Here is a 144,179-nt window from a genome sequence, read left to right as displayed (position 1 = left end):
GTAATGCCTCAACTTCCCTTTTAACGCATTCATTAAATTTTCTCTGATTTTCAACATGCTTATTTATGCTCTGGTACTCTTCGGTTTCTGCAAATGGTAATGGAGCTGTATCATCCGAATCTCTGTCCCCATTTAAACTAAGATTTGTCAATTTGTCTGAAATCTCCTCAACTCTTTCCGATAAATCACCTATTTGTTCTTTCTGTTTATTTACGTCTTCCGTAAGTGTCACGACTCGGGTTTCAGTATTAACACATTTAGTAATTAACTGTTCATACTGTTGTGTTAGGTTATTTAATCTGTCATTTGGTACGGATTCCTCGATTCTCTCAAGCATTTCTTCCTTATCTTTTGCATGTTGTAAATTTAATTCTGAAAATTTTTGTACTGTCACGTGATCTCTTTCTTCCTCTTCTCTGTCCTGTTCCTCTTGTCTACTTTCTATTGAAATTAAACTATTATTGTGAGCATTCAAAATCGGTTGTACTTCTTCTCTACTTTCATTCTTTGATTCATCTTTCATGTTTTTGAAACACGTCCCTATTCGTGAGTCTAACCGTGTTGTCATTGTTTCCATCTCTGTTTTAATTGATCCTATTTGTGAGCATAACCGTGTTGTCATTGCTTTCATTTCTGTTTTAATTTCAGATCTCAAAGTTCCCATCTCTGTTTTAAATTCTGATCGAAACTGCTCCATTGTTCCCCTATCTGTTTTTAATTCAGATCGTAACTGTGATCCCAAATTTAATATTGCACTCATCAGCTGCTCCATATTAACTGGTTCAAAATTCTTTTCGCTTCTAACATTTCCCGTAAAACCAACTTCTTTCGTCATAGCTGTAAAGCTATCTGTGTTCGATACTATTTCAGAATCTTCTATCGTTAATCTCGTATTCTGTGAATTTTCTGATTGAGAAAAATTTTGAAATGGTTCCGGACTATTTTCCCGACTTATTACATTGTTTTTCACTTCATTATTCATAACACTGTTCTTCTGTGTTGGCGAGTTCGCCATGTTAACAATTTCGTTATTCTCACTGTTCATAATTTTTGCCTTTTTCATTGATCAAGTAATCATTTACAAAATATACAAAACTCGTCACTGTATGAAAATTACACACAATGACACTTTATCATCAACAATGTCATTCACATGAAATGTTTCCCTCAAACACGATTAATCGAACAATTGAAATAATTACCCTAAATTGTCAAACCCATAGACAAGACAATAAAATTTACATTTTGAAAAATACCATTAGAAGAATGCCAATTACCAAATCTACAAATGCAAAATAGACTACAATTACTAAACTAGAAATTACTACAACAATACTACTGTCTACTATTTTTACAATCAGAAGAATTCCAAGGGACGATCCGAAGCAGCGGTCGCCACGTGCATGGGGGCTTAATTAAATACAATGCAAATATTTTTGGTAGCTGTATGTCCGATTACGCTGTGTCTCGTAAACGGTTGGCCCTGACTAGTATTATTATGCAATCTGACTGCATAGACAACAACAAAGAATGAAATTGAAAATTTTTGTTAACACAATTAATTAATTAAGTCCCCAGCAACTATAAAACCTACGAAACCAAAGCACAAGTGTAATTGTTCTGTGTGTGGGAGTGTGACTCAATGTACACATCTGGCACAGTTCTTCTTCAACAAGACAAGAAATTTTAAATACCATTTATACTGAAGTAACTAAAAAATAGAAATACTATAATTGCGTAAGGAAAGCAGAATTACACTCTAATACAAGAACACAAGCCAGATGCTTTGTTGACTGAACCTGTAATGATGCATTATTTAAGACATTAAGATAATAAAAGGAAAAGGAAATTTTTTTTTTCTTTTACCTTCTTATATTGACGAAAAGCACTCTAATCATTACAAAATTTCCACACTGACTCGTTACTATCACATCTCAACAAGAACTTTTCAGTATCACATCTCAGCAAGCACTTTTCACTAGTACATCTCAACAAGCACTGACTACCACGAGTTCTCCCCAAGCACTGCCAGTGGAGGCGGCTGAATAATACTCTTTGGCGCAGTCTCTGGCGCTGTGGCTCAGTGTAGCCACCTTTCAGTATCAAGATACAAACTGCAAGAACTGGTCGTGAGTCTTACCGAGGTAGCTCAGCCGGGTTAAAGCATTTCCCACAAATAGGCTAAGTTCCGGGTTCGAGTCTTGGTCTTGTACACAGCTATAACAGGCTAGGCTGTTTCAAAGCAGCGTCAACAACGATACAGAGTGATAAATTCGTTCTGGAAGTTATATCCAAGCACGTCTGTCAAAATGTTCACTTCTGCAGCCTTTGACGTTTCTCCTGTCGGGAAGTGTATCGTGAACAGTGTAGCGTTCTACCTATAGTGCGGTGATTTAAGATTGCAACCGTCTATTTGCCCACACATTCCCCATTCCGGCCGCTCAAAAAATATTAAATTTCGGTATGAGTGAGAGCACCAGCAATAGGGGCTTGATTTTAAGTCCACAAAGTCACACGCAACAGTTTATTGGATTGGTGGCCCTAAATAAAATGATCTGATTGCGTTGTAGTTAAAGTTCTTCCTTGCACATAAAATCTAAAAGGTTCAAATCTCTCAGGATATTTATAACTTCCAAAGAATTAATAGGTTTGTAGGCAAAAAATTAGACCCACATATAAAGTTACGTAGGATATTTTATTTTTCTAACTCAGAACAGAATACTCAATGGAATGTGGTCAGAGAATGAAAACTTAACGTTTTAACGTCCGCGGCACCTGCACTGAGTAAACATAGCACACGTGACTATGAAACGTCCCCTTTGAAGAATTATACACGACTGTAGTTAACCTGACTCACAATATTTTTAGCGCAACGCAATCTGACTTTCAAAATCCCTACAAAAGAATGGCCCTGACTAACATTAAACTATACCTTTCAGAAATCACTTACCTCACAAAAATCTTCATTACTCGAACTACTGCAATACAGCGAGCGCCACTACTGCCAGCTAAATAAAAGATTCAAACTACGGAAGCACTAACTACTGATAGGGATAGTTAGCAAATGAAAGATATTAATAGAGAACAAATAATGTATTTACCTTAATAGTCATAATATATGTAGCAGTTCATGACAAATTACAAAACTCCGCCATCTCTCTCCCCACATCCACCACCGCTGGCGGCTCACCTCCAACTGCGCAACGCTACGCGCTGTTAACATCTAGCTGCCGCTGCCCAACACTACAATGGCAGACAACAATGCAAACTAGCCACAGACTGCACACAGCACAGCCAGTGATTTTCATACAGAGAGCGCTATGTGGCGGCGGCGTTACCAATGTAAGAACCTAAACAGCCTACTTACATAGCCCCCATGCTCCCCACAAAAACATTTTACAAATTGTTTTGGGCACTGGGCAATACATATTTGTTAAAATTTTTCATAATCTTCTTTAAAGTGCGGAGCATCCGGGATGAACGGTAGTTAAATCTGACTAGTCTTTCTGCTCTCGTACGGACGACTTGTTGCTGCTAAGATGTGGGAACGGATGTGGACTGCTGCGCTGTGGTTCCATGCCAACTCGACATGGATTTTTCTGCTATGTTATGGGTACTGCGCTCCAAGCTTTGGTCCTTTTCCGGTTGAGTGTCGTTGTACTCGGGTTCCGGTAAGACCCATGCTGGCTTTGTCCTCTCTAATGCTTTTGTTGTTCTGCAAGAAATCCGTAGTATGGGTGTTGCGTCGTACTGCTCAAAAAGGTCCAGTGTACGGAGGTTGTAGTGGTGCTCTGCATCTGACGAAGCATGACATGTGTACAGTCGACCAACGCCTTATAAACGAAAATTAGGCGTTCGCCGTACCTAGAAACAGTTTATCTTCTCATTGTTTCCACTTGATCATAGATTTCATGTGCCAACGACGAGAGGTTTGTTGACATTTGTGGTGAGGCAGCCGTTACATAATCACCCTGGATGCTCAATGGTTCCCCACAAACCAATTCCGTCACCGAAGCACAGATGTCCCCGTTGTACGCGGTTCGTAATCAAAGCAGAACTAGTGGTAATACTTCTGTCTAGCTTCTTTGATGATACATGAGAGCTGCCTTAAACGTCCCGTGCCATTTCTCCTCCTTACAATTGTACGCCTGTTGGTAGGTGGCTGTATGGTGGTGCTGGAATCCGCATATGTTAGCTAACTCGTTGAAAAGGCTAGAATCGATTTGGCGGCCTTGATCTGTTGTCATATGAAGGGGGCACTCAAAGTGAGCCAACCCCTGAAAGACAAAGGCCTTCGTACAGTTGCCGCTACGATAGTGATCGGAAAGGCCTCCGTCCATCTCGTGAATCTGTCCAACGCAGTTAACAAGTATTTATAGCAGTCAGGAACTGGAGGTATACCCACTAAGTCCAGGTACACATGGGCAAATCTTGCTGGTGAGCCTGCGAAATCCCGTTTCCGCGGGGACGTGTCGTCCTACCTTGCAGCGCTGACAGTGGAGGCATACGCGAGTCCATTCCCTGGCGTCCTTTCTAATTAATGGCTACACAGAACTTGCTGTCAGTAACATGATGATGGCATCTGCTCCAGCTGACGTGGCAAAGACGACGGTGATCACACCATCTGGGCTATTCCAATTTCTGTGTATGCTATTGGGATTCAAAAATGCGGCCCAATCCTGGCAAAGATTTATTGATGAGGTGCTCCAGGATCTATCTTTTCTGTTAATTATACCTGGATGCTATTTTGATAGTCTCAGAGGATGCGCAGTTACATGATAAATATAGTCAGGAAGTGCGACAGAGGCTGGATACATACGGGATAGTTTTAAATGAACACGAGTGCGCCTCGCGCAAAATTCAACTAAGATTGTTGGCTATATAGTCTCAGCCGACGGTACGCATCCATTTCCGGAGAAGACTGATATGGTGCGAAAAATCCAAAAACATACAAACTACAAATAACGTAGGTGTTTCCTGTATATGTTAAACTTTTGCCGTCGTCATTTGCTAATAACTGCCGCAACACAGGCACCGCTTACGAACCCCCCGGCTGGCAAGAATGTCAAAGGAAAGCGAAGGCCGCAATGGACACGAGAAATGAATTAAAAGATAATTAAATCAAGACCCTAAGCTGTCGACAGGCGTTGTTATACAGCAACGGGGACAGTTGAAAATGTGTGCCCCGACAGGGACTCGAACCCGGAACTCCTGCTTACATGACAGACGCTCTACCATCTGAGCCACCGAGGGCACAGAGTATAGTGCGATTGCAGGGATTTATAAAATCCGGGTTCGAGTCCCGGTCGGCTACACACATTTTCAACTATCTTCGTTGATGTATATCAACGCCCGTCGACAGCTTTTCTTGATTTAATTATCATTTCATTCTAGAGAGCTGCATGGTCACCTATGGTATCTGTTCTTTCGGACATGTCCGAAGGAATAGATACCCTCTTCATATAGATAAGGCAACCCGGCCATTGACCTTCTTCTTTTGTGCGGATGCACACACATTGCCCGAACTCTTACGGGACTCCGTAAGATTGTTTGCCGCGAGTAATGAGTATAGTGGGCAGGGGGATTACGAATGTGTGGGTCTCACGGGGAGCGTGAAATGAATAAATCCCTGCAGTCGCGCTATCCTCTGTGCCCTCGGTGGCTCAAATGGAAGCTGGCACGGTGGCTCAACGTGTTCGCTCAGAGGTTCAAAAATGGCTCTGAGCACTATGGGACTTAACTGCTGAGGTCATCAGTCCCCTATAACTTAGAACTACTTAAACCTAACTAACCTAAGGACATCACACACATCCATGCCCGAGGCAGGATTCGAACACGCGACCGTAGCGGTCGCGCGGTTCCAGATTGTAACGCCTAGAACCGCTTGGCCACTCCGGCCGGCGTTCGCTCAGAGGGCTGCTCGCCCTCTGCAATAAAAAAAAACTGAAGGAATCAACGATCAACTTGAACGGATGTCTTGTGATGTCCGTCTAGACCAAACGCGACGATCAATACCGAACAAAATATAAAAGAAAAAGGAAAAAAAAGAAGATGGATAGAGCGTCTGGCATGTAAGAAGGAGATCCCGGGTTCGAGTCCCGGTTGGGGCACATATTTTCAACTGTCCCCGTTGATATATATCAATGCCTGTCGACAGCTTAGGGTCTTGATTTATTTACTATTTCATTTTAGAGAACTGCATGGTCACCGATGGTATCTGTGCTTTTGGACATGTCCGAAGGAACAGATACCATCTTCATATAGAAATCAATAAAGCTTTTAGCGACTCACAAAGAAGCTTAGTGTAGACTGTGTCACCTGGACATCCCATATATGCAGCACAGAGGAGTATTGTAGTAGACGCCAGCCAGATTGCAAGTGGAGCAGCCTTGAAACAACAGGTAGATGAACACTGCCAGCCTGTTAGTTTCTTCTCAAAGAAGCTGCAATTCCGACAGACAAAATGGAGTTTTTGGCGGCCTATGAAAGTGTTAGACATTTCCGAATGTATACTGAAGCCAAGCGAGTAACAATTTCCACCGATCATAAATCTGTAGTATCAGATTTGGGCGATAAGTGCTCGCCAAGGCAGTTTCGCCACATACTTTGCAAGTCAATTCACCGCACTTCAGAGGTACGGAGAATCTGGTTGCAGATTTTTTTCTCGTGTTTCCGACTCTGAACCATGAAGAACTTGTTGGCATCACAGGAAGCTCATCTGGAGCTACAGAGATTATAGACAGAGCACACAACAGGGTTACAGTTACAGCCCATACGAATGCCAGGAAGAAGAGTTAACTTATGGTGCGATTGTCACTGTAGAATCCGCGCCCGTACGTTACAGAAGAATTTCACAAGACGGCATTTGACAGTGTTCATGACTTGGAATGGGTGGAAGTTCACCGCTCCAAGATATGTAGCGGAGTAGCCATTTGCAGCTATCTGATCCCCTCAGCGATTCCTGGTTTTTGTCTGCAACTTGTGGCTGCACAGCTTCACTTCGATTCTTCTAATTTCTCCGATGAGTCTCCTTCTGCTTTCAATGCAGAGGTAACCGATGGTGTTGCTACGGACGCTACGACCGTCGACTGCAGAATAGCAAAACCTCTGTCAGGTATTTTTGTAGCTTATGAAAAGGCTGTTGTTCGTACGCGATTAATGTTAGCTGAACTTGATGAGAAAGAGAGACGAGTATTAATAATTCATCGGAAATTAGGCTTGCTTCTACTATAGCGCATAAGTAGCTCCAAAATTGGGATGGACCTCTGTTCCCACATTTCTCCTGTTACGTCATGTGGGAAAGTCGCTGCTCAGGTAATTCCACACAGCGAGCGATCAACAAGGCTTTAAGTGTGTTGTATGCTTGTCGGAAAGGCGGATGTAGCATAACGTCGGAGACTACCGCTGTTGCCTTTTGATTCAGGTTGCTAATTGCGAGAGTCACTTTTTCACGGTCTTTGGTTGTCCATTGTTGCTCGAACATATTCTCTAATATCGCCAACCATATGTGTGGTTGCATAAGTGTGAACGGAAGCACTCTTAACTGCAACCGTGGCGTAGTGGATAATGACGTGTCTGTACACGAAAAATCTTCGGCATATATGTACGCTCGTGGCTGATAGTCACTGAATTTGTAAATTCATGGAATCCGTTCTGCTCTCATCCTTCGGCGTGGCAAGTACCAATACCTCAATCTCTTGCATTAACCGTCGTATCTCTTCGTTTGTGGCTTGTAGAAGTTTGTTAGCTTGTTTTATATTTAGCGTGTCTGCAGCACATTATTATCGTTGCGAGGGCTCATCTTCTATTTCCGAGGTCACCACTTATGTAGGCAACAAATTATATCCACATATAGTTACGTAGGATACTCTGCTTTCCAGCTCAGAACAAAATACTCAATAGAAAAAATAGAGTAAACACCGTGCAAATCTCTAGTTACTTTTGCGTCCCCACAGCTTTCTCTTCTCGTATTATTTTTGACATAAAATAAAAATCTTGCACTGCATATCAAACTTTATTCAATAATCATAGCTTCCTTCTGTCTCACAACTACACTATTGGCCATTAAAATTGCTACACCAAGAAGAAATGCAGATGATAAACGGGTATTCTTTGCACAAATATATTTTACTAGAACTGACATTTTCACACAATTTGGGTGGATAGAACCTGAGAAATCTGTACCCAGAACAACCACCTCTGACCGTAATAACGGCCTTGATACGCCTGGGCATTGAGTCAAACAGAACTCGGACAGCGTTTACAGGTACAGCTGCCAATGTAGTTGCAACACGATACCACAGTTCATCAAGAGTAGTGACTGGCGTATTGTGACGAGCCAGTTGCTCGGCCACCATTGACCAGACGTTTTCAGTTGGTGAGAGATCTGGAGAATGTGCTGGCCAGGGCAGCAGTCGAACATTTTTTGTATCCAGAAACGCCCGTACAGGACCTGCAACATGTGGTCGTGCATTATCCTGCTGAAATGCTTGGTTTCGCAAGGATCGAATGAAGGGTAGAGCCACAGATCATAACGCATCTGAAATGTAACGTCCACTGTTCAAAGTGCCGTCAATGCGAACAAGAGGTGATCGAGATGTGTAACCAATGGCACCCCATACCATCACGCCGGGTGATACGCCAGTATGGCGGTGACGAATACACGCTTCCAATGTGCGTTCACCATGATGTTGATAAACACGGATGAGACCATCGTGATGCTGTAAACAGAACCTGGATTCATCCCAAAAAATGACGTTTTGCCACTAGTGCTCCCAGTTCGTCGTTGAGTACACCATCGCAGGCGCTCCTGTCTGTGATGCAGCGTCAAGCATAACCGCAGCCTTGGTCCCCGAGCTGATAGTCCATGCTGCTGCAAACGTCGTCGAACTGTTCGTGCAGATGGTTGTTGTCTTGCAAAAGTTCCCATCTGTTGATTCAGGGATCGAAACGTGGCTGCACGATCAGTTACAGCCATGCGGATAAGATGCCTGTCATCTCGACTGCTAGTGATACGAGGCCGTTGGGATCCAGCACGGCGTTCCGTATTACCCTTCTGCACCCACTGATTCCATATTCTGCTAACAGTAATTGGATCTCGACCAACGCGACAAACTGCAATGGCGATAGTCTACAATCCGACCTTTATCAAAGTCGGAAACGCGATAGTACGCATTTCTCCTCCTTACACGAGGCATCACAACAACGTTTCACCAGGCAACGACGGTCAACTGCTGTTTGTGTATGAGAAATCGGTTGGAAACTTTACTCATGTCAGCACGATGTAGGTGTCGCCACCGGCGCCAACCTTGTGTGAATGCTCTGTAAAGCTAATCATTTGCATATCACAGCATCTTCTTCCTGTCGGTTAAATTTCGCGTCTGTAGCACGTCATCTTCGTGGTGTACCAATTTTAATGGCCAGTAGTGTAAGTTCAAACTTCGAAGTACAATGGCGATAAATGCTGTAATACTGTTCTCACAGTCTTCTAGGAAAAATTACGCAGAATGTGTCGTATTTTTCCCTGTCTTGAATGCTTCTATTCAATTTAAATCCAGTATTCATCGTAATAAGGAGCCTTGGCCTAGCGCTGTATAAATAATTCACGTCAGTCGATCAGGATAGTAAACACAACGCAGACAGTAGACAGCTTAAGTCCGTATTTCTTATTCAGCAGCAGTGCCGACCCGCAGCTCTGTGCCCCCCTGTTGTCGTCGTGCACGCAGTCTAAGGCAGGTTCATTCGTCTCCCTCCACCGCCCCCCCCCCCCCCACCCCCACCCTCTAGCACTTCCGGATACTGCGTGACGTCGTTAAGTAGTTAAAAAACCTTTTCCTAGAACGTATTTTTACACGCGTCACCTAACGAGTCCCCTGCTTGTGGCTCCTGCTATTTCCATGCTCCTGCTATTTCCATATATTCTATCATTACCATTTATAACGAGGTCGTCATAGGCCAATCGATACACGTCCCTTTCGATTATTTTGTTCTTCGGGGCCTACAGTGCAAAATATACACATCTACATGATTACTCTGCAATTCACATTTAAGTGCTTGGCAGAGGGTTCGTCGAACGACAATCATATCTCTCTACCATTCCACTCCCGAACAGCGCGCGGGAGAAACGAGCACCTAAACCTTTCTGTTCGAGCTCTGATGTCTCTTATTTTATTTTGATGATCATTACTACCTATGTAGGTTGGGCTCAACAAAATATTTTCGCATTCGGAAGAGAAAGTTGGTGACTGAAATTTCGTAAATAGATCTCGCCGCGACGAAAAACATCTTTGCTTTAATGACTTCCATCCCAACTCGCGTATCATATGTGCCACACTCTCTCCCCTATTACGTGATAATACAAAACGAGCTGCCCTTTTTTGCACCCTTTCGATGTCCTCCGTCAATTCCACCTGGTAAGGATCCCACATCGCGCAGCAATATTCTAACGGAGGACGAACGAGTGTAGTGTAAGCTGTCTCTTTAGTGGACTTGTTGCACCTTCTAAGTGTCCTGCCAATGAAACGCAACCTTTGGCTCGCCTTCCCCACAATATTATCTATGTGGTCTTTCCAACTGAAGTTGTTCGTAATTTTAACACCCAGGTACTTAGTTGAATTGACAGCCATGAGAATTGTACTATTTATCGAGTAATCGAAATCCAAGGGATTTCTTTTGGAACTCGTTGATCACCTCACTCTTTTCGTTATTTAGCGTCAACTGCCACCTGCCACACCATACAGCAATCTTTTGTAAATCGCTTTGCAACTGATACTGGTCTTCGGATGACCTTACTAGATGGTAAATTATAGCATCATCTGCGAACAACCTAAGAGAACTGCTCAGATTGTCACCCAGGTCATTTATATAGATCAGGAACAGCAGAGGTCCCAGGACGCTTCCCTGGGGAACACCTGATATCACTTCAGTTTTACTCGATGATTTGCCGTCTATTACTACGAACTGCGATCTTCCTGACAGGAAATCACGAATCGAGTCGCAAAACTGAGACGATAGCCCATAGGCCCGCAGCTTGATTAGAAGTCGCTTGTGAGGAACGGTGTCAAAAGCTTTCCGGAAATCTAGAAAAACGGAATCAACTTGAGATCCCCTGTCGATAGCGGCCATTACTTCGTGCGAAACCATGCTGATTACGTATCAATAGATCGTTCCCTTCGAGGTGATTCATAATGTTTGAATACTGTATATGCTCCAAAACCCTACTGCAAACCGACGTCAATGATATAGGTCTGTAGTTAGGTGGACTACTCCTACTACCCTTCTTAAACACTGGTGCGATCTGCGCAATTTTCCAGTCTCTTGCTCATGCTCGTAAATTAAGGATAATTGCAGAACGTGGTGTCACACAATGTGCTACAAACGCCACTGTTTCCTGCCCATGTACCGAGCGAGGTGGCGCAGTGGTTAGACACTGGACTCGCATTCGGGAGGACGACGGTTCAATCCCGCGTCCGGCCATCCTGATTTAGGTTTTCCGTGATTTCCCTAAATCGCTCCAGGCAAATGCCGGGATGGTTCCTCTGAAAGGGCACGGCCGACTTCCTTCCCCATCCTTCCCTAATCTGATGAGACCGATGACCACGCTGTCTGGTCTCCTTCCCCAAAACAACCAACAACCTGCCCATGTACCCCGACATCAATATGGGATTTGATCACCATGCACACGTACACAGGCCGCACAACTGGTTGGCATACTCTGGATCAGGCGGTCGAGCAGCTGCTGGGATACAGCCTCCCATTCTTGCACCAGTGCCTGTCGGAGCTCCTGAAGTGTCCTAGCGGTTTGAAGATGTGCAGCGATACATGAACAGAGAGTATCCCAGACGTCCTCGACGGGGCTTAGGTCTGGAGAACAGGCAGGCCACTCCATTCGGCTGATATCTTCTGTTTTAAGGTACTCCTCCACGATGGGGCCGTGCGTTATCACCCATCAGGAGGAAGGTGGGACCCACTGTACCCCTGAAAAGGCGGACATACTGGTGCAAAATGACGTCCCGATACACCTAACCTGTTACAGTTCCTCTGTCAAAGACATGCAGGAGTATCCGTGCACCAATCATAATCCCATCCCACACCATCAAGCCACGACCTCCATACAGGTCCCTTTCAAGGACATTAAAGGATTGCTATCCGGTTCCTGATTCACGCCGGATGAAAACCCGGCGAGAATCACTGTTCAGACTATACCTGGACTCGTCCGTGAACATAACCTGGGAACACTGCTCCAGTGACCATGTACTGTGTTCTTGACACCAGGCTTTACGAGCTCTCCGGTGACCAGGGGTCAGTGGAATGCACCTTGCAGGTCTCCGGTGAAATAAACCATGTCTGTTCAGTCGTCTGTAGACTGTGTGCCTGGAGGCAACTGTTCCAGTGGCTGCAGTAAGGTCCTGAGCAAGGCTACCTGCAATAGTCAGTGGCCGTCTGCGGGCAGTGATGATGTGATATCGGTCTTCTTGTGGTGTTGTACACTGTGGACGTCCCATACTGTAGCGCCTGGACACGTTTCCTGTCTGCTGGAATCGTTGCCATAATCTTGAGATCACACTTTGTGGCACACGGAGGGCCTGTGTGTCATCAATATGTGTTCTTTGAGCCATTTGCAACATACAGTCAGGATTAGGACGTCTGAAAACGTCTGCACACTTACTCGCTGCACCGTACTCTGACATGCACTAACACATCTCTGCATATGTGGACTGGTGGCAGCGTCACTGTGTGACGACCGCAGGTCCAGTGCACCGCATCGTCATACCGTGAGTTGATTTAAACCCGCAGACTGCCCACCAGAGCGTTGTTTCATCATGTATCAGCATTATCCTTAATTTATGAGCATGAGTGTATGTCACCTAGTGACATGATTGTTATGAATAACAGCCAGCTACTGGTACACTGCTCTTTAAATGGCTTTTGTTTTATAGATCACTCACGATGAGCCCATTTCGGTACACCGTCACCATCAGGTACTCTTGCATGCAATATCGTTGTTTTCATGTCCTGTCTTTTTTAAATTATTACTTTCTGCATAGATGTGCCTTGGAGTCGTATATCTGCCTTTAGTCGGTTTTTATGTATGCTATTTTTCTCTTGACAGCCTAGGTGACAAAAACTATATACGTGAAAACCAACCAAAGTCAGATATGCGTCTCCAACAAACATCTAAGCAGAAACTAAAAATTCTAAAAAAGACACGACATGTCAGCAATAATATTATATGTAAGAACAGCTGATGATGGCATTGTGCCGAAATGGGCTCATCGCGAATGATTTATAAAATAAAAACCATTAAAGGAGCAGTGTATCTGGCCAATATTCATAATAACCTTTGTACTCCATTTTCGCGTTCACGTACAAAAAGCGGAAGTGAACTGATTAGAAAAACTGCTTATGGGTGTCATTATTTGTCTTTTCTTTTTTTTTTTTTTAACTTTTGGTGATACATCCGCATATTATCCCTCTTGTTCCGCTTTTACATCTATAACACTGTCATGTTGAATGTGACATCTGAAGTACTTAGAATATTTCTCGTCTTCTGTAACTTTATTTTCATTAACTAGTTTTTTCCTTAGTAGACATTTTTCTTCAAACATTGTCATTGTTCTGTCGAAGGAAATCCTCAAATAATACGCTGTGACCTTTTCTTAAATTATGTTGAAAATTGTGCGGGATATTTCGTGAAGGCTCGTTCAGTTTCAGAAAACTATATCCTACGTGAAAGAAAATAGAAAATTTAGGGAAATTTTAATTTAAGCAAAGGCGGGAGGATCGTGTGGAAGTTCGGAACAACGCGGCTGAAAAGTCAGCTATCTTGTAACTAAACATTTTAGAAGATCGTCGAGGATGATTTTAATGGTACAGACCAGCGGTCGTCAAACTTTTTAGTTCAAGAGCCGATACTGACATTTTGTGGCGGCACGTCGGGCCGCTTATGTAACGATATTATTATTAGTTGGTAACGTACATAAATTAGTGTATAGTTAGTTCCCAATAGAGCACCTCTAGTGAGGTGGTGATAGGTTGGGTGCCGGCTCTCAAGCACCATCCGGAACACTTCGTTTCGACTGTTCCCTTTCAGATTAGTGCCAACCTTAACGTCCCCAAATATTGTGCCACTGCGACTGCCTAATGAAGTGTTGTTGTGTTGTCTGTGTGAGCAGATAATTACTTGATTAACAACAGTAACTGTATCTATAAGTGTTAGTCAATATCAGCTACGATCACAAATTTTTTGAATGCCATTTTTATTCTACACTCCTGGAAATTGAAATAAGAACACCGTGAATTCATTGTCCCAGGAAGGGGAAACTTTATTGACACATTCCTGGGGTCAGATACATCACATGATCACACTGACAGAACCACAGGCACATAGACACAGGCAACAGAGCATGCACAATGTCGGCACTAGTACAGTGTATATCCACCTTTCGCAGCAATGCAGGCTGCTATTCTCCCATGGAGACGATCGTAGAGATGCTGGATGTAGTCTTGTGGAACGGCTTGCCATGCCATTTCCACCTGGCACCTCAGTTGGACCAGAGTTCGTGCTGGATGTGCAGACCGCGTGAGACGACGCTTCATCCAGTCCCAAACATGCTCAATGGGGGACAGATCCGGAGATCTTGCTGGCCAGGCTAGTTGACTTACACCTTCTAGAGCACCTTGGGTGGCACGGGATACATGCGGACGTGCATTGTCCTGTTGGAACAGCAAGTTTCCTTGCCGGTCTAGGAATGGTAGAACGATGGGTTCGATGACGGTTTGGATGTACCGTGCACTATTCAGTGTCCCCTCGACGATCACCAGTGGTGTACGGCCAGTGTAGGAGATCGCTCCCCACACCATGATGCCGGGTGTTGGCCCTGTGTGCCTCGGTCATATGCAGTCCTGATTGTGGCGCTCACCTGCACGGCGCCAAACACGCATACGACCATCATTGGCACCAAGGCAGAAGCGACTCTCATCGCTGAAGACGACACGTCTCCATTCGTCCCTCCATTCACGCCTGTCGCGACACCACTGGAGGCGGGCTGCACGATGTTGGGGCGTGAGCGGAAGACGGCCTAACGGTGTGCGGGACCGTAGCCCAGCTTCATGGAGACGGTTGCGAATGGTCCTCGCCGATACCCCAGGAGCAACAGTGTCCCTAATTTGCTGGGAAGTGGCGGTGCGGTCCCATACGGCACTGCGTAGGATCCTACGGTCTTGGCGTGCATCCGTGCGTCGCTGCGGTCCGGTCCCAGGTCGACGAGCACGTTCACCTTCCGCCGACCACTGGTGACAACATCGATGTACTGTGGAGACCTCACGCCCCACGTGTTGAGCAATTCGGCGGTACGTCCACCCGGCCTCCCGCATGCCCACTATACGCCCTCGCTCAAAGTCCTTCAACTGCACGTACGGTTCACGTCCACGCTGTCGCGGCATGCTACCAGTGTTAAAGACTGCGATGGAGCTCCGTATGCCACGGCAAACTGGCTGACACTGACGGCGGCGGTGCACAAATGCTGCGCAGCTAGCGCCATTCGACGGCCAACACCGCGGTTCCTGGTGTGTCCGCTGTGCCGTGCGTGTGATCATTGCTTGTACAGCCCTCTCGCAGTGTCCGGAGCAAGTATGGTGGGTCTGACACACCGGTGTCAATGTGTTCTTTTTTCCATTTCCAGGAGTGTATTTATCACTTTGTATAACAACAGCGCTAATTTAATTTCCTGTCCCTCTCTAAAAATACTGAATGATTCTGTGATGATGTTACAAACTCTCGAGGATCATGGAGAAGGGTAAAAGTTTCAATTTGCTGTAAGCAGCACTTGTCTGATAACGACCATGCCGAAAATTACAAGCGATAGCCGTTCTGATACATCTGACAATGGAATACATATACCGGTACTGTTGTTGTTAAGATTGTAGGATAGACAACTTTCAGAGATGGTAGCATAGAGTAAAAGCAGACATGGGTTCTAAAGTGCGTACATTGAGAGCTGTGAGCACTTGTTCATCTTCGCTAATGTGAAAAACATCTCTCCTATCGAACAACTGCCGATAGCTCTTAAAGTTAAGTTATGCATTTTAGTGCCTGTATTTACTGGACATCTTGTTCTTGTTTTGGTACATATTACCTATTTCAAAAATATGCAAATCAAAGAGCTTGCATTTGAAGAAATGCGTTTCACAGTATCATTGACGAACAAGTGTTCATAGCTCTTGAAGTATGCGTTTCAGAGCCCATGCTTACTGCGCGTTTTTCCTTGTGTTGGTGCATACTACCAACTTTTGAAGTTGCTTAGCCTACGGTCTAAGCAACAAGAGTACCAGTATCGTCTAACGCTGACAGAGGTATGAGAACAGCTTTCGTTCATAACTTCCGACTCGGTCGTTTCTGACCAGGGTCCCTGACCTCAAATTGGTACATTTACCCTTCTCCGTCATCCCTGAAAGTTTATAACATCATCACACAAGTAGCGTCTATGAAAGGTCGCTATGTGTAACGCTGCTGCTACGGTCGCAGGTTCGAATCCTGCCTCGGGCATGGATGTGTGTGATGTCCTTAGGTTAGTTAGGTTTAAGTAGTCCTAAGTTCTAGGGGACTGATGACCACAGCCGTTAAGTCCCACAGTGCTCAGAGCCATTTGAACCATTTTTTAGCTATGTGTAAGGTGCGTGAAGCGCACTTTGAATGTATCCTGATGGCTAAAAGAGCCACGCGCACTTTGACTAAGAAAATGCTATCTGACATTGAAATCAACATAAAAGATTTGGTCGCCACATCGACAAATAAGAAGTTGGGCTGTGTCGGAAAGTTAAATAATTTGTTCATAAAAAACTCAGAAAAGAACATTCATTGCAAAGTCACTCACAAAGAATGCCATGTAATTATTATTATGATCCAGGCATTGTTCCCGTGAATCAAATGTTAAAATAAAGTAAAAAGAGCATGGACACTGTGCATAACAGCAGCTTGCAGCAACACTCCTGAAAACAAGATCTATTCTAAAGCAATTTTTTTTTAATAAAAAGGGAACACTAATCATTGGACCTGTGCGCATGGAAACGCCATGGATGGGCTAGTAAGGAAACTACAGGGTAAATTGCGTAGGTAACAGAGACGTAACATCGGTACACAGGATAAGATTGGCGGTAAAATTATTTATTACTTAAAACTTTGAGGTAATGCATCTATACAACTGCTGTTGCCTGGTAACAAAGTACAATTTCATGTGAAACGGTACACGATTCACAAAACACTCGTATGCCCACGTGGTTTGCGCAGACACAATTTCTACGTCCCGTGACCATATTTTAACAACACTAAACCACGCAGTCGCGAACAATTAACATTTTTCAGAATGCGCATATGAATATACAATGGGTAATGGCAGTGGACCAACAAACTCTAATATTAAACCACGTGGATGGTTTACAACGGACATAAGGTAAATGAGACAAAGAAAATTCGCGAAGAGGCAAAATTATTAAGGTTCAGGAAAGATTAGAACGTATACCGACGCAGTTGCAAGCAGACAAACATTCACACTGAACCGAGGGCGCAATTCTTGCATATGCAACCCATTTGTGTTACGTTCTTCTTACCGATCAAAGTCTGCATTGGGAATAAAACTGGAAGTCTGCAAAAGTCTTGCAACAAGGTTAAACAAACGAAACACGAGACCAAAAGCTAAAAGCTCCCCTCTCGCTACGAGACAAAGCGCCACTCGTTAAACCAACTTACCCTCCTTCGAAGCGAGCTCGGCTGCAGACTCGGCGCGCTGGAAGCAGACTGACCGTCTCACACACTCCAGCGTCCCCCCGCGACCCCGTGGCCAGGAAAAACCAGAGTTGAGGCCTCCGCCACCAACCTAACACCGATAGCTTTCACACAAGGGAAGCAAACTTCTTTGCCTACCTGCAAACTACAAGGGTTGACCATTCTGTACGACTACCGCTGATTCTCTGCAGCAGACTAAACCACTGAACAGCAAAATGAAACCCACCCACATTTATTCACTCTCTCGTGCCAGAGAGTTCTGTATCACTGGAAAGCAAAACAAAATGATAATGAAACGGGGCTACAGGACCCTTTCACCTTGTATGTACCGCATTTGAAGATGCCCGTCTCTATGATGTTGTAACCTCCCCACAAAAATGTTAAATAAAATAAGCCAAGTGTAAACTCCCCACAATATATTGTTAAATGCAAATGTGCTAAGCGTAACCTCGCCACAAAAAATAATAATTAAATGAATTTTTCTAATATTGTAACTTCTGAACAAAATTGGCTCCTATTTATAGTCTGTGTGCAAAAATGCATTCACGTTTAATGTTCCCACAAAAATTCTTTTCTCATTTAATGTCAAGTTCGAAACAGAAAAATTCCTAATAGCAGCGCTGACCTTCGGCCCTGTATCCTGAATAAAAAAAGCAAAAAATTCTTACCTCAATAAAACTGCAAATTATATCTGCTCTTAATCAGTCATTTTTCGACACAGCTTCGTGCAATGCTGGCCTATATTTTTTTTAATTCTTGGATGCAATGATAATCCATTGGAAATTCTTTATATTAAAATGAATGCTTTTCTTTAAAAGAGTTGCTTTATATTATAAAAATTATTGTTGGGGCATTTCTTTGAACAAATTAAATTACAATTAACATACATTACTAAATATGTGCAAGGCTGCTTCTTTACCTTCTACAACAATACTCATCCTCCAGAGTCCTGACCAGAGTCGCGACCAGAGCACACAGCCGACGCATGTCGACTCCCGCCGACTCACGCAGACTACACCAGACTACTACTGACTACTCGCTACTAAAGCCGACCGACTACTACTGTCGACTCGCGCAGTCAAGCGCAGACTAGCGACAAGCAACAACTAACGATAAACTACTCTCTGGTCAGAGATTCTGTCATGCCTCGCCCACCGCCGGCAAAGCATACATCTTACATAACCCTCCACTGGGGAGGCAAGAATTTGGCAGCGATGGTGAGTCAATTGGACTTGCCACGAGCAACAAATTTTTCTTAATTAACTAAGTTTACAATCACAGAATATTTACATATATATAAGTGCAGAACATGAAATAAAATATAGTGCACATGCACTGAGTACAGAACATATCAAGCAAAGACAAAATGTATACACAATGAGTACAAAACATATTAACAAATGGCAAAAGTGCACACGCACTGTAGTTCAGAACATACCAGCAAATCACAAAAATGTATACGCAATGAATACATTTCTTAATTAACTAAGTTTACAATCACAGAATATTTACATATATATAAGTGCAGAACATGAAATAAAATATAGTGGCACATGCACTGAGTACAGAACATATCAAGCAAAGACAAAATGTATACACAATGAGTACAAAACATATTAACAAATGGCAAAAGTGCACACGCACTGTAGTTCAGAACATATCAGCAAATCACAAAAATGTATATGCAATGAATACAAATCATGTTAACAAAATGACGAAAGTGCACACGCACTGTAGTACAGAACATATTTGGGAATCACAAAATGTATATGTAATGAGTACAAATGGCATATTAACAAATGGCATAAAGTGCACACGCACTGTAAAACTGATCATATCAGGAAATCACAAATGTGTATGCAATGAATAAAAATTATGTTAACAAAATGACGAAAGTGCACAGGCACTGTAAATCTGTAGCATTTTTACATAACATATCATGGAGTGAAATAAAGTGCACACGCACTGTATACGTCTTTATCATTTTACTAGAACTTAAACGCATTGTATAAGTGTTTACCATTTTACAAGAACTAGGAAAGGAATGGGAAGGATTGCGTCATGGTTGTAGCACTTTAGGTTGCATGCAGTTGCACGGAAAGTCCATAGCTTTCTATAAAAGCACAGCACCAAGTGAGACAATCTGTAGTTCTTTTCCTTGAAGTATTAATCAGTGTAGCCAAAACACTGAAATGTGGTAGTAATATTCCATGTTATCATTTTGATAGTACATTAGGTACAACAAACAGTGGGGTCATAATAACATCTCCATCACTCGAGGTGGTGGACAGCATGTCGTGTCAACACCACGTTCTTGTAAAGTACACCAACGTACAATTAGTGCAAAAACCAAATATAGTGCTCCATGATCATGAGGATTAACAGGACAAACGGATATTGCAGTAATTTCTGGTAATTAGGTCAGAAGGTGAAGGACATTAAGTCACATAGTAGTGTTCATTGAGAATTACACTAGTCTTACAACTGATTTGAGTAATTGGTCGCACTCATCGCCCAGTTACTGAACATTTCTGTACCATGTATGTAGTATTACAGAATAATGTTCATAAATCATCTGTTTACAGAGAACATTGGCACTCATTGCCCAGCTACAAACTATCAGAAGTCATCATTGAAAACAGGAGCTAATGAATGGCATAGTATTAGCATAATTCACTTAGTTATAGTAATCATTGGCACTCATTGGCCAGTTACAAAGCATTTTTTATGCATTATTCAGAAGTGATCATTCAAAATGAGTTAATTATTGGCATACCATTTATACATAATTAATCTAATTATAGTAATCATTGGCATCATAGGTCATCTTATTACAGTAATCAGTGGCATTTATTGGCCAGCTACAAAGCATTTTTTTTATGCATTATTCAGAAGTCATCATTCAAAATGAGTTAATTATTGGCATAGCATTTATACATAATTAATCTAATTATAGTAATCATTGGCATCATAGATCATCTTATTACAGTAATCAGTGACATTCATTGGTCAGCTACAAAGCATTTTTTATGCATTATTCAGAAGTGATCATTCAAAATGAGTTAATTATTGGCATAGCATTTATACATAATTAATCTAATTGTAGTAATCATTGGCATCATAGGTCATCTTATTACAATAATCAGTGGCATTCATTGGCCAGTTACAAAGCACTTTTTTTGGCATTATTCAGAAGTGATCATTCAAAACAAGCGTTAATTATTGGCATAGCATTTATAGAGTATAACAAAAATATTATTTACAGAAATTATGCAGATAGTATTTATGCATTATTACAAATCATCATTCAGTATTATTCGGAAGTCATTATTGAAGTGACATACTATTCAGAGCTGATCAGAATTACTCAGAATTCTCTTAAACTGGTAGCATTATTTGGGACTGATAATACTTTTTTTTGTGCTAGCAATGCATTGCGTTAGGATCGATAATTAATTACTGGGGGATAACAATATTTGCTTTTGAGTTATTGCTGCAAATGAAGATGTGTAACGTCATTTGTCATGAGTCAGCTGTAGCAAGGTTATGAAATAAGTAGAGTATATGTGATCACATTTATAAATGACTTAGGTTTAATGAATAACTGCTTATAGCACATTAATTTCATGAATATTTTCTCCTGCAAAATATACAAAATGGATTATTAAACTGAAAGAAGAAACGCATATTATGCTGAAAAGTAGTGAACTTCGAATTAACAGGTAGTGAAATGTGTATATAAAAAAAATATGTGTTCTCTAGCTGTCCTTTCCAAAACCTTCAGTCATCATACCATGCGATATAAGACATACTGTCAAAACGAACTGCAACAAATACTTAAATAACTACATAGCATCTCTTAACTAACAGTAAGTATATAAACTTTATCATTATTTTCATCTGCAAAGAAAAAAACTTCATTATCCATATTATCATAACTCCATTATTATCATCACCTGTAAAGAAAAACTTCATTATCCATAGTAGCATATTCTTCATCATTATTCATCATCATTCATTATCATCTGCAAAAAAGTCACTTCATTATTCAACTATTCCTTATTTCTAGCATATTTCATCACTAAAACTAAGATGTGTAGTTCTGTCTGACAGCCTGTATCAATCGCCTCGTATTCTGAAAGAAAAAATTAGTTAAGACTGCTGTTCTACGATGTGTATAGTATATTCTTGTTAATGCTTATTAATTCTGATCCATTTACTCTTCGTCACGAGGTATTGCATCCTCTTTCGTTCATTCCGAAGGTGAAATTCCCATTTATGTTTAATTTATTTCGTTTACACGTTATTTCTTTCTGAAAATGATGAACAAAGATTAATGTCTTGCATTTAATTCATATACCCATTAAATAAAAACTGGTTTATAGTAACAAAATTGAGCATACAGCATAGCATGACTGAAAACGTAATATGTCAAAAACATCGACAGTGTTCAGAAGTAAAAATGTACACAGTGTATCACAATGTAGCAGCAAAAAAAAAAAAAAAGTAAAGTAATCACGATGTTGAGATATCATATGGCAAAAATGTTAAAGTCAACTGGTGTTTGTTATATCTTAACTATTTCATAGTGCATACAAACAGAATGGGAAAACAATCATACATATATAAAAAATGGAAAATATGCACGGTCTGATGTGTAACGACAAGAAAAGCGACCTGCTAACCTTACCTTGCCGGGCACTTGCCAAGAAAAAATACGATAATCGTCAGTAAGTAGTCACATAAACATAATTGCATAAGTGGTCATAAAATGTGTAAGTTCATCTGGAAAAATATGCACAGTCTGATGTGTAACGACAAAAAAAGCGACCTGCTAACCTTACCTTGCCGGGCACTTGCCAAGAAAAATACGACAATCATCAGTAAGTGTTCATGTGGATATAATTGCATAAGTGGTCATAAAAAATTAGGAAATGGCATTACAGTGTGATAAATCATAAAGTATGTGCATTCAATAAAAGGTTTGATGTTCGACATGTGATGGTTCCCTTTGGTTTTTCTGGTTCTCAAGGTTTCGACGTGTACTACATTGGTTTGAGGAATGCTGCGAATTCGATATGGACCTGCATATAGAAGTTCAAATTTACTACACCTACCTTTTCCTCTATTGGATAAATAGTGTGTACGTACTAATATCTTCTGTCCAATGTGAAAGTCACGGCGTGTACAAACCTGTTTTGGCTGTCTTCTCCAGCGCTCTACGGCACGTTTGATGTTGTTCAGCGCAATGTCAATTATTTCATGGTGTCGTAGTCGACGAGATGTAGGAAAGGTTATTAATTCTTTAATTTTGTTAGGTGGTTCAACATTTTTCAGTATAACAGACAGAGATAGCATAGTAGATTCATTTAGTATGGAATTAATTACATCCTGGAATGACAGTATGTGTGTGTCCCAATCAATATGTTTTTTATGCCAGTATATTTTACACAGTTTACCAATTTTTTCATTAATCGTTCACAAGGGTTCGAAGAAGCATGGTACCTGCATATATAGATCGGAGAAATGTTTCTAGCTCGTAACATACGTGTCCATATAGCAGATCGAAACAGTGGTCCATTGTCGGAAATTACTTTCAACACATGCCCTACATGAAATAGAAAATGTTTTACAAATGCTTTCGAAACAGTTTTAGCAGTAGCTTTGCGTAACGGGGTGAAGGCAACAAATTTTGAAGTGAGTTCAACAGCGACAAAGATGTAGCAAAAATCTCTATTACTTCTGGGAATCGGACCAAAAATGTCTACAGCGGCCATATGTCTCAATTTAACAGGTACAATGGGATGTAATGGAGGAATATGTGAAGTCATGTCTGATTTAGCTTTCTGGCAGATTTTACATGACGCTAAAACTCGTCGTATACGTTTCTCCATGTTGGTAAAATAACAGTTCTGTCTCAGTATAAGAAAACATTTTCTGGCTCCGTAATGTGCGTAACTTAAATGAGTATACCAGATTAATTTGTTAACAAGTTCGTCAGGAATGCATAATAACCAATTGTTGCTGTCAGGATGAGAGCGGCGAAATAGAATGTCATTGCGTACAGTATAATGGTTTGTAATGGTAACATTATCCCTATCTTGCCAAAGGTGTTTAATTTCTTTCCACACATTATCTTTACTCTGCTCTTGTGCTATGTCCTGTAATGACGACGAAATGAAATTTTCAAATGCAACTTGCTGAATGTACATGACGCTGAAATTTGCTTTGCAGAAGTTGGTTGCGATGTCTTGCTGATTGTTGCTGAGAGAACGGGATAGTGCGTCTGCTACAATATTTTGTGTGCCGGGAATGTGAACAATTGTAAAATTAAATTCCTGTAAGTAAAGTTTCCATCTACTTAATCTGTCGTGTGTAGATTTAGGCGAAAGTAAAAACTGTATCGCTCTATGATCTGTGTAAACGGTAGCGTGTCTGCCATAAAGAAAATGCCTAAATCTGGTAAAAGCCCATACAACACATAATGTTTCAAGTTCTGTAACAGAATAATTTCGTTCAGCAGGTGACAGAATGCGACTTGCAAAAGCGATGTTTTTAATTACTGTACAACCATCTTCTTCAATTTCTTGAAAAATATGTACGCCTAAAGCGGTGTTGGAACTGTCGGCGGCAATGGAAAAATTTCTGGTAAGATCTGGGTGCGACAAAAGTGGAGCATTCAACAAGGCTCCTTTCAGGTTCACAAATTCAGAATGTGCTTGCCTATCCCAGGACCAAATAGTGTTTTTACCTGTCAATTGACATAATCTAGGGGTGTCTAAAGCAGAGTAATGGATGAATTGACGAAAAAAGTTAATTAAACCCAAAAAACTGCGTAGTTGTTTCTTCGTCGTAGGAACAGTAATGTCACGTAGAGCTCGAAGTTTTTCCGGGTCAGGCGTAATGCCCTTTGCTGAAATTACATGTCCAAGAAATTTTGTTGAAGTTTTGCCAAAGTGCGATTTACTGAGATTAACTGTGAGTCCTTGTTCACGAAAAGTTTGCAACAGTCGTTCAAAAATCAGATTGTGTTCAAACCAGTTAGCTTCAGCAATAAGAATTTCGTCTACGTACGTTGTGATTCTGTCTTTAAGTTCTGTCGGAAGTATTGTATTCAAACCGCGAATGAAAGCTACTGAAGAAATTGTTAAACCGAACGGTAATTTACACAATTGATAACAGTCACCAAAACAGAGAAATGCTGTGTACTTTCTGCAGTTCGGATGGAGTTGAATTTGTCAAAATCCTGATTTCAAATCTAATGTGGAATAAATAGCAGTACCATGAAATTTCTGTAGAAGTTCTTCTAGTGTCTGTGGGCGATCTGTTTCATTAATAATAATGTCATTGATGTGACGCGAATCAAGTACGAGGCGAAGTGAGCCATCCTTTTTCTTAACAATATGGAGTGGGTTTATGTACGGACTAACTGCCGGTTCAATAATTCCTTGGTCAAGCATAGCTTGCAATTCTTTCTTAACTTGTTCTCTGTGAATATACGGAATAGGATAATGCTTGGCTTTAAATGTGACGTGCTGTTTAACTTGAAATTCATACATAAAACCGGACATAGTACCAGGAACGTTGTCAAAAACTGGAGCTTGTTGTAAAAGAATTTTGTGTAATTGCGTGCGTTCGTCGTCTGTATTTGCACAGCTCTGTTTAACTTTATCAGAAATTATCTGTATAACGTCATAGTCGGCTTCGTCTGGAGTATTATAGTTGTGTACGTACGTATCTGTGAACAATGTGGAATTACAGTCTATGTTACGTGATGCGGAAATGACCTCTGTCCGATTAATTGTTTGGTCTTCCGCAGATAAAGAGTGCTGAAATTCTAAAGCTAGTTGTACATTTTCATCCTTTAACATTAAATAGGAATTTTGAAAGTCAATAATTGCGTCGTGTTGTACCAGAAAATTCGTACCTAAAATAACGTCTGTTGTTAATAAGGGAACAATCCAAAAATTTGAGTGAAATGTATGACCTGCAATACAAAATGATAAATGGGTCTGTAATTTTACATCTACTCCTTTACTAGATACTGCTCCTTTTACTTTCGTTTTGCCTAATGGTAACGTAGGATAAGTGTTCTCTTTGTTACACTCGTTGAAAGTTTCTTCATTTATAACTGACATAGGTGATCCATAATCGATTACTGCTCAAAATTTCGATGATCCAATTTTAATTTCGATGACAGGGTGTGAAATGGTTTTTTGAACAACTGGTCTTTCTTGCAAAAGAGTGTCTCGCATGTCGTCAAAAGTAATAACATTTTCGTGAACAAAATTCTGTATATCTGAAGTATTGCTTACATTGCTGGAAGATGCAGCCCGTACTGTATCTAGTCAAATTCTGTCTGACTTATTATTATTTTCAGGAGGATGCTGTGGCATTTCGACTATTTGTACTGTTCTATTATTTCTTCCAGACGTACTATGTTCGGGATGATACCTACTGTCTGGTTCATTCATGATAATATGTTGTTGCTGATCTTCTTGCTGCTGATGAGATCGACTCTTATTAAATGTACGCTGAAAATTGTGCTCATTATTTTTACGTCTGTCATGATAGTCATTTCTATACGGCGCATTGCGATAGGAATTGAAATGGTGTGTTTTCTGTACGCACTGATTCCCTTGTTGCTGTGCGTTATTATTTGTTGAGGCCGACGCTATACGCGTACGCGGCGAAACATTAAAGCTTGGTTGACCTTGCAGACTGCATTGTTGGTTAGGTATGCTAACCGGTCGGCTTTCATGCTGTTGCTGGGAAAAACGTCTATTGTTACCAAAATGTGGCTGCTGATAATTTTGGCGATACTGATAATTAAAATCTTGTCTGTTATTAAAGTTCTGGTGGTTGTCGTTCCTAAAGCGTCTGTTACCTTTGCTACTGAAGTTGCGTGGCTGATCGTAATTGCTGAAATTGCGTGGCTGACCGTAATTGCTGTATGTTTGTTGACCTTGGTTATTATATGAAAAATTTTTGTTTATAAAGGAATAATCCGACTGCTGCACTTCCAAAAGCTGTAACAGATCTCTGAATGCCGAAATATTTTCTTTCTGCTGACCCGTTAAAAGTGACACTCTTAATGATCGTGGTAATTTAGAAACACATAATTGAATAAGTGCAGATTCACTGTATGGTTCACTTAAGTACTGGTTTTGTTGGACCATGTGCTCAAAAAATTGCGTGACACTGGGAAAATTTGAGTTCTCATAATTCGGTAAACTAATTAGTTGATCCTTAATTCCGCGCTGTGTCGTCTTCGACCAATACGCTGACAGAAAAGCATTCTGAAATTCTTCTACCGAGTAGCATTGTCTCGCGATCGGTCTCATACGAGTTGCCGGTTCGCCTTCCAGAAAACTGCAAATAAATTCAAGTTTGTGCGTTACAGGCCAAGTCGGTGGAAAAGCAAAGCTAAATTGTTCTATCCAATCCAAGAGGTGAATCTGTGTTCTGTCATTTTTGAATACTTTAAATTTTCTCACTGATAGAAAATGTTTGTAATCAAAATTATCGTCTCTGTATGTCTGAACAGGTTCACGACTGTATGAGAATCTATTTGTCTGTGACTGTTCGGAATCTAACTCACGTACTCTCTGTAAATTACCTAAATTATACACGCTGTGTGAGTCTGACAAATGTTCCCAAAGTGGTGTCTGCTGTGATGTGTTAAACGCTGAAACATTTTTCATCTCTGTTACCTCTTGCTGTAAAGTTTACAATTTTCTACGTAATTTATTATTAGGCGAATCTATCTCACTGATTGTCTGCTGTAGATTTTGGAATTCAGTTGTTTGATTAAACGAAATCGGTGAAGTATCGTCTGATTTGCTGTCATTATTACTTTCAATAATGTCAATACGACTGGCCAATTCATCATATTTTTCAGTCAGTATTTTTACCTGATCATCGTTTTTAGTGTCAGAAGCATTGATTCGTTTTTGTATTTTACGTGTGGTTTCGTTCAATTTTTTAACGTCAGCTTTGATGACATCGGAATCCTGTGTTAGTTCTAATTGTTCGAGTCTGTCGGTCACTGTCTGAAAGTCTACTGTGTGTGTATCTGCTTTTGTTTTAAGATCGGAAATTTCATCACGCAATTCTGTGTTCAACTGTTTGATAGTACTAATTTCGTCTGATACTGTAGCAATATTGTTGTCTACGTATGTTTTTGCTTTCGTAAACAATTTACGTTTATCTTCCTGTCTCTGTGCGGTAATTGTTTCCATGACTTGTCGCTTTACTTATTCTGTTCCTGTATAAATTTACGGAAACGCGTTTCACTGTTTTGTAGGTGGTGATTAAAACGTTCGTCAATTTGACTGTTCTGTTGGTCGAATTTCGCGTCTACCTTTCATCCAGTGTGCGCGAAAGTTCTGCTGTCATTAATTTAAACTCGTCGCGTAACTGTGTTGCTTTTTCAGAGCATTGTTTACCGACTGCACTAATTTCGTCTCTAAGTGATTCTGTTGCAGCTGTTTGCATATCCCTTAATTCTTGTGCAACAGATCTAATTTATTCACTACTTTTCCTACCACAAGCCTCAATTTCCTCACGTAATTGTTCATTAGTATCATGACATTGCGCGGCAACGGCTGTAATCTGTTCACTAAGCTGTCTGGAATTGTTGTCTAATTTTTCATTAATGTTTTCATGTTTTTCATTAAGTTGTTTGAAATTTTCATTAAGTTTTTTGTTCTGTTCACTAAGTTGTTTGAAATTTTCATTAAGTTGTTTGTTCTGTTCACTAAGTTGTTTGTGATTGTAGTCTTGTCTTTCATTCTGTTGTCTGGAATTTTCATTCTGTTGTAGCAATATTGCCACAATTTGATCCAAGCCAATATTACCTATTCTATTCTCTGTGCTGTTTGATGGCGTAATGCAATTGTCACTTTTTGTGTATCCATTTGAATATTCTGTGATTCTTGAAAAGGTTTGCCAATCGGATGTGCACTGTTAGTCTCTACCTCGGAATCACATAAATCTGTCCTACTTTGAGTATACTGTTCATTTTCGTTAGAAAAATTTGTCTGTTCATTACGTAAATTTTGCAAAAAGGGTGTGTCAAGCTGGGCAGCTTTCATTGTAACAGAACGTGCACGTCATCAATTGTCGATAAATTAACAGACGACACAACTGAATTTGTTTGCTCATCACTAGGATCAAAATCAATATTAGTGATCAGTACGCACTGATTGTCTACAATTAGCAGATTCTCATCATTACACTGAGTCTCGCAAGTACTATCGGTCAAATTATTTGAGTCGGCTATTTCACTCATTACACATGGCGATGTACTGTTAACAGTTTTTCGCGGCATTTTTACACAAATCAAAAATATTCACAAATGAAATAAAGACAATGCAAAATGCAACAAACACAATTACAACAGAGAGCAACTAATTGCTGATGATCTGTGAAAGAAAGAGTGACAAATTTGTAAATGCTTTGCGCCAGATGCAAACTACGTTTAAATAAATAAGAGCAGATATATGACTATTTCTCAGAAGATTCACAAAGAAATACGATCCTGGCTGGATGTCGCCAAGTGTAACCTCCCCACAAAATTGTTAAATAAATTAAGCCAAGTGTAAACTCCCCACAATATATTGTTAAATGCAAATGTGCCAAGCGTAGCCTCGCCACAAAAAATAATAATTAAATGAATTTTTCTAATATTGTAACTTCTGGACAAAATTGGCTCCTATTTATAGTCTGTGTGCAAAAATGCATTCACATTTAATGTTCCCACAAAAATTCTTTTCTCATTTAATGTCAAGTTCGAAACAGAAAAATTCCTAATAGCAGCGCTGACCTTCGGCCCTGTATTCTGAATAAAAAAAGCCAAAAATTCTTACCTCAATAAAACTGCAAATTATATCTGCTCTTAATTAGTCTTTTTTCGACACAGCTTCGTGCAATGCTGGCCTATATTTTTTTTTTATTCTTGGATGCAATGATAATGCATTGGAAATTCTTTATATTAAAATGAATGCTTTTCTTTAAAAGAGTTGCTTTATATTATAAAAATTATTATTGGGGCATTTCTTTGAACAAATTAAATTACAATTAACATACATTATTAAATATGCGCAAGGCTGCTTCTTTACCTTCTACAACAATACTCATCCTCCAGAGTCCTGACCAGAGTCGCGACCAGAGCACACAGCCGACGCATGTCGACTCCCGCCGACTCACGCAGACTACACCAGACTACTACTGACTACTCGCTACTAAAGCCGACCGACTACTACTGTCGACTCGCGCAGTCAAGCGCAGACTAGCGACAAGCAACAACTAACGATAAACTACTCTCTGGTCAGAGATTCTGTCATGCCTCGCCCATCGCCGGCAAAGCATACATCTTACATAACCCTCCACTGGGGAGGCAAGAATTTGGCAGCGATGGTGAGTCAATTGGACTTGCCACGAGCAACAAATTTTTCTTAATTAACTAAGTTTACAATCACAGAATATTTACATATATATAAGTGCAGAACATGAAATAAAATATAGTGCACATGCACTGAGTACAGAACATATCAAGTAAAGACAAAATGTATACACAATGAGTACAAAGTATATTAACAAATGGCAAAAGTGCACACGCACTGTAGTTCAGAACATATCAGCAAATCACAAAAATGTATATGCAATGAATACATTTCTTAATTAACTAAGTTTACAATCACAGAATATTTACATATATATAAGTGCAGAACATGAAATAAAATATAGTGACACATGCACTAAGTACAGAACATATCTAGCAAAGACAAAATGCATACACAATGAGTACAAAACATATTAACAAATGGCAAAAGTGCACACGCACTGTAGTTCAGAACATATCAGCAAATCACAAAAATGTATATGCAATGAATACAAATCATGTTAACAAAATGACGAAAGTGCACACGCACTGTAGTACAGAACATATTTGGGAATCACAAAATGTATACGTAATGAGTACAAATGGCAATTAACAAATGGCATAAAGTGCACACGCACTGTAAAACTGAACATATCAGGAAATCACAAATGTGTATGCAATGAATACAAAATATGTTAACAAAATGACGAAAGTGCACACGCACTCTAAAACTCTGTAGCATTTTTACATAACATATCATGGAGTGAAATAAACTGCACACGCACTGTATACGTCTTTATCATTTTACAAGAATTTAAACGCATTGTATAAGTGTTTACCATTTTACAAGAACGAGGAAAGGAATGGGAAGGATTGCGTCATGGTTGTAGCACTTTAGGTTGCACTGAAAGTCCATATCTTTCTATAAAAGCACAACACCAAGTGAGACAATCTGTAGAGGTCAAGAAATAGCTTCATGGCACAACATTAGCAATTCCGTCAGCACCTGGACCTCGTCGTACAGAGATATGACAAGATTCATTAACTGAAAGGGATAGTAAGAACATCAAGGGAGGACCTTCCGAGGATTTTCATCTGCCATATGCCACATGGAAGGCATCGACTGAAGGCAGGAGTGTCAAGACGCAAGGCGAACATCAGGAAGTGGGGCTACACCACTGAGGAAGAATTACGTGAGTGTGGCGCCTTACATGAGACACAACATCTGATCTATGGAAATCTGCCCGATCCTTGCACCACAGAAGATCTTTTTGCAGCAAGTGATAAGACCATCAAAACCGCGGAATTCTGGAGCTTGCGGTCCATTTAACAGAAAACATGTGTGTATTGCTGTTTACCGAGGGAGGTGGCGCAGTGGTTAGCACACTGGAGGCGCATTCGGGAGGACGACGGTACAAATCCGCGTGCGACCATCCTGACTTAGGTTTTCCGTGAATACCCTAAATCGCTTCAGGCAACTGTCGGGATGGTTCCTTTGAAGGGACACGAGCGATTTCCTCCCCCATCCTTCCCTAATCCGATGGGACAGATGACCTCACTGTTTGGTCCCCTCCCCCAAATCATCCCACCAACCTTGCTGTATTTCGTCATTAAATTCAGGTTCTTGTATTACTGTAATGTAATTTTATTTTTCATGCTGCATTTTAATTACTTTGTATACCTAAGTCCTGGACACTTAAAATAAAATAAATAAATAATTTACTATAAAATCCAACTGAGACCTGATTGGTAGGTAGTCACAGAGCGCACAGGATAAGGTTAAGGTTGTGGCTGGGGCCGTAACAGTTACTGTGAGTTGCGCAATCAAACACACAACTTTATTTTTCTACGTACCACTTACTTACACATTGGGTGAAAACATCACAACCAAACAGTACGGATGAAGGCCTAGTTAAGGAAAACTTGAAATGCTTTGTGGGCTGAAGGCCCAAAACCACTCAGCAAACACAAGAACAGCTGAAGACCTGGCTTAGAAATCAAAACAGTTAAAAATAGAAGGTATAAAAAGTTTAAAAAAATACATGCAATGAAAACAATTAACGGCTGAAGGCCTACACTACAAGCCTGAAAGACAACTATAAGGTACATTAATAAATAATTTTTTCTAAGCAAGAAAATTTCGTTTTAAATTTACAACAGAACGGCCGAAGCCTGATTAACTTATTGCACGGCTGAAGGTCACAAACAATTTGAAACAACGGCTGAAGGCCTCAACAACTAGTCACATAAATAATTTAGAATAAACCCCTTGTTCCTTATAAAAAAATTTCCTTTAGAGAATACACACGGCTGAAGGCCTTATTAAGGGGTTCACGCAAACACTCGGTTGAAGGCCACACATAACACATGGAACAACTAACAGCTTAGGGCCTGGATTACAAACAATTTCAGATAGGACAATTTCTAAGAATAAAAAAAATTCTAAAACAATCAATGCTCAAAATTTTAATTTAACACGGCTGAAAGCCTCTAGGTAAAATTTAAAAAAAATGAATTAATACAAGGCCAAAGGCCTTGCATAATACTCCAACTAAAATGAAAATCACAATTTAAAACAAACAGAACAAGTGGTGCTCAGAAGTGTTCCAAGGGTCGGCCTGGGAAGGTAGCTCAAACGTAAGGTGAGGTGAGACAGGCAGCCAAGAGTTAGGTAATTGGATGGCAACCCAAACTAGGGACAGCCCAAGGACCGACCAACAATTTAACCAATTTCCTTCCTTCCGACCAACGGCACAACGATGGAGAATATCGGCCGAGGACGAGAATACGAACAGCACTACGCCTCCAGAAACTGACGTCTAAAAACAGCCAGGGGAACAATAACCACTCTAAGCAAATATGAACCAAACAACTTAAAAGGCTGTCGAACTACACGCCATGCTGGACGGCAACAACACGACGAGGGAAAGGCACACTGCCTACAAACTACGCTAACGACCAGGGCAGGTAACTGGAGCGTTAACGGCCACAGGGCAGAAAATACCGCTGGTGCACTTCACTGATAAGTAACAGTCAATTTAATAATTAATCACAACATAGGAAGACGACTGCAAGAATTCGCAGACTCCAAGACATCATACGATGCTGCTAGCCCGAACGGCGAAGGCGGCAACAACCCTCAAATGAACGAAGAGATATCACAATAGTTGAGGTTTCATAACAGATTAACTGATCACTCAACTTCAGCGTCCAGGTTCAGTGGGCAATGAACTTACTCTCGCAGCTAGCACCTCACGATTCGACAGCGCGTGCACACCGCCAATGGGCCCCGGCCTGGCCTCGCGCCGCGGAGACTAGCTTGCTGCTCCATCCCAACCGACTCCCTCAATCTAGCACACAGACAGCATTAAAATAGCTGCTCAGTCAAAACCACACAAGAAACACACGGTTCCTCGAAACACTTCCACAAACCACTCGAACAATACTAAAGCCAGTGACTGTGGAATAATAGGGACGAATCCCAAGTCGACACACACGGAGAACCCAGAAGCGGTCGGCGACCAAATACACGTCGCCCGACGACCGACCGAACGACCAACCAAGGTCATCCCCACTCAAGTCATACGTGTCGGCAACGGTCGGGAGAGTCATGGCTGTCCAGACCTCGCTGCTGCTGCGTCCCAACTCCCTTCGGACGCAGGCCGACCCAGAGACACTGGCTCGAACCCAACCATGCAGAGGGAACACTGGTCACCCGACATCTCCGCACAAGCAAGGAACCAACCCACGTCCCGCAAGATGACCAACTGCAGGGGCCCGGAAACAGTCGGGCGAGTACTCACTGTCCGGACCTCACTGGTGCTTAATCCCGACTGAATTCCCGACACACGACGACCCGGAAATACTAGCGGTCGCTCCAAAGATAATAAGACAGTGCTCTTATCGGTAAGCGCTGCTGCTGCCACTCACGGGCAGGCAATCCAGTAGCTTAGTGACGCCAGTAAATCGAATAAGAAACGAGGCGAGAGAACCTTTAAAGACAAGATGACAAGCAATAAACGGCATGAACACGAGACGCGCACGGCTCACCAACAGAGAACCGCAGGCCCACAAATAGTACGTTCAGGTCGCACGCGGACAGCGGGCCGTAGTTTGACAATTGCTGGGTTAGACAGTGGCCGCGGGGGCCTACGAATTTAAAAGCTGGGGTACTTTTTACAATTACGTTTATAATCACAGTTTTCATTTGCCTTTCACCGAATGTTCAACGTGCTCTCCACTGGACGTATGACGAACATCCACAAGATAAGCAAACACTGCTAGCATTCCTGGAGTTGTTACGTTCACAGCTGTTGCATCGCAGTCAACCAAGAGTTGTTTGAAGGGGAGGCCTTTATATGGAGTATATGACAAACGCACACCTAAAAAAGAAAAACGCACTGTATTGTCAGCCGATCGTGGAGCCAAGTGGTTCAATGAGAGATCCGTACGCCACCTTATTACCTGTCTGTTGACTATACAGGTGCCTGTCAAAAAATGCTTTCACATGCAGGTGGCGGTTCGGTGCTGCATCATATTGCTGACATTTTCGGCATGTTCTCTCAGTTATGAAAAAAAAGAGGAGCGATCTAGAGAGCCGGCGAACAAGTTAGTGTTATCTGGGGTACACTTACCAGCAACCACAGGAACTGGCCTGCAACTTACCACTCGGGCCGAGCTGCAACTTCAATATCCAGACACAGGTCAAATTTCATCTCAAATTTTTAGCTTCGTTTATATAGAAGATGTAGTCTTACGAGATCGGATAAATCTCCTTGAAACACGCGGCAGTTTATTTCATTATTATTGGATAGATCATCAACCTAAAGCGTTAAATTTGATCGAATCGTTTGCCTGATAGGAATTGCTGGATGATCATTCCGTTTCCATGTTCTAAGTACGTGAAGCATGTAAATATTACTCAGTTTTCGGAAAGGCTGCACATCGGTGTGTGTGTTGGCTTTTTGTTGAAGCTGAAGGACACAACAAGATGGACCACTGACCTCTTCGGCGGCGGCGCAGCGTCGTTTCGCTAGTCCTATTGAAAGCACTGGATACGCAAAGAAATGTTAACACTTTTCTCTAAGAGTAACCCTACAATATAAATGTGACATATAATCGTGCAGGAGGCAGTGACAGTTGTTCTAATACTCAGTAGGTCTGCATTCGGGCTGAGTGGGTCGCAATGGTACACCCGTCATATCAGTACCAGCACGATATAGTGTGGACGCCAATGACTCGTGCAGGACGAGAAGCTGGTTAGCGTGAAGCCAAGTCATATTGTATGAGACAGTGGACAGTGGACAGATGTGGACAGATGAAATAACATCAGTCAAAAAAAGAAATGTATTTCACAATTATACCAGTTTGGTTTTGCGAGAGAACGATCTAAATCGCCCAGTAATAAAGTCTCAGTCACCCATTTTCTTCAGAAGACAATGAGAGACAGGAAATTCATCATAATTCTATTAAAATAATAGTACAATAATTTAAGTTAATTTAAACACGGCAATACTGGGAAACTTAAACCATATTTTTTTCAGATTTTTCCTTTCTTGACTGACTTTGTGAATATGTTTCTGTTCGCTCGGGTGGTCTTTCATACATTGTCATTTCAAAGACGTTGAATTTTGATTATTATTATTTTCTTGGAAATAGTTCTAAGTAATTTAAAATACATAAATCCTATAGTTTTTTTGTGAAGTTGATGACTTTTGTCAGTGCAGGGAAATGTTACTGTGAGGTAACACAGTTTTGACTGTAATAGGGAGAACTCATCTTTTAACTATTTCCGTAAGTATTATTTCAATTTTTTTCCGGAATTATTGCATTTGATTTTCTTTAATAATTTTAAACTATCGGTGATATTCCTCTTTGCTATTTAGAAAAGCAATTATTTTCGTTACGCTCGTTAACTATTTCGTTAGCACACATTTTTCAGATAAGTTACATAATACATTTCTGTTATGTGACTAGGTAGTTAATGAACAGAGTTTTTGTCCATTTGGACTGGCGACTGAATTTAGAAATAACTTCATTGGTTTTCTGTGGGATATTCAAAATTTCTTGGTATTTTTCCTTGTCTCTATCGTCTGCGATTGGCACTACTTTACAACAGTCGTTCAGAATTTACTTAAGAAGATGCAGTAAGTTGTATGTAAAACAAGTTTGTATACTTTCTCCGCAAATCAGCTATTACTTCGGCAACGATTGCCTTAGTTTTCTGAGCCGTTTAGGTTCAAGCGATCATGGTCATTTGCATAGTCGATTAGACCTGATCCATTCTTCTCTAATAGAACCTCCTGATGTTAGCTGCACTTAGTCTTCATTTTTCCCTGTTTTTCAGCTACACAATTATATACTCGTTTTCCATTATTTAGGTCCTCCTAGTACTTCAATTACGTATTTTTTTATCCCAAAATTTTGCAGTTTTGCTGCCCGGAAGTGACGGGTAATAGGGTTTACGAGTAACTGCGTTACCTGTACGTTAGGTGAGTTGCATACCAATCGGGCGTTACCTCATTTTTATCTCTTTGTATGTCCGATCAGTGCCTTAGTAGAGTCCCTGGAAACCGGAAGGTTGAATGGTCTAGAGACAGAACGTTTTCCTGTAAATAGTTATTCTCCTGTCTGTTGCTTACAAAAAGACGGTGTTTACAGTAAAATTGAAATTGTTATTTGAATGTTGTTCATTTGTAACGTGAAACGGTGGGATATTGTAGCAAAAATTAAAAAAAACGCAATGCAGAATTATCATGTAGCCCTAAAAAACGCAAATCTCTGAAAAAAGTGTAACATTACTTCAGTGTTTCGTCAAGCATAAACAAATCATGTTTATGTTATTCATAAACAACTTTTTCACTTATCAGTAATAAAAGGAGACCTTTGCCTTTGTTCATGATGAAGATTGTTCTGCTGAGTTCAAAATATCGATAAAGACGGTATAGATTTCTTTTTAAGTTTGTGCATTTAACCTGTATTTGCATCAGACTTAATTGCTTCTGTTACATTATATCGCAAAAGTTACGCTACCAACTAATTTTTCTTACCTACAAAATGCAATTTATATTTTGTAAGGATATTAAATACACAGTGGACTAATTGTCTGAAAATCAAACAAAGAAAAAACAAAGAGAAGTCGTCTGGTCCGAGTTCGTCCCTCATACAATCATTTATGTTTCTTTCTCTACCAATACTACTAACACTACCGGTAATGCTACCATTTACTGCGTCATTTATGTATTGTGGCGCATGTCCAGAGTAGAAGTAAATTAAGCAACAAGGGGGAGGGGGCTAGAGCATCTCCTTGGTGAACACTTGTATGTGTCTCAAGAGGCTTAGAAATTTCACCAAGAAATTTTACTTTTCATGTTGTATTTAAAAGAGTCTGACAGATTAATTCTGTTCTTCTTGGCATCTTCTAGATCACCTACGGTATCAAAATCAGTTTGTCGATAGAGCCATAGGCCTTAAAGCACACAAAGGTGAGAATCGTACACCAACTCCGAAACTAGGACAGCCTCCCAGAATATACATGCAACTCACTACAAATATCAGCTTTCTTAATTTCGAAATTTTTGTTTCCTGTATACTGAGGCTCATTACTTATTTCATGATTACTGTAATTGATGCCACTTTTCACAGACAGTTTATTAAAAGTGGATTGATTTTTACTGGTTCACGACGATCTGCGTCGGTTTTTTGTAAGAAATATTTTGCAAAGAGTTTCACGAACTTGGATTTCACCTGAAACATGCATTGGCATTCATGAGGAATTAGTACGTAAAGCTACCAGGCGCTTGAGTAATCTGAGCTAAAAGGCGTCTTTCTTTATCTTGCGACTTGCACTTTAGTAAGTTACACAGAAGAGCCTGAAAAGGAGAAACAGAGGTATAGACGGATTGAAGATGTGAAACCAAAATGATGTAATAATTCACTGCTTGACAATTGCGCCGACCGAGGTGGCCGAGTGGTTCTAGGTGCTACAGTCTGGAACCGCGCGACCGCTACGGTCGCAGGTTCGAATCCTGCCTCGGGCATGGATGTGTGTAATGTCCTTAGGTTAGTTAGGTTTAAGTAGTTCTAAGTTCTAGGGGACTGATGACCTTAGAAGTTAAGTCCCATAGTGCTCAGAGCCATTTGAATCTTTTTTTTTTTTTTTTTTTTTTGACAATTGCTAAGGAACACAGACAAGAATAATCACAAGCAATGGTGGACGACATGAAACACAGTACATTCTTAATAGTTGTAGAGTCTTATATTTATAAAAAGAAATGGTGCGGATTTCGCCACATGGAAAAGTCTGATAATAGACATTAATAACGTTCGTATTTGGCACAGGTCAGGCTCCCAAGGTAAAGGTTGATATTGGGTTCTCAGTAAGTAATATGACCTCCCTTAAGTAATATGTCCTCCTAGGACACTAATGCATATTTTGCACCTGTTATTATGCTGGTTACCAAACTGTTGAGAAGTCTTTGGGGGATACTATAAAGGTGGTTTTCAGTTACTGCACGGCTCAGGAAGGGGATGTTTACTGAGACACGCATCTGCCAAGAGCATTCCAGGCATGCTGTATAGGGTAGAGGTCCGAAGAGTACACAGGCCATTCCATACGTTCAATACCTTCAGTTTCCAGTGGGTCCAACAGCACTGCGGTTCTGTGTGGGCAAGCACTGTCGTCCATAAACAGAAATTCAGGACCAACCGCACCTTTAAATAGACGGATACGATACAGAATAACCTCCTTGCAGTACCACTGTGCTGTAATGGTACCTCGCGAAAGATATGGAGCGGTGTTCAGCCATTGTGCATAATGCTTGCCCACACCGTAACGCCTAGGCCATACCTCAAAAAATTCTGTAGTGTGCAACGTGTTCCCCTCTCCCTCCACACTAACTGATGGTCACAATCGCTTGCCACAGTGAACCGGGATTCGAAGGAGAACATCACTCTCGACCACTGCTGAAGACACCAACCAGTATGCTCTCTACACCAACGATCTCTTTGCCGACGATGTATTGGTTGAAGTAGGATGCATTTAATAGGCTTTCGAGCATACCTGCCAGTAAGATGTAATCGCCGCGAAATGGTTCTGGCACAGAAACGTGTACTGATGACTGTTGCAAGGTCTGAAGCTACGTATCGTTCCTGTTGAGGTGTCGTGGTCCAATTCCTCCTTCAGCGGCCTTTTTTAATCGTGAGATGCCGGTTTAGGAACCAGTCATTACTGTGCCCACAACAGTGACATTGACCGAATACGAGCTGTCCAACTGCTCGTCTACGATTGTAAGCACTTAAAGAGATGTCTTGCAGACATGTTGCTGCACCACACGGAATATCGCACTGATCTGTTCCACAGCAACCTACGTCCAATACTGTATGAACTGTCGAATGCAGACAGAGCTTTCGTGCACACGCTTCGCTGAAATTAACACCTCCCGCCCTCTACATTCCCTTTTGCTATCATTGGCCGCGTCTTTCGTAGCAATTGTCGGTTGATCCGTAGCAATTAGTAGTTGTTCCTTCGCAAGTGTCAGTTGTTCCTTAGGAATTGTCAATCAGAGTAAAGTGCCTCTGGCTGTGAGTGTTTATCTCTTGAAGCTTTATGCATTAATAGCAATTCTTTCATCTTATTGAAGCTACGATCTGCGGAGTGACACTCGATTCCGAACAGAGGCTTCCTGCGCTGAATATTGTCCTTGCACCGTCGCTCGCTATAGAAATGACCTCTCCAAGTTTATTTTTAGTTAGTGGTTTCTCAGCCTACGTTCTCACCTATCTGTTGGCCTTGACAGCTGCTGTTTTATCAGTATTTGCCAGACCTAATCCACGTGACACCCGCGCTGGAGTAACGAGATAAGAGATAACGTGTAACACTCAGCGGATATCTTCCCACTCATTTCTCGAACTATTCTCAAATGGCTCGCTAACCACGGGGAGCGCAAAGGAGTCACTATAACGCGTCATCTTCTTGTAACAGATGGTCTGATCTCGCAGTACACGTATGACAACCCAATTTTGAAAAGTGCCTGGCGAAATTTTTTCCGACAAACTTTCCCTCATTGTTTTGGTTTATTACATATGTGCATCTACGTCTACATGTATACTCCACAAGCTATCTTGGTAGGTGGAATGGAAAATATTTGTGATACAACCATCAAGTCCCATTTTTCTGTTTCATTTACAAGTGGTGCTTCCACGAAATATGCTCCTCTTTTATGGATGTTCTCTATTTTGTCCAGTATTTTTACCTGGTAACAATCCTAGACTTGGAAGTAGCATTGAAGACTCGGTGAGTTGAAGGTTTTGTTATTTTCTTAGTACGTGAATTTTGCGATGAATCTCGTCATGTTGTATGCCTTTCCTACAACAAGTTTTATGTGATAGAGACAGTGCGTTAGGTATGCTGTATCCGGTTGAAACCAGTCATGGTCCGCCTCTGGGTCGGAGATTTTTATTCGTTCGGGGACAGGTGTTTGTTAACCTTGTCATCATTTCATCATCACCATCGACGCTCAAGTCGCTGAAGTGGCGTCAAATAAAAAGACTTGCACTATGCGGCCGAACGGCGCCCGGTGGGATGAAGGAGGAGGAGATTAGTGTTTAACGTCCCGTCGATAACAAGGTCATAAGAGACGGAGCACAAGCTCGGATTCGGGAGGAAGGAAATCGGCCGTGCCCTTTCAAAGGAACCATCCCGGCATTTGCCTGAAACGATTTACGGAAATCACGGAAAACCTAAATCAGAATGGCCGGAGACGGATTTAAACCGTCGTCCTTCGGAATGCGCCTCCAGTGTGCCACCTTGCTCGGTCGCGCGATGAGTCTCCCGGCCAATAATGCCATACGATCATATCTTTCCATTGATGAGTAGATCCCATAGAGGTACCACGAGGGTGAGTCAAATGAAAACCTTAAATTTGTAATAACAAATTGAAATTTAGTTATCCTGTAAGTTGGTAAGCGTGCTACAAACAGCGTGCAGAGTGGCCTGTAGGTGGCAGCATAGTGCAGATGCACACATACCGTCGCAGTATCAGTATAAAGATAGACGACACACTTGCGACTTGCACCAGGGAAGAACAGCGCTCTGTTATTCGGTTTTTGCGTAGTGAAGGTGGGAAACCTATTGAAATTCATCGACGAATGAAGGTTCAGTACGGTGATGCATGTTTGTCACAGCACCATGTCTATGAATAGAGTAGGAAGTTCGCAAATGGTGTGACTTCAGTGGAAGATACTCCTCGTCCAAGTCAGGCACAACGAGTTGTGACTCCACAGAACACTGCAGCAGTTGAAGCCATATGGAAGGAACCCCGCCGAGTGACGCTGAATGACACTGCAGCATGTTTACAGATTAGTCATGGGTCACCGTGCGGTTAAAGGCCCTGCAGTCTGGAACCGCAAGCCCGCTACGGTCGCAGGTTCGAATCCTGCCTCGGGCATGGATGTTTGTGATGTCCTTAGGTTAGTTAGGTTTAACTAGTTCTAAGTTCTAGGGGACTAATGACCTCAGCAGTTGAGTCCCATAGTCCTCAGAGCCATTTGAACCATTTTAGTCATGGGTCATTACACCACATTGTGCATGATGTGCTCCAGTTTCACAAAGTGTCTGCAGGATGGGCACCACGGCAGCTGACTCCTGAAATGAGAGAACGACGTGTTGATGCTTGTGAAGAACTTCTGCGGCGCTTTGAACGAGAAGGTGATGGCATCCTTGCAAGAATAGTTACTGGGGACGAAACCTGGGTTCACTTCCACCAACCGGAAACGAAGAGAGCGAGCAAGAAATGGCGCCATTCCTCATCACCAAAACCAAGGAAGTTTCGTTCAGAACCATCAGCAATGAAGGTTATGCTGACTTTCTTTTCTGACGAAAAAGTCGTCATTTTGGAACATTGCATGCCTAGGGGGACTACTGTCACCAGTGCATCATACACAGATCTCCTTAAAAATCATCTGCGACCTGCAATCAAATCAAAGCGACGTGGATTGCTGTCTACGGGTGTCCTTTTGCAACATGACAATGCAAGGCCCCACACTACCCGTACAACAGTTGCAACAATCACAGATATGCATTTTGAGTGTCTTCCTGCACCACCATACTCATCAGACCTTGCCCCAAGTGATTTCCATATGTTTGGACCACTCACAGACGCAATGGGAGGATAGAAGTTCCGTTCTGATGAAGAGGTACGCCACGCGGTGCATGAATGGTTGCGCGGAGTACCAAAAGAATTTTTTTCTAAAGGAATTTATGCACTTTGTAATCGATGGAGGACTTGCATTGGGCGTGGGAGAGATTATGTTGAAAAGTGATACAGCTGTGTAACACTTCTGCACAATAAATAATATTTTTTAAAAAATTTAAGGTTTTCATTTGACTCCCCATCGTAATATGCGGGAATGCAGTTCACCAGTCGTTCCAAACAGACCCAGATATTTTCTATGAGAGTAAGATCCTGTGTGTGATGTAGCGGAGCAGGCGAATAGCTGCCCGAAAGTTCATCAAACAAGGGACGTGTGTGTGTGTGTGTGTGTGTGTGTGTGTGTGTGTGTGTGTGTGTGTGTGTGGAGTCTTCTAAACATGCCTGTTGTCTTCGTGAAAGACAGGACTGCCGGATCTTTTTACGACCACTCTTCTTACACCGCGTTACGTGCCTGCTAAAGGTACGAAATTCTTAGCACAAACGTTGGACAGACCGAATTAGTACCCTAGCAAACCGGGAAGCTCCATTCACGGAGTGATCTGGGGCACGTTCAAGCACGATAGCTCTTTTCAGACATCCCGTCACATCTCCACGTCCTGCCCCACTACTGCGCTGATTGCATCAAAAGATTGGTACGTACGGACGACTTCATTGCCTTGGCTTACGTCACTGTATAGGGCCACATGTAATGAATTTCAGTTATCCAGCATTTATGTAAACAGTGGACTACAAACGGTCTTATAAGACATTTCCGTGCCAGTGTGATTCCCAAGGGACCGAGGTACTGTGGAATAACGTTTTGATAATTTCTTATTCAGGTAATTGGTATTGTTCTCCTAGGTAAATATAAGTTTCAAAAACTGCATCATGGAACAACGCTGAGTAATAAATTACGAAGTCAGGCATTGAACAGCTGGTGATGAAGTAACGAACTGAGCAGCTCGTGTGTTTGTTTGACGTCTACATCTACATTTATACTCCGCAAGCCACCCAACGGTGTGTTCTTCAAATGAAGAAATTTACCGTATGAAATTTTTGTTGTTTATTCATAGCTACCGAGAGCCCGGCTCGTAAGGTCCACACTTCATGGCGTTCCGGTATCAATCTAATGAAAATATTAGCATGCAGCTCAGACACAACTTGTAATAATCGGAAGTTTGATTTCCACGAGTAATCACACCATTTCAGCATGGGTTCCTTTGTTAGCATGAAGATTGCCTATTCATTATCATCAACATTTTTAAGGATGATGATCATGTTTGGTTTGTGGGGCGCTCAACTGCGCGGTTATCAGCGCCCATACAAATTCCCAACCTTTGCTCATTCCAATGTCGCCACTTTCAAGAATGATGATGAAATGATGAGGGCAGCACAAACACGCAGTCATATCGAGGCAGGTGAAAATCCCTGACCCCGCCGGTAATCGAACCCGGGACCTCGTATTCGGGAAGCGAGAACGCGACCGCGAGACCACGAACATTTTTAAGTTTTAGGCCTGTAGACCTCTCCTTTCGTCAAAGGAAATTGTCTCATCTGATGAGTGATCTTCCAACATTCCATCGTCCTTTTGACTTACACTGCACCAAGATCCTCCCATTCTATAACAAATTTCTTACCATATCCACGCCAACACCTCTCGAATGATGATATTCAACAATGGTGCTTGACGTTCAGAAGATGAAGCACTTAAATGTCGTAACCGTGATACTTGACGTAATCCCACGAGAAGGAAATTGGACGGGGGTGGGGGGAGGAGGGGGGGGGGTGGGAAATATTTCCGCGTAATGTGATGACCTACATCTTGCCTCGTTGCATCCATAGTTCAGGAATTGTTCCAACGGGCATTGGGACGAATTACCGCTGTGTGTGCAGGCTGTGAAAAGGCGTAATTTGTCAGTATGTTTAGCTACGCTGTGATCAGGCGCGGATCCAAGAGCGGGTCATGACCCTCTAAAGTAAATACACCAAATGCGTTTTTGTTTTTCCATTTAGTTATTTCCAAATGTTTCAGCTAACTTTCGAACAATACAGTGCAGTGAAAACTACAAGTCTCGAAAATGGCAAACGTCACGCTGTAAAGTCAAGCGCCGGCACGCCATTTGCGAACGAGAGAGCAGAGAGGGCTGTGAACAAGACGTCGGCCAATTGCATGCTGACCGACCTCCCTCCACGACGACAACGCAACGACAACGGCCTCGATGCGAAGAGAACATAAGCGCCGCGGCCCAGTTCTACGAGAAGCTTCAAGACCAGCGGCGTGAATAGAAACATCTAAGTTCATTCTATGTAGCTCAAACTTAGAACTGTTATACTGAAAAGATTTCTTATTTTGTTTGTCGCCCTTTGCCTGCGGCACATCTGTTTAACACAAAGTTAAGTATTGCATTTTTTCCTTCTGTAATAAAAACCCATTAATACGATTTGTTTGACTGTTGCCTAGCGATCACAAACTCCCCATCTCTGTCGACTAGGCGGGATTCAGCAGCAAGACATTCTAAAAAGAATTACAAGCTTCCTTTAACCAAGGGTAAAATCCATTCGCATTCCTCAGGTTTAGGCCACGTTGATGGTTTGCGGCCTGACTGGCTAGAATAAACAGTCCAGTGAGGAAAAGACGTCGTTCACAACCTGACCATAGCTTCTAACAACGACAAATTACGTATGTTGTCCTCTATAAATTTACACGCTCACACTGCCGAAGTCTCTAGTCCTATGTTCACTACATTAGAGCCACGTAAAATACTGATAATGCTGAGAGCGCTCGTTTTATGCTGTAATAAGTATGGAGCTGCTAAAGTTGTGAAAGTTTTGTTTGTTTTGTAAATAAAAACGCTTTCTCTCTCTGCACTGTATTTTATTTTCTCAGACTCGTTTCGCCTTTTTTCACTTCAAGGCATCATCAGTGGGATCTATAACAATACAGTTATGATACATTTTTGCTTCCTGTTTTTAGTTGGCATCGGTATTTCTCCTCATCCCGTCACATGGAGGTCGCAGTACCGCTCTATTGACGAAACATAAGCACGTTTTTTTGTGTTTCGAACATTTTTCTTCACACTTCTCATTTTGTTTGCACTTACTGTTTTGATGCACTGTCCGCCGTTTGTTATGTCTGTATTAGTACAAACATAACACTAATATAGACATAAGTACTTTGGGTTCACTGTGTATCTCATCCTGTTTGGTTGTTTACGTTCATGTAAATGTTGCCAAACTAACGAAGTGTATGCTGCAAACTAACGTCTGTTCATTTCTGTTATGTTTATATCTACGTCTCTCTCTCTCTCTCTGTCTGTGTGTGTGTGTGTGTGTGTGTGTGTGGGTGTGTGTGTGGGTGTATGAGAGGGGTTGGGTTGGGTTGGGTTGGGTTCTTTGGGAAAGGAGACCAGACATCGAGGTCATCGGTCTCATCGGATTAGGAAGGACGGGGAAGGAAGTCGGCCGTGCCATTTCAAAGGAACCATCGCGGCGTTTGCCTGGAGCGATTTAGGGAAATCACGGAAAACCTAAATCAGGGTGGCCGGACGCGGGATTGAACCGTCGTCCTCCCGAATGCGAGTCCAGTGTCTAACCACTGCGCCACCACGCTCGGTGTATGAGAGGGAGAGAGTGTACATATATAGAAATTGTTTTTCTTTTTTTTTTTTTGTCGTCAGTCTTCTGACTGGTTCGATGCGGCCCGTCACGAATTCCTCTCCTGTACCAACCTCTTCATCTCAGAGTAGCACTCGCAACCTACGTCCTCAATTATTTGTATTCCAATCTCTGTCTAGAGTTTTGGTCCTCTGCAGCTCCCTCTAGCACCATGGAAATCATTCATTCATGTCTTAACAGATGTCCTATCATCCTGTCCCTTCTCCTTATCAGCGTTTTCCACATATTCCTTTCCTCTCCGATTCTGCGTAGAACCTCCTCATTCCTTTCCTTATCAGTCCACCTAATTTTCAACATTCGTCAGTAGCACCACATCTCAAATGCTTCGATTCTCTTTCTTTTCCCACAGTCCATGCTGTACTCCACATGTACGTTTGTAACCTCCCCCTTACTTATCGACCTTAATGACAGTGAAAAATTAAACCGCGTGTACCTAATGGAAATTTGGGGAAAGCAATCGTCAGGAAAGCAATCGTCACCGAAGTCAATTTATCGGTAAAGAGGGAGGAAAGGGTTACATCTAAATGAAAGGAAAAATGCAAATGAAACTGGTGGAAATTAATTTTGAAAAGGGGTAAAGTTAATAAAGAAAGTAAATGTGCGGCCGTTACGTTAACAATTAACTAGCGGTAATTAGATATTTGAGATTTGGGGGAATTACGGTCGCCAGTCCTAAGGACAATTACTATAGTAACTGAAAAAAAAGGTTATTACACATATAATTAGCACCAGAAGCGTGGCAACTGAAGGTTGACACGTGTAGTGTGAAAACTGAAAGTTTGTCAGAAGTAATAAATTTCGCTACACTCTGACTTAATTTAGCAAAAGAATTAATAAAACCGGAAAATCGAAAGTTAATTTAGTGACTGAAGTTAATAGTGAGCTTTCTTTCTGAAGCACATCGAAATTCAGTAAAATACGGTTAGTCTTGGACTACCTCAACAATCGTTTCAAAAGCTGCTTGAATCTACGCAATTTAGAAATAAGAGATTTAACTTTGAACTTGAACTAAATGATTCTGAACAATTAACAATAGTAAAATTTAGTACGTACCAAGCTGAGCTGCAGTCACAGGTAACTAAAATACGGTAACAAAACTCGCACTCTTAATTTGTGCTTGTGCAATCTAAATATTGTAGCCAGTTATGAATACCTTAACTGAACTTTGAAATTAAAGCAGTGAAATCGAATGATGCTGGCGTTTGAATTTCAACGACACTCGGGTTCATTCCGGAAAAGGAAGGGACCCTGCTTGGTAATGCAATTGGGACAATGAGCAACAAAGGTTCATGCTAAGTTGCTGTAATTTTGTGATGCAACAATTTTAAAGGTTTGAAAAGCTGAGGTCTGCCATACAATTTTAAAACTTTACGTGCTTCCAGTCTTCCTTGTTGGCTGATTGAAGGTTTGAAGCCGTCGATCGAGGAGGTGGCGACTGTCACTCATTGTCGGCCGTCGCTGTTGCAGAAGCTGGATGTTGGCGCGCCTTCTTCTCGACACGGTCATCAGACGAAACGGGCTCTTGATGTGCGCCAGCTAATGCTTCCCGTCCGCGACACCATGTCAGAAACTATCATCGCAAGTCGAGCGCAATTACATGCTGCCAAAGCCCGAAAGCGCGGCAACTCGCGGGAGCTTCACACAACACACCTGCTCCACTGCACCACCCCAGCCAGACTTTCCCGGTGCCCGCGCTCCACGCGACAGAGTTAACACTACCAAAGATCCTAAACACTTTTGTTCTTCATACGACCTATCGATGTATTCGTTCGATAGCATAGTTTTCCCTAGGCCAGACCCAGCGTATAAATACAAATAATATTCACAAAACAAACCAACATCAATGCATATATATAAATAAATATATATATACATATACATATATATATATATACATATATATATATATATATATATATATATATATATATATATATACAAACAGTAAAACAATTACAATATATAAAGACACAGAAATGTAATATCTTCAGGTAATAAAATTAGGAAAAAAAATTGCAGTGCAATAGATGGAAGTAGGAGGATATGCATTTCCGGCGTTACACGTTCTCAGAAATTTCTTTCTCAAATTAAGGCCGATATTTGATATTAGTAGACTTCTCTTGGTCAGGAATGGCTCTTTTGCCATAGCTAGTCTACTTTTGATGTCCTTCTTGCTCCGTCTGTCATTGGTTATTTTACTGCCTAGGTAGCAGAATTCCTTGACTTCATCCACTTCGTGACCATCAATCAAGATGTTAAGTTTCTCGCTGTTCTCATTTCTACTGCTTCTCATTACTTTCGTCTTTCTTCGATTTACTCTCAAACCTTACTGTTAACTCATTAGACTGTTCAGCAGATCATGTAATTTTTCTTCACTTTCACTCAGGATAGCAATGTCATCAGCGAATCGTATCTTTGATATCCTTTCACCTTGAATTTTAATTCCACTCCTGAACCTTTCCTTTATTTCCATCATTGCTTCCTCGATGTACAGCTTGAAGTCCGCAGCTCGTGGTCGTGCGGTACCGTTCTCGCTTCTCACGCCCGGGTTCCCGGGTTCGATTCCCGGCGGGGTCAGGGATTTTCTCTGCCTCCTGATGACTGGGTGTTGGGTGATGTCCTTAGGTTAGTTAGGTTTAAGTAGTTCTAAGTTCTAGGGGACTGATGACCACAGATGTTAAGTCCCATAGTGCTCAGAGCCATTTGAACCATTTGAACAGATTGAATAGTAAGGGCGAAAGGCTACATCCTTGTCTTACACCCTTTTTAATATGAGCACTTTGTTCTTTGTCGTCCACTCTAACTATTCCCTCTTGGCTGTTGTACGTGTTGTATATGATCCGTCTATCCCTATAACTTATCCCTATTTTTTTCAGAATTTCGAACATCTTGCACCATTTTAAATTGTCGAACGCTTTTTCCAAGTCGACAAATCCTATGATCTTGATTTTTCGTTGGTCATTGCAGAAATGCCTCTCTCGTGCCTTTGCCTTTCCTAAAGTCAAACTGATCGTCATCTAGTGCATCCTCAATTTTCTTTTCCATTCTTCTGTATATTATTCTTTGATTTAAGTTTTAGTTTTAATGTTTTGCGGCGAGATCCATGGACAAATGAGTGGAAAGGAGGTTGGGAGAATTATTATTATCATTATATAATTATTATTATTAGGATAATAGTCCTCTTGTAGTGTTACTCTATTATTTTATCTGTTAGTGTAAACAATGAGTTATTTGGTATATGTACTTGATCATGCACAGGGTCTTCGATTTTGCTTTGTTTTTCGGCATGAGGTAATTTTCTTGAATGATTAGGAGGCGTTTTTGATTGTTGATTCTAATTATTTTCATGTATTCTTCTCTGGTGGTTGATTTGTGATTGTGTTCTGCAAAGGCGGAGTGGCTTGTCCCATACTTCCAGGCTATCATGTGTTCTTTGTCTGACATCATATGTTCTGCCATTTTGTCCTACGTATCTGCTATCACAAGCGTTACACTGAAATTGATCATTGTATCATTATAGATCCCACTGGTGATGCCTCAAAGTGAAAAACGGCGAAACGCGTCTGGAAAATAAAATACAATGCAGCAAAAGAAGCCGCTTTTATTTACAAAACAAATACTTCTGTGTTTGCTGCGGACGATGGCCATGCAAACGAACTCGTTGTGGAAGTTTGTTCCTGTTCTTAACAGAACTGCATGACACTTGTACTTCTCAAATTTTGGTTTTCAGGTGATATATTCGTCTGAACTGCAACTCCTTGGAGGCTATGGTTGTCTGTGTACTCTTCAATGATGAAAACTCTTTGTGTAGTATGACCTCATTCGTCTTCTACATTTCATAGATTAGGCGTTGTGACTGTTCCGTCTGACGGTTTATAAGCTAAGACTAGTTTCGTAAGTTGTATAGTGTCCAGTCTTTGTACGTGGTTGTACCAAGTGTCGCGGTGTTTCATTTTTTGTGTGATCTCTTCTTGAGTAACATATTGTTTTTCTTAGCAACTTCATTTCTGCACCTTTTACTTTACCTAACGTTCTTTTTGTAGGTACCCATACATTCCCATCAAGAAACGTTGGAAGTGCCATAGTTTTAGAAAATTTTACTATCCTTTGTTGTCTCGCCTTATTTTTAAATGCAATGTGAATGGTGCTACCCCAAGTAATTCAAGGTCGAAAATTACATTATCCACAGCGTCTTTGGACCGAACCGGATCATTGACTCAGAAAACTGTCACTTTGGTCTTGATTTTATAAATATCAACATGGTATTGTTACAAAGATAACTCAGTTGTTTCGTTCCGCATTGTATGTCGTTTTCTTTTTCTTGCAATATCAAGATGAAGAAGAAGAAGACGAATCTAGAGAAGCTGGAGCTATTACAGTGGAGAAGGTTGAGAAGTTCCTAAGTTAGATTAAAAACAGAAATTCAACTGGAACCGATAAAATAAACGTAGATCTACATAAAATGAGTTTTTTTTTAATGTAGGCATTTGTGGCACATCTGAAGTGAGGGCGATGATACTTCATGTTTTGATGAGGGTCTTCTCTTCAAAGATAAATGCCCCAGTCACCGGTTTACAAATCTGTCCATACAAGACATTAGGCATATGATTACCTGCGTGCATTCATAATCTTCATGGACTCGAGAAAGAATAAATTTTTGACTAAAGCGTTACTTTTCTCAATGTGCTATTGAACTTTCAAAGTTGCAGAGCTATGGCATGTTTGTTAGCTGCAAATTACTCAGGTTCTTCAGAATCCAGCACAGGCTAAGTACACTATCACAGGAGCACGCCCGGTTAGCCGCACGGCCTAATGCACGGCTTTCCAGATAGGGAAGGAGCGCCTGGTCCCCGGCACGAATCCGCCCGGCGGACTTGTGTCGAGGTCCGGTGAACCGGCCAGTCTGTAGATGGTATTTAGGCAGTTTTCCATCTGTCTCGGCGAATGCGGGCTGGTTCCCCTTATTCCGCCTCAGCTACACTATGACGGCGATTGCTGTGCAAAGAGGTTCTCCACGAATGCATACACCAATTGCATGGGGGATTAATTATTATTAAATTTGAAAATAATTTTTATTTTTGGTAGCTGTTTATCCGATTACGCTAGTCTCGTAAACGATTGGCCCTGACTAGTATTTGTACGCAATCTGACTGCATAGAATAACAACAAAGAATGAAAGAAAATTTTCGTTAACACAATTAATTAATTAAGTCCCCAGCAACTATAAAACCAACGCAACAACAAGCACAAGAGTAACTGTTCTGTGTATGGAAGTGTGATTCAACGTACACATCTGGCACGGTTCTTCTTCAATAAGACAAGAAATTTTAAATATCATTTATACTGACGTGATAAAAAAATTAGAAATACTATAATTGCGCAAGAAACCAAGAATTACACTCTAATACAAGAACACACGCCAGACGCTTTGTTGACTGAACCTGTAATGAGGCATTATTTAGGACACTGAAATAATGAGAGAGAAAAGAATTTTTTTTTTTTTTTACCTTCGTTTATATTGATGAAAAGCACTCTAAACATTACAATCTCTCCACACCGACTCGCTACTACCACATCTCAACCAGAACTCTCCAATATCACATCTCAGCAAGCACTGCCTACTAGCACATCTCAACAAACACTGACTACTACGAGTTCTCCCCAAGCACTGCCAGTGGAGGCGGCTGAATAATACTCTTTGGCGCAATCTCTGGCGCTGTGGCTCAGTATAGCCACCTTTCATATGCCCCTCCTCCACGGGCCAGAATTTGATGGTATTTTTGCCAGCATTGGTGGTGAAAATACCACCAAATTCGTCCACAAAAACACAGACAAAAATAAAAGATAATATTAATACGTAAATATCACATAATTAGATAAAATTTTGGCTTTGCACTGACCTTTCAATAACCTACTATATAAAATACAGTAAGCAATACAAATTCTTTTCATACATGTGACTTTACATAATAGTTCACACAATACACAAGAAATCAGTTTATACAAATGTTCACATAAAATGCTTTCAATGATTAGTTCCAGCAGTAGCACCCAGCGATGGTCAACAGGTGCAAACCAACAAGTGACATATTTTTAGTAGAAGCAGTTCCATCAGTGGCACCCAGCAATGTTGAACACGTTCAGACAGCAACAAGTGACATTATTTCAGTAGAAGCAGTTCATCAGTGGCACCCAGTAATGTGGAGCAGGTGCAGACACCAACAAGTGACTTCATTTCAGTAGAACCAGTCCATCATTGGCACCCAGCAATGTTGAACAGGTGCAGACACCAACAAGTGACTTTCAGTAGAAGCAGTTCATCAGTGGCACCCAGTAATGTTGAACACGTGCAGACACCAACAAGTGACATAATTTCAGTAGAAGCAATCCATCAGTGGCACCCAGCAATGTTGAGTAGGTGCAGACAGCAAGAAGTAACATCATTTCAGTAGAAACAGTTCTAACAGTGGCACCCAGTAGTGTTGAACAAGTGCAGACACCAACAAGTGACATTATGTCAGTAGAAACAGTCCATCAGTGGCACCCAGCAATGTTGAACAGGTACGGACACCAACAAGTGACATTATTTCAGTAGAAGCAGTCCATCAGTTGCTCCTAGCAATGATGAGCAGGTCCAGAGAGCAGTCCATAATATTCACTATCACTGATCACACTGTTCATCAGAGTTTATAAGCAGAAATTAAACATGTCCTAGTGGCACCAATCATGTAGAAAAAGTACAAGTAACAGTCCATAATATTCACTATCACTAATCACATAGTTCATCAGCAGAAATTAAACGTTTCTAAGTGGCACCCATTATGTTGAAAAAGTGCAGGTAACAGTCCATAATATTCACTATCCTAATCACACAGTTCATCAGCAGAAATTAATCATTTCTAAGTGACACCCATTATGTTGAAGAAGTGCAGGTAACAGTCCATAATATTCACTATCACTGATCACACAGTTCATCAGCAGAAATTAATCATATCTAAGTGGCACCCATCAATGTTGAACAAGTGCAGGTAACAGTTCATAATATTCACCATCACTAATCAGACAGTTCAGGCATGAACAATAGTTTGAATGCACATACAAATGCTTTTACACTAAACATACAAATCATAACAAACACACAAATGATGTCAGATATTGTCATATTAACTATTATAAATACACAAATACCAGTAAACCTATAATATTTATGGGTGTCAGTGCAAGCCACTACAAACAAATAAAATAATATTTAGGAGATAGGTGGGTAGGATTAGGAATGGAAAACACACAAAACACACTCACTCATCTTTCATCCACATTAAGTACTACTGTGTAATTGAATAGTGTTAACTGTGTAAATGTAATTCTGTCAAAATTTGATGTTCATCTTGTGTATCAAGTAGTAGTGGCAGCAATGTATAACAGTCAATAATAGTTAAGTCAACGTCATAGTCATCATGTCAAGACCAATGTTTGCCAAGCCAAATCAAATGTACTGTTACTGAACAACTGCCGGTGTGCCAAGATATGCAATTACTTCCTCTCTTCAAAAATAAAAATATATATACTGCTTAGTGATTTAACAAAGTGTGTGTATAGACTATCTTCCTTCTCCTTTTGTGTTCTAGTCTGCTATCTTCATCCTCCTTGTTCCATATAGACCAACAAAAAAAAATATGCACCTCACTTGTTTACCTCTTATCCACCAAAACTCCAATAATCATCAGCATCACATAATCTCAATACTTCAATAATACCTCTTACGTCGATACATATAAATCTTATCATCAATATCATTTACCTTACCTCTTGTCCACAAAAACTCCAATAATCATCAACTTCATATAATCTCAATACCTCAATAATATTTCTTCAATACGTCGACACATATAAACCTTATCGCCAATATCATTTCACTTCCATAACAACTCTTTCCTCTAGTCAGTCTCCTCGAACAAGTACAGATAAAATCCTAATGCAAACCTCATCATCGCCCGCATCTCGTGGTCGTGCGGTAGCGTTCTCGCTTCCCACGCCAGGGTTCCCAGGTTCGATTCCCAGCGGGGTCAGGGATTTTCTCTGCCTCGTGATGGCTGCGTGTTGCGTGCTGTCCTTAGGTTAGTTAGGTTTAAGTAGTTCTAAGTTCTAGGGGACTTATGACCACAGCAGTTGAGTCCCATAGTGCTCAGAGCCATTTGAACCAAACCTCATCATCCCATACAATCCGAAGACACATTGTCAACACACAACCTCTGTGTAATCCATCTGACCCAAATCTTCTACTCATTATGAATTATAAACAAAAGAAATGCATACATGACCTCTAACAAACTTAGTTCGAATAACTCTCAGAAATTGAGTACGATTTCGGAGTGTGAATGATCATAATATTTCACAGTGTGTACACCACTTCAAGAATTATGGCAAACAGAAGCAAACATGTGGAGTATTTCTTGTGTCAAGTGTCACTTACTATTTCAATTGCTCACGAAAAATGCAGTGTAATGACTGTCAATGGTCTAAACCTAGTTTTGGTATGTCATGTCGTTAGCTTCCTTCCTATTAGCATAAATTTACAGCTTCCATAAAACCTCAGCTCATGTGACTCTATGAAGTTTCTTGTACTAATGTCGTTCGTCGAATTATAGCAGTTCATTTTCTTATCTTAAAAATATAAGGCACTGAGCGTAAGCAAAACATGCAATAGCGAGTGAATATACCAGTGGAGAACAGAATGTCAACAAGTGGATGCAGCACAATTCTTACAACGAGGCTCTGCCAAGCGAACAATCTATAATTAATACAATAATGTCACCTAAACTCTATGTTCATACACAGTATATCAGCATTTCTATAGTTATGACAACAGAACAGAAATGTGTAAATATGCGATCCATAAGCAAGGCAGCAAATATGTTATCTAACATAATAAACAGGTCATTAGCATCATCAGCATAAGCAAATAAATGTTCATATGTAATCTTAATAAGTAAATATGAAGGCGCAAGCAGATAAATCACAAAGTATAACTTACATACATATCAGGACAAGTAATCAGGTGACAATTATAATTTAAGTAAATAAGCACAGCGGGCACATAATAGAAAAATATGACATCAGTGAAAAGGCAGTGCAGCCAAGCGCTGCATAATATATACAAATAACAACCCTGTTCATTAATAAAACATTGACAAAAATCAGCAAATGTACACAAACACGTCGCTTCACAAGTAAATTCATAGAACATGAAATTAGCACAAAGTATGAATCATGTAATCGCGAGCAGCAAATTACGTCTAAAGTACGTACCTAAGTGGAAATATGTTAGCTGAAAAAATAAACTCAATTAATAGTTACCTTTTTAGTTTATTAGTTTCTTCTTGGAAATTACATTCTTTCTGAAATTTTCTCGATAGCAAGTCGTCTTAACGTCGGACACGCACAGAATTTACCTGAAGTTCTTAAATATTTTATACAACCGTATCCTGAAAAATACTGAATGTTAATAACATAATTCATCAAGTCACTATAGCTTTATACTGAATTTAATCGGAGAAATTAAACTGTGTATTTGTTTACGGCTGTCAGTGCATTCGCACTGAGCGCTCGATCAGCTGTAGACGCATGACGTAGGAAGTAATTGTTTGCGGTCAACGACTGCCTTGTGCGGCGCGCAGACTTGACTGTTGCTTTGAGTATGTGCCGCCGCCAAAACACAGCGCGGTATCCTTGTATTCTCTGTATGTTTACATCTAGCTGTTAGTTTCTCAAAAGTATGTCATTCCACAACAATTTTAACGTTAGATATATGATGTATTCCCTTAGAGCGTCGTGATTTAAGAGTTTCTACTTCAACAGTGTTATCATGAATAATTTTGCGAATTCTATATGGACCGTTATAAAGCAGAAAAAATTTGCGACACAAGCCCTTTCCTTTGTGAGGCAAACAGTGAGACTTAATTAACACTTTTGACCAACTGACAAGATTTTTAAACGACCAGGACGCTTAGCTGATTTCTCTCTTCTAGCAGCCGCAGATGCAATATTTTGTAGAGCCATGTTCACAACTTCAGAATGCCGCAGTTTCCGTGAAGGCGGAATAGGAACGATTTCAGATATGCGATTTGTCGGTGCTTTGTTTTTTAATATGAGTATATGCGGTAAAGAAGTTGAATCATTAGGGAGTTCATTCAGAATGTTTTGAAAAATATGAAGACACTGATCCCACGTTCTGTGATTCTGATGACAATAAAGGCGACACAATTTATTGATTTCCTTCATCCATCTCTCTGAAGCATTAGATTGAGGGTGAAAAAGTGAAATAAAAATTGGTTTAATCTTACGACGCCGTAGAGTACGAAGCCAAATTTTAGAACGAAACTGTGATCCATTATCTGATATAACCTTATCAACATGACCAACTTCTTTAAGAAAATGGTTAATTTAAGCATTAGATACTGAACGAGCTGTTGCTTTGCGTACCGGTGTAAAACACACATATTTTGATGTCAATTCCACTGCTACGAAAATGTACGCAAAACCATTAGCAGAACGAACTACTGGACCGAACAAATCAACTGCAGCCATCTCCTTTAATTTCGCTGGAATGATAGGAAACAACGGTGCTCTGTGAGAAATTGTTGGCGGCTTAGCCTATTGACATAATTTGCATTTGGCCAGAACAGATCGAATACGTTTTTCCATATTATTGAAGTAGCAATTTTCCCATAATTTATGAAAGCATTTTCTGGGACCAAAGTGTGCATAACTGAAATGCGTATACCAAATCAGCTTATTAACCCACTCATCAGGAATACAAACTAACCAAACAGAGTTGTCGACCGATTTTCGTTTAAAAAGAACTTTCCAGATAGATTGCAAAAACGAGGTGTGGCCAAATCGTCCAATCTAACAAAGCGTCTAAGAAAATTACAGACACCAAGGAAACTACGAACGTCACGTTTTGTGGTAGGAACAGCATAATTACGAATAGCGTCTAATTTCTCTGGATCAGGAAGAATACCTTCTGTAGAAATAATGTGACCGAGAAATTTCACTTGAGAACGACCAAATTCAGATTTTTCCAAGTTCACTGTAATGCTAACTTTTGCAAAAATAAGTAATAATGAATCCAAAATTTTGTTATGCTCACTCCAAGAACGTTTAGCAATAAGAATATCGTCAACATATGAAGTAATATTGTCACGAAGATAAACAGGTAAAATTTCGTTTAAACTACGAATGAATGCTGCTGAAGGTACTGTAAGTCCAAACGGTAATTTCCGAAATCACTTTTAGGTAAAATAGTCATATCCGGTTATTGTTTACTTACTCTCTAGATAGATTGATAGTCGAAGAGTTGTTTTGACAGATGCAAAGAATAGTAAAAGAGTAGGCAGCGGTGCAGAAAACTAAAAGGGAAATAGCACCAATACAGCTCAGGGCCCCATGCTCGCTACGGCACATATTCACTTAGTGTAGTGAATCCCCTGAGGACTTTAATAGCCACACATAATTTCAAGTTTGTGACTTAGTGGCAAATTTGGCGGGAGTGCGTACATAAATTGATCCTACATGAACATGGATGTATGTCATTCTTAGAATTGCGAAAGATCTTAAATTTCCGAACAGTTAAGAAGTGTTTATAGTCAAAGTTTTCTCCTCGTGTCGACAAAGACCTACCGCGTCTGTCCCAGTCCCAATGTTGATTATTGTCAAGTTCGCGCGCCTGGCGCTCTCTTGTTGCATCCCGTAAATGAAACAAATTATTTTCTTCAAACCCTTCTGCTAAGCTAACACTTGTCAATTTATCTGAGATCTCCTCAACTCTTTCCGATGAGTCACTTAATTGTTCTTTCTGTTTCGTTACGTCATCTGTAAATGTCGCGACTCGGGTTTCGGTGTTGTCACATTTAGTAGTTAACTGTTCACACTGTTGGGTTAAGTTATTTATTCTGTCATTTGGTACGGATTCCTCGATTCTTTCAATTATTTCTTCCTTATCGTGTGCACGTTGTAAATTTAATTCTGAAAATTTTTGTACTATCACGCGATCTCTTTCTTCCTGTTCTCTGTCCTGTTACTCTTGTCTAATTTCTATTGAAATTAAACTATTATTGTGAGCATTCAAAATCGGTTGTACTTCTTCTCTACTTTCTTTCTTTGATTCATCTTTCATGTTTTTGAAACACGTCCCTATTCGTGAGTCTAACCGTGTTGTCATTGTTTCCATCTCTGTTTTAATTGATCCTATTTGTGAGCATAACCGTGTTGTCATTGCTTTCATTTCTGTTTTAATTGTTCCCATCTCAGTTTTAATTGTTCCTATCTCTGTTTTAATTGTTCCTATTTGTGAGTCTAACCGTGTTCCCAAATTTAATATTGGACCCATCAACTGCTCCATATCTTCTGTCGTTAACCACGTAATCTGTGAATTTTCCTATTGAGAAAAATTTTGAACTGTTTCCGGACTATTTTCCCTGCATATTAAATTGTTTTCAACACCATTATTCATCATACTGTTGTCCTGTGTTGGCGAGTTCGCCATGTCAACAATTTCGTTATTCTGACTATTCATCATTTTTGCCTGTTTCATTGACCGCGTAATCATTTACAAAACAAAAAAAATTCGTCACTGTACGAAAATTACACACAATGCCTCCTTATCTCCAACAATACCATTCACACGAAATGTTTCCCTCAAACACCATTAACGAACAATTGAAATAATTGCACGAAATTGTCAAACGTGTATACAAGACACCAAAATTAAATTCTGAAAAAAAAATACCATTAGAAGAATGACAATTACCAAATCTACACATGCAAAATAGACTACAATTACCAAACCACATATTACTACAACAATACTACTGTCTACTATTTTTACAATCAGAAGATTCCAAGGGACGATCCGAAGCAGCGGTCGCCACGTGCATGGGGGCTTAATTATTATTAAATTTGAAAATAATTTTTATTTTTGGTAGCTGTTTATCCGATTACGCTAGTCTCGTAAACGATTGGCCCTGACTAGTATTTGTACGCAATCTGACTGCATAGAATAACAACAAAGAATGAAAGAAAATTTTCGTTAACACAATTAATTAATTAAGTCCCCAGCAACTATAAAACCAACGCAACAACAAGCACAAGAGTAACTGTCTGTGTGTGGAAGTGTGATTCAACATACACATCTGGCACGGTTCTTCTTCAATAAGACAAGAAATTTTAAATACCATTTATACTGACGTGATAAAAAAAAAATTAGAAATACTATAATTGCGCAAGAAACCCAGAATTACACTCTAATACAAGAACACACGCCAGACGCTTTGTTGACTGAACCTGTAATGACGCATTATTTAGGACACTGAAATAATGAGAGAGAAAAGAATTTTTTTTTTTTTTTTTTACCTTCGTTTATATTGATGAAAAGCACTCTAAACATTACAATCTCTCCACACCGACTCGCTACTACCACATCTCAACCAGAACTCTCCAATATCACATCTCAGCAAGCACTGCCTACTAGCACATCTCAACAAACACTGACTACTACGAGTTCTCCCCAAGCACTGCCAGTGGAGGCGGCTGAATAATACTCTTTGGCGCAATCTCTGGCGCTGTGGCTCAGTGTAGCCACCTTTCACAATATACCACCATTACTCTACCACTCAAACATAGGGGCTACACTCGTCTGGTGGGTGACGTTCCCTGGGGGAGGGGTTTCACTGGGGGCCAAACCGCACAATAACCCTGAACGAGTGGTTCGGTGTGGGGCGGCGGAGGGGGAAGTGGACTGCGGTAGTCGTCGTGGGGTTGTGGACCACTACGGTTGCGGCGGGGACGGAGCTTCTCCGTCGTTTCTAGACCCCCCGGTTAACATACAATACAATACGCTATCACAGAGTCAATCAAAAATAGATGACTTTTTCTAGCGACAGCTCTCCTGACAGCAGGGTGATTGGAGTAGTTGGGGAAGCTTCATGAGTACGGTGTTGTGCTCTAACTTTGGATCCTACTCGTTTCATTAATCACCATTAGTAAAACTCGGTTTATATGGGATCAGTCCTTTGCTAATTCTATGTAGTTTCGTGCCAGGGTACGGTTTAAACTATTTTCTGCTTTGTATTGTCAAAACAAACTATAATATTACATTTCTAATATCGACATAGCTGTATGGGCACGTTCCGAATGCCAATAAATTAAAAAATAACTTTTGATCCTCCCAGTTTTCCTAAGGCACCCCGTCGGAGTTCCCTACATTCAGCTAAACACTATGAATGTGGGAGACTTCCACCGTCTTCCGACCAATAACAATGGATCTGGACGACTGTTTAGTGTTTATGGATCAGTGGATCTCTGCGACGATTTCGGTGACTGTATAATCAATGACAGGGCGTCGTTCACGTTACCTACATCTAGATCTACATTCATATTCTGCAAACCACTGTGAAGTACATGGCAGAGGGAGCGTCACATTTTACCACTTATTAGTGCTTTATCCCGTTCCATTCAGACAAGGAACGCGGGAAGAGTGTTTAAATACCTATGTGCTTCCTGTAATTATACTAATCCTGTTCTCAGTTCGTAGGGGTAGCAGCATATTCTAGATTCGTTACTAAGCCGGATATTGAAACTTCGTAAGTAGGCTTCCTCGGGATGACTCGCGTCTGTTTCAAGTGTCTGCAAGTTCAGAAACTTCAGCATCTCTGAGACTCTCTCCAACGGATCAAAAAATCTGTGACAATTCGTGCTTCCCTTATCTATGTACTTTCAACATCCCCTGTTAGTCCTACTTGGCACGGGTCACACGTACACTACTGGCCATTAAAACTGCTACACCAAAAGGAAATCTGGATGATAAACGGGTATTCATTGGACAAATATATTTTTTTATGCTGGAACTGACATGTGATTACATTTTCACGCAATTTGGGTGCATAGATCTTGAGAAATCAGTACCCAGAGCAACCACCTCTGGCCGTAATAACGGCCTTGATACGCCTGGGCATTGAGTCAAACAGAGCTTGGATGGCGTGTACAGGTACAGCTGCCCATGCAGCTTCAACACGATACGACAGTTCATCAAGAGTAGTGACTGGCGTATTGTGACGAGCCAGTTGCTTGGCCACCATTGACCAGACGATTTCAATTGGTGAGAGATCTGGAGAATGTGCTGGCCAGGGTAGCAGTCGAACATTTTCTGTATCCAGAAAGGCCCGTACATTACCTGCAACATGCGGTCGTGCATTATCCTGCTGAAATGTAGGGTTTCGCAGGGATCGAATGAAGGGTAGAGGCACGGGTCGTACCACATCTGAAATGCAACGTCCACTGTTCAAAGTGACGTCAATGCGAACAAGAGGTGACCGAGACGTGTAACCAATGGCACCCCATACCGTCAAGCCGGGTGATACGCTTCCAATGTGCGTTCACCGCGATGTCGCCAAACACGGATGTGACCATCATGACGCTGTAAACAGAACCTGGACTCATCCAAAAAAATGACGTTTAACCTTTCGTGCACCCAGGTTCGTCGTTGAGTACACCATCGCAGGTGCTTCTGTCTGTGATGCAGCGTCAAGGGTAACCGCAGCCATGGTCTCCGAGCTGATGGTCCATGCTGCTGCAAACGTCATCGAACTGTTCGTGCAGATGGTTGTTGTCTTGCAAACGTCCCCATCTGTTGCTAATAAAAATTCTCTATTTAAACTAGACTGAACTGCACGTGACTGCTTTAGTCTTTAATAAAACTTGCATCTGGCTCGGTATTTAACTGAACTGAACTTTATCTGACTGCAGGAAAATATTGTTGGAAAATTAATACTCAAAATGGTATAAATAAATGAAAGTCACCAACCTGCATCTAACTGCGTCTGTGGACTTAGCTCGTGCACTCCTTCCCGTTTAGCCGATAATAAAACATATATTCAACTCAGCCGTAGTGCAATGGCATAAAATTGTCATTCTAGATAACTTTACTCATTTTGGCCCTGTTTGTTACTTAACAAAAATTCTGGCCTGATGTGAATAATTTGCCAACTGTGCAATGCCATATAGATTATTTTACTCTGATAAATGAAATTATTAGCTTTACTAATGAGAACTTTACTTTAATGTACCTTTTGGTTTAATGCCAGCACAGGATGCGGATAACGACATAAGGTGTGAGATGAAACTCTAATTTTATCTAAAAAATATTTATTGTTCAAACTTTTAAGGCACATGTGAAAAACTAAAAAAAAACTTCTATAGCATGGATTTACGAGAAAGTTTCACAAAACGCTTATTGCATCAACAATGGGACTTCTATCTAGCTTTTAGACATTATTTAAACAAAGAAAACCTATTTTATTAATTATTCTTTCTAGTTTCCCCAGGTATGTGCCGAGTTTCGCTCAGTATATAGCTTATTATGTGCGTAGCGCCAATTCTTACTTTGATGCTGTCACGACCCGGCTGCCTCCTGCAGGCATCTAGCTCCGACTCTAAACACGTCTGCTGTGTGTGCGAATCTCCTCACCACTACTCAAACTTTTACCGCGTGCCCCTAGCTCTGTTAGCTGTCAAAGATCTTACTACTCGAAGATGTACTACTCGTCCAACCTTGCGGTTGGGAACTATCGACATTTTTCACTGGCTCTATCCTGATCGAATCTCAGCACATACCTTTCACAGGGATCGATACGTGGCTGCACGATCCGTTACAGCCATGCAGATAAGATGTCTGTCATCTCGACTGCTAGTGATACGAGGCCGTTGGGATCCAGCACGGCGTTCCATATTAACCTCCTGAACCCACCGATTCCATATTCTGCTAACGGTCAGTGGATCTAGATCAACGCGATCAGGAATGTCGCGATACGATAAACCGCAATCGCGATAGGCTACAATCCGACGTTTATCAAAGTCGGAAACGTGATGGTAGGCATTTCTTCTGCTTACACGAGGCATCACAACAACGTTTCACCAGACAACGCCGGTCAACTGCTGTTTGTGTATGAGAAATCGGTTGGAAACTTTCCTCATGTCAGCACGTTGTAGGTGTCGCCACCGGTGCCAACCTTGTGTGAATGGTTCAAATGGTTCAAATGGCTCTGAGCACTATGGGACTTAACATCTATGGTCATCAGTCCCCTAGAACGTAGAACTACTTAAACCTAACTAACCTAAGGACAGCACACAACACCCAGCCATCACGAGGCAGAGAAAATCCCTGACCCCGCCGGGAATCGAACCCGGGAACCCGAGCGTGGGAAGCGAGAACGCTACCGCACGACCACGAGATGCGGGCTTGTGTGAATGCTCTGAAAAGATAATCATTTGCAAATCACAGTATCTTCTTCCTGTCGGTTAAATTTCGCGTCTGTAGCACGTCATCTTCGTGGTGTAGCAATTTTAATGACCAGTAGTGTATATTTGACGATGCTGGCGCTGATTTTGCGTTTGACATTTGACGATGCCACTGTGGCTCCAGTATATTAGGACATGATTTTATAAAACAGACCTGAAGATGGTCTTTATAAATCGAAACCGGTATCCTGATGACAAAAAAAATTTGTGATCATAGACATGAAGTAAAGGAAATATATTCTATATTCGGGTCACTGCTCGATTCGCGACTATGTGGCAGCTTGTAACGAAGCAGCGGAATACACCTTACCACAGATATTTAACAACCGACATGTTTCATCAGCATATTGTAACCGCCCCACGAGAAAACACATTATCTGAACAGCTCGCTAGTTACCAGGTCTCGCTGCCTCTATTTGCCATCCACTCCCAAATCTAAGGATATTTGTGTTTTAAAAGTGTGTTAGGTATAAAAACATAATAGACGTACATGGGCTCTTTGCAGACCTCTGAGAATGGTCATGGACAGTATCCTCTCAACGATGAAACCGAATAACCTTAATGGGGTGTACGTCGGTTGTTCATTGACGAAGAAATTTTCAGCTATCTCTCAGAATGCCCATTAAGCGTTGTTCAGATACAATAACTGGTGGCTCCATGACCTAGAAAGTAAGTCTTTGGTCACTCAAGCTGACACAGATTTTTGGCTTCAGGGAGTCCGGCCCAATGCATTTTTACTCTATTACCTATGAACCCCTTCGCCACCCCAACCACCCTCAGCACGCATTGCTTGTGATATGGAAGGCACGCGCCCAGCGCGGCGTCGAATACGACGCCGCTCGCAGCTGCCGAAGCACGCCGCGAGCAACAAGTGGGTCGAACGGCCCGCCCCCTTGTTTCCGAGAAACACGCGCCCGCGGCGTGCGCCTGCTCCGGCTGCTCGAGTCGGCCGAATTGAGGGAAAGCGCGCGCCAGCAGGCAGCGTCCGGTGCACCGCTGTGCTGCACCGTAGTCCTGTGCTCCGCATCATTCTTGCAAGAAAAATTACTGTCTTCCTGAGACTTAAATTCTCTCAGATATACAGGGTGACAATTACTAAACTATACGAAAAAAAAATGTAAATTACTTACAAACTACGGCAAGCACACATTTTATGCAACATGTAAACGTCAATACAGGTGCTCGGATTTAGGTTATGACATGTTCGATACGCCCACCATCATTGCCGATGATATGGCCCAGACGAATAGAGAAATTCTGCATGAGCCGCTGAAGTGTCGGAACATCGATGCTGTCGATGAACTTCTGAATGACTGTTTTCAGCTCAGTAATGGTTTCGGGGTTATTTCTGTACACCTTGTCTGTAATATAGCCCCACAAGAAGGAATCGCACGTGTTCAGATGCGGAGATTATGGCGGCCAATCGAGGTCCATGACAGTGGCCTCTAGGTACCCCAGAGCCAGTACGCGGTCCCCAAAGTGCACCTCCAAGACAACAAACTTTCCTCCTTAAACGGAATCGAGCTCTGTCTTGCATGAACCACATTTTTCTCGAAATCAGTGTCGCGTTGGATAATGGGGATGAAACCTTCTTCTTCCAAAACCTTCAAGAACCGTCCGGCAGTCACTGAGCCATCAAGGAATATCGCACCGATTGTTCCGTGACTGGACATTGCACACCACACACTCATCCCTTGCGGGTGAAGAGATTGCCGGCCGCGGTGGTCTAGCGATTCTAGGCGCTCAGTCCGGAACCGCGCGACTGCTACGGTCGCAGGTTCGAATCCTGCCTCGGGCATGGACGTGTGCGATGTCCTTAGGTTAGTTAGGTTTAAGTAGTTCTAAGTTCTAGGGGACTGATGACCACAGGTGTTAAGTCCCATAGTGCTCAGAGCCATTTGAATCATTTGGGTGAAGAGATTTCTCGATCGCGAAGTGCGGGTTCTTGGTCCCCCAAATGCGCCATTTTGGTTGTTGACGAACAGATCCAAATGAAAGTGAGCTTCGCCACTAAAGCAAAAACGCATGCGCGTACTAATTCCAATTCTTACTCTCCCGTCGATTCACCATTCTTCTTTTACTTTCCATATTTCCTATTGTGAACAAGTTGTTTCACTGTATACTTCTTCCTTCTTTCTTCCTCTTCTTCTTCCTTCCCCATCCCGTCTTTTCTGCCTTTCTCCTCCTCTGAAGCCAAACCTTGCTCTTCAATATCTTATCTAAACTCTGCAGGCCATCTATATCTCTGTTACAGAGCATGGTTCAAGTACCACTATCCTGTTCTATTCGCGAGTAGTAATCGGGATGAACGAATGTCATGAAGTCCGCAGCTCGTGGTCGTGTGGTAGCGTTCTCGCTTCTCACGCCCGGGTTCCCGGGTTCGATTCCCGGCGGGGTCAGGGATTTTCTCTGCCTCGTGATGACTGGGTGTTGTGTGATGTCCTTAGGTTAGTTACATTCAAGCAGTTCTAAGTTCTATGGGACTGATGACCACCCATAGTGCTCAGAGCCATTTGAACCATTTTTTTGACTGTCATGAAGCCTGTGTATGACCTGTCATTGTAATGAGTTCACTGTCATTGTTCTTCCAACAGATCAGTTAGTTAGTTAGTTACGTGTTCCATTGATCAATAGCACGGAAAACCGTTATGATGTGGAATGTGTCAAATGAACAAGAAATGCGCACAAGAAACAAGTTTTTTTTTGTTTACATTATAGAGTTACACCTAAATATTTATGTTTATATTATCTATCCCATTCCCTTAAATGGTACAAAATTCACATATTATATCTCCAGACTTATTTTCTCATATTCAAGAATTCATCTATGGTATAGAAGGAGTTGTCAAGGAGGTAAGATTTCAATTTGTTTTTGAAACTATTGCTGCTGTCTGTCAGACATTTTATTTCATCTGGTAATTTATCAAAAAGTTTTATAGCAGCATATTTTACCCATTTCTGTGCCAAAGATATTGTGGGTCTTTGTTTCTTTTTTTTGTTATTGTAATCATGAATGTCGCGGTTGATTTTGAACTACTCCATGTTGTTGAGAAAAATTTCATTACTGAGTAAATGTACTGTGAAGCATTTGTAAGAATTCCTAACCTTTTAAACAGATGCCTACAAGATGTGCGACTATGAACCCCGCACATTATTCTAACTACTTCCTTTTGAGCAGTGAATACCTTTTGCCTAAGTGTTGAGCTGCCCCAGAATATTATTCCGTGTGACATCAGAGAGTGGAAGTATGCAAATTATGTTAGCTTACTAATTTCTACATCCTCAAAATTGGCAATTATTCTGGTTGCAAAAGTACCTAAACCTAGTCGCTTTAGGAGATTCAAAATATGAATTTTCCAATTAAGATTGTCATCTATATGTTCACCCAAAAACTTAGTACGCTCTATCCTGGCTACTGACTTCTTTTGATGTGTTATGTTTATTGAAGGAATTATACTTTTTTCAGCAGAAAATTGGATGTACTGTGTTTTTTCAAAGTTCAGAGCAAGCCCATTCGCAGAAAACCAATTAATAACTTTTCCAAAGACCTTATTTGTATCATTTCCCATTGTACTTTCTTTTACTGGATTAATAATTATGCTTGTATCATCAGAAATCTGTGTCAGTTCAGCATCTTGTTTCACATAAGAAGGGAGGTCATTCACATATATCAAGAACAGGAGGGTACCCATGATCGAACCTTGTGGAACACCTAATGTAATTTCACCCCAGTTAGATGAAGTGGCAAACTCCTCTGAATCACTTGAAGCATATAAAGAGACTGTTCTGTAGATATTACTTAAACCACTCATATGCTCTTCCATTTATACCATAGAATTGTAATTTCTCTAACATAATGTCGTGGTTCACACAATCAAATGCTTTGGATAAGTCACAGAATATTCCTACTGGTGACATTTTACTATTTAAAGACTCTATATTGCTGTCTCAGTGGAACAGCATTTCTGAAACCCGAACTGTGGTTTACTAAGTATCCCATTAATGTTGAGATGGTTAACCACTCTTGAGTACATTACTTTCTCAAAGATTTTTGAAAATGCTGTAAGCAAAGATACTGGCCGGTAATTATTGACATCTGTGGTTTCCCCCTTTTTGTGGAGAGGCTTCACAATGGCATATTTTAACCTGTCTGGAAAAATACCCTGAGTCAGTGGTGCATTACATATGTGACTCAAAACAACAGCTGTAATTGCTCCACATTGTTTTAATAACTTGTTAGAGATGTCATCTGCTCCAGCACAACATTTATTTTTCAAAGATTTAATAATTTTCCTTATTTCACAAGAGGTTGTTAGATGAAACTTAGTCTGACTAAAATTTTTCAAAACTGTAAGTTGTAAGTTAATCAGTTGTGCATCATGGTGAGATAATCCATTTACCCCAGGGAAAGCGTGTGTTTGTTCTACATCCTCTTGCTGTACAAGTACATTATCTATTAGAGTACTACTCTCCTGAGCTATATGTGTAGGGAAATTGATCACTGATTCTAAGTTATATGTTGTTAACAACACTTCTAGTTCACTTTTCCTATCAGAATTGCTTAGAAAGTTAACATTGAAATCACCACAGATTAATAGCTTCTTCTTTTTGTCTGACAGACAGCATAATAGGGAGTCAAACTTTTTTATGAATCGCTCCCAACTCCTAGTGGAGACCTGTACACTGCTGCTGATATCAGCACAACATTATCTGACTGAGGTTCACCTGCACAAACCCCAAAGCGCTGATCAAGACGAAATTTGCTTACTTCAACAGTTCTGTATTTATGCCCTTGTTTTATGAAAATGGTAACTCCTCCTTTATCCATACTAGATCTACAAGTGTACATCTGTCTAGTACGGTGTTATTTATCTTTCAACATGAGTTCCCGGGATTTTAACATGATATCGTCTGTCGGTGGAACTGGATTAGCCTGCATTCTCGTGGCACCCACTTATTTACTAAACGAACCTGTGACAAAACTTGCTGTCCTCCTTCTTTATATTCTGTCTCGCCTTTTACCCGTAAATGGTAGGGATCCTAGACTGATGAATAATTCCCAAGAACGGCTTGAATTACAATGATCTTAACGTCAGGGTCACTTCGCGAGAAGTATCTCGGAGGAAGTAATACATTGTGTCACTCCTCTTGGAATGTAAGTTCTCGGAATTTAAGTAAAATGAACAAATAGTCCCTTGTATCGTCTGTTCTTGCATTCCTTAACGGACAAATCACATTTTATTAAGATTCTTCCACTGAATCTCAGTCCTGCATCTACTTTTTTACAAATATATGCATGTGGCAGTTCTATTATGAGTCGCACTGAACGCGCATTCCGAGATATTTAACGGCTGCGTCTGTATCTAATCTTTCATCGCCAATCTCGCAGTTGAACAATAATGGCTGTCTCCACGTATTTATGCACAACATGGCACAGATACTTATGTTGATGATCAACTGGCAGCCATTGCTCCAACAATCAGTCCTCTTCAGGTCCTCCTTCACTTCGCCACCATTTTCTTGCTTTCTGTTTCCTCTTTGTAAGCACCCTAGCCGCACATGGGCATCCGACGTTATCCATCATGTTATCTATAAAAAGCGTAAACAGTAAAGCCCCTGTAACCCTCGCTCGTGCAACCTCAGAATTTCCTTTCACAACCGATGATTTTTCCGAAAAGGTACGTGTAAAGATATGTGTGTTTAATTGTACTGAATGCAGTCACTTCGCTGTTCGTATATTATTTAAGCTAATATTTTGTTCGCCAGACCACACTGGACAAAAATAAAGAACGACTTCTCTAAGTCAAGAAACATAACAACGAGGACGGTGATATCCACAGCACACGTCGTGGACAAATAGAGTGAATTGATTTTCACAATATCACTGCCTCTAGAAATGGCATTGATTCTTACAGGGGAAATATTCCGAATTAAAAAATGCCATTACACCTCAGCGTGACACCTGTTCCCTAAATCTACGCCGGCCGGAGCGGCAGAGCGGTTCTAGGCGCTACAGTCTGGAACCGCGTGACCGCTACGGTCGCAGGTTCGAATCCTGCCTCGGGTGGATGTGTGTGATGTCCTTAGGTTAGTTAGGTTTAAGTAGTTCTAACTTCTATGGGACTGACGACCTCAGAAGTTAAGTCCCATAGTGCTCAGAGCCATTTTTGAACCTAAATCTACAATAGACTGACGTCAGCAACATGGTTGTACAATTGTGTGTACCTGTCCGACTATCTTTCCTGAAAACGGCAAGGACCTTGTCATTTGTTCAATTGCTTGGAGTTCAAATATTTTTGAGACTTCTTTTCACATCGACATGCAAAATTTTTACTGTTAGATTCACGAAAAAGCTCTTCCCTAACATTTCTTACACTCATGTTGGCTTTGTGGGCTTTTTTACGTGAAAACGGCTATTCGCACGCCCATTGAACCTTCTTGTGTGACAAAATACCGTCAGATTTGAATCGCTAATAACTACGAGTCTAATAAAGTGTAAGCAATGGTCGGGACCACAACGAACAGATCATGTTCGTATGTGTTTATGGAGCAGTATTTGTTTTGCCTGTGATATCACACCAGCCTAGACGCAGGCGCTTGACTGTTACGAATTATCTGTGTGTAAAGTTATAAGTTGGTGAAGCTTGGAATGTATTTAGTTAGCACTTTGATTCTGGTGTCACCCTCCCTGTCGTGATTTCTTAAGGGTTCTTGCCTTGTTGCTTCGTAGGTTAAGCAGCCTATACTGCTGTTCCTACAGCTGCCTATGAGTTTTCTTTCTTCTCTTTCCTGAATTTTTGCTAACCACTACTAGGACCCACTGGGAGACAAAAATATTCGTCAGAAGGTAATTGAAAACAGGTATTAAATTGAAAATTACAAAATATTCGAAGATATCGCCTCATATGATTTGTAAATATGCTTAGAGTGATAGAAAACTCAAGACAGACGAAAACTCGCATCGAGAGGAATCCAAAAATCCTAAAAAGTCCAGTACAGAGCCAAAACAGCTACGGCAGCATCGAAAAGGAAATGAAAACACAGCACAAAGCCATTATGTAGCTGGTCCATCGGCAATCTCAGAGAGCAGTATTCTTTCGTTTCTCCAACCTCCGATCGGTCGCGAAATTAAAACCAGGATGACAATCCAGTGAAGCTTTGCGCAGTGTCTCTCTTTTCAACTCCGAGTGCACAGTGAGCACGTGAAGATGCCTAGGGAAGAGAGCCTCCTGCCAACTGTGAAGTGCCTGATGAGGAATTTCGCCTGATTTTATGCAGCCCACATGACATAACTGTTATGAGTCTACTTCTTTATGACAATTACGGCCGCATGCTGAAGGTTCAATGAAGACGCTCATGTATCGTTTTCAATGGGAAGTGCGTGATCACCTACTATACAGCACGGAATTCGCTCCCTCTGATTTTGATCTCTTCGCTCACATAAACTACTGTCTATGGGGACAGCATTTTGCCACAGACAATGGGCTGCCGACCAACATAGGGAAGGGGCGGAAATCAACATGCAGCTGCATTCTATAGTCAGGGTATCGGAAAGTTGGCACCACACTACGCAAAGGTCTACATTGGAATGGCGACTGTGTATAAAAGCAGTAATGGTTTCCATTACATGCCCGATCGGAGATTGAAAAAAATAACACACTTATATCGAACCCACTGAAGCTCGTTTGTTGTAAGTCTGTGATCTGCTTCAAGGGGTTGTCTGTTTTATGAAAGCTGCCCTGCACATGAAGCTGACTTCATCGAGGATAATACCACACACGCCGTTGAATGTTCCTCGATACACTTCTTCGACTTCATGAGGCCACAGGCCCTTTCTTGCTACATTGATCTATCTATCCAGTAACCATTTTACTGCTCTGTGTAACCAGTGCAGGTCTATTAAAGAAACTGATAAGTAAATTCTCTATTAATATGAAAAACTTGTTGTGATTTTACGGCGCGGACCCCAATTGCGCACACAGTAATTTCTTTTTCTAATAATTTCCGGGTATGCAGCCGGATCCCGTCGACATTCTGCCACGCCGAATGAAATACGTCGGGAAAATTTCAGAAGTAATTTCTTTGTCAACAAGACTTTGGTGTGATTTAAATCTCGTACTCGTTGCACTATTATTACCACTGCTTTTGTCACCTTATCATTTGACCATAACCCCCCCCCCCCCCGCCCCCTGTTCCCCAATCTGTCTCTACTGTCCGTACCAACTTTTTTATATCCCTTTCTCTCTGCTACCTCTTACTCGTTTTTTGTTGCTTTATTGTGAGTCGTCAGTCTTTTGACTAATTTGACGCAGCCTGCCCACGAATTTCTCTTCTGTTCCATCCTCTCCATCTCAGGTTGCACTTGCAACACACATCGTTGATTATTTGTTGGTTATGTCCCAATCTCTGTCTTCGTCGACAGTTTTTACCCTCTACAGCTCCCTGTAGTACCACGGAAGTTATTCCCTGATGTCTTAGCAGGTACCCTATCACCCTGCTCTATCTTCTTGTCAGTGATTTCCATATATTCCTTTCTTCGCCGACTCTGCGGAGAATCCCCTCATTCCTTACCTTCTCAGTCCACCTAATTTTCAACACTCTTCTGTAGCACCACATCTGAAATGTTTCGATTCTCTTCTTTTCCGACTGTCCCACAGTCCATGATCCACTTTGATACAATACTTCAATCTAAACGTCCATTCTGAATTTTCTTTCCTTCAAATTAATGACGATGTTTGTACTAGTAGACTTCTTTTGATTTGTGGTAGTCTGCTCTTAATGTTCTTTTTGCTTCGTTCGTCACATGTTATTTTGTTTCTGAGGTAGGGAGAATTCACTCAGTTCGTCTATTTTCTGAATCGCAATGTTGAAGTTTACTGTCGATGTAATTTCTGTTAGCCCTAATCACTTTTCTCATTTTTTTGGTTTATTCTCTATTCATAGCATGTGCTCTTTACACAGTTTATTTCATCCAATAAGTCCTGCAATTCTTAATCCCTTTCACTGACGATAGTAATGTCATCAGTGAATCTTACCATTTATATTCTTTCACAGTGAATTTTCATTCCACTTCTGATGAAACGGTCTTTTAATTCTTTCATAGCTCCATTCGACATAGAATTTGACCAAGCGTCTCTGCCTTGTGCCACTTGTAACCTTGACACTTCTCTTTTGGTCTTCCATTCCTATTTTTTACACGTTAATTCTTGTATATATTGTGTATCACCTATCTTTCCTTATAGCCTGTACCCATTTTCCAGAGAATTTAGAACAGCTTATTCGACTTTATTGAATGAAAAAGTAGCTGAAATACGTCTATCAAACCACTTAACCAACAGAGACTCAAGATTTTTGCTCACCAAAGCGTAGAAATCAGCAGTGGCTGCTCTATGACATCACAGGACGCAAGGAAGTGAATTCAAGACCAACCTAATGGGAGATCGAAGCAAGGACACGTACGTCGGGCACCAGCATCTTGCTCTTCCACGTATCCCGGGCTCTGTGACCTGAGAACGGACTTTCCCATCCCGTTCACGTGGAATCCGTGGGTCGTTCCTGCAGATAGGGGCTTTGGATGCCAACGTATCCAGCGATCGCGGTACAGCCGTTACTTTTCTAACAATCTGGCGAAACTCCCAAGAACCTTTCAAAGTCTTTCGAAAAAGTCTTAACATCAGGGCCAGGTACAACCCAAGGAAAAAAAAAAAACAGGTACACTACGAAGGAATTATCCGAATGCGAGGGAAATCGGTAGATGCGATGTAAATGTATCGGCAAACAAATTATTGCAATTTCTGAACAATAGGATGATTTATTCATAAATTGAGCAAATCAATAAGGTGTTGGTCCATCTCTGGCTCTTATGCAAGTACCAGGTGATGAAAAAGTCAATATAAATTTGAAAACTGAATAAATCACGTAATAATGTAGATAGAGAGGTTCAAATTGACACAAATGCTTGGAATGACATGGGGTTTTATTAGAACCGAAAAAATACAACAGTTCACAAAATGTCAGACAGATGGCGCTTCATCTGATTAGAATAGCAATAATTAGCATAACAAAGTAAGACAAAGCAAAGATGATGTTCTTTACAGGAAATGCTCAATACATCCACCATCGTTCCTCAACAATAGCTGTAGTCGAGGAATAATGTTGTCAACAGCACTGTAAAGCATGTCCGGAGTTATGGTGAGGCATTGGCGTCGGATGTTGTCTTTCAGCATCCCTAGAGATGTCGGTCGATCACGATACACTTGCGACTTCACGTAACCCCAAAACCAAGAATCGCACGGACCTGGAGGCCAAGCATGACGAAAGAGGCGGCTGAGCACACTATCATCTCCAAACGACGCGCGCAAGAGATCTTTCACGAGTCTAGCAATACTGTGTTGTTTTTTTTTTGTTCTAATAAAACCCCATGTCATTCCAAGCATGTATGTCAATTTTTACCTCTCTACCTCCCCTCATGAACCATGGACCTTGCCGTTGGTGGGGAGACTTGCGTGCCTCAGCGATACAGATGGCCGTATCGTAGGTGCAACCACAACGGAGGGGTATCTGTTGAGAGGCCAGACAAACATGTGGTTCCTGAAGAGGGGCAGCAGCCTTTTCAGTAGTTGCAGGGGCAACAGTCTGGATGATTGACTGATCTGGCCTTGTAACATTAACCAAAACGGCCTTGCTGTGCTGGTACTGCGAACGGCTGAAAGCAAGGGGAAACTACAGCCGTAATTTTTCCCGAGGACATGCAGCTTTACTGTATGATTAAATGATGATGGCGTCCTCTTGGGTAAAATACTCCGGAGGTAAAATAGTCCCCCATTCGGATCTCCGGGCGGGGACTACTCAAGAGAACGTCATTATCAGGAGAAAGAAAACTGGCGTTCTACGGATCGGAGCGTGGAATGTCAGATCCCTTAATCGGGCAGGTAGGTTAGAAAAGTTAAAAAGGGAATTGGATAGGTTAAAGTTAGATATAGTGGGAATTAGTGAAGTTCGGTGGCAGGAGGAACAAGACTTTTGGTCAGGTGATTACAGGTTTATAAATACAAAATCAAATAGGTGTAATGCAGGAGTAGGTTTAATAATGAATAAAAAAATAGGAGTGCAGGTAAGCTACTACAAACAGCATAGTGAACGCATTATTGTGGCCAAGATAGACACAAAGCCCATGCCTACTACAGTAGTACAAGTTTATATGCCAACTAGATCTGCAGATAATGAAGAAATAGATTAAATGTATGACGAGATAAAAGAAATTATTCAGGTAGTGAAGGGAGACGAAAATTTAATAGTCATGGGTGACTGGAATTCGTCAGTAGGAAAAGGGAGAGAAGGAAACATAGTAGGTGAATATGGATTGGGGGGACGAAATGAAAGAGGAAGCTGCCTTGTAGAATTTTGCACAGAGCATAACTTAATCATAGCTAACACTTGGTTCAGGAATCATAAAAGAAGGTGTAATACCTGGAAGAATCCTGTTGATACTAAAAGGTATCAGTTAGATTATATAATGGTAAGACAGAGATTTAGTAACCAGGTTTTAAATTGTAAGACATTTCCAGGGGCAGATGTGGATTCTGACCACAATCTATTGGTTATGAACTGCAGATTGAAACTGAAGAAACTGCAAAAAGGTGGGAATTTAAGGGGATGGGACCTGGATAAACTGAAAGAACCAGAGGTTGTAGAGAGTTTCAGGGAGAGCATCAGGGAACAGTTGACAGGAATGGGGGAAGGAAATACAGTAGAAGAAGAATGGGTAGCTCTGAGGGATGAAGTAGTGAAGGCAGCAGACGATCAAGTAGGTAAAAAGACGAGGGCTAGTAGAAATCCTTGGGTAACAGAAGAAATATTGAATTTAATTGATGAAAGGAGAAATTATAAAAATGCAGTAAATGAAGCAGGCAAAAAGGAATACAAACGTCTCAAAAATGAGATCGACAGGAAGTGCAAAATGGCTAAGCAGGGATGGCTAGAGGACAAATGTAAGGATGTAGAGGCTTGTCTCACTAGGGGTAAGATAGATACTGCCTACAGGAAAATTAAAGAGACCATTGGAGAGAAGAGAACCACTTGTATGAATATCAAGAGCACAGATGGAAACCAATTGTAAGCATAGAAGGGAAGGCAGAAAGGTGGAAGGAGTATATAGAGGGTTTATACAAGGGCGATGTACTTGAGGACAATACTATGGAAATGGAAGAGGATGTAGATGAAGACGAAATGGGAGATAAGATACTGCGTGAAGAGTTTGACAGAGCACTGAAAGACCCGAGTCGAAACAAGGCCCCGGGAGTAGACAACAATCCATTAGAACTACTGATGGCCTTGGGAGAGCCAGTCATGACAGACTGGTGAGCAAGATGTATAAGACAGGCGAAATACCCTCAGACTTCAAGAAGAATATAATAATTCCAATCCCAAAGAAAGCAGGTGTTGACAGATGCGAAAATTACCGAATTATCAGTTTTATAAGTCACAGCTGCAAAATACTAACGCGAATTCTTTACAGACGAATGGAAAAACTGGTAGAAGCGGACCTCGGGGAAGATCAGTTTGGATTCCATAGAAATGTTGGAACACGTGAGGCAATACTAACCTTACGACTTACCTTAGAAGAAAGATTAAGGAAAGGCAAACCTACGTTTCTAGCATTTGTAGACTTAGAGAAAGCTTTTGACAATGTTGACTGGAATACTCTCTTTCAAATTCTGAAGGTGCCAGGGGTAAAATAAAGGGAGCGAAAGGCTATTTACAATTTGTACAGAAACCAGATGGCGGTTATAAGAGTCGAGGGGCATGAAAGGGAAGCAGTGGTTGGGAAAGGAGTGAGACAGGGTTGTAGTCTCTCACCTATGTTATTCAATCTGTATATTGAGCAAGCAGTAAAGGAAACAAAAGAAAAATTCGGAGTAGGTATTAAAATTCATGGAGAAGAAGTAAAGACTTTGAGGTTCGCCGATGACATTGTAATTCTGTCAGAGACAGCAAAGGACTTGGAAGAGCAGTTGAACGGAATGGACAGTGTCTTGAAAGGAGGGTATATGATGAACATCAACAAAAGCAAAACGAGGATAATGGAATGTAGTCAAATTAAATCGGGTGATGGTCGAAGTAGAGAGGATATAAAATGTAGACTGGCAATGGCAAGGAAATCGTTTCTGAAGAAGAGAAATTTGTTAACATCGAGTATAGATTTAAGTGTCAGGAAGTCGTTTCTGAAAGTATTTGTATGGAGTGTAGCCATGTATGGAAGTGAAACATGGACGATAACTAGTTTGGACAAGAAGAGATTAGAAGTTTTCGAAATGTGGTGCTACAGAAGAATGCTGAAGATAAGGTCGGTAGATCACGTAACTAATGAGGAGGTATTGAATAGGATTGGGGAGAAGAGAAGTTTGTGGCACAACTTGACTAGAAGAAGGGATCGGTTGGTAGGACATGTTTTGAGGCATCAAGGGATTACAAATTTAGCATTGGAGGGCAGCGTGGAGGGTAAAAATCGTAGAGGGAGACCAAGAGATGAATACACTAAGCAGATTCAGAAGGATGTAGGTTGCAGTAAGTACTGGTAGATGAAGAAGCTTGCACAGGATAGAGTAGCATGGAGAGCTGCATCAAACCAGTCTCAGGACTGAAGACCACAACAACAACAACAACCTACAGTATTCCGTGGTTTATTAAGTTTTCAAATTTATACTGACCTTTTGATCACCCGGTAGTTATTCTCCTTGGCATTGATTGATAGACTTGTTGGATGTCCTCCTGAAAGATATTCTCCAATGGGCACGGTAGATCGTCAAAATCCTGAGCTGGCTGGAGAACCCTGCCCATAATACTGCAAACGTTCTCAATTGGTGAGAGATCTGGCGACCTTGCTGGTCATGGTACGGTTTGGCATGCATGAAGACAAGCACTAGGAACCGTCACCAAGTGTTCATCTACATCTACACGGATACTCTGCAAATCATATTTAAGTGCCTAACAGAGAGTTCATCGAACCACTTTCACAATTCTCTATTATTCCAATCTGCTATGGCGAGCGGAAAGAACGAACACCTGTATCTTTCCGTACGAGCTCTGATTTCCCTAATTTAATCGTAGTGATCGATTCTCCCTATGTAGGTTGGTGTCAACAAAATATTTTCGCATTCTGAGGGGAAAGTTAGTGATTGGAATTTCCTGAGAAGATTCCGTCGCAACGAAAAAGCCTTTCTTTTAATGACGCCCAGCACAAATCCTGTATCATTTCTGTGACACTTTCTCCCATATTTCACGATAATACAAAACGTGTTGCCCTTCTTTGGACTTTTTCGATGTATTCCGTCAGTCCTATCTGGTAAGGATCCCACACCGCGCAGCAGTATTCTACAAGAGGACGGACAACCGTAGTGTTGGCAGCCTCCTTAATAGATTTGTTACATCTTCTAAGTGTCCTGGCAATAAAACGCAGTCTTTGGTTAGCCTTCTCAACAACATTTTCTATATGTTCCTTCCAATTTAAGTTGTTCGTAACTATAATACCTAGGTATTTAGTTGAATTTACGGCTTTTAGATTAGACTGATTTATCGTGTAACCGAAGTTTAACGAGTTCCTTTTAGCTCTCACGTGGATGGCCTCACACTTTTTCGTATTTTTTTGTTTTATTAACCGCAAAATCGATTTTCGGTCACTTAGTGACCATCTTCAGTGCTAGAAGTTAAAAATTTTTTCACATTACGATCAGAGAGTATAAAACAGAAAATCACAACTGCATCCGCATATGAACATAACAGTTGGTAGGAACATACCTGTAATATACAATTTAAATTGGTAGGCACTGGTGTCAACAAGCTTACAGCGATCACATTAACTGAGGCCGCTGTTTACATGCACTTGTTCAGCAGACCTCGGTGTGACAGGGCTTGGCACGCCCTCTATGTGACATGTGTCACGTGAAGATTTAATATTACTGGTTTTGCGAGATATTAATACTAAATAACTCTTGTGCATTTGTGAATCATGAAGTAATTCAAATTTAAAATGTACGTAAAACACATAGCAGACGAAGGGGGAAGGAAACATCTAAAATACATTGGCGTATTGTTTTTAAAAAACAAACTTATAAAACATAAAACAGATCGATGATAAGCTGTCAGAGTGTAGGGCAGATAAAAGAGCAAAAGACAATGAAAAAAATGAAAAAGAATAATATATGAATAACATGAAATGAGGTATAACACAGGTTTTTAAAAAACATAATACCCACCATCTGGCGTGGGAAGTTAGAAGTACAACGTTCGTGATTCACGTAAAATGTTACGTTAAGACTAAGGAGTTAAATATATAAAAATAGTAATAGTACGAAACTGCCATTACTTAATAATTAAAATGCCGTGAAACACAATGTTCATTACAAAAAAGTTTGTAGGTATGGATAAATAATTTGGTTATCATATTCAACCGACATGCTGATGTACGTCTCGTTTGTCCCTTTGGACAAGCTAGCAGTGTTATAACAGTGGTTATTGGCTTCCACATAAGCACTGTGTCAGAACCCATACATACGAGATGACATCAAATATACACGGTTGCTTACTGTAAAACATAGCATCCATCATTTGTCGTGGGAACATCGAGAAACCATCATGAGGAAGGACAGGTAATAGTACCACTTATACCAGAAATATACATCGTACTTTAGAGAAATTAAACATAGGTTATGCACGATATCCAGCACTTATTCAAACAGAAAAGGAATTTTTAACATACATTAAAAATAATTATGTAAAGTGATAACCGGTTCGTATTACTTTGTGTCAACGCCTAAGAGATGTCGACTGTAGTAAAATTATGTTCAGTAGGCGTCCATAAGTTCTGAAAATTACGGAACAAAAGGGAGCATCCTTTTTAAAAACTGAAATTAGTAATGTTATTAGAACAAACCGAAACATGTGTGTCTATGTGTTGAGATAGTTGGAATAGAGGCCATTGTAAGTGTTCTCGTAGCAACTATGACTAAGGCGTTGTATATAAGGGATAACAAGCAACTGACTACGAATTGTTAATTGTGATAATTGGCAACAAGTTGTTGACTTTTTTCATAGTAAATCGGAGAAGCATTCCCAAAAATGTGTGCTTCTCGATATCGTTTGCTCTTTAAGTAGCGCGATATCTGGAGATTTATTATGACAAAAGATCTCCATCTCTTCCACGAGGTCGAGAAAGCGTCCTTTTTTACCCTTGTGCAACAACTTCAATTGCGATGTCAAATCTGGAGTTGTATGACCAGTCGCTACCAGACGTACATCAGCATGTCGGTTAAATATGATAACAAAATTATTTATCCACACGTACAAACTTTTTTGTAATGAACATTTTGTTTCACGGCATTTTAATTATTAAGTAATGATAGTTTTGTACTATTACTATTTTTATATATTTAACTCCTTAGTCTTAACGTAACATTTTACGTGAATCACGAACGTTGTACTTCTAACTTCCCACGCCAGATGGTGGGTATTATGTTTTTTAAAAACCTGTGTTATACCTCATTTCATGTTACTCATATATTATTCTTTTTCATTGTCTTTTGCTCTTTTATCTGCCCTACACTCTGACAACTTATCATCGACCTGTTTTATGTTTTATAAGTTTGTTTTTTAAAAACAATACGCCAATATATTTTAGGTGTTTCCTTCCCCCTTCGTCTGCTATGTGTTTTACGTACATTTTAAATTTGAATTATTTCATGATTCACAAATGCACAAGTGTTATTTAGTATTAATATCTCGCAAAACCAGTAATATTAAGTCTTCACGTGACACATGTCACATAGAGGGCGTGCCAAGCCCTGTCACACCGAGGTCTGCTGAACAAGTGCATATAAACAGCGGCCTCAGTTAATGTGATCGCTCCCCCTCCCGGATGATGCCCTCTCTCCCTCCATTTATCCTTCCTATCAACTCTGATCCTCCCTCCCCCTCCTTGCCTCTGTCCTTTCCCTGGGCTCCCTCTTCCCCCCCCCCCCCCCTTCCGTCCTGTTTCCTCCCCACTACGGCTCTCCCTACCTCCCTTCTCCCCCCCAGTACTTTTGTATTCCCCTCCTCTACCTACCCCCCTCCCTGTCGCGTCTGCCCCCTACCCCTCTTATGGGTCCTCATCCTCCATCAGCTCCTTTCCCGGTTCCCCCCCCCCCCCTTCGCTTTTACTCTCCTTTCCCCCCTTTTGTTTTCCCATCTCCTGTCCAGTTTCCCCCACCTGCTCTCGACTGTGGTGTCACCTTTGCCGACTTTTTCGTGCTGTGTTCTAGTGCCTATTCAGTGTTGTGTTGCGAACAGAAACCATGCTGTCTCTGGGTGTGAATTTTATATACTTTGCGAACAGAATCCAGACTGTCGCCGTGTTTTTTTTAACTGTCTGTTGTTTTCCCTGTCTGCTCCGTATGTATTTTTATTCGCTTCATCATCCCTCTGTTGCTTGTTTTAATTTCCCCATTTTCTTTTCACCTTGTTACTCACTAAGTCCCCGATTTTATCGCCTGTTTTTTATTATTATTTATTCTCCTGCTCTTTGTCAGAAACTCTGTAGGCTGCAGAGCGGCGTCCTAAGCTGCTGCCAGCCCGCCCCCTTTGGGGGGAATTGAAATTCAATAAAGAAAAAAAAAAAAAAAATAATGTGATCGCTGTAAGTTTGTTGACACCAGTGCCTACCAATTTAAATTGTATATTACAGGAATGTTCCTACCAACTGTTACGTTCATATGCAGATGTAGTTGTGATTTTCTGTTTTATACTCTCTGATCGTAATGTGAAAAAATTTTTAACTTCGAGCACTGAAGATGGTCACTAAGTGACCGAAAATCGATTTTGCGGTTAATAAAACAAAAAAAAATACGACCAATGCTGTCTCTCCTTCCAAGTATACCCATTATCTGGTCGTGGTGCACAGGATACTCCATGGAGTCGCCAATCAACTCACACTTTTCTTTATTTAGGGTCAATTGCCAGTTTTCGCACCATTCAGATATATTTTCTAAATCGCTTTGCAATTTGTTTTGATCTTCTAATGGCTTTATTAGTCGATAAACGACAGCGTCATCCGCAAACAACCTAAGACGGCTGCTCAGATTGTCTCTCAAATCATTGATATAGATAAAGAACAGCAAAGGGCCAATAACACTACCTTTGGGGATATTTTCTGAAATGCGCGTCCAGAATGGCTTTCCTTTAAGAGCATCAAAACGGGGTGTAGAGTATCACCAACGTACCGTTGTGCTGTAAGGGTACCGTGGGTGACAACCAAATGGATCCTACTATGAGAACAAATGGCATACCAGGCCATCACTCCTGGCTGTCGGCTCATATGACGGGCGACAGACAGGTTATTATCCCACCGCTGGCCTGGATGTCTCCAGACGAGTCTGCGCTGGTCATCGGGGCTCAGTCTGACGCAGGACTCATCACTGAAGACAATTATATTTCCAGTCAATAAGATTCCGGACCAAAGGCGCCTCTGGCAACGCCCTGGGCGGTTGGAAAAATCCTCGTTGGCAACTGCCCATTTTTACTGAGAATATTAAAAAAATGCAGACAGAACCGGTGACATCATACTAGACGCTTGCAGACTGGAACCCCTTTGACACTCTCCGATTCTGGACGGCCTACAATGAGGCGCATGAGCGGCATTGTAGTGGCGAAAGAGCAGCAGCGTTGCCTACTTGCAGGCGCCTGGTACTCTCGTCATGGGTTGTATCTACGCAGATAGATTTTTAAAATTTTCAGTGAAGATAGGCGGGTTCCACCGAGGGTTTGGCCGAACTCGGAGATCTTAGAGGGATACTTTTCCGTTTAGTTCATTCATTGTCAACGTCGCACCCCCCCCCCCCCCCCCCTGTGATCGTGCCACTGAAGGACACAAAATAGGAGCACTGAAAAAACATAAGAACTCTTACAGCTTCGGATGACCTTCAAATCTCGTCCGATAGTTTTGAACCTAGTGCTTCCAATCTTTACACGAGAGCAAAAATTGCTGTCAGACCGTGCTATAGATGGGTACGATCACGTTCGAAGGGGATGCAGTCCAACGATGTCCTTCGTGAAGGGCTGAAATGCCATAGGGCGTCATCAAAGTTTGTCAAGAACGTATTCCTGGTGTTCATCTCACTGCGAACTGTGGTTTCCTATCACGAGGTGTTTGGGAATCAACGCCCGAGGGAAAGGGATGGTATCATTGATCGCCTTTATGTCACCCCCCCCCCCCCCCCCAGGCCTTTTCGTGCCGGTTCTGAGAGGCGGTGTGTCTGGAACGTTTTTCTTTCTATTGATAAAAATAACCGCGTGATTTCACCCCAGGTGTCGCGGTTCTGGTGTCCATTGCACAGGCGTCGAAAGGATGGGAGAGATACGGGTAAGAGGGCATGTGAAGAACTTCCAATCGTGGGCCCCGTCCACGGTGACATTGGACGGAGTTGTGGTGCCAACGTGATACCACTGACAAGCCGTCCGCGTCACATGAACCTCTGAGTTATGGCCTTCTTTTAACACGTTTCGACACTACTGTTTGTAGCATCGTCGAATTCGAGGGTGAAGTCGCAGGGCGTGTAACATCCACGAGATAAATTTTAGCTACAGTGCGACGAGAGGAAATTATGCCTCTAACAGTTATAAACATTATCTATTCGACATATGAAAAAAACAGTGAAAACGATGATAAATATTAATTATTTATATAATATTTTATGATGTAATTGGACATATCGATATGTATCATACAAAGACAATGATAATCGTAAATTCCTTTTATGATCTGCGTTTGTCTTCCTTTCTTTTTACCTTTTGTTGGTTGGCTTTTGTAGGTTGCGGACGCATATCAAACTGAGATCTGTTAAGAAATAGTAATTATTTGTTAATTATTACTTGAGGATAGAGTTCATTGTTATTATAAATATGAGTGAATAAGTATTTGTAACTTTAATTCCTCTCTCAGTGAGCATTATCTGTGTTAATTATTTCTTTCCGCTGCAAGGAGCGCAGCCATTGACGATAGCGATTTGTATCGCGTTTTTATCAGTTTTCCTTAGAAAAAAAATCAAATGTTTGCTTGATGAAGTCTAAATAGTGCACAATACGAAAGTAAAGTTTAATAAGCATTTCAAATACTTATCTTATTTGCTCCAACAATAGAAAGTCTCTGTCAATTGTCTGCCGCCATCTTAACAATTATCTGAGCGGCAAATTCAAATTACGCAACTCTGCAGACATAAATGCCGAACATAACACAAATGTGTAAAAATAAATGTGCACCGGTGGTCCCGAACTCATTTTAATGAAAATAATTCGAATCAGATTGGTTCTTTAAAAACAGTGCTCATAGCACTATCGTTATAGCAAACTTTTCTAGCTGATGTATGGAGCCGAAATTAATTACGCACGAGTTGCGAAGAATATTGTTTCAGGTAACATACGTCAGTGTTGTGCGCGGCTGATATTCGGTGGTTTTAATGATCATTTTGCTGAAGATAACTGCTTCCATCATAATCAATAGTTGTATAGAATCTCTTGTATGAACTGTGATTTAGTGACGCTTACACAACTTACAGACAATGCTTTAACACGACGTTAACTTGGAGTTCTTTAGCAACTTGACCAAATCTTTAGCCGGGAGAAAAATTATTTAGTAATTACTCAATGTAATAAAATAAGATTATCATTTTCATTTGCAAATTAGTTGAATACCAAACCACTGAATAACACAGCGAACGCCACTGGCGCCACGCTTTTGCACTATTACAGAGCATGGTTGTAGGCACCCTTGAGCTAAATTTCAAACTTAAGCGTCGCAATGGCTGGAAATTACGGGGTTTCGAAAAGGGATCCTTTAATGCTGTTGCCCAGTATAGAAAATACATTTATTTCCAGTCTGTCGGTCGCTGTCTTATGATCTTCTGAATACCAGATTCAGGCACTTCACCCATCTTTAGATCATTCACAGCACAGTTACACATTACCTCGTCTTGCAGAAACACATCCAGTTCCAGTGTCATCGGCGCCAGTTGGAGAACATTTTTTTCAAATGGTTCAAATGGCTCTGAGCACTATGGGACTTAACAGCTATGGTCATCAGTCCCCTAGAACTTAGAACTACTTAAACCTAACTAACCTAAGGACAGCACACAACACCCAGCCATTACGAGGCAGAGAAAATCCCTGACCCCGCTGGGAATCGAACCCGGGAACCCGGGCGTGGGAAGCGAGAACGCTACCGCACGACCACGAGATGCGGGCAACATTTTTTTTTTCACTCAAGCGTCATATTAATGTACGCCCCAATAGCTGAGTGGTCAGCCCGGCGGTCTGTCACGCCAAGGTGCCCGGGTTCGATTCCCGGCTGGGACTGGGTGTTGTGTTGTCCTCATTATCATTTCATCATCATCAGTGGAAGGCAACTGGAAACCACCAGTGGAATCACTTCCCTAGACGCTCATCAGGTGGACCTCTCTGACGAGACCTGCCCCATGACAAGACCTGCCGTAAGGCGGAACACAAAGCAAGTAAGTCATATTAATTGCCGCTCACACTCTCCTTCCACACACATACACTCACCACACTAGGTACTGTTCCTTCGGCTCTTTGTAAGACCTCTAAAACTAGATCTAAATATGGTGATCGCGAACATAGTCCGTTCTTTCTTTTAAAGTCCGTACTACATAGACATTCCTCTGTAACACAGATAAATTTTTGAATGTTATTCGACTGTTAAATATTAAAATAAGAAATACTTCATTTCCAATTAAGGTAATTCCTGAAATATATGATAGCTTTTAACAAAACCAGAAGGAAATAGACCTACTGAATTGGTCTGACTATAACAGAAATGAAACTATGAAACTGTGTTGAAAGAATGAAAATATAAAATTTCTGTTGTTTTTAATTTAATTAAGATATTTAATTAAGATATTCATTCCACAATTTACAAATTAACTAATTTACATCTGTAAAATATGGTTAGAAATTCAGAAATATCATCTTGTTTCACCTTGACATGTTAGACATAGACACTGTTTAACTGCGTAACTTGTGTTTTACATGCGAAGAAAACTCAGCAGTAACTACACTGGTGGCAAAAATTAAAGGAAAAAACCGTTATTTCGCCTTCCTGTGTCTAATGAACGATATAATCATAGAACCTGTCAACCAGATGTCCGTTCGATCTTGTTCTGAACGGCAGATGGCGTTCCGGTCAACGAACAACCATGCCAACGATGGTGTCAGGGCATCTATGAAAGGAGGTAGTGTTTGCCGGGTAGCGGCACATCCACAATGGCTCTGTACACAGTCGCAGCCGATACACTATGGCACGGAGAAGATACCCAACTGACTCTTTATGGTGGAGGGCCATAGAAAGAACGGAAACAGGGTGTGGCCAGATGGCTTAGTGTGAATCGCTGTTTCTCAGATGTAGCGACAGTTTATATAGACCGAAAGTGCATCTTGAAGACCGGGGCAGTGCCGACCACTTGTGACTTCAGAAGAAAGCATTGTCATTTGACTGTAAGGGCACGACAGTACCGCCTTAGAACAGTACGGCAATCGGCTTGTGAACTCGCAGCATACACAGGACGTATTGTATCGAGGCAAACGGTGTGGAGAAGGCTTCGGCAGAGTGGCCTTCACTGACGGAGACGTGCCTTATGTCTGCCTCTGACGCGTCTTCACAGAAGGGAACCTCTAGAGTGGGCGGCAGAACATTGGACAACTGTCGTTTCCACGGATAAGTCCCGATTTAGTCTGGAGAGAGATTGTCGATGCATTCACTTTTGGAAGAAACGTGGAACACGATTTCGGGACCCACCTACTGTGGAAGGAGACCGAAATCCAGGAGGATCCCTAATGGTGTGGGCAGGGATTCCGTTTACCACTCGAACCCCTGTTCATGAAATCGCACGTGTGAATCGGCGAGGTTTAACTGCATTCAGGTATAGCGGCGAGATGTTGGGACATCATTTGCGGTTGTTGGGAGGTGCTGTGGGCTCAGATTTCGTACTGCTGGACGATAATGCTCGATGTTTTCTTGGAAACGGAAGATATTGCACGCATGGCGTGGCCTGCTCGCTCTCCCGATTTGAATTCCACTGATCATTTCTGGGGTGCACTAGGGAGATGGCTTGCATCACGTCGGCGTCCACCAACCACTCTCTAAGACTGCGAGCAGCTCTACAGGAAGAATGGGCGTTATTGCCTCAACATGAGACTGATGACATCATTCACAGCATTCCCCGTCTTTGTCAGGCCTGTGTTTCTGCCAGAGGGGTCACACTCAATACTGTGCATATTAACTAGTTGTCGGAATGTGTGTGCAAATTCTTTGGAACAAACTAAGCACATTTTTGTCTACCGTTATGCCTGTTCCAATTGTTTACGTTCTTAATTCTTTGCGTTGTTTCTACTTTACTGTCACCTGTTTATACTCTTTAGTGGCAAAGTAAATGCAACCTTGCAAAATTTCCCTTTGTTGCTTTAATTTTGGACACCAGCGTAGTTAAATTTTAGAAAATCTGACATGAATGTAGTTGAAAATCGAAAAATATGGCAAACTTTTTTATGAATGTAGCTGAAAAGTGAAACATAAATTTGTGTGTGATACGGAAAATTAATAGTGTCTTAATAAACTCGTATATAATTCCTACAGTTCTTCATTATATGTACTAATGGTTTTCTCCTTGGACAAACATATTACATTCACATTTCCTAGCCTTTAACTTAGGGAAATGTCTCAAAATGGAATCCAAATCTAATGAATCCAAAGTATCACTTTTAATGACTTAAGTCCTATGTAAAATCGCTAAGCGGGTCTAAGGATTCCTTTCAGTCCCTTGTTGACTAATCTGGTGTGGCAGTTGAAGACAGCAAAACGAAAGCCGAAGCTTTAAATTTCATGTTCTCAGAAGTCGTTCACACAGGAGAATCATGCAGACATACCGTCATTTGACCATTGGATAGACTCCCGTGTGAACGACATACCCGGTGTAGAGAAACAACTTAAAGATTTAAAAACAAATAAATCAACAGGCCCATGTGGAATCCCAATTCGCCTTTACAAAGAGTACGCTACGGCATTGGCCCCTTACCTATTTGTCGTTAATCTCCCACCCAGCACAAAGACCCAATGACTAGAAAAAAGAGCACATGACAGGATAAAAGAACGGATCTGCAAAGTTACAGACCAATAGCCCCAACTTCAGTTTGCTGCAGTATCCTTGAACATGTTCTCAGTTCGAATAGATTTAAATGAGAAACTTATGTCCACGCAGCATTGTTTTAGAAAACATAGCTTGTGTGAAACTCAGCTTGCCCTTTTCTCAAATGGTACATAGCTAACTACGGATAAAGGCCAATAGGCAAATTCCTAATTTCTAGATTTCCAGAAAGCATTTGACAACCCGGTGTCCTACTGCAGGCTGTTAACGAAGGTACGAGCGTATGAAAGAAGTTCACAGATATGTGACTGGCTCGAAGATATCTAAAGTAATAGAACCCAGTACGCTGTCCTCGATGGCGAGTGTTCATCAGAGACAAGGGTATTGTCAGCAGTGCCCCAGAGAAGTGCTGTTCTCTGTCTACATAAATGATTTGGCGTACAGGATGGGCAGCAAGGTGCGGTTATGTAAGTTAATGCGGACGATTAGGGAGATAAAACCTGTAACGTTCAGGTACAGTATTACTAGCGCCCTGCTTGACACGGTCAAGTTGTTTAAATTTCTGGGCGTCACTTTGCAAAGCGATATCAAACGGAACGAGCATATGAGAACTGTGGTAGGGAAGGCTAATGGTCGACCTCGGTTTATTGGGAGAATCGTAGGAAAGACTGATTCACCTATAAAAGAGACCGCAAATTGGACGGTGGTGTGACCTATTCCTGAGTACTGCTCGAGTGTTTGGAATCCGTACCACGTCGAATTGAAGGACGACATCGAAGCAGTTCACAGGCGGAGTGCTAGATTTGTTACTGGTAGGTTTGAACAACGCGGAAGTTTTACGGAGATGCTTCAGGAACTCGAATGGGAATCCCTGGATGGAAGACGACTTTCTTTTCTAGAAACACTATTGACGAAATTTCGAGAACAGGCATTTGAAGCTGACTGCGGAATGATTCTACTGCCGCCAACACACATTACGCCTAACGACCAGGAAGGTAAGATAGGAGAAATTAGGGCTCATATGGAGGCATATATAGATAGTCGTTTTTCCCTAGCTCTATTTTGCGAGTTGAACACCAAAGGAAATGAGGTTCATGGTACATGGTACCCTCTGCCATGCACCGTACGGTGGCTTGCGGAGTGTATAGATGTAGATGTAGAAGCTGAAGTTCACACGATCGTTCTTGAGAAAGTGTTGACCTGAGGTATGTCTGGAAATTTGAAAAACTTCTTTCACCAATAGTTACAGAAGTAGATAAGTCAAGTAGATTCAGACTGTCACAAAAGCATTACGAAAACTGTCAATAAAACTGATTTTTGTAAAACAAGAGAATGAACTTTGTGTAGAACTTCCAGCAAAAGGAATGGGCGTTAAGCTCAAAACTTCATACATTGCTGCATTTTGGGCCCAATTATGTGGGGTATTATTTGAGAACTTTACATTGCAAATGCATTTATACTAACCAGGACAATATTTGCTACTCAAGTCAGAAGCAGGTCGTAACAACACATTCGTAACAACGAATGGTTTCAGAAAACACCGTTCTTGTGCACGAAGTAATGGCAGCTATCGACAGGGGATCTCAAGTTGATTCCGTATTTCTAGATTTCTGGAAAGCTCTTGACACCGTTCCTCACAAGCGACTTCTAATCAAGCTGCGGGCCTGTGGGGTATCATCTCAGTTGTGCGACTGGATTCCTGATTTCCTGTCAGGAAGGTCGCAGTTCGTAGTTACAGACGGCAAACCATCGAGTAAAACTGAAATGGTATCAGGTGTTCCCCAGGGAAGCGTCCTGGGACCTCTGCTGTTCCTGATCTATATAAATGACCTGGGTGACAATCTGAGCAGTTCTCTTAGGTTGTTCGCAGATGGTGCTGTAATTTACCATCTAGTAAGGTCATCCGAAGACCAGTATCAGTTGCAAAGCGATTTACAAAAGATTGCTGTATGGTGTGGCAGGTGGCAGTTGACGCTAAATAACGAAAAGTGTGAGGTGATCCACGAGTTCCAAAAGAAATCCGCTGGATTTCGATTACTCGATAAATAGTACAATTCTCATGGCTGTCAATTCAACTAAGTACCTGGGTGTTAAAATTACGAACAACTTCAGTTGGAAAGACCACATAGATAATATTGTGGGGAAGGCGAGCCAAAGGTTGCGTTTCATTGGCAGGACACTTAGAAGATGTAACAAGTCCACTTAAGAGACAGCTTACACTACACTCGTTCGTCCTCTGTTACAATATTGCTGCGCGGTGTGGGATCCTTACCAGGTGGGATTGACGGAGGGCATCGAAAGGGTGCAAAAAAGGGCAGCTCGTTTTGTATTATCACGTAATAGGGGAGAGAGTGTGGCAGATATGATACGCGAGTTGGGTTGGAAGTCATTAAAGCAAAGACGTTTTTCGTCGCGGCTAGATCTATTTACGAAATTTCAGTCACCAACTATCTCTTCCGAATGCGAAAATATTTTGTTGAGCCCAACCTACATAGGTATGAATGATCATCAAAATAAAATAGGAGAAATCAGAGCTCGAACAGAAAGGTTTAGGTGTTCGTTTTTCCCGCGCGCTGTTCGGGAGTGGAATGGTAGAGAGATAGTATGATTGTGGTTCGATGAACCCTCTGCCAAGCACTTAACTGTGAATTGCAGAGTAATCATGTAGATGTAGATGTAGATGTAGACTAACCTTTTTCAGACTAATGTTTGTTAGAACTCTTTTTCTTTTGTTACCGCATAGTTTTCACACCTAATTGTAATACACCCTGCATTAAAATTGGATGGCATAGGCCGCTTGTGTCACGCGGGCCTTGGACCGGCTCTGACTGTCTAACACTACTAAATAGAGAGAGAGCGCGCTTGCTGGGAGAAAGCTGAATAAACTCGATCTTGATTCTCTTTCTGTCTTTCCAGTCACGGCTCGACGATTCTTTTGTGGCAGGGTGTGAATGCGGGTACTATCTCATTTCAGCTGCTCGTGTGCACATTCAGACTTATCACTGAAACTTTCAACTACACTTCACAGAACAATCATCAGATAAGGCGAGATATCGCATGTTACGTAAAGATAAGATTCGGATTCAGTCTGACATACACAGGAAGACAAACTTCAAGATAAAGTAGAATAAATTGGAAGGTCGTGATGCAGGTGTTTTGAATTGCTTATCTACAGTACATGAACTCCGGCAGGACAGTTTTTACGTCGGAGCGTTAGTTCAGAAACAAGCGCAGCAGTCTTAATTAATACGTCCCAGAATGTGGCTCATTGAGTCTGGCAGCACCTACACGGTCTGTAAGGTTTTAGTGAGTACGTAACGGACATTTCGTCAGTGTTTAACAAAAGTAATAACCTTGTCTAGGACAGAGATTAAGGAGAGTGCTGGGACCGATTTCGTTAGCCATCAGAGTTATGTAAGAGCTTTCGTTTCCTCTACCAACTGCGCGTTAGATCATAATCTCAGTCCTCTTTCTTTTTTTATCTTCTGGAACATGTGTTGGAGTTGCTGAGTCAAATGTAATGTGTCTCCTAAACCAGTGCTGCAGAAAAAAGTTCAGGAAGCACACTTCCACGTCATCCCGTAGAGCTTGGGTAAAACCAGAACTGCTGTATATAAAAAGGAAGTAATTTCCAATGGCGTCAGTAGACGCTGATGCAAGAGGTCTCATACTTCAGGAGTTGTGTGGGATTGTTAGCTCGAAAATGATGGTTCCTGTCCGCAGTTTCACTACACCACCATGATACTCATATAACAAACTGTTTAACGATGAACAGTCTCTCTAAATGTCAATACGCTCACATAAAATTTGACTCTGGGGCGCATAGGGACATATGGCATCTGAAATTTTCGCTGGTCTTTTCCTCTTCTATCAGTCGTTGGCTATCTATATGTACAAACATACTCCGCAATCCACCGTATGATGCAGGACGGAGGGTACCAATTACCACTACTAGTCACTTCCTTTCCTATTCCACTCGCGAATGTAGTGAAGGATAAACGACTATCTATTTATGCCTTCTTACCAGCCCTAGTTTCTCTTATCTAGTTATCACGGTGCTTATGCAAAATGTACGTTGGCGCAGTAGAATTCTACTGCAGTCAGGTGCAGAAGCCTATTCTCTAAACCTTCTCAATAGTGCTTCACGAAAAGAAAGCACTGCAGGGATTCCCTTTTGTATTTCGAAGCATCTCCGTAACACTGGCGTCCAACACAACCCCACTGGAAACAAATCTACCAACACGTTTCGATGTCTTCCTTTTATTCGACCTGGTGGGGATCCTAAACACTAGAAAAGTATTCAAGAATGGGTCAGACTGGTGTTCAATACGCAGTCTCCTTTGAACATGAGCTACTCTTCCCTAAAACTCTCCCAGTTCAAATGGTTCAAATGGCTCTGAGCACTATGGGACTCAACATCTGAGGTCGTCAGTCCCCTAGACTTAGAACTACTTACACCTAAGGACAACACACACATCCATGCCCATGGCAGGATTCGAACCTGCGACCGCAGCAGCAGTGCGGTTCCAGACTGGAGCGCCAAGAACCGCTCGGCCACCGCGGCCGGAAAATTCCCCCAGTATATGCCACAAATTCCAGAGACAAGGGTATTGTCAGGAGTGCCGCAGGGAAGTATGATTGGAGCGCTGTTGTTCTCCACATACATAAAAGATTTGGATGAGAGGGTGGGCACCAGTCGGCGGATGTTTGCTAATGATGCCACGTTTACAGTAAGCTGTCAAAGTTGAGTGGCTGCACGAACATACAAGACGACTTAGACAAAATTTCCAGTTGGTATGAAGAGTGGCAGCTAGCCCTAAACTTGGGTTAATGTAAGCTAATGTGGATGAGTAGAAAGATCAAACCTGTAATGTTCGGATACAATATTACTAGTGTCCTGTTTGACACGGTCAAGTCGATTAAATATCTGGGCATAACATTGTAAAGTGATATGAGGTGGAACGAGCATGTGGGAACTGTGGCAGGGAAGGCGAATAGTCGACTCCGATATATTGGGAGAATTTTAAGAAAGAATGGTTCACCTGTAAAGGAGACCACATATAGGATGCTGGGGCAACCTATTTTGAATATGAGAGATGTCCAGAAAGTAAGTTCTGATCGGTCGCAAAATGGACGCCACAGTGAAAACCCATTGAAGCTTTGTGCAGATCTGTTGGATAGTGTCTCTGCTATGACCATCGATCGCATCAAGACGCTCTTTTCGGTTGTGAGCTCATTGTGAGCGAGTAAAGGTGCCTAGAACAACGATGTCTCCCGCGAAGTAGGAGGGCCCACTGAGAGGCTTCGCCTTAATGAATGCAGCCCGCCTAACACAACTGCCACGCACTTCCTTCTTCACAGCAATTCTCAGCCGCACTCTGCAGGGGCAGTGAAGAAGCTCCTGCAGCCTTTTCGATGGGAAGTGTTCACATGAAACGCTGGTTACGAAGACAACACTTGGGTGCAGGCTACGTGCTGTAGACCAGCGTAGAGAATTATCGGAAAGCACAGGCGGCTGCCTTCTATGACGATCGTGTTGGAAATTGGTATAACGCTCCGACAAATGTCTAAGTCGGAGTGGCGACTATGTAGAGAAGTATCTGAAAAATGTAGCTAACTCTTGCAAATAAAATGTTTCTGATTTTCACTGTGGTTTCCATTTAGCGACCGATTGGAACTTACTTTCTGGACAACCGTCGTATTTCTCGAGGGGTTTGTACCAGGTCAGATTGGAGAAAGACATCGAAGCAATTTAGAGACGGGCTGCTAGATTTGTTACTGGTAGGTTCGAACAACAGGTGTTACAGAGATGCTTCGGGAACTCAGATGGGAATCCCTGGAGGGAAGGCGACTTTCTTTTCGAGAAACACTACTGAGAAAATTTAGAGAACCGGCATTTGAAGCTGACTTCCGAACGATTCTACTGCCACCAACGTACGTTGTGCATGAGGACCACGAAGATAAGATACGGGAAATTAGGGTTCATAGTCATACGGAGGCATACGGACAGTCGTTTTTCCCTCGCTATATTTGTGAGTGGAAGAGGAAAGGTAATGAAAAGTAGTTGTATAGGGTACCGTCTGCCAAGCACCGTACGGTGGCCTGAGGAGTATCTATGTAGATGTAGATGTAGAACATTACGTTGCTGAGGCAACGTGACACCTTGAAAGTAAATCGTTGACATCTGTCTGTAATTATTTTAAACATTGCACTTTCTGTTATTACTGAGCCGTAGGTTTTGAAACCATTACGATGAAATTATCGGCATTCTCTTAAAAACCGCAAGAATGAGCTGGGAGATTGGATGAGTGGAACAGTGGGTAGACAGAACTATGTGAGGCATGTGAAGTGATGGAAAAATGTCATTCAGCGCTATATATATTCACTTATTGTCTACAATTTAATCCTGAATCCTGCCATACAAATGGTTGTGGTTCGACAACAAAGTAGTGAAATAATGGAAACTGGATATGTGACAGATTAGTAACGCAGTATTAGAGAAACGGCGATAAAAATTATAATAAAAAATATACATATGCTGGTCTAAGCTCAGTCCAAAATCAAGGCCACGTGTTTTTCAGGATGAGAAATAAATGCTGACAAGAAAAAAGAAACTGAGAGAAACTAGCCTAAACATAAAATAAATCTGCAGTCGTAAAGGTTAAGGTGCCAGAATGCAGCTGAGACAAAATCATTAGAAAGACTTAATGCAGGACAACTAGAGAAAATGGAAAAAAAATACTGAGGAGAGAGTTCCTTCGATTATCTTCCTCAAATACGTATTGCACCTTGTAACTATGGTCTTCTTTGAGAAGTTGGTCTACAAAAGTAGAGACTCCTTTTTAAGTTTCCAACTCCTATGGTGGTCCCTCAACCGAGAGCATATTGACCCATCAGACTAACCTGTATAGAGTCTGATACAATTAAAAATGATTTCGTATACTCCTTTCTTTTACAAAACTGAAGTGCTTGCTTTACCACAGGGAAAAAGTTTCCAGCAAAGTTGTTTTAAACTTCCTGTATCTTAGATTTCTGGCTGGATTTATAGTGAAACGTTTTATAAATATGGAATCGTGCATCATTTATTGCGTTCAAGAGGTGGTGGGTCGAGAAAAAGAAGAGGAGAGCACACAATAGGTTAGTTTATAAATAAATGTTTATTTTGCTTTTCGCACGACGCGTTTCAGGAAATGGTTCCCATTGTGAAGTGCGCTTTCTGTGTGTATAAAGCCATTTCTATTGATGTTGTCAATGTGTGAGAGTTAACGGAAATGGATTGATACACACAAAAAACTCACTTGAAAATGGGAATCATTTCCCGAAACGCGTCGTCAAAAACCATTTATGATGGATCAAATAAGAGGAGAGCACACCTTTCCAACAAGGTAGGAGGATAGGCATTGTTGGATGCTATTTGTGTGACTGCCTATATTACAATTTGGAAGTAGTTTTTACTAATGGAGATGGATATTAGACGACGTATCATTGAACGAAAGACAGCACGTTTATGGGTCACAGGGTGTTGAGAATTAGTAAGTATTACAGTATCTGTGGTGGTAGGTTTCCTACAAATCTTGATGTATGAATGTGATCACTGATGTTTCTATGATATTGCAGTGCCTGTGCTATCATGAATTATGATGCAAGGCACTGCGGCAACTACAGCCGTTATGAAATATGTGAAATGACGCAATTGCGAATATTGGCAACCGTTAGTTGTATAATGAAATGACAACAATGAAAATTTCTGCCGGGCCGCCGCTCGAACCCTGATGTCCCGCTTATCGCGAGCGGTCGCCTTACCATTTTCTTTGCATTTTGTTCGTTATATTTTGTTGTAGCGGACGTCACACGTCATAGGTTGAAGTTCGTTGTTGATCCTTTCACTCAGTTTTTTTATTACAGAGACCAGCCAGCCCTCTGACTGAACGCAATGCCATTAGGCTATCCGGCCAGACCCAAACTTTGATATGTCGTCAATCATGTGTCTACAGCCTGACTCACGACCAGACCCAAACTTCCATATGTCGTCAATCATGTGTCTGCAACCTTACTCACAACCAGACCCAAACTTCTGTACGTCGTCAATCATATGTCTGCAACCTGTACTCGCACTTCCATTATGTGTCTGCATGTCCAAAGGAACACTGCATCGTAATTCGGAACAACACAGGCACTGCAGTATAAAATTTAGCCGCCGAGATCGAGAAAGCGACTTTCAAGTAAAATGTCTCCCCTGTACGGGATTACACATAATGGATGTAAGAGTACAGGTTGTGGACACATGATTGACGACATATGGAAGTTTGGGTCTGGTCGTGAGTCAGGTTGCAGACACATGATTGACGACAACTGGAAATTTGGGTCTGGTCATGAGTCAGGTTGTAGACACATGATTGACGACATATGGAAGTTTGGGTCTGGTCGTGAGTCAGGTTGCAGACACATGATTGACGACATATGGAAGTTTAGGTCTGGTCATAAGTCAGGTTGTAGACACATGATTGACGATATATGGAAATTTGGGTCTGGTCATGAGTCAGGTTGTAGACACATGATTGATGACATATGGAAATTTGGGTCTGGTCGTGAGTCAGGTTCCAGACACACGATTGACGACATATGGAAGGTTGGGTCTGGTCATAAGTAAGGTTGTAGACACATGATTGACGACACATGGAGGTTTGGGTCTGGTCGTGAGTCAGGTTGCAGACACATGATTGATGACATATGGAAGTTTGGGTCTGGTCATAAGTCAGGTTGTAGACACATGATTGACGACATATGGAAATTTGGGTCTGGTCATGAGTCAGGTTGTAAACACATGATTGACGACATATGGAGGTTTGGGTCTGGTCATGAGTCAGGTTGCAGACACATGATTGACGACATATGGAGGTTTGGGTCAGGTCGTGAGTCAGGTTGCAGACACATGATTGACGACATATGGAAGGTTGGGTCTGATCATAAGTCAGGTTTTAGACAGATGTTTGACAACATATGGAAATTTGGGTCTGGTCATGAGTCAGGTTGTAGATACATGTTCGACGACATATGGAGGTTTGGGTCTGGTCGTGAGTCAGGTTGCAGACACATCATTGACGATATATGGAAGTTTGGGTATGGTCATAAGTCAGGTTGTAGACACATGATTGACGACATATGGAAATTTGGGTCTGGTCATGAGTCAGGTTGTACACACATGATTGACGACATATGGAAGTTTGGGTCTGGCCGTGAGTCGTTCTCTGATAGTCTGACAGTAAGGTGACCACTGGCGGCCGGCTGAGGCGACCGAGCGGTTCTAGAAGCTACAGTCTGGAACCGCTCGACTGCTACGGTCGCAGGTTCGAATCCTGCCTTGGGCATGGATGTGTGTGATGTCTTTAGATTAGTTAGGTTTAAGCAGTTCTACCTTCTAGGGGACTGATGACCTCAGAAGTTAAGTCACATAGTGCTCAGAGCCATTTGAACCATTTTTGAACCGCTCGCGATAAGCGGGTAATCCGAGTTCGAGTCCCGGTCCGGCACAAATTATTGTTGTCGTCATTGCACTATACAGCTGATGGTTGTCAATATTCGCAATTGCAAATAGATTTCATGTAATGATGTTTACGGTTAGAGGCACATAATTAATGCAGTTATCCCCAAACTCCACTGTGAATTTTATACTGTTGTGTTTAGAATTTAGGTGCTTAAAGAATTTTCGAAATTGTCTGGTAGTTCCAATATACAAGCACAATACATCATCAACATAAGTAAACCAGCGTCCAATCTCGGAAGAGTTTGATTTATTTTCAAAAACCTGTTTTTTTAAAAGGACTGGACTCAGAGGAGATTCACAGATAGACCATACAACTGTTTGTATATCCTGCCACTGAAAGAGAAATAATTCTGTGTGAGACAAGTTGGTGTAGCTAACCTTGTGTAACTAGCCCTCACGATTCCTATGGAAAATATGTAGAGGTTTGTAGTGAAATGAAATGATCGTTTGGCATTGATGACCGTGAGTGACCAGCTGGGGAAGTTCAGGCGCCGAGTTGCAAATCTTTTCATGAGACTGGGCGACTGATGAAATGATGCTGAGAGCACCACAACACCCAGTCCCCAAGTGGAAAAAATTTCCTACCCGGTCGGGAATCGAACGCGGGCACGCTGCATGCCAGTTAGACGCTCTGAAAACTTTTTTTTTACTTTTTTTTACATAATGGTGTAACAATAACAAACATAAACCGCTTCTATTAGTTTTTTGTATATAAGGCGATGTCCTGTATTAAATAGAATTTTTTTGGAAAACGTAAAATGTGTGTGTGTAATCTTATGGGACTTAACTGCTAAGATCATCAGTCCGTAAGCTTACAAACTACTTAACCTAAATTATCCAAAGGACAAACACACACACCCATGCCCGAGGGAGGACTCGAACCTCCGCCGGGACTAGCCGCACAATCCATGACTGCAGCGCCTTAGACCGGGAAAACGTAAATAAGTGCATTTTTTTAGATAATGGTGTAACAATGAAAAAAAACAAAAACTGCTTCTGTCAGTACAAAACAATAATGGACCACGTCCCTCTTCTTAGGCGCGTTCCATGCTAATCCTGTTGTAAAAAAAAAATGGTTCAAATGGCTCTGAGCACTATGGGACTTAACATCTGAAGTCATCAATCCCCTAGAACTTAGAACTACTTAAACCTAACTAATCTAAGGGCATTACACACATCCATGCCCAAGGCAGGATTCGAACCTGCAACCGTAGCGGTCGCGCGGTTCCAGACTGAAACGCCTAGAACCGCTCGGCCACTCTGGCCGGCCAAATCCCGTTGTACCTAACGTTAGTGCCGGATACGTCTTCACGTGTGGTGGTGGATCCTCTCCACTGTCCTGGTCCTTTCTTGTTCTGAATACTTATAGGCAATAATTACATTCTCCTATCCGGGACACCCCAACTGCGTGGGGATCAAGCAAGGCACTTCCTAAAAAATTTGCGTAATATGCTCGATATCTCGGATGTCTCATAAGCTGTGAGTGATGTTCTCGTAGTAAGGCCCAAAAGTCGAGTATATTCCTACTGTTGTCGCGTAAAAGGTAAAGCACAGTCAAACCAACCCCGAATCCACGTCACTGCGTTTGTCTTCGTTCGGGGATAACAGGTCATATGTAGCAGAAGTAGTATCCGTGGTTCTATTGTTTGCGGTACCACCCGAAGGAGGAAGGCAGTAATTTTTTGGATCAAACACCACACATCCGCCAAAGGCCTGCATATCAGGCGATGTTCCTCTGTGTCTATAAAATTGCACTGTGAACACAGTGGCTCATCCGCCATAGGAATTGTATATAACCTGGAACGAGTCGCGTATTTCCCATTTACCACCTGATACCACAGTGTGCGCGTCCCCATATCAAGCTGTGGGTGTTGCACTGTACGCCATACCACTGATCACTGACTACTGTTGGTTGTCGGCGCTCTATGGCATTTTTCGGCCGTCGTCGAGTCAAGATGCGATATATATCACTTGCCGTTGCCGTCCTGGTTGTCGGTAGTTCCATATGTACATAACTGTGTGCCACAAAAAAGGTTCGCGAATGGGCAAGCGATGGTGAGATGTGAGCCAGCGCTACCGGTGCCAAACGAGAAGGTGGAGCTAGTTCGTCTATCAAGGTGCCTGTCAGACTTGTCTGGTGTCGTGTCCACATCTTTATCATTGTGCTTACGTAAATAGCCACTGCTCGGTCGCGTACGCGGCCTAGTCCAAGACATCCACGACTACTAGGAAGAGTGAGGGTTTCGTATCCAATCTTAAAAAGCAGACCTATGCTCACAAAATATCCTAACGCCGCCTGAATTCGGCGCTCCAACACCACCGGCACATTAAGAACTTGTGCCAGGTGGAGGATGCGAGAAGCTAAATAAGTGTTGGCGAAGGTGACCCATTGTATCATGTCCAGAACCCTTAATCTGTGACTTCGGACACTCGCACGAATTGTTTGCAGATGTCTGTAGCTCAGTGCCGCCGTCCGTCGAATGTCTGTAGTGAAGATAATTCCTAGGCATTTCATCTTGTTGGCGTGGCCGCACGGGCCGCTCCGCTAGACGGGGCTCGTCAGCAACCGTGTGGTGCCGAACATGAGCCGGAGCAAGAGGGGTAGCCCCAGCACGTGGTCCAGACCGACCGCGTGGCTGGGAATTCCACGTTGATGCTGTGTCGAGGACTGTGCTTTGTGTCGATGAAGGAGATTTGTATGCCGGGAGTGCCAAAGATGGCGGACTTTGTGAAACCATGATGGCAGACATTTCACAATTCATGCAGAAATTAATAATAGCCAGAGGGATCAGGATAGCTTAAAGAAACATGTATGGTACATTACCATTATTAGCACAAGGATTCTGATGGTGTAATCAGATTTTCAATATCTTTATTAGTTTAAAGTTTAGTATCTGACTGTAAATTATAAACAAGTAACACCCAGCAACGAATTTCCACAATCTAAACGGCTCATCCGCTTTTGTCAATCAACATGTCTTTAGAAAGCTATTAGTGGAAACCTAAATTGGTATGAATTACAGGCATGTAACTTGAATAGTACATGAGTTATTGGAGGTCAAAGTGGCCGATTACTATTAATCGCATCAGGCCATAAGTATTCCACAGTTAATCGAAAAAACGATAGCAGCATGCTTATAAATATATATTTATTCGTCTTTGTCTTTGTTTATATCTGATATATACTATTCATGAAGAAATTGGTCAAACATTTACTGTGTTTTCGAAAGCACAGAGACGTTAGGTACTGGCCTACTTTTGCTTCTATTCCTTTGATATATATGTTTATTTAATTTGTTTATGAATTTAATAACGTGTGTTAGAGCGTGTTTATGGTCCAGCCGTAGGAATATTTGTTTAATTTCAAGTTATTTAAATGTAAATCCAGTATTTGGTATGTGTTTCAATATGTTTGTCAGTGTGCGTTGGCTTGGAGACATGGCGGGAGCGCTCTAGCCAATCACAGCGCTAGTTACTATGGTAGGCGACTACCGAAGTCTATGGAGAGACTGTATGGAAGGTGGGGGAGGAGCATCGAGTGGCACAGGACACGGGGGAGTGCTGGACGGGAAGGCTCCACGGACGGTCGCAGGAAATACTTGGAGAGTGTAGAGCAGTTTACGCGTGGTCGCAGGAGACAGAAATATTTCGTAGGGCCGACTTGTGCACTTGTCAGATTTCCATGGCTTCTGCAGTGAAGACGTAGAATGCGTTTAGAAGTGAATATCTCGTGAGCTATGTTGTTGCTCATAACTAATTACGTGAAATAGGAATCTATTGTTTCCCTGTTATTCAAGTTATATTTTATTTAATTGCTGAACCATCGACACCAATAAGCGGTTTACAATAATAAATGGCATTCTTAAAGGTACTTCTGCTATCGTACTCATCATTTAAAGTCGTTAAAATGGTACCTGCAGATTTTGTTTAATTACAATCTTTCATTTATAAATTTCTATGTTACAATCAAAATTCGCAATTGCCGAGTGATACGAACCTTCAAGTATTCGATTCATGCGTATATTCGTATTGTATACTGTGGACTCAGCAGTATTTTGCTTGTAATGCGGCAACTACGTATCGCAGCCCCTTGACAACGAAACCAGCCAAAACTTTTAATATTTCAAATCTGAGCCTGAGGGTAGGGAGTTGAGGGTCACATTTTTTATTCGAAAGCCCGCACAGTCTGTGCACCACTTTGAAATCTTAGAAAGGTCTGACTGAATATATGTGCAACTTCTTTCAAACTATACCTCATGGTAGATAACTGCATCATCTGTGAAAAGCCTGAGATTATTATTAATATTGTCCACAAAGTCATTAAAATACAGGGTGTATCTGAAATGATTGTAAAAAAAAAAAGAGAGGGCTGGCAAAGTGGGCCATAACAAGAATATTTCATATGGCAGCCCATGTTCGCTTCCCTGAAAGCACGGCGCTAGGCATCATTGAATATCTTCGCACGCCGCCGAGAGGGTAGGCACACAACATGGCATCCGTTCAGTCATGTTAGCAAGTCTGCAGGGCAACGATTTCAATGCATTTGTGACTCAGGGTAAAAGAGGCGGCGGATTAAAGTTTTACGACCTTTGTTAGCAAACGCTGTAGTCGACATATTTGCGGATATTCCTGGCGGGACAACATTCCACGTTTTCCGCTCTTACGGGGGCTTGAACGCGTCGATTTTGGCTGTACGAATGCCACCTATCAAACGATAGGTGTTACATAGAGAACAGCACCTGGTTTGATAGGTGTTGCATAGAGGGCAACAACGCCTGTGCACACTGCGGAGTCTGGTTCGTCCTGCGCCAGTTTGTCCTCAAACGGGGACACACTTCTGTTTCTTACTGTGTGGAGAGGACAGGAAATGATGCGCTATTCTGGGGACAAAAGGGCAGACATGCACCGTGCTTAGGGGGTGGTGGATGAAAATGCTACCCGACGTTTGTACTTTCGGCGGTTTTCCGAAATTCGAGTGCCAGATCCATGCACATTTACTGCTTTCCAAACGTCACTACGAGAGATAGATTTACCTGAGGTACATTTTCCTCTAGCACGCTCTCGTAAAGGCACATGTGCACTTAGCGCCTACTTCGAAACCCAATGTATTCACTTTGTGTTACAAGTCCGAAGGCCTGACGGACGCGGTCCTGAACGCACAGTGTGAACACCAGTGCTTGAAGATTAGGCGTTAGCACTGCTGGGAAACACACACCCTACGAGCTCGCGGCGTTTTGCACGGGAAATGGGTGTAAGCCATTCCACAATTCGGCATTTGTGGTATGAAGACGATTTGCACTCCTACCGCCTTCAGAAGGTTCACGCCTTTAACATAGACGACTTTCCACATTGGATTGAATTCTGGTAGCGGTTTCTGCAAAGGTGTGCCTTACAGTCAAAATTTCTGTACTGTGTACTTCTTATGGGTGAGATATCCTTCACACGAGGCGTATGTACGACAGCACACGAGACGTATATATAACAGCCACAATCGACACGTGTGGGTACGGGAAAATTTGCACGCCTCCTTTGTTCGTGCTCACCAAGATCGCTTCGCTGTTAACGTTTGGGGCGGCTTGGTGGGCGATATGTGTTCCCCCAGCGATTGAATATATAGGGTCTTACAAAAAGGTACGGCCAAACTTTCAAGAAACATTCCTCACACAAAAATAAAGAAAAGATGTTATGTGGACATGTGTCCGGAAACGCTTAATTTTCATGTTACACCTTATTTTAGTTTCGTCAGTATGTACTGTACTTCCTCGATTCACCCCCAGTTGGCCCAATTCAAGGAAAGTAATATTGAATTCGGTGCTTGTGTTGACATGAGACTCATTGCTCTACAGTACTAGCATCAAGCACATCACTACGTAGCATTAACAGGTTAGTGTTCATCACGAACGTGGTTTTGCAGTCAGTGCAACGTTTACAAATGCGGAGTTGGCAGATGCCCATTTGAAGTACGGATTAGCACGGGGCAATAGCCATGGCGCGGTACGTTTGTATCGAGACAGATGTCCAGAACGAAGGTGTCCCGACAGGAAGACGTTCGAAGCAGTTGATCGGCGTCTTAGAGAGCACGGAACATTCCAGCCTATGACTCGCAACTGGGGAAGACATAGAACGACGAGGACACCTGCAATGGACGAGGCAATTCTTCGTGCAGTTGGCGATAACCCTAATTTCAGTGTCAGAGAAGTTGCTGCTGTACAAGGTAACGTTGACCACGTCACTGTATGGAGAGTGCTACGGGAGAACCAGTTGTTTCCGTACCATGTACAGCGTGTGCAGGCACTATCAGCAGCTGATTGGCCTCCACGGGTACACTTCTGCGAATGGTTCATCCAACAATGTGTCAATCCTCATTTCAGTGCGAATGTTCTCTTTACGGATGAGGCTTCATTCCAACGTGATCAAATTGTAAATTTTCACAATCAACATGTGTGGGCTGACGGGAATTGTGCAATCACGTCATCAACACAGATTTTCTGTGAACGTTTGGGCAAGCATTGTTGGTGCTGTCTTGATTGGGCCCCATGTTCTTCCACCTACGCTCAATGGAGCACGTTATCATGATTTCATACGGAATACTCTACCTGTGCTGCTAGAACATGTGCCTTTACAAGTACGACACAACATGTGGTTCATGCACGATGGAGCTCCTGCACATTTCAGTTTATAACACTCCTGTCTGCTACTGCTGTACCATAACCTTAAAGTTGTAGGTAGGTCGTGAAATAAAACTATCTTGTCAAAGCAATTATGGTATAAAGCAACAGAGCAGTGTTACCCTCTGAGAGGAATTTTGTTGTGTTGACCGTGTTGTACCAAACGGAGGTGGCTTATCGGAAGTGAAAGTCAGAATTACGTAAATATTTGAACAGTAACAAACAAAATTTTGCCTATCTGCACTGTTTAACGGATAAAGAAAACGGTCGCCAGCCTAACTAGGCAAGAGAATGATTAACATTCTCGTTCAAGAAAATAGTTTTTAGTAACTTTAACGGACAAACAGAACCTAGACTTGGCCACACGCGAGTGCAATGAACTCTGACACCTGCATATGTTAACGTTAAGGTTGGAACAAACAGCTAGAGCAGCACAAACTATTTGCATAAATATAACAAATAACGAAACACACAATTACTTTCAGTGATTATTCATACTGAATGGTTTTTTATAACATTATTATTACTATTCACTGCAGAATCATTAATTGAACATAGGTTAAGTCTCTCTCAGTTAAATACTTTACTATTTAAAATGAAAGTTAATTGGAATTCACTAACAGGTTACTTCTCACCGTGTTTTGAATAAAGAAATTTCTGTTTCATAGATAGTGGTCTACCCGTTACTTGTTACCTAGCATTAGCATAATAGACAAACTGTGGATCCTGTTATACTATTAATATGCACTTCTAATACACATGGGTATATAACGTTTCACAACTGCAGTTTTCCACTTTTACTACAGAGAGAGACAAAATTAACATATATGTAAGATACTGACTCACCTTCTGCGATTCACAACAGGCAGTAATGTGACCATTTACTAAGCAAAACTTTATAAGCCTCAGTCTTAAGATCTTTTAATTTGAAGTTGGCAACAACACATTAATAAGCAGTTTTACTAGGAAAATTATTTTCAGCAAGCATCATTAACTTTGACTCACTCTCTTGCCACATTAATTTTAACTTCCTTTTTACTATGCTCAAGAGGCATCAATTAGCAAAACACTGGGCTTTAATGTTCTTTCAGTAAGGACACTCGGAAATCACTTTAGTTCAAACGGAGAGGAACCTGAGAGGTGTTGTGATAGGAAAAAATCAAGGTAGGTACATAAATTCAGTTATAAGTTACCTTATATTTGTGCACACTAAATCATCCAGTAAGCTGATCCTTCACTGTACATCATTATAGTATTCCGTTACAGTGATTGCGCAATGTGGTGGCAACTGCTTGTTGGTAGGTGGATTTACGGGCAGAACTGCTGGACTCTGGCCCTTCTTGGTGGCGATGATGAATACCAATTCCAGATCGTTCCAGCTATTTATCCATCCATCCGAGGCATTGGAAAGCAGCAGAAAAAGCCTCTCTCGGAACCAGCACAATATACAACATTCACATGGCAGTGCACAGTTTGGTAGCTCGTCCCCGACTCGTAGCTCGTCCCCGATTGGTAGCTAGTCCCCGACTGACTCTTGTTCCATCTTTTCTACCTAGACCAACCACAATTTGCGCGCGCTACACAGTTCCGTTCCCGAGGGGAACTACAACACCTTTTGCATATTAAATAACTAAGAACCCTATGTGAGGATCAGCAATTTACATAACAGCAAACAAACATTTTAAATGAAACAGAACATTTGCACATATTGACACTTCTACAAAAAATAATTCACACAGAAATTACAATTATATGCAGTAAGTGTTGTTCCCTCCAAATGGGACAAAGAATTTAAATGGCAGATATACTACATTGCATAGAATCTAATCATGACATCAAAGTATTAACAAAGAAAGGAGTATACCATTTTATGTTATCGATTCAAACAAACAATATTTACAGATTCGGTGACCGATGGATTGGTAGAGGCGGACCAATTCTATGGCCTCCACGCTCTCCTGACCTCAACCCTCTTGACTTTCATTTATGGGGGCATTTGAAAGCTCTTTTCTACGCAATCCCGGTACCAAATGTAGAGACTCTTCGTGCTCGTATTGTGGACGGCTGTGATACAATACGTCATTCTCCAGGGCTGCATCAGCGCATCAGGGATTCCATGTGACGGAGGGTGGATGCATGTATCCTCGCTAACGGAGGACATTTTGAACATTTCCTGTAACAAAGTGTTTGAAGTCACTCTGGTACGTTCTGTTGCTGTGTGTTTCCATTCCATGATTAATGTGATTTGAAGAGAAGTAATAAAATGAGCTCTAACATGGAAAGTAAGCGTTTCCGGACATATGTCCACCTAACATATTTTCTTTCTTTGTGTGTGAAGAATGTTTCCTGAAAGTTTGGCGGTACCTTTTTGTAACACCCTGTAGATGCTTAATCTTTTTGCGAGAAACTCTGCCAGAGTTGTTGGAACATATTCCACACAACGTGCAACACCGAATGTGGTACCAAAACGATGGTGCACCTATGTACTTTCGCACATACAATACTAATGCATTTGGATGAAGCTTTTGGTAAGAACTTAATAGGGCGCGGTGGGCCGGTGGCATGGCCCACACTTTCCCGAAATGAATTTTTCTTCTGGGGTCACTTGAAATCTGTTGTCTATGAAACACCCATTGAGAATGACGAAGAGCTGATAGTGTGTATTATGGCAACCTCTAACGCAATTTCCGCTTTGCCAGAAGTGTTTTGAATGTGTGTGAAAGTCACTCCAGGATCGTTGCACAGGGTGTATTCAAGCAAGAGGGCGTAATTGCAAGCACTTTTTGTAACTGTTTTCAAATAAAGATTATAAAACTTCACCTCAACTTCTCATTTACCTTGATGCAACAACATCGAGAACGTTGCCCTGCAGACCTGCTACCACGACGGCTCGGATGGCCTACCCTCTTCGCGGCGCGCGGCCCTGTTTAACGACGCCTAGCACTAAGGTGTGCAGACATGGGTTGCTATGTGAAATAGGCTTATTATGACCCACTCTACCAGCCCTCCCATTTTCTATTTTCATTTCAGATACACACTGTACAACAGGACCAGCAAGGGGCCCAGTACATTGCCCTGGGGAACATCCAAAATTAGGTCTACATGTGTGTATGAGTCACCATCCAGGATAACTTGCTGCGTCGTCCCTCTCACGATATTTTCTGTCCAGTCTCAAATTTTGCTTGGTATCCATACCACCGTACTTTTGATAAGCGTAGGCTGAGTCAAATGCTTTTCGGAAATCGATAGCTACTACATCGATGGCTTTCAGTATGTCATGTGAGAAAAGTGCGAGCTGGGATTTCACATCATCGATGTTTTCGAAATCTGTGCTGACTGGCATGGAGGAGGTCATTCTCTTCGAGAAACCTCATTATATTTAAGCTCAGCATATGTTTTAAGATTGTGCAGCAAATGGATGTGAAGGACAGTGGACCGAAATTTCGTCGTTCACTTCTGCTAGCCTTGTTGTAAATGGGTGTGACTTCCGCTTTTTTCCTACTACTGGGCACTGTTTTCTGTAGGAAGGATTTACGATAGATTATACACATTTAACAGAGGGGCTAACTCAGCCGAAAACTGTGTACAGTATGATAGGGATTTCATCCTTGTTCCCCTCCTGCGGTATTGGCAAGCACAGATCAGTCACCATATAGACGCGACGATCCTGATGTAACACTCATAGAAGCAACTCTGTCAGTCGCTAATTCACCTTGAAAACCGATTCGGCGACAAAGTACTGCGCCAGCAGCAGCCGCGGCGCAATCTTCACTTAACGCAGAAATGTTGTCAATGTTGTGTCAAGTTCTTGCGTCTTCACTTCAGTGCTTCACAAGTGCCAACCGTACTCTTCAAATTAGTGCCTCCTTGTCTGTTCTGATCTCTCTATCTGTATGCTGTTCAAGGTGAGTTGCAGTTGTAAAAATACATTTTATCTCTGCCTGACAACAAGAGCAGTTTCGAGTGGTCTCTTAGAATTTAGATGGTCACCGTGCGCAGCAGTGAAGCGCCACTCGTAAGGTACACTCCCACTCTGTTTCTTGTGCTCAAACCCAGTAACGTCTGGTACCACGGCAGAACTGCGTATAGTATCTTTCCCGGCAGGTCTTCCGTACTGTCAGTGAGGTACATCTCAGGGGAAATATGGTCTCTGAGAGAACTCAATAAATGGTGTGTGAAGTCATGACAAAGGGAGTGGGTCATCTGCAAAAAACCCATGGGGTATATGCGTTCATCCCCAACACCAGGGAACAGTTGAGGATGGAAGTATGGTTCATTCCATGATCGGCGACGGGCCACAATACTCGCATCTGCTGCTTGTTAACCTCGATTAGGAGACTGACTGTGGTCTCTGGAGAGGGAGAGGGAGAGACAAAGAGAGAGAGAGAGAGAGAGTGAGTGATCCCAGAATACATGCTCCTATACTGCGACTATTGGTCGATGGAAAGATGAATAAAACACACACGCACACACACACACACACACACGCACACACATACACACACGTACACATACACACACACACACACACACACACACACACACACACACGCACACGATGACATAACACAATCATTTAGAGACCAGACATTGTGGACTCATTTCAGCGACAGAGTAGGTAGAATATCTAGAACGTTACATTAAAAATACGTGCAACGACGAGAGTGCAGATGACATTAAGCTCAGGTGACGAATGACTGCACATACAATATTAGCGTGACAGACAGCGTGTAACACAAATATCGATATTACTTTTATTTATTTCATGTATCTTCTTTGTCTGCTTATACGGCAAGAAAAGCAATAATGAGAATCTCTTCTGACGCGATAGGCAATGACAGTATCAGTATAAGCATGATTAAGAATGTTGCCGGTATCTTAGTTCCTGTCTTAACTGACATATTTAATTTTTCCCTCGTGAACGGAATATACCCCACTGCATGGAAAAGAAGCATAATTCGACCCATCCCTAAGATCGAAAACCCGCAACTGCCTAGTGATTACCGATCAATTAGTAGACTGCCTGCTGTTTCCAAAGCACTTGAATATATTGTTCATGATCAAATCACTGAACACCTGCATGATTTCAGCCTATATGACAAATTCAATCCGGTTTCCGTAAACATCACAACACAAACACTGCTCTAATTAAAGTAACTGATGACCTGAAATATGCCATCGACAGCCGAAAGGCAACAATATTGACGCTACTAGATTTCAGCAAAGTTTTTGATACTGTTAACTTTGACACATTGCTCAGAAAAATGCAACAGCTTAATTTCTCAGATAGTGCAATGAGATGGTTTGAAAGCTACTTAAAAGACAGACAGCAGTGTGTTGTCTGCGTAAATGAAAAATCTTCCTGGGAACATGCCTACTAAAACATATGAATGTAAAATAAGTAGAATGCCTGGTTAGATGTAAGAGAGGGCCTGATGGCCCTAATCTTGCCAGGTTAAATAAATCAATAAATAAATAAATATATTTGACGTTACCATGATCTTTGATGTAACATCCATGTAAATGTTTTACTCATTATTTATGTCATCATAATATTAGTACGTAAGCACGATATTTGGACTACCGATTTTAAATATTAATTGAACAAGGAGACCAATGATCCTTATACAATTCGAAAGGCACTTTGCCATAGATCTGCATAAAGAAAAAATTATGTATGTATGTAGCCCTTAAGAGTGATTAAAAACAAGAAGCTTTCAAACTCATAATACTGATGTTTCATTCTCTGTCACACATTAAAATCTCCAATACCTGAACATGAGCGACCAACCTCTGCCCTGCTCACCGATCAAGTGCTATGGTAGAAATGTCGCACGAAGGTAACAACATATCGTGAAATCGAATTCTAGGGACTTTCGTGTTTATATGGATAATTTGCAGTAATACATGCGTATCGGGCAGCTACAATGCGACGACTGCCAGGTCGATGATGTTAGCAGTGAAAATCAACATATAGTAGCAACGAAGTCTGCAAGCAACGTGGAATATTGGCGGCGTCAATATTTCGCTTACTTTTCCGTAAGAGTAACTGTGTGGTCATTTGCTGTCATTACCAGAAAATTTGAAGTAAGTTCCTAATTTTTAATTTCTTCGTTTTCAATCACTACAACTTCCGACTTCCTTTACTGTGTAGAAACTATATTTGTTTCAGTGTATGCCTAGAAGGAGAATTCTATCTGGTCAGAGTGAAATACCAAGAGCTAGACAGACACAATTTTTGCTTAGCGAAAGTAATAGCAGTATTGACATTCACAATGATAATGCATCTGTTTTATTTAACAATCATAATATTAATACGTGAGCATCGTAAACTAAAGTACCGATTTTTAAAATTAATTAAGCAGGGAGGCCAATGAAACTTACGTAATTCCAAAGGAAGTTTGTCTTAGACGTGCACAAAAGAAAAAAAATCATGTGTATATATATAGCTATTAGGAGAGGTAAAAGAAAGTAGAGCCACACATGTGAAAAGTTTTCATTTGTCTCTGACATTTTTAGCAACATCTACCACGCGTAATGATCAGGCGCTATGACAGAAACGACACACGAAAGTAACAATGTTTCGTGAAGTTGCATTCTAGGGACATTCGTGTTTAAATGTTGCGGTAGTTCATTTGCAGTATCACATGCATACTGGATACCTACAATGCCGCTACTGCTACGTCCTTGATGTTGTCAACAGTGGAAAACGAAATGTAGTAACGAAGCAGTCGGGGACAACAAACGTTGTTTATTAGCGTCATTTTTCACTTACTTTGGCCTCAGAATAAACAGAACTAAATCTGTTTTCGTTTACCGGCGTCACCACAAAATTAAGAGTGTTCCTAATTTTCAGTGTTTTCATTTTGAGTAGCTACAGCGTCTCGTGTCATAGGAAAACTATAAGAACATTAACGGGTCGGACTGAAAGAGGAAGGGCTTGAGAGAGGCAATTTTCGCGTAGAGAAAGTAATAGGAATAATTCAGATGTTGATGACGATAATTCTATTGTCGTTCTGAAAAATACATTTAAATGTGCTGAACATAATAATTCTGAGAACTGTAATTGCGAATTTACAGTGGAGATTTTGTAATTTTAGCCGCAGAACTGATCCGTGGCAAATGCTGCATTGTAGCTAAGTATATTCTTGAAATATTTATCTGATTTCTCTTTAATTTTCGATCATTTGAAGGGAGTCCGATACAATGCGCTGAAAAATAAATTTCGTGTTGGTGGCTGCAAATTAACTTTACCCTTTTGACAGCACAATGTGAATGCCATTGTATCGTGTAAAGTCATTTCAGGCGCGAAATGATTTGCATTACAAAATCTCCGCTGTAAATTCGCAATTACAGTTCTCAGAATTATTATGTTCAGCACATTTAAATGTATTTTTCAGAACGACTCAGGATTACTAACTTCTAACGCAGACTAATCCTATAGCCTAGGCATAAAACAGTACTGGCCACAACACATACATCATACACAGGTAGTAGAAGCTCAACAACCCCATAACAGCAAAATTATAAACAGAAGTATAATTGAATGTGACTGTGATTGTCACCATAGAGTGAACAAACAAAGTGTACATTAGGCAGTGCCTTCGCATAAAGATTGTGCATTAGTGGTTTAAAATGCTGTTGTTTCATTATGCTAGTACGTATGGGTCCATAGACTTCAGAAATCAGGGGACCAGACTCTTTCTACTGCTGAAGCACAACTTCCAGCTCTGTGCTCTGTCGCACAATGGATGCACCCAACACTGTGTACAGGATGTGCAACATCAGGAGAAACTAGCATAAACTTTAAGGTAACCACTGGGTTCCCATCCTGAAATTAACAAAGCTAAGTCAGGATAACAACTTTTTATTTCACTTGTCGCACCCTACCGACAATACACTTTAATTAACCTTTTGGAAGCACTATTTATATCTTACGCTACTTATTTGTACCAAAACTGCTAAGCCACAGAGTGTTTCTGTATAGGGAAACCCAAAGCCAGTGGAGCAAGGTAGTTGATACCATAGAGCATAACATCAGTTGTGGGAGTGAGAGGTGCAGTGACGGGCCGGTAGGCCCATGACACGTTTGTGGTCGACGGAAATGTATTACTCAACTCCAAATAGACATCACATCGTTAACAACGTGAGGCAGACAAACCTCACGCTCATGATCCTGGCCAGCATTGACTTGCAGGTGGCTGCTTTGGCCTTGGCAAGGAGGTGCTCTGCATCGGCCGATGATCCAGCAGACCACAGCACTGACATCAGCGGCAGTCTCTTGCATCTGCTGTGACCTAGTAGATAGTGTCGGAAGTTCCATGCGGCTTTTCGCGGATGATGCTGTAGTATACAGAGAAGTTGCAGCATTAGAAAATTGTAGCGAAATGCAGGAAGATCTGCAGCGGATAGGCACTTGGTGCAGGGAGTGGCAACTGACCCTTAACATAGACAAATGTAATGTATTGCGAATACATAGAAAGAAGGATCCTTTATTGTATGATTATATGATAGCGGAACAAACACTGGTAGCAGTTACTTCTGTAAAATATCTGGGAATATGCGTGCGGAACGATTTGAAGTGGAATGATCATATAAAATTAATTGTTGGTAAGGCGGGTACAAGGTTGAGAGTCATTGGGAGAGTGCTTAGAAAATGTAGTCCATCAACAAAGGAGGTGGCTTACAAAACACTCGTTCGACCTATACTTGAGTATTGCTCATCAGTGTGGGATCCGTACCAGATCGGTCTGACGGAGGAGATAGAGAAGATCCAAAGAAGAGCGGCGCGTTTCGTCACAGGGTTATTTGGTAACCGTGATAGTGTTACGGAGATGTTTAATAAACTCAAGTGGCAGACTCTGCAAGAGAGGCGCTCTGCATCGCGGTGTAGCTTGCTCGCCAGGTTTCGAGAGGGTGCGTTTCTGGATGAGGTATCGAATATATTGCTTCCCCCTACTTATACCTCCCGAGGAGATCACGAATGTAAAATTAGAGAGATTAGAGCGCGCACGGAGGCTTTCAGACAGTCGTTCTTCCCGCGAACCATACGCGACTGGAACAGGAAAGGGAGGTAATGACAGTGGCACGTGTAGTGCCCTCCACCACACACCGTTGGGTGGCTTGCGGAGTATAAATGTAGATGTAGATGTAGATGTAGATGGCATTCCACTGTGTAACGGCCTCGCCTGGCGACTTAGTTTCCGCATGCATCCACCACAAGACTGACCTTCTGCCCCCTGGAAGGAGTCTGGCGATGGCAGGTACGGAGACACCGAGATTAACAGCAGTAGGCGGCTTGCCCGGCCTGGTCTCGAACCCTTGTCTGCATCTGGTGGTGCCCGTCGTCTCATTATCTAGCAAGGACCTGGCGTCTTCTTGTTGTTGTTGGACTCCAAATGACTCTTTTTCAAAATTTCTCACCTATTTATATTTCTCCGAGGTGCCTTTGTTGCACTATTACCCAGCACCCAGTCACGTAGCTCACTTATCTGTCCGTGGTTGCTACTGGAACACTTTGTGGTGACTTCATCACAAATTTCACTAAACTTTGTGTAGTGACACTAACTGCCTAACACCCTCCTCTTCACTGGGAAGATCCAGCAGCCCAGATCTCGCTCAGGATCGGTTCTCCACAGTGACTGCTGCCAAACCTTACCTACAAAATTATTACACACTCCCAAGATTGTACTGGACAGGCAATTTTAAATGCTGCGCACACTTACCACGTTAAATTTTGTGGCTGTTTCCAACCTTCCTTAAGCTCTACAAATTCGTTCTGCTACGGAAGGTGGCAGCGCAGTGTTGCTTTGCAGTACTTGTGCTCATGCTACATTCTGAACCTCTGGCATATATTCTTCAATAGATTCGGCCAAGTCGACTTAATCGTCCACTCTATGGACTCATCTCCCCTTCCTTTTCTTCCGTTCACACTGCTTCTGACTAAACGTATTTGCCTATAGTGTTTCTGCCATAACATCTGCAGCACAACTTCTCGTGCTTTCCCTGTAGTATCTAAAATAACTTCATCATCTGCAATTCCATCCTGCACGATGTAAAAACCAGCAGCACATGCACTTCCCTGTAGATCTGGCCCAGGTTGTCTGACTTCAACACAACAACCACTATCACCCAATGGGGTAGGTACTACTGCAGTTAAATCACATATATTGCTAGCCCCACACGTAATCATTTTGATACAGTCCTCGCTCTTTCCTCCTGTCTCAGACTTCACAATTCCATTGGATATTTCTACATTAGTTTCCTTAATGTCAATGACGTTATCATTATGTGTATTGCGAAAATTGTGAGCAACTCGTAACATGACACCATTTACAGTTAATTAATTTTTCCAGAATCGAAAGATTCAATAACATTAACGGTAGTCGAAAGCCCTGCAGCAACGGGTAAACTATCCACAAGCCTTCTCCTTTCCCTTTCAGCTTCTTCCTTTTCTCTTCTCTCCTTTTTCCCTCAATCAACATACACTCCTGGAAATTGAAATAAGAACACCGTGAATCCATTGTCCCAGGAAGGGGACACTTTATTGACACATTCCTGGGGTCAGATACATCACATGATCACACTGACAGAACCACAGGCACATCGACACAGGCAACAGAGCATGCACAATGTCGGCACTTGTACAGTGTATATCCACCTTTCGCAGCAATGCAGGCTGCTATTCTCCCATGGAGACGATCGTAGAGATGCTGGATGTAGTCCTGTGGAACGGCTTGCCATGCCATTTCCACCTGGCGCCTCAGTTGGACCAGCGTTCGTGCTGGACGTGCAGACCGCGTGAGACGACGCTTCATCCAGTCCCAAACATGCTCAATGGGGGACAGATCCGGAGATCTTGCTGGCCAGGGTAGTTGACTTACACCTTCTAGAGCACGTTGGGTGGCACGGGATACATACGGACGTGCATTGTCCTGTTGGAACAGCAAGTTCCCTTGCCGGTCTAGGAATGGTAGAACGATGGGTTCGATGACGGTTTGGATGTACCGTGCACTATTCAGTGTCCCCTCGACGATCACCAGTGGTGTACGGCCAGTGTAGGAGATCGCTCCCCACACCATGATGCCGGGTGTTGGCCCTGTGTGCCTCGGTCGTATGCTGTCCTGATTGTGGCGCTCACCTGCACAGCGCCAAACACGCATACGACCATCATTGGCACCAAGGCAGAAGCGACTCTCATCGCTGAAGACGACACGTCTCCATTCGTCCCTCCATTCACGCCTGTCGCGACCACTGGAGGCGGGCTGCACGATGTTGGGGCGTGAGCGGAAGACGGCCTAACGGTGTGCGGGACCGTAGCCCAGCTTCATGGATACGGTTGCGAATGGTCCTCGCCGATACCCCAGGAGCAACAGTGTCCCTAATTTGCTGGGAAGTGGCGGTGCGGTCCCCTACGGCACTGCGTAGGATCCTACGGTCTTGGCGTGCATCCGTGCGTCGCTGCGGTCCGGTCCCAGGTCGACGGGCACGTGCACCTTCCGCCGACCACTGGCGACAACATCGATGTACTGTGGAGACCTCACGCCCCACGTGTTGAGCAATTCGGCGGTACGTCCACCCGGCCTCCCGCATGCCCACTATACGCCCTCGCTCAAAGTCCGTCAACTGCACATACGGTTCACGTCCACGCTGTCGCGGCATGCTACCAGTGTTAAAGACTGCGATGGAGCTCCGTATGCCACGGCAAACTGGCTGACACTGACGGCGGCGGTGCACAAATGCTGCGCAGCTAGCGCCATTCGACGGCCAACACCGCGGTTCCTGGTGTGTCCGCTGTGCCATGCGTGTGATCATTGCTTGTACAGCCCTCTAGCAGTGTCCGGAGCAAGTATGGTGGGTCTGACACACCGGTGTCAATGTGTTCTTTTTTCCATTTCCAGGAGTGTATTTCTCAACTCCCAAGGCATGTTTTCGATCAGCCAGTCATTGCGCTCTCTCTGCAACTTCTCTCTTTACTCAAGAGATTTGCAATAAGCTATTTCCTTCTCCCCAACACCAACTGTCAATGTCCTCTCTGGTAACCTGAACTCTGTGTGGTACTGACTTCTTATCATTTACACAAACGTTAGCGAAAAAAGAAACATTTAAGCGTACCACTATCCTAACAGTTCTCACTACATTAGATGCTTAAATATCTAGCCCTACTACCTGTTCTGCACAGAAAAATATTAAATTATAAGAACAGTTAACTGTAACACTATAATACTACTTTTTGCTATAACTTAAGTACTCTCACCTGAGAGGCTATTTATAATCGCTACGACATATCGAAATAATGATTAACCTCAGCTTCACCTCGCTTATCAGCGCACATGGCTTGCAGCTTATCTACTATTAGAATGTGAACCACACCTCTTGCTCGTGACATCCATTAATGCCCATGACAGTCAGGTGAAAACTAACACTTTTACGCTACCTCAAAGCCTAGTCTGCGTTCACCTGTCACATACTGAGCTTATAAGCACAACTGAACCCCTGGAAAAACCCGCTAAATTGGCGTCACCCCACAGTCAAACAAAAACTAAACCACAGCACTTACACACCATGTGTAGACGAAACTGCACCCCTTTAATGTCGAGACACCTTCTTCATTCACAGACGGTGGTTGTAGGCGTTGTCAGTGTCACCAAATGACGAGGTGACGGGCTCAAAGGTACCTCTTCTGACACCAGACGGTGAAGACGGCACTCTGTAGAGTAAGGAGGGGAGTGACAGGCTTGTGGTCGAGGGAAATGTTTTACATAACCAGAAATATGTATCACATAGATAAGGCAGACACGCCCCACTCCGGCGACCCTGACCAACGTTGACTCGCATGTAGCTGCCTTGTACCTAGTGCTGGAATGTACATGTAGGCACCCTGCGATGCTGACGTCAGGCAGAGCAACGGCTGGTGGCCTGACGGTAGGCCATGGCCATGAAGTCAGTAGCATTCTCCAGATTCCGCAGCGATGGCGTTCCATTGTGGAATAACCACTCCTGATGACTCAGGCCCCACTCGTGTCCACTGTGGAGGTGAGTGGACACTGCTGTGAGTGGAATACGACTTGCTGCTCCCTGGCAGGTGTCTGGCAATTGCAGACAGATATGGCGAGTTAGCTGTGCTGTGGCACCAAGGCCCACAAGGACTCTCAGTACAGCAGGCAGCTGGCATTACGTTTCAAACCCAATACTGCAGCTGGTGGTGCCCAGTCACTTCGTTATCTGCGTCATGGTGGTGTTGCGGACTCCACATGAATCTACCACAAAATTCACAAATATTTATACAGCTCCGAGGCGGACTTGTGGTACTATTACCCATCCTCCAGTGATGTCCTGGTGCGGTGACATCGTCCGCCCGTTTCGGCTATTACAGCTGTACAGTGCAGGTTTCACCAAGCACAGATGGCCCATCTCGGAATCCTTTTGTGTATATGTTATCTCCATCCACATTTTGCCACAATGTGCTTACCTCCCTGAGGCTGCTACTGCAACATTTCGTAGCGGCTTCCTCACAAATTTCACTAAAAACTGCATAGTGACATTATAATATGCAACATCTCACCAGTCTTACGCACCATTATAATCAAACCAATCCAGTATATCATGTGTGATGAGGAGGAAGTCTTCCACTCAGAAGCGCCCAGGACCAAGTTCCTTTTTCGAGTTGTATCGTCTCCAGACCGACTCCCACAACGAATGATTGTGCCATCCAATCAGGATCCAGCTCCCTTTGTAGTTCTTCTACTTTTAATGTAATTTTATAAAACTTTTTTAGCCTTTATTTCTTGAATTTAGGAAGCAGTTTTTATGTTCTTCGTTGGCAAAGTTTTTGGTCGACTTTTGCATTTTTTAGTCGAGTTGGACCATTGACTCCCACCCCAAGGTGATCAACTGTTTTGCCAGACGCTAGTCCGTCGCTGGCCTCCCACGGAGAGCGTTTCACCAGGCTACATACAAAGAGCTATTCTGGCTTTTGCCGACTTGTACCTGCCTGCTTGCAACTTTCCTTTTCAGCATCAGCTATCACACCAGTTTTAGCATAACCACAGCACCTAACATTAAGCTTGTTTGAAGGGGATAATGTCCCAAAACTCGTAAATATTTTGAGAACCTCAAGATTTGCCGCCAAGTGCTGCTGAAATTTATTGAACAACTGCTTTCGGTCCACAGGCCTTCATATGGTTCATAAAAACTCTTACTTGTTATCGTGTAGTATGATCTTGTAGACGTTTTTATAAACCTGATGATGGTCTGTGTATCTAAACTAGTTGTTCAATAGAAACAACTTAACTGCAGCTCTTGGTGGTAAATCATGAAGTTCTTTAAATTAAACTTGTCTCCTTACTTATCTGCGCCGTTCCATTACTGCAGTAATAATACTAGATTATAAGACAGCTGTAGAAATATAGAGAGCTATGCAAACTGGCCCTTAGAGCAAATGGAAAAAAACTACCATAGATGTGGGACCACACTATCTGAGGGTGAGAGACCCAAAGTATTAATGAGATCGTCAGCCACTACTGGCGAGAAGTAGGAGATGGGTCGGTAATTTTCCAGGAGCGAAAACTCAACGTCTTTCTGAGGTACTCCCTCCAAGACAGCATCAGTGGTGGTAGGCTACAGCTAAAAGCTCTTTACTGTCTTCCTGTCCCCTCAATACATAAACTAGTAGTTTTAAGTGTTTCCGTTTACTATTTTTTTAAGTTAATCGGAACGGAATTTGAAGTGTTTTTGTGAATTTGGTTAAATGCGTGGCCATTTGTTTATGTGTTTTGTGAAGGGAGCAAAGGTAAACCACAATTAACTTCTGAACAACAAGTGTTGTTACCGTGTTTGCCGACGTAAAAATAATGGTAAAATTATGAAAGTGGAAGTTTGTTTTTGATGACTATCAGGCAGCCTTCCCGCGTTTTGGTGTTACAGTTGCAGTATGCAGGGTACTTTTTGGGCCACTGATTTATGTAGACAAACATCACCTGTCATTTTTAAGGTCAACCTCCCTCTCCCTCTACCAGGAGCCCATTTGTGCTCTTATCCAGGAGGCTTATTTATTTGTGGCTTAATATAAATTTTGAATCACTATCAAAAACTAGCTACCTTTACATTTGTGCCGCACTTATCTTTATGACTGTAATTTATGAACCTAAATGACCACTTGCTTATTTAGCCTTATCTTAAGTAACATAATTTATGATCCAATACGACTTCACAATCAAATGTGGCTACCCACGATTCTTCTTTCCCACCACCACTAAAAAAACGCTGTGCCGCTGCAGTCGCATACACGCACCACCCATCTGACTGCGTTAACACCATCATGAGATGGACTTGGCATTCCAACTCTGTACGTCAGCTGATCATCATCACCATCATCATCATGAAGTGTCAGTAAAGATCAACTACTGACCTCAGACAGAATGAAAAGAAAGAAATGACTTTGATATTCGAACACCTCTAAAGGAGTGAATGGTAGGACTGGGTTGAGCTGTGGGTGTTTCTTGCCCCTCGCTGAAATTATGTTTGTTTTATTTAACATTTATTTGCGTATACATAAAGTACAATTTTAAGCACATTTTAAGGCAGTTTCATCTTCCAGAAGAAAAAACTAGTACAACACGAAATAACTACTCATCTCTGTAGCAGATGAATAGAAAAAAATTACAAAAAGAAATACTGAAAAAACCACTTACATCGGAAAATATCCTACATGAAACACCAGTGCTGCTTCTCAATTAAAATCAGTTAAAACTAATTGCACTGTAATGAATTAATTCATTTCACCCAGTACATCACGAGCTTGCTTATCAATTGTCAGTAATTTTTGTCAGACACTAGAAAACCATTACGCAAGGGGGCAAATTCTGCTTCAAATCTTAGAAGCAAGTACACACTAAATAAGGGGCGACTGGTTACAGAAACGTAAATGAAGTTCAAATACCGTCAAACTGGAAGTTTCCAGCCAAACTGTGTTTGTCAACTTTGACAATACACACCGAAGAGCCAAAGAAACTGGTACACCTGCCTAATATCGTGTATGGTCCCCATGAGCACGCAGAAGTGCCGCAACACGACGGGACATGGACTCCACTAATGTCTGAAGTAGTGCTGGAGGGAATTGCCACCATGAATCCTGCGGGGCTGTCCATAAATCCGTAAGAGTACGAGGGGGTGGAGATCTCTTCCGAACAGCACGTTGCAAGGCATCCCAGATATGCTCAATATTGTTCACGTCTGGGGAGTCTGGTGGCCAGCGGGAGTATTTAAACTCAGAAGAGTGTTCCTGGAGCCACTCTGTAGCAATTCTGGACGTGTGGGGTGTTACATTGTCCTGCTGGTATTGCCCAAATCCGTCGGATTGCACAATGGACGTCAATGGATGCATATGATCAGACAGAATGCTTACGTACGTGTCACCTGGCAGAACCATGTCTACACGTATCTCAGGGGGTCCCATATCACTCCAACTGCGCACTCCTCACAGCATTACAGAGCCTCCACCAGCTTGAACAGTCCTCTGCTGACATGCAGGGATTATGGATTCATGAGGTTGTCCCCACACCAGTACACTTCCAGCAGCTCGATACAATTTGAAACGAGGCTCGTCCGACCAGGCAACATGTTTCCATTCTTCAACAGTCCAGTGTCGGTGTTGAAGGGCCCAGGCGAAGCGTAAAGCTTTGTGTCATTAAGGGTACACGAAGGGGCTTTCGGCACCGAAAGCCCATATCAATGATGTTTCGTTGAATGGTTCACACGTTGACACTTGATGATGGCCCAGTATTCAAACATGCAACAGTTTGTGGAAGGGCTGCACTTCTGTCACGTTGAACGATTCAGTCGTCGTAGGTCCCGTACGTGTAGGATCTTTTTCTGGCTGCAGCTATGTCCGAGATTTTATGTTTTACCGGATTTCTGATATTCACGTCACACTCGTGAAATAGTCGCACGGGAAAATCCCCGCTTCATCACTATCTCGTAGATGCTGTTCTCATCACTCGTGCGCTGAGTATAGCTCCATATTCAAACTCACTTGAATCTTGATAACCTGCCATTGTAGCAGCAGTAGCCAATCTAACAACTGCGCCAGACACTAGTCTTATACAGCCGTTGCTGACCGCAGCGCCGTACTCTGCCTGTTTATATATCTCTGTATTTGAATACGCAAAGCTATACCAGTCTCTTTCTATACCAGTCTCTTTGACGCTTCAGTTTGTATAAGAAATTCAGAGACGCGAACCCAAGTCACGAAGCGGGTACTGGTAATATAATGCGTGGCGATGAGGCTAAATTACACGCAGTACATACAGAAGCCCACACTAACTTTTGAGATTTGCAGACATCCTTCCAGCAGAGAACAGCCCCGTCTTACAATACACTCAAACAGGAAAACGCGCTGTCTTCAGGGTCTGCTTCGGGAACGAACAGCCAGGTAGCTAAGAAGCAAACTGCACACAGCCTCGCCGTACCTCAGGTGCCCTACCAGTGCACTACTACATGTTGCCGCTGTCCCGCTACGGCGGCCACTGCGTGCAGTCAGATCCAACGGCCTCTTCCTTAGTCGGTATCTGCCCGCTGCTTGTTGCTCACCCGCTTCCTCTTCTCCAGAAGGTCCTCGCAGTAGCGCCTGTGTCGCGATGGACGTGGCACAGCCCTTACACTGATTAACCGACTATCCAAGACACACCGGCGGCGCGCATATTAAAGGGGAGCGGCTCCGTGATGTCTGGTGACGACACAGGATGTATTAAGCATTATCAACCCTTCTCTCTCACTGCTCATTATTATTATTATTATTTTCGATTATTCCCTTTTGAGAGAGCGATTGAACTTGAGTAGTCACAATTTTTTCTTTCTTCGTTCTTCCCAAATACTCTTCATACGTTCACTGTATTCTCTCTTGTGTTCTTCTGACCATTTTTTTCCCGTTCTGTTCCCCGTATTTTCTTGTTTAAGTGTGTGTTTCTGTATGATGTTTCTAAACTGTTCTCTATTTTTTATGTTGTCTTGTGTGATCCCCAGTTCTTTAATGTCTTCTTCTGCTTCAGTGATCCACTTTGTCTCGTTTTTGCTCTTGTTTACTATCTCAAAGATTTGTCTTATGAGCCTGCTTTTATTCATCCTGCTGATACACTCCTGGAAATGGAAAAAAGAACACATTGACACCGGTGTGTCAGACCCACCATACTTGCTCCAGACACTGCTAGAGGGCTGTACAAGCAATGATCACACGCACGGCACAGCGGACACACCAGGAACCGCGGTGTTGGCCGTCGAATGGCGCTAGCTGCGCAGCATTTGTGCACCGCCGCCGTCAGTGTCAGCCAGTTTGCCGTGGCATACGGAGCTCCATCGCAGTCTTTAACACTGGTAGCATGCCGCGACAGCGTGGACATGAACCGTATGTGCAGTTGACGGACTTTGAGCGAGGGCGTATAGTGGGCATGCGAGAGGCCGGGTGGACGTACCGCCGAATTGCTCAACACGTGGGGCGTGAGGTCTCCACAGTACCTCGATGTTGTCGCCAGTGGTCGGCGGAAGGTGCACGTGCCCGTCGACCTGGGACCGGACCGCAGCGACGCACAGGTGCACGCCAAGACCGTAGGATCCTACGCAGTGCCGTAGGGGACCGCACCGCCACTTCCCAGCAAATTAGGGACACTGTTGCTCCTGGGGTATCGGCGAGGACCATTCGCAACCGTCTCCATGAAGCTGGGCTACGGTCCCGCACACCGTTAGGCCGTCTTCCGCTCACGCCTCAACATCGTGCAACCCGCCTCCAGTGGTGTCGCGACAGGCGTGAATGGAGGGACGAATGGAGACGTGTCGTCTTCAGCGATGAGAGTCGCTTCTGCCTTGGTGCCAATGATGGTCGTATGCGTGTTTGGCGCCGTGCAGGTGAGCGCCACAATCAGGACTGCATACGACCGAGGCACACAGGGCCAACACCCGGCATCATGGTGTGGGGAGCGATCTCCTACACTGGCCGTACACCACTGGTGATCGTCGAGGGGACACTGAATAGTGCACGGTACATCCAAACCGTCATCGAACCCATCGTTCTACCATTCCTAGACCGGCAAGGGAACTTGCTGTTCCAACAGGACAATGCACGTCCGCATGTATCCCGTGCCACCCAACGTGCTCTAGAAGGTGTAAGTCAACTACCCTGGCCAGCAAGATCTCCGGATCTGTCCCCCATTGAGCATGTTTGGGACTGGATGAAGCGTCGTCTCACGCGGTCTGCACGTCCAGCACGAACGCTGGTCCAAATGAGGCGCCAGGTGGAAATGGCATGGCAAGCCGTTCCACAGGACTACATCCAGCATCTCTACGATCGTCTCCATGGGAGAATAGCAGCCTGCATTGCTGCGAAAGGTGGATATACACTGTACTAGTGCCGACATTGTGCATGCTCTGTTGCCTGTGTCTATGTGCCTGTGGTTCTGTCAGTGTGATCATGTGATGTATCTGACCCCAGGAATGTGTCAATAAAGTTTCCCCTTCCTGGGACAATGAATTCACGGTGTTCTTATTTCAATTTCCAGGAGTGTATATCCATAAAATTTCATCTTTCTCTTTCTAATGGTGTCTGTTATTGTTTCTATGTCTTAGTAAATCGTTGGCCTCTTCATCCACATTCCTTCCCGAAACACTAGTCCACATATTTTCCTCAGAATTTTTCTTTCCTGCTTTTCAATCTCTCTGATCTTCGTATGTGAATCACTGTAGTTTCTGCAGCATAAAGTGCTTCTGGTAGTACTACTGTGTTGTAATGCCTTATTTTCGCATTGACAGACTGCTCATTATTATTATTCATTGTGAGTATGTGTGTTTCCATTTATTATTAATTCTCCCTCAGTGCAACGGGTCCCCAGATCAACCAGATTCATTGGAGCAGGGCACACAGCAACAGTCTGTGTTTGTGTTGTGTACAACACAGCAGCACACGACGTCTATCTGATACATGGGATCAGGACACGCAGCCATTCGAGTTTCCAACGTATGCACCACTTGTCAAGCAGCTGCATGGTATAGTGCAGCTGTGAAAGTGGTTTTATTCTCTGCAGTCTACAAGGTGAATGTGAGTGGCAGTAAATGTGTGGTTGTAAGCGTCCCTTCCGCTCATGCGTTCAAGGTAGTTAAGAAGTTTGAAAATCCTCGATTTAGTGGCATAAAAGTAGTGCTTTAAGGCTATGAATGATATGAATTGTTCTCGACAGTCAGGTGCCCCCTTTTGGGGCTATAATTATAATGAAACGAAAATACTATGTTGACTGACCTAACAGAAAAAGTTTCTTTTATGAGCTTAATTTTTCAGACATCTATTTGAACCATCGTGGAAATTCCTAAATATATAGATGAGAAGGAGTCAATAATCACTTATTTTGAGATTAATTTCTACAGCTTATAGTAAATCAAATTATTATATTACTAGTCTCCTGAGGGAAATCATAAAACATATAAAAAAGGGTCGAATGTGGGAAACAATTCGTGCAGTCGCCAATTTTTGTGCAGTGGTAGGAGGGAGTGCCATGAACAACATACTAAAAATGTTGAACGGTGGGGACTCAATATGTGAGTGGGGGTGCGCTTGGAGGTCACTTTGTACGTTTTTCATGAATAACTACGGCCTCTAGCGAAAACATATCTCACTACAAAATTTAACTACATTAAATTTCCTACAAAGAGATCCTGTTCATTGTTTTCCCCTAGGATTATTAGTTTGCCCGTACCGAGCGAGAGAACATGAAAATCGAGCAGGTGGTTTATGAAGCCCATGGAATAAAACTGCATCGGTAGGGGCAGCATTTTTCTATAGCTTAATCCTAGTTTTCCAAGAATTCTGAACAACTTGCACCAGTTTTGCATTGTCAAACACTTTTTCTAGGTCGACAAATCCTAAGAGAGTGTCTTGATGAAAGCCAAACCGATCGCCATGGAACATATGTGCAATTTTCTTCTCCATTCTTCTGTGTATTACTTTTTTCAGCAGCTTGGATCCATGGGCTGTTAAGCTGATTGTGTAATAGTTCTGCACTTAGCTGCCCTTGCTGTCTTCGGATTTGTGTGGATGATATTTGCTAGTCTCGTAGATTTTACACACCAACTTGAATATTCGTTTGGTTGGTACTTCCTCCATCGATTTCAGAAATTCCCATGGAATATTATTTACTCCTTATACCTTATTTGACTCAAGTCTTCCAGAGTCTTTCGAATTCTGACTCTAATGTAGGAACCTCTATCTCTTCCATATCGACTCCAATTTCCTCATGTAGTATAGTTCGATGGGTTAGTACATAATTTTGATTCTATTGATTGTATTTTTGTTGTACGTTTCCGCATTTCATAGTCTGTTTACCGATTTTTCCGATTGATGCTACCAGTTGTTCTAGGTCCCATTTTGTATATAGAAAGTGTGGTGTCACCGCCAGACACCACACTTGCTAGGTGGTAGCCTTTAAATCGGCCGCGGTCCGGTAGTATACGTCGGACCCGCGTGTCGCCATTGTCAGTGATTGCAGACCGAGCGCCGCCACACGGCAGGTCTAGAGAGACGTCCTAGTTGTACAGCCGACTTTGCTAGGAAAGGTTCACTGACAAATACGCTCTCATTTGCCGAGACGATAATTAGCATAGCCTTCAGCTACGTCATTTGTTACGACCTAGCAAGGCGCCATTACCAGTTTACATTGAGAATGTTATTAATCTACCGTCAAGAGCGATGTACACGAATTATGGATTAAAGTTAAGTATTCTACCAGCTACGTACCTTTTTTATTAGACTCAACTCCTATAACTGTTCCAGACCTCACGCCAGCCTGCGTGAGCTTAAAAGCGTGCATTTCGGCCTCCTCTAGCAACACGGTGTTGGCTCTTCTGCCAACACTTCAGAAAGCAATATTCTGACAGAGTGAATTTTCATGAGAGGTTGCTTTCTTGTCTGTGGTTATAGGGTTATTGGATAACTTTGTAGTGGTAGAAGTCAGTTTTCGGTTTGGTGTATCGTGTAAATCTACGCCTGTTACGCGAACCAACACATATGTTATATTCCTTTATAGTGTTGCAGAAAAATATTTGAAATAACGCGGGACTTTCAAGCTATTCGATCTGTCTGAAAACTTATGAGTACACTTTCGCTCGCAGACCAGTTTAAGACATATGGAGGCAATCCTAAAGGCTTCATTCGAGTTTTGCTCTTAGTTTGTGAGAACACTTCATATATTATTCTCATGTGTGAATAGACGCCTATTTTTAACTGTGTGAGAGGCTTTTCGGAGATTTTGATTCAGTTTTGTTGATATCACATGGTACCATCAAACTCGTGAACTGCCAAATTCAATATAACATTCGATTTAAAATAACATATCTGCGGTTGTAAGTAAATGTAGAGTGAACTTTTATGCCACAAGACGTATCGCATACTAATAGCTTTATATTTCAATTATTTACATTATCCTTCGTCAGATTGTTGAGACTCTACGGCAAGATTTAAGTGTTCGTTTTTGCGCGCGTGCTGGTGCAGAGAGGAACGGTAGAGACAAAGTCTAGATGTAGTCCAGCGCACCCTCTGCCAAGCACCTAAATATGAAATGCAGAGTAGTTATGTAAATGTGGATGTAGAACTGTGCTAACAAATCAACTTTAAACTTATCTCTCCTTCATTGATGAACATTTTTCACGTTCAAAGGCCATGTTTCCAGTTATAAACTTTTCTGTTGTTACTGCCGCGGAGTGACACAGAGGAAATGTAAAGTAAGTGTCTTGCGTTCCCCCAAATAGTAGAAGAGCCGCGCAGGAGGCGAACTAGCAATCCACGGGGATCGTCGCATCATTCCATGACAGGAATTACAAACAATTTATTACGCTAGAAAGTTTTTAAAGCGGTTTTCTTTGGCCAAGTGCTTGTTTATAATATGAGGAATCAAAAATGTAACTTTGAAACAAATAATTCGGTTGATAGGCCGATGATTTGAGCTGTCCAATCAAAAGTAAGGACACTCTCAGAGTGGAAGTTAGCTGAATTATAATACTCTTGTTATGGAAAAGTTTCCACGTACACTTGAAGTGAAACACTCCGACGTCTGCTGGAAGGTTGCTCAAGATGTCTGGTTAAGAGAAAATGACGACTAATAGTGACAGAATTTAAATACTTAAACATCACGACAGCACTGTAACTTGGCACATCACACTGGATTTCGTAAGACACATCCAGGCTACACAGCACTGCGAGTTTGAAAAAAAGCAGTGAAATAGGCGTAGGCCTGGTCTGGAAGAATCTTGTAAGAAGGCTGCATATGTAGAAAAGACCTGGAGATACTGGAAGCCTTCAGACTGATTATATAATTGTAAGACAGAGATTTCGGAACCAGATTCTAAACTGTAAGACATTCCCAGACGCAGATGTGGACTCTGGACAAAAATTATTGCTTCTGAACTGTAGATTAAAACTGAACAAACTGTAGAAAGGTAGGACATTAAGGAAATGGGATCTGGATAGTTTGAAAGAACTAGAGGGTGCTGAGAGCTTCAGAGGAAGCATTAGGCAGCGGTTGACTAGAACAGGGAAGAGGAATACAGTGAAAGGCAGCAGAGGATCAAATGTGTGGAAAGACAATGCCTAGTAGAAATCCTTGGATAACACAGGAGATACTGAGTTTAATTGATGAAAGGAGAAACTATATAAAAGTGCAACAAATGAAGCAGGCGAAATGCAATACAAACGTTAAAAAATGAGACTGATGCGAAGTGCAAAATGGCTAAACAGGAGTTGCTAGAGAACAAGTCTAAGGCTTTATAAGCATGTTCCACTAGGCGAGAGAGAGAGAAGCTGCCTACAGGAAAATTAAAGAGGCCTTTGGAGAAAAGAAAATTAGCTGCATGAATGTCAAGAGCTCGTACGGAAAACCCCTCCAAAGCAAAAAAGGGAAAGCTAAAAGTTGGAAGGAGTGCATAAATGGTCTATAAAAGGGAGATGAACTTCAAGGCAATGCTATAAATATGGAAAAAGACGGAGATGAAAATGACATGGGAGATATGATACTGTGAGAAGAATTTGACAAAACACTGAAAGACCTGAATCGAAAGATGGCCCCGGGAGTAGACGACTTCCCGACAGACCTACTGACTGCCTTGGGACAGCCGGCCATGACAAAACTTTTTTACGTTGTGTGGGAGGTGTATGAGACGAGAAAAATATGCATCTTCAGTCTTCAAGAGGAATGTAGTAATTCCAATTCCAAATAAAGCAGGTGCTGATCGGTGTGATAATTACCGAATCAGTTTAATAAGTCATGGTTTCCAAATACTAAAGCAAATTCTTTACAGAAGTATGGAAAAACTGATAGAAGCCGACCTCTGATAATATCAGTGAGGATTTCGAAGAAATGCAGGAACGCGTGAGACAATACTGAGCCTACGTCTTGTCTTAGGAGATAGGTTAAGGAAAGGCAAACCTACTTCTATAGCATTTGTGGACTTAGAGAAAGCGTTTGACAATACTGACTGGAATATTCCCTTTAAAATTCTGAAGGTAGCAGGGGTAAAATACAGGGAAGGAAAGGCTGTTTACTACATGTACAGAAACCAGACTGTAGTTATAAGAATTGAGGGGCACGAAAGGGAAGCAGTGGTTGAGAAGGGAGTGAGATAGTCTTATAGCCTGCCCCCGACGTTATTCAATCTGTACATTGACCAAGTAGTACAACATGCTACAGAGTATACGAACACACGATGAACTCTTGCTACTAACTCGTTTTAGCGAAATCCGAACACTCAGAGCAATGCAATAGCGAAAACATTGTCCGAAATAACGAACATACACTGATTTAGCTAACAGTTGGTACTAAACTAGTTTTGATGTAATCTGAACGCTTAGAGCAAGGAAATAATGAAAATATACATCGAAATCTGAAGACTCAGAGGAACGAACACATGCTATGAAATAACGAAAATATGTACTTACGTGGCAATTCCTCCAAGTAGTGCCTCCGACGTTTTCCACTGCCTGTGAAGCTGCTTAAAGATACTGAACGCTTCATGGTGCTAGATGACGACAACTCGACATAAGAGGCTTACTGATTCACTAATAACGATGATGATTGAATGTAGTCAGAGACTAGAGCAGAATGAAGATGACTGTCGAAGGGGTATGTCTTATAATGACTCAGGCTCTGCCCACTAATTTGGCAGGAAGCAATAGGAAGGCTTATACAGGCGGAGAACGCTGGTGAGCAGGTTCTGAAATGTTAGGTGTTGTTTTCCCACAACCAGTTTTTCTTCCTCCAGGAATGTCTGTGTCAGTTTTCCTCTTGGAAAAACCTGTTGTCAGCTACATCAAAGCCATTATAAAATCCTCTGGGATGGGTATTGTTCACAGGGTCAACGTTTCATGAATGTCTTTGTAGGTGTTCACCGATCCTCCCTGGAAAACCTGTTGTCAGCTACATCAAAGCTGGTGCGAAATCCTCTGGAACAAGCATTGTTAACAAGGTCAATATTCCTGGCGTGTCTTTGTCACCGTTCACCAGTCCATCCCATAAAACCGTGTTTCGGATACATCAAAGCCAAGGGCAGCTTCCTGGGTTTTTATGCAGCTTTTCTGGATGCCTTTGAATCACGCACATATGTTCAGAGACAGGAAACGCACCATTCTTTGTCAGTCTTTCTAGGAAGGTCTTTGAAGCTGCCACTGCAATTTTCGGGGGGAAGAGTGTTCTTCAGACAGAACGCAAGAGGTATATTGATAAGTAAGCATTCCCTCAAGGAAATGTCTTCGCAGTTTTTTGTGGTGGAAACAAAAAGAAAAACATGTGATCGATGTAAAGTGGTCTCAGCTCAGTTTCCCGTGGTTTTTCGTGATTATTTTTACCTGTGACGATGTTTCTAACTAACCATTTTTTCACGACATTTATGGTTTTCCATCAAAAAGACCTCTGTTTTGCCAGATATGTTCAAATGGTTCAAATGGCTCTAAGCGCTATGGGACTTAACACCTGAGGTCATCAGCCCCCTAGACTTAGAACTACTTAAAACTAACTAACCTAATGACATCACACATTCATGCCCGAGGCAGGATTCGAACCTGCGACCGTAGCAGCAGCGCTGTTCCGGACTGAAGCGCCTAGAATCGCTCGGCCACAACGGCCGGCCGCCAGATATGTCTGCACTGACTATATTTAGTGCTATGGTTGCGATCTATAATGATTTATATTAATGTCGGTACAATTTCGGGGTGGTATTGCATTCGCGATCGGAGAAAGGCGATCAAGTTTTTACTTAATTACTTTTTGACAAGTTGACAGATTCTTTTCGAAGTATTTTACAACACTTGCACCTTCCAAAATTAAATAAACAGCAGGGAATGATGAGCTTTTCCCACCAAATAGAGAGATCCACAGCCCTGTCTCCCGAAAACAGATTAAATAAAGAATAAGTAAATTGCATTTTATAAACAAAGAGTGCATACTGTGCAATGTAATTGACATTGATCTCAATTTCATGTTGTGACATCCTTCCAGTCCGACATCTCAGCATAGATTGAGCGTTTTTTTCCATCAATTTTTTTGCGGGACAGATGATGGGGGAGGAAGGGGAGGGGAGAGGGGAGGGGAGATGAGGTAGCTGAGGAGGGCCAGGGATTTTCCAGAGGGGGAGAGGGGTAACTAATTAATCAATTACATTAATTCACCAGTCAATTAATTTGACATTAAATGTGTACTTGTATCACTCTTACCCCACTACTGCTGGTTTGAAATCTTAGTAATAATGGAATTTTGGTGGACTTGGAGCATTTTCAAATAAAGATATTATTGCATGGAATAATTTGGGATGTCAGAGACAACAGGATGATTTCAGAAGAATCCACATGGAAAAATAGCAGCAGGCAAAACAGTCACCATACACGGAATGAAGTACAGGAAGATAAATGGCAATGAGTGTATTTTTGTTTGCTGTTACGTTTATAGCGATAACTGAAAGATTACGTTATCTGGTGATATGATGTTGTATTATACACAATAAAGACCTCTGTCATGACTTTTTTTTTAATACGTTGATCTTGCCAGAAGACGATAAATTTCTCTTCTTGGTGTCGCAGCTCTCTGGGCAGCTCTAGCACAGTCTCTGTGCTCGCTGGGAACGAGTCAGAATATCTATGCACTGCTGAGGAGACATTAGGATATGCCAACAATAGTCTACTGTATACAGGAGCCTGAAGAGAACTACAGCAAACTGAGCTGACGCTCCCAAAAGGCAACATACTATAGGAGGTCCTAATGTATTTGGAAGATATCGTTTTGATTTTTCTATTTTTCAAAGTGCAGTTTTTGGAGGTTGTACGTGGATGTCGGTAGCAATAGTGGCAGGAAATCAAGTAGATTGTGGTGGCCTTGAAGCATTCCTGGAGAGGTATGTTATACATTGCAATGGCCACCACTGTAGCCGTGAATGCAGAGATAAAGTCACGGCTGCAGCTGGCACATATAATAAACATATTGTATTGCCTGTAAATGCCCCACCACTTTAACTGATCCGACTAGTTGCCATTTGCCACTAGTACACTGTTTATTGATGATAAAGTGCAACTATTGTAAACTTCTCAATAATAAATCAGTCACCACATGAAGGAATTGCTGAGAGATGCCATAACTAAAAGACACAACAGCGGACAGGCCCTTCTAACGCAATGCAGCTATTTGGCAGAGAACGCGCCACGTGTACTACCCTGCTGGAGTCACCATGATCGTTCACTCTTCCATTTGACAAGTAACATCGAGAGCGCGGTTTGGCACACGGAGAGACGAAAGCCACGTCCCTGCGGGGAAAGTGGCACACGGCAGCTTTTGTGGCTCAACAGACCGCGAGCGCTCCTGGTTGACCGCCAGGAGCCCGTGTCTTAACGTACAGCAACAGCACACACAGTATCTTCACAATTCGTCTTCAGTTGTCTTCACGTAGTAGTGTCCAATCATGTCGATAACATAATAAACAACACAGTGCTAAAAATGTCGTGTGACTAGGGCCTCCCGTCGGGCACCGTTCGCGGAGTGCCAGTCTTTCGATTTGACGCCGCTTCGGCGACTTGCGCGTCGATGAGGATGAAATGGTGATGATTGGGATAACAAAATACCCAATCCCTAAGCGGAGAAAAATCTTCGACCCAGCCGGGAATCGAATACGGGCCCTTGGGATTGACATTCTGTCGCGCTGACAACTCAGTTACCGGAGGCGGACTAACACAGTGCTTGTAGGAAATGGATGATGTAACAGGTGTGATTCGGAAGTTCGAAAAGGAAACAGAAATGTGAAATACTAGAAAAAAATTGTCGTTAATTTTAGAGAGCTCGAATTGGACAGGAAGCTAGAGGACAACTGTTGCTTTAATTACCTACATCTAAAAAAATAAAATAAAATAAAAAGTGACTGAATTATGAAGTTCCAGACTACAAATCCAAAGGCCTCGGGTTCGATGCCTGGTCTGTCTTTGAATTTTTATCTGTCACTTATCTCTCTTTTCACCTCTGGCGGTGTTTGTTGATGCCGAGTTGTACAGCGTTGGGCTTCCACGTTAAACTGTAGGTCCCAGTGTAACTGGATGGGTAAGTAAGTTCAAAGATCGAAGGAAGGCACTGACTACCATCTACAAGAGGACCATTCCTAGTAAAGCACTGTGGAGTTGAAAACAGTCTTTCAATTTACGAGTGCTTTACTTACTTTTTAACGTCGTAGACGAGAGTTTATCGAATGAAGAAACGTTTTTTTTAGTGACAACCGACGACTTACTACATAGGCCCCCAACGAAAAATCTCTTTGATGGTAATCGTTTATTCTTATGGTTTTTAGTGTACTGGAAACAAATATGTTAACAAAATAGTCGTTTCACCCATTACTTCATTACAATGAATGCTCAGTATTCAATAAATGCATTCTGCGACATTTAATTACATATACATTGACGGAAAAAAATAGCAGCACCAAGAAAGGGGTTGTGCGACTTAAACGAAAGGTTTCTATATCTGAAAGATGATGTCCATTCAAATTTTCCACCAGTCACATACGAGCAGCGGTGGTCACGCGGAAGTACGGTCGCAAGAAGACTGGCCTCTGGACAGCCATGTGGAACTACTGAGAGAGGACCATCATGGCCCTGGTGCATAGTACTGCATCTGCAGGAGTTGGCACCACAGTGACACGAGGAACTGTTATAAATCGGTTGCTTCGAGGACAGTTCCGAGCCAGGCGCCCTGTATAATGTATTACACTAACTCCAAACTACAGCCATTTGCGACTTCAGTGGTGTCAAGCGAGAGCTAGTTGGAGGACAGGATGAAGGTATGTTGTGTTTTCTGATGGTATCTGGTTTTGTCTTGGTGCTAGTGATGTCCGTGTGTTGGTTACAAGGAGGTCTGTGTGCTAGACTCACTGAACCTAGGGCTGGAGTTATGGTCTGGGTTGTTACTTCGTATGACAACAGGAGCACTCTCGTCCTTATCCCATGCACGCTGACTGCAAATGTGTACGTCAGTCTGGTGATTCGATCTGTTGTGTCACCATTCATTAACAGTATTCCAGGGAGTGTTTTTCAACAGGACACCGCAAGCCCCATTAACAGTATTCCAGGGAGTGTTTTTCAACAGGATAACGCAAGCCCATATACCGCTGTTGGATCCTAACATGTTCTACAGAGCGTCAACATGTTGTCTTGGTTTGCTGGATTACCAGATCTGCCTCCATTCGAGCACATATGGGACGTCATCGGACGACAACTCCATCGTCATCCACAACCAGCATTAATCGTGCTTGTTTTGACCAACCAACTGCAAGAGGCGTGGAACTACATCCTTCAAACTTACATCAATCACCTGCAGAATACAATGCATACACGTTTGCATGCTGGCATTCAACATTCTGACGGTTACACCGTTTATTAAGGTATTAGCATTTCACATTTTCAATGGCTTATCTCGTGTTTACATTAAGCTGTGATCGTCCAATGTCAATGATTTAAATATCTTACCGAAACAAACGTATTACTGAAATTTAATTACTTTACATCAATTATCTTTTAGTGCTAGGCTTTTTTTAGCGTATTTCATATACTAAGTGCACCAGATGGAAAAGTTACCTTCCCCCCGCACAGGAGACAACACACTAATGTCATACAACACCGCTTCTAGCCTTTCTAATGGCCTCAGTCGGGCGAGGAGGAAAGTCCATTAGTTACTTCAAGTATGCCACACCCAGCTGAAGCCGCTCACTAATGATTACCTTGGGCAGAGCTGGCAGACACCAGGGGATGTTCACTGCTTCGTTCCCCCCACGGTTCCAAATAGTCCCACAGATTTTGTATCATATTAAAATCGGGTGATCAGTGGGCTAGTGGAGGCGCTAAAGGACGCCTAAGAGTTACCGAAACTAGAAGTGTCAGCGCTGTGAAAACTATTGTTGTCATTTCGAAAGACGGAAGTATCTACAGGATACTCATCATAACTATACAAAATAAATACCTACACTTGGTCACCGATAATGCTGAAATAAACATCCTGCTTCATAGTCATTATAACATGAATAATTCGACTCAAGTAACGCTACAAAAAGGCACCCCAAAAATATTACAGCACGATCGCCGGCCTTATCTACAATCTCCATACATTGCAGATTAAACGTCTCACTCAGCCGCAAATGCACTCGAAACCTCACATCACCCAAAAAGAGGCGAGGCAGCGACTCGTTGTACCACATGGCTAATGTCGAGTTTCAGTTTCTGTAATGTTTAGCCGGCTGAAGACGTACTACCTTATGTGTGGCTGTGAGCAAAGGCATTTTGTAAGGAAGTCGACTGCAGATGTCCAATACACGCAGTTCCCTTCGCAATGATCGCTCAGAATCTTTGTTCATTGACAGCAACCATTACAGTACAATATTCTCCTAGACCAGGAGTGGGCTAATAGCGGCCCACAGGCCATATGCTGCCTGATATGGGTTTTTGTGTGGTCCAGATAGACAGAAAAATCTGTCTTGAAGCGAGGATTCCTTCCCGTGTATTACTGAAGATATCCACTACGATGGCCTCGTCAATAGGTATGTGCAGTGTAAATATTATTCTCTCATGCTAAGTCGACACTCACTGTGGTGGTTGATGGGAACGACTGTAAAGGCATCTCCCATTTATGCTCGTACCCACTGTAAAATTAAATGTGCTGGCAGCTGTATATGATACGAAATTAGCATAATAAACAAATTTAATAAAACAGCCACTATTTTATTTATATTAATGGTTTTGTGGTGCATTTTACACATTTCTGAAATGCGAAGTTAATTAATGAAATTATTTTAAAAGATGCAGCCCTCCACTTTTACAAGGTGACCCCTTAGCCAAAATGATTGCCCATCCGTGTACTAGATATACTACAGTTTTATGGAGCTGATGATATAGCTAACCAGTGTATACCGTCGTATTTAACCAAAAGAATGCAGAAATATGTGCTTCGTGATTCAAGCAAGATAGTCTGGGGATGGAATTCTGACTGGAGAAAAATAACGTAAGGGGTACCTCAAGGCTCAATCTTAGGTTCACTTTTGTTTCTCATATATTTAAAAGATATTCCATCTAATATATAACAAGCAGAATTAGTTCCTTTTGCAAATGACACTAGTATTGTAATACATACAGAATCAGAATAAATGTTCTTATAATTATCATTGACTGACTTTCAATTTTAAATTTAAAAAAAAACTAAAAAAAGAACAAGGTATTCAGTTCTGCATGTCAAAGGGTACTACACCAATGATAAGGGTAACACATGGTGAGAAAATAATAAATAGCTTGGACACTTCAAAATTCTTAGGTGTCAATATTGTTAAGAATTTAAACTGAAAAAAAGGATATTTCTGAACTTCCGAAACAACTTAGTTCAGCCACATTTGCACTTAGAACCATTGAAAATTTTGAGGAGAAGCAAATCAATAAGCTTAGATTGCTTAAAAACGTGCTGTAAGAATGATATGTGGTGCTTACCTACGATCATCATGTAGGCACCTGTTTGAGGAGTGGAGTATTTTCACTACTCCTTCACACTGTATTCGATCCCTCACGAAGACTGTTGTAAGTAATCTACATCTACATCTCCATAGACACTCTGCAAATCACACTTAAGTGCCTGGCAGAGGTTTCATCTAACCATCTTCACAATACTCTATCATTCCAATCTCGTACAGCACGCGGAAGGAAGGCGCTCTGATTTCCTTTATTTTATCATGGTGATCGTTTCTCACTGTGCAGATCGGAGTCAACAAAATATTTTCGCCGGCCGGAGTGGCCGAGCGGTTCTAGGCGCTACAGTCTGGACCCGCGCGACCTCTACGGTCGCAGGTTCGAATCCTGCCTCGGGCATGAATGTGTATGATGTCCTTAGGATAGTTAGGTTTAGTAGTTCTAAGTTCTAGGGGACTGATGACCTCAGAAGTTAAGTCCCTTAGTGCTCAGAGCCATTTGAACCATTTGAAAATATTTTCGCATTCGGAGGAGAAAATTGGCGATTGGAATTTCGTGAGAAGATTCCTCCGCAATTAACTTTTTCGATGTACTCCGTCTTCCTATCCAGTAAGGATCCCACACCGCGTAGCAGTATTCTAAAAGACAACGGACAAGCGTAATGTAGAAAGTCTCCTTAGTACATCTGTTACATTCTCTAAGTGTCCTGGCAATAAAACACAGTCTTTGGTTAGCCTTCCCCACAACATTTTATACGTTAACCGAAGTTGAACGGATTTCTTTTAGCACTCAAGTGGATGACCTCACAGTTTTCGTTATTTAGGGTCAATTTCAAATTTACGCACCATACAGATACCTTTTCTAAATCGTTTTGCAATTTGTTTTGACCTTCTGATGACTATTAGTCGATAAACGAGAGCGTCATTTACAAACAACCTAAGACGGCTGCTCAGATTGTCACCCAAATCGTTTATATGGATAAGGAACAGCAAAGGGCCTATAACACTACCTTGGGGAACGCCAGAAATCACTTCTGTTTTACTCGATGACTTTCCGTCAAGTACTACGAACTGTGTCCTCTCTGACAGGAAATCACGAACCCAGTCACACAACTGGGACGATATTCCATAAGCGCGCAATTTCACTACAGGCCGCTTGTGTGGTACAGTGTCAAAAGCCTTCCGGAAATCCAGAAATACTGAATCAATTTGAAATCCCTTGTCAATGGCAGTCAAAACTTCGGCGAGTAAAGAGCCAGTTGTGTTTCACAAGAACGATGTTTTCTAAATCCGTGTTGACTGTATGTCAATAGACCGTTTTCTTCGGGATAATTCATGATGTTCGAACACTATATGTTCCAAGATCCTGTTGCATATCGAATTTATGGTATGTGCCTGTAATTTAGTGGATTGCTCCTACTACCTTTCTTGAATGTTGGTGTGACCTTGCCGGCGGCGGTGGCCGAGCGGTTCTAGGCTCTTCAGTCCGGAACCGCGCGACTGGTACTGTCGCAGGTTCGAAGCCTGCGTCGGGCATGGATGTGTGTGATGTCCTTAGGTTAGTTAGGGTTAAGTAGTTCTAAGTTCTAGGGGACTGATGACCTCAGATGTGCTCAGAGCCATTTGAACCATTTTGGTGTGACCTGTGCAACTTTCCAGGGGTACGAATCTTCCGGCGAGCGAACGGTTGCATATGGAACTCTTGCATTAGCATACACTGAAAGGAACCTAATTGGTATACCGTCTGGACCAGAAGACTTGCTTTTACTAAGTGATTTCAGCTGCTTCATACTTCGAGTTTTTCCACTTTTATCTTACTCTTGTTGGCGTCTGTTCTTGATTCGACTTCTGGAATATTTACTTCGTCTTCTTTTGTGAAGGCGTTTCGGAAGGATGTGTTTAGTAACTCTGCTTTGGGAGCACTGTCTTCGATAGTATTGCCATTGCTATCGCGCAGAGAAGTCACTGATTGTGTCTCGCCGCTACCATACTTCACATACGACCAGAATCTCTTTGGATTTTCTGCCGGGTTTCGAGACAAAGTTTCGTTGTGAAAACTGTTATAGGCATCTGGCATTGACGTCCGCGATAAACTCCGAGCTTCTGTAAAAAATTGCCAATCTAGGAGATTTTGCGTCTGTTTGAATTTGGCATGTTTGTTTCGTTGTTTCTGCAACAGCGTTCTGACCCGTTTTGTGTATCATGAAGGATCAACTCCGTCGTTTGTTAATTTATTTGGTATAAATCTCTCAGTTGCTCGGTTTGAATTTAAGCCACATCTGCTCTACACTTATATTACACTAGACTCTCGCTAATCCAGCCCTCAGTAGTCCGGCTTCTCAGTAATCCGGCGCACATCCAAAAACACGTGACACTGAATTATCGTGCGCAACAATGCTTAGTTAAACAATGCTTTGTATACTGTATTTGAAATTGTAGCTTTCTTTACAGTTCGGAATCATGTCTTCTAAAGGGAATCAGGTTAAGCTAGACCTCAAGCTGCAACTTGAAATTTTATATAAGTTAAATCGATGTTCTTCGCAGAAAGCAATTGCTGCTGAGTTTAATGTTGGACAAGCAACTATTTATGAAATCAAAAAGAAAGAAGATGTTATTCGACAGTACTCAACACAAATGGATCGTGAATTGGGAAAACGGAAGGTCTTGCGAAAGAGTGAGAATGAAGAATTGGACGTAGCTGTTTATAGGTGGTTCATACAACAACGCAGTAAAGTAATTCCAGTCAGTGGCCCGATTATAAAGGAAAAAGCAGCTGCATTTAACAAACAACTTGGCGGTAGTAACTTGTCCGCAGCGAGCGAAGGTTGGCTATCAAACTGGAAAATCGCTCAGCTCACGATAAGGACGCTGATGAGTTTGTAAGCAAGATACAGAATATAATAGAGGAAGAAGATTTAACTACAGAAACCTTGTATAATGCTGATGAAACAGGACTCTTTTACAAGATGCTTCCTTCAAAAACATTAGCTGCCAAGAACGAGAAGGCAGTTCCTGGTTACAAGCAACAGAAACAGCTCGTAACTTTAATGGCATGTTGTAATGCAAAAGGGAGTCATGAACTACCGCTTATGGTAACTGGAAGTTCCCAACATCCACGTTGCTTTCAACACACTGACTTTACTCTAACAGCGCAGTATTGCGCTCAGAAGAAAGCGTGGATGGGAAGACAAATATTCCCTCGGTGGTTCCATGAAACGTTTGTACCAGCAGTGAGAAACGAGCAAAAGAAGAAAAAACTTCCACTGAAAGCTATCCTTATAACTGGCAATGCTCCCAGTCCGCCTTCAGATGTTTCTCTGAAGTCCACGGGTATACAAGCACTCTCTCTCCCACCCAGTGTGGCAGCGCTAATTCAGCCCATGGACCAGGGAATTTTTGAATCAATTGAACGTCATTATCGACATTCACTTCTCGTCTCCTTGCTGACCGAAAGTGAAAACGACTCTATCGAGACTATGCTGAAGGCGCGGAAAGCAACTAACATACGTGATGTTGTTTTCCAAGCAGCCGAAACATGGGATAAAGTGGAGAGCGCTACCATAATGAAGAGCTGGAGGAAATTGTATCCATCCATTGATGCCAAGTTGGATCCAGTAGTGAGTGACAGCGATGAGACAGTCAATTCGGAACTATCAATTATTTGTACACTGACATGCTCCACAACCTTCCAGGAGGAGAAGATGTTAATAAGTGACTGAATGAGGAAAACTGTGATAGGACCAAACTTTAACAGATGAAGAAATAATCAAAAGCGTGCAAGAAAGTAATGACGAAAGTGATGAATAAGAGGACACAGGAGAGAGCATGAAGATTTCTCACACTGCCGGTGCTGAAGTTGCCGAGGTCTTCCTGGAGTATATTATGCCATAACCAGTTACATGCAGTAAAGCTTGTAAAGCGGTTGCGTGATAATGCATGCCACCGTCGCATATCATCATTGCGACAGTTATAAATTAGGGACATGTTTCATAGTGAGTGATACGACTGTACTGTAATTATGTACAGTATACACTCATGGACTAAGTTTTCTCTGAACATTAATGTCTTTTTGTATTTAATAAAGTATATCCTCTATGTTTTCAATTTGTATCCTTCGGTTTAATAAACCTATAAACTATCCCCTATGTTTTCAAAATAAATAAAAAACAAAATAAATGAATAAAATAGATTTCAGACACTCAATAATCCGGCCTTTCGCTAATCCGGTACCCATATGTGCCAGAAATGGCCGGATTAGCGAGAGTCTAGTGTATTACTTTGGAAGGAGTGGAGATTGTCTCTCAGGTAGGCGTCAATTGAATTTTTATCTGCTTTTTTGAATACGTATATTTTTCGTTTCTTTTTGTAGGATCTGGGGGTTGCAATCTTCAGTCTCGCTACGGCAACCCTGTGTTCACTAGTACCTTTATCCGTTTTGATGCTCGTTATTAACTCTGGGTTATTTTTTGCAAAGAGGTCAAATGTGTTTATACAATCGTTTACTATTCGCGTGGGCTCATGAAGTAATTGCTCGAAATAATTTTCAGAGAATGCATTTAGCACAATTTCGGATGATATTTTATGGGTACCTCCGAAATTGAACATGTATTTTTCCCAACATATCTAGGATAAATCAAAGTCATCACCAACTATAATTGTATATGCCGGGTACGTGTTTGAAATCCAACTCAAGTTTTCTTTGAATCTTTGAGCAATTGTATCATCTGAATTGGGAGGTCGGTAAAAGGATCCAATTATTATTTTATTCCGTTTCCAACAATGACATCTGTCCATACTAACTCACGGGAAATACCTACTTCAATTTTGCGACAAGATAAACTACTTCTAATAGTAAAAAACACGCCATGGCCAACTGTGTTTAGCCTCTTCTTTCGGAACAGTGTTAGATTCTTCGCAAAAACTTCTGTTGAACTTATCGCCGGCTTTAGCCGGCTTTCAGTGCCTATAGCGTTTTGAGCATTAGTGCTTTCTGTTAGCGACTGGAACTCCAGTACTTTCCCAACACATCTATGACAATTTACAACCGTTATACCGATGGTTTCTGTATCTACGTTCCTCCTGTGTTCGGCCTGCACCCTTTGTGACTGAAGCCCTTCTTGTGTTTTCCCGAGACCATCTAACCTAAAAACCGCCCAGTCCACGCCACAAAGCCCCTACTACCCGTGCAGCCGCCTCCTCCGTCCAGTTGGCTCCTGACCTATTCAGCAGAACCAGAAAATCAACCACTCTATGGCGCAAGTCGAAGGATCTGCGGCCTACACGGTCGCAGAACCATCTGAGCCTCGATTCAGGCCCTCCACTCGTCCCTGTACCAGTGGTCCGCCATCGGTCCTGTCGATTATGCTGTAAATGGGCAGTTCTGCTTTCAACTCCCAAGCAAGACTGGTAGCCTTTGCCACTTCTGTAAGCTGCTCGAAACCAGAGAGAATCTCTTCCAATCCACGGTGCCACACCTGGAAGGACCCGTTCCACATCTGGAATGACTCCACCCGGTATGCACACAGAGAGTGCACTTTGGCTTTCTTCCCCTTCTTGGCAGCCGTTTTCCTAAGGTGCCCCATAACGCGCCCATCGTTGAAGCTCCCAACTACCAATAATCCCACCCTATGTGGTTGTCCGGATCTTGCAGGCTGAGAGGTTTTCTCTGAAACAAGACAGGGGACAGCATCTAGTTGAGCGACAGTGTCGGCCACAGACAGCACCTGGAATCTGTTTGTCCAACTAAATGGGGAGGCCGTATGTGCGACCTCCTGGGAAGTCTTTCGACACCTGCTACACCCAGAGGCGATCTCCCACTCGACCACAGGTGAGGGTTCAACTTCAGTGCGAGCAGTAACTGGGCTGGCCACTGGTGCGGACCGATTGGAGAACTCTGACATGCTGAACATCCATTGGATCCCCACGACCAGCCCACAACAGTTGTGCCCACCCACTACTGCAGCTTCAAATTGTGTAATCGAAACCATCACAGCCTGGAGCTGAGAGTAAAGTGTCAACAACTCAGCTTGCATCCGCACACAACAATCACAGTCCTTATCCATACTAAAGACAGTGGTAAACTGAACTATCAAAAGAAATGGACTAGCGGCACGTGCTGCAGAACTCTATTGTAGACGCTGACGAAAAGGCAGGAACTGTGTCTAATAAATTATATTAATAAGCGGAGTTTCAATTACTACTGTAGCACTCAGGTGAAACTAAATGATTCGCCCTTTATTAGGAACTTGTAATATGTCACACAATCCATTACAGTTCGAAAAGAACAAGGATGTACATAATTACAATACCAGAAAGCAAAATGACATTCATTACTCCACATTAAGGTTGTCTTTAGCACAAAAAGGGGTGCGCAATGCTACAACTAAAAATTTTGATAACTTACATAGTGATATAAAATGTTTGAGTGATAACAAAGTAAAATTCTAAAACAAATTGAAATAGTTTGTCCTTGACAACTCGTACTCTGCAGAAGAATTTCTGTTATTGCAATATATGTAAATGATTGTGAGTGGGAATTACTAACTCAGATCCGCATATTTTTTTTAAAGAACCTTAATAAATGTCAACATGCAGCCATATTTAAAAAACTAATTTACGTTGTGAATGTAAAATGACTTTTCACATCATCACTATTTAGCGTGCCAAATGATCCATAGACCATGAAACTAAGTAACTACTACCAGGTACGAAACCGATTGTCATTGAGGAGGTGTGTCGCACGTCTACAGTACTTTTTACGACCAATGTTGTTTGCGGCGTTTTACTTAGCTACGAGTAGTACTCCATTCCGACTTGTTGGACAGTCCGCGTTGATATTATCAAAAAATCGGGCAGTTTCATTCACTGTGTGGACATGAGCATATCCAAACATGATAGCTCCGTTCTCCCATTTTGTCACGTCTCCATGTCCACTCATTTTACTGCGCTGATTCCATACACCCATAATGGCAAAGACGCACCACGTCATTGTCATGACTGCTTGGTGCCAGTCATGCAGTGCCACAAAGTGACCATTGGGCTCTTTTTCTGGGTGACTAACATTTTGTTCGATCATCTTGTTTTAGGTAATCACAACACGACTTTGTTAGTGGCAGTGGTCGCACTGGTTAATACACACACTAACCACTATAACAAGCCCTCTGCTTTCTATTTTTGCGCGAGAACCTCATGCATCTGAAAAATATCTTTTACCATCTCACACTTCGTGAAAGCCATACCCGAAGATGGAGAATGTTTCAAGTACCCCCGCTAGAAGTTTCCTTGTTGAATGAAAGCGAAAGTGAAATAATAGAATTTCACTGTATTTGAATTCGAAAAATGATATTAGAGTCCAACTTTGAATCGAAAATGGCTATGAGTGAGAGGAAGGTTTGGGTATCATTCAAGGAGACTGTTACTAATTACTTTGGCATCGAAACGAATCCACAATATATTTCTATTGTACCCATCATACTGAAAACGTTCAATATGTTGGGCTCTCTGATGGCTCCCAAGATTCATTTTTTGATGAACTACTTCGACTTTTTCCCTGAACATTTAGGTGATATCAGTGACGAATAAAGAGGGCACGTTCATCAACTTCAGAGCGGTATGAAGAGGGTATCTGGCTTGCTGTAATAGCAGTATGATGCAGAACTATTGTTGGCAACTTCATCGACAAGTTCACCGTAGATAAAGATATATTAGACGCTTCAAAGAGCAGTGAGAATGGATTATAAGACAGCGAATACCTAATGAGTATGTAATAAAGGGATTTTTCCATATTTGTGCTTCCAAAAACATTTGTTGATATTACAAAGTTCTTTTGCTAATTTTCTAATATACAATGTAGTCACATTGGAAGAAACCATATACGAGGGCAGTTCAATAAGTAATGCAACACTTTTTTTTCTCGGCCAATTTTGGTTGAAAAAACCGGAAATTTCTTGTGGAATATTTTCAAACATTCCCGCTTCGTCTCGTATAGTTTCATTGACTTCCGACAGGTGGCAGCGCTGTACGGAGCTGTTAAAATGGCGTCTGTAACGGATGTGCGTTGCAAACAACGGGCAGTGATCGAGTTTCTTTTGACGGAAAACCAGGGCATCTCAGATATTCATAGGCGCTTGCAGAATGTTTACGGTGACCCGGCAGTGGACAAAAGCACGGTGAGTCGTTGGGCAAAGCGTGTGTCATCATCGCCGCAAGGTCAAGCAAGACTGTCTGATCTCCCGTGTGCGGGCCGGCCGTGCACAGCTGTGACTCCTGCAATGGCGGAGCGTGCGAACACACTCGTTCGAGATGATCGACGAATCACCATCAAACAACTCAGTGCTCAACTTGACATCTCTGTTGGTAGTGCTGTCACAATTGTTCACCAGTTGGGATATTCAAAGGTTTGTTCC

Source organism: Schistocerca americana, chromosome 3, assembly GCF_021461395.2.
Source record: "Schistocerca americana isolate TAMUIC-IGC-003095 chromosome 3, iqSchAmer2.1, whole genome shotgun sequence".
NCBI lineage: Eukaryota > Metazoa > Arthropoda > Insecta > Orthoptera > Acrididae > Schistocerca > Schistocerca americana.
The sequence above is the reverse complement of the archived record's forward strand: the minus strand, read 5'-3'. Positions refer to the sequence as shown.